This window comes from Elephas maximus, chromosome 1 (assembly GCF_024166365.1).
Source record: "Elephas maximus indicus isolate mEleMax1 chromosome 1, mEleMax1 primary haplotype, whole genome shotgun sequence".
In the NCBI taxonomy this organism is placed as follows: domain Eukaryota; kingdom Metazoa; phylum Chordata; class Mammalia; order Proboscidea; family Elephantidae; genus Elephas; species Elephas maximus.
Genome location: NC_064819.1, coordinates 66,312,965 through 66,436,103, shown reverse-complemented (window position 1 = coordinate 66,436,103; position 123,139 = coordinate 66,312,965). Strand labels below are relative to the sequence as shown.

The 123,139-nt window shown below is 41.8% G+C and overlaps 1 protein-coding gene across 2 annotated transcripts; it reads right to left on the bottom strand.

The window, feature by feature from the left end:
• Nucleotides 1–8,173: 8,173 nt before the first annotated feature.
• Nucleotides 8,174–114,258, bottom strand: E2F3 (E2F transcription factor 3). 2 transcript variants are annotated; one of them, XM_049876507.1, is made up of 7 exons: nt 113,547–114,258; nt 21,088–21,199; nt 19,655–19,874; nt 17,978–18,136; nt 14,200–14,314; nt 12,792–12,927; nt 8,174–11,624 (listed from the first exon to the last, which is right to left on the bottom strand). In XM_049876507.1, exons 1-7 carry the CDS (start codon nt 113,928–113,930, stop codon nt 11,362–11,364), a joined length of 1,389 nt encoding a protein of 462 aa, XP_049732464.1. In that variant the 5' UTR covers nt 113,931–114,258; the 3' UTR covers nt 8,174–11,361. The 2 variants fall into 2 exon arrangements, with proteins under 2 accessions (XP_049732464.1, XP_049732553.1); XM_049876596.1 differs by having other exon boundaries at nt 19,655–19,856.
• Between the last annotated feature and the right edge of the window lie 8,881 nt (nt 114,259–123,139).

Here is a 123,139-nt window from a genome sequence, read left to right as displayed (position 1 = left end):
TTATATTCTTTGGTAATTACCGTATTTGAAACCCTTGAAGTCTAAATCTGATTTTTTTTGCTTCAACTGACTCATACTAATGATGGTTTGTTTCCTTCTGTGTTTGACAATCTTTGATTGTGAGCTCATGTTTGGTATATTCCATCTGTGGTCCTACTTCAGGGATACCTCATGCAGAGAAGATTTGTGTTTGCTTCTGCTAAGAGCCAGGAAGATGACTATGACCTGTGAGTACTGGAGCTTTCTTGCAATTTCTCTGGCTTAATGTGAGAGTCTCAGGTTCAGTTTCTCAGTCTTACTCAATTGCCCCCATCTTTCTCAATTCCAGCAATAGTACTGGAAATAAATACAGTAGCTGTCAGGCGTGCCTATCTTTCTCACGTGTTGTGAAAAATGTTTCACAACATTTTTTTTCAGCTCACAGTTTTTTAATTTTTTGGCCTTTTGGAAATTTCCTGTATGCTCAGGAACACAATAAAATTACGTTTTATGTAGAATTCAGTTGTTTTGTAGCAGGAGGGCTTCCTAATCTAATCTGCCAGAATGCCAGAGACAAAAGTGCTCCCTCAATCTTTTTGTCCACACTGAGCTAATCTGGCCTTCACTTGCTGGATTATCTCCTTCCCAGGACCTGCTAAGGGAATTGTTTCTATACTTTCTACCTTCCCCTTTCCTTTGTTCAACCCTATCCCTTTCCTCATCTTTAGTACTCACTCTATTCTCTTGACAGATAACCAAACTGTGAGTCAATGGTGATTTTACCTTCTCTTTTACTAAAGAAATACTCATTTACCTGATAGGATGGGAGAAAAATGTGGAACAGAACCTGATATTCCTTAAAAAACAAAAACAAAATGAAACAAAAAACCCTCAAAAAAACAGACCTACTGGACTGGTTGAAACTGCAGGACTTCCTGAGACTATTGCCCAGAAATACTTTTTAAATCTTGAACTGAAACTAACCCCTGAGGTCAACTTCTAGCTAAATGACAAATCAGCTCAAAAAAAATGAGTATCATTTATAAGTACTATGCTTCTTTAAAAAATCACCTATATGAGACCAAATGGTCAACAATTACTTTAAAACAAAGATGAGAATGTAAGGGGGCAGGGAAACTAGATTAATGGAAACGAAACAACCAGAATGGAAATAAAGAGAATGTTCACCTGTTGTGAAGTCTGTAGCCAATGTCACTGAACGGCTTGTGTAGCGATTGCTGAATGGGAACCTAAACTGCTGTGTAAACCTTCACTGAAAACACGATAAAATACGATTAAAAAAAAAGGGAGTACCCATTTTTGGCTCATAGGTTCTTTTTCAACATCTTGAGTTGCTTTTGCTTAGGATCAAACCTGCATCTCCTTCTCACTGCCTCCTCCTCACTTATACACACACACACACACACACACACACACATCCTACTCCCATCCCTAACCCATTTAAACATGCTCTCTTTGTTGGCATGTTTTAATTTTTGTTCTCAGATCTCAGTATTCTGGGTCTCCCCCGTGGAATTGCAGTGTTCTATCTTACCCCTTAGGTCTCCAGGGTATGCGTAAATGCTTTTCTCCCTCTCCATGTACAGCGCTGCCCACATAGTCCTCTGTCATTTTTAGATTGATTTGTTACTTTTGCAGCTGTTCTCATCAGTTACAAATGGCTTCAGATGGAAGAGACAAGGCATATGAAATTACTTCGTAAACTGTAAAGCTCTGTACAAAGGCTAAGGACTCTTCAGTGACGTGATGCACAGTATAATATAGGCTTCAACCAAGGCAAATCCCCTTGATTTTGATTATGCAGACAAATGGTATTAAAGGCCCTGAAGCTAAAAAGTGGTCTGGACAGGAAGGAAAGTCTGTGTCTTTCAAAGAGGAAATAGAATACCCTATTTCAGAAGCTGTTGCCAATTTGATTCTTCTTCTATTTAAATAAAGCAAATCCATTTTTTTTTTTTTCCAGAGACCAGGAACAAAAGACATGCTGAGAAGTCATCCAAACTCAAGTTTCCTAGTGGTTTCCATCTCAACCAGTTTGTTGTTGTACACATAGGTTGAGAGGACAATGGTAGCCATGTACTCATGAAACATGGTGTGAAAGGATAGAAGGAATTACAGTGGAGAATATGGGTGGGAATCTTCCAGAAGCTTATGTTAATTCAAAATGATAAATTAACTGTGATAGCCAGGCTCTGGTTCCAGGGCTTATACCAGGAAGAGACAGGTTTCTGAAGTGCATGTCTGAGCAGGGGAATTAAGAGCCCTTATGGATACAGCATTGATTCAAAGGGATCAGGTCTTCTTTGATTTTCCTTATTCATTGTCCAGCTTTCACATCCATATGAGGTGGCTGAAAACACCATGGCTTGGATCTGGCGCACCTTAGTCCTCCCGGTGATGCATTTGACTCATGGACTGCCAGAAGAAGGAACAAATCTAATTTGGAAGGACAGCCAAAATGCTCCTTAGAAGCACAGATGGAAAGATTTGTTCTCACATACTTTGGACATGTTATTTTTTTATCAGGACAGGCCAGTCCCTGGAAAAGGTTGTCATGCTCCGTAAAGTAGACAGCAAAAAAGAAGACCTTTAACGAGATGGATTGACACAGTGGCTGCAACAGTGGACTCAAACTTGATTGTGAGGATGGCACAGGACCAGGCAGTGTTTTGTTCTGTTGTACATAGGGTTGCTATGAGTCGGCACCTAACAGCAACAACGTCAATACGGCAGAAAGTGTTGGACTAGGAGTCTGGAGTCTGTTTTTCTGGTGAAGAAAATAGATCATTGGATTGTCGCAGGACAAAACCAGCTTTTGGTTGGATGTGAGGCTGTCTTCCACCTCAGGTTCTGTGGTTCCGTGATCATTACCAGTTGATGTGCTTTTGTCTGAGCTGACAACCTAGACACTTGATTAATGTTTTGGGTTTGTCTATCGATTTTAATTCCCTGGGCTTGGCCCCCACGTATTTCTGTGTTCCTGGTTACTGTGCAGTCATCCACTATAGTTGAAGTAGGAAAGACACCTCCTGTCCTTCTCACACCAAAAACAACCACTACAAAAACCAGTTGCTGTGGGGTCAATTCCAACCCATGGCAGCCCCATGTGTTATGGAGTAGAACTGTGCTGTATAGCATTTTTAATAGCCGTGAACTTTCAGGAGCAGATTGTCAGCCTTTCTTCTGAGATGTCTCTGGGTGGGTTTGAACTGCAAACTTTTCAGTGAGTAGTCTAGTCTAGCTCTTAACTATTTGCACCACCCAGGGACTCCTGACCTTCCTTTAGGTACTAACTTTATCCACTCCGTTGTATGGTATGTGGTTGAGTCCTAAAACATCCCAACAGAAGCAAATCTGGAGTTATCACTGTTGTTTCTCAGGCATGTCCCTGATAATGCAGACCTTCGTCCCTTCTGTTTCCTATGGGAGTATCTTCTCCCGAGGCACTCCAGCATAAGGAACTCCAGAAGGTTTTAATAGTGCTACACACACACACACACACACAGAACAATAATTTCTAGTGTTCTAAAAATTTCAGAACATTTTAATAGATTTTTCTGTTTGTCTTTCAGCCTTCAAGGCCCTAACTTAAGGGCACAATGAAAGGCCTGCTCTTTACATTCTACTGAAAGCAGCAACCTCTGCTATGAATTTTGCTTCTTTAATTTCTGATTGACTCTAGGCTGATTAATTCTATGTGGCCATAGAGAACTGTAGGTAATTAGATAATATGGAGACAATTCTACATAGATAATATGTAGATAATCCTATGCGAGAACTCCTTATTTATATCCCAGTACATGACCTACAATTTTTTTTAATAATTTTTATTGAGCTTTAAGTGAACGTTTACAAATCAAGTCAGTCTGTCACATATAAGCTTATACACACCCCACTCCATACTCCCACTTATTCCCCCGCAATGAGTCAGCCTGCTCCCTCCCTCCAGTCTTTCCTCCCGTGACAATTTTGCCAGCCCCTAACCCTCCCTACCTTCCCATTTCCCCTCCAGACAGGAGATGCCACCACAGTCTCAAGTGTCCACCTGATACAAGCAGCTCACTCTTCATCAGCATCTCTCTCCAACCCATTGTCCAGTCCCTTCCATGTCTGATGAGTTGTCTTCGGGAATGGTTCCTGTCCTGGGCCAACAGAAGGTTTGGGGACCATGACCGCCGGGATTCTTCTAGTCTCAGTCAGACCATTAAGCCTGGTATGACCTACAATTTAATATTGCCATTTTAGTTCTTGGCATCAGGATTGTGGAGTCTCTGGGTGGTACAAACAGTTAATGCACTCAGCTGCTATCCAAAAGGTTAGAGGTTTGAGTCTACCCAGAGGTACCTTAGAAGAAAGGCCTGGTGAGCTACTCCCAAAAATCAGTCATTGAAGATCCTGTGGAGCACAGTTCTGTTCAGACACACGAGGTCAGTTCTAGTCTGACACACGAGGTCGTCATGAGTTGGAATTGACTCAATGGCAACTGGTTAACTGGGTATCAGCATTATAGTCTAGACCTAGATTAGGGCTCCCCCAGCTGCCCAGATCCTAGAAAATGGATTCATTTGTCTATTCAAGATTGAGTCGTGTCTACCTGAGTAGTCTTCCGCTAGGAAGCTTGTGTCCAGATACACAGGTTGGGAACTGGTAATTGTCCCCAAACCACCCCAGAGCAGAATCTCTCCTGCTTTGTAAAGCTCTCCGGAGGCAAGGCTTCCTCTTTCCTCCGTTTCCATTTCTGCCTCTAACCATCTGTCCTTCCAAGTTTTCCCATAAATAGCTGACTTAAGATCTGACCCTCAGTATTTACTTCACCTTGTTTCTCCCCCAACTAGATCCTTCTTGCTGAGAGGGACTATGCTTTTTCTATTTGTACTCCAGCACCTAAAGCAGTGCTTGGCATATAGTAAGTACTTCATGCTCATTTAAAGACAAAGTGAATAAATATTTCCCTTCATGGACATTTAATAAGTAAATAAAATTAACTTTCCTGTAACCATCTTATTTTTCATCTCTTAGCATTACTATAAGGTCGCTATGATTTGGAATTGACTCAACGGAAACAGCTGTCTTTTTTTTTTTTTTTTTTTAGCATTACTGAGACTGATTTCTAAATTCTCCATAGTGTAGAGCCCATTTCTAAAACAATATGCTGATAAGTTCTGAATTATAAAATATCTACACATGCTAGTTCCATAGTCGTGTTTTTAAAGGATGCAGTCCTAAATAATTGAGTCAAACTTACCTTGTCTGAATATTACGAGCGTTTGTTTTTGTATATGGGTATTCCTGTTTTGTTTGTTCTCTTCCTCGGTATTGCACCTGGAAGGAGGAAGTGCCTCTGTAGTGTTCAGCTTTTAACACTGGTTTGACCATTAGAGGAGCCCTGGTGGCACGGTTTGACAGCTCGGCTGCTCATCAAAAGGTCAGCAGTTCGAATCCCTCAGCCGCTCCTTGGAAACCCTATCGGGCAGTTCTACTCTGTCCTGTGGGGTCACTATGAGTCAGAATCGACTAGATGGCAACAGGTTTGGTTTGGTCTTTTGACCATTAGAATGTGTGCAGACCCTGGGGTAGGGCAACAGCTATGTTGGATGAGGGAATCAGTCTCCCAAACACTGGAAAAATGGGACTCTAGGGAGAACTAAAGAGGATAAAAGGCAAAAATGTAAAAAATAAATAAAGTCCAGTATAAATGAGAAAGATGAGGACAGCATCTATGTGTAAAAACACCTCTGAGCTCACAACAGCACTGTGTTGCTGTTGTCTTTTGACAATACTTTTTTTTAAAACATCTTAAATCTCAGACATCTCATCTGCAGAACAGGAATAACTCAGGCATCAATAAATAATTCATTTATTAGGTTCTTCCTATTGCTGAGTACTATTCTAGGAACAAGAGTGAACAAAGTACCTCTCCTCATTGAGCTTAGATTCTAGAAGGCGAGAGATAATAAATACATATGTAATATGAGGACGAGACATGTACTTTGAAAAAAAAATATAAAGCACTCATATAAAGCACTTAAAATAGTACCTAGCATCACAATAGCCACAAGGTGGAAACAATCCAAATTTCGGTCACCTGATGAATGGATAAACAAAATGTGGCGTATCCATACAATAGATTGTCTAGCTATGAAAAGCAATGAAGTACTGATACATGCTATGACACGAATAAACCGTGAAAACATTGTGCTGTTACAGAAGACAGACACAAAAAATCCACATATTGTATGATTCCATTTATTCGAAATATCTGGAACAGGCAAATGCATAGAGACAGAGAAAGCAGATCAGAAGTTGCCAGAGGCTGGGAGCAGGGAGGAATGGGGAGTGATTGCTTAATGGGTATGGGGTTTCCTTTTGGGGTGATGAGGACATTATGAAACTAGTGGTGATAGTTGCCCAACATCGTGAGTGTACTACATGTCACTAGTGGCAAATTTTACGTTATGTGCATTTTATCACAATTAAAAAATGTCTGGCTGGCGTATTTTAGGCATTCAACAAATTATATACATACGTATATATATATAATTTTTTATACCACAGTAAACAAAAATACCTCTCAAACAGGAGATCACTTGCCTAAATAATTAAATTTCCAAGCACCAGAATGCTATGCAGTCTTTGAAGAGAATAAACATGATCTATTAAGTATTTTTTTTTAATTAAGTATTAACATGGAAAGATGTCCAAGATGTATTTAGTGGAAAAGAAAACAACTGTTGAATAGCACATACGGTATAACTTACGTTAAAATACACATGCACACACACGTTCCTATACACCTAGTAAATGACTGGGCTGGAAGGATACACCCAGAAAAATGTGAAGAGTGGGTTACCTCTGGGGTGAAGGATGGGGGACCAGGGAATTTTTCTTTACTTCATACCCTTCTGCTTTGATGATGTGGGCACAATGCATAAGACTATAGAGTTTTATATAAGTGCAGAGAGTTAACGGTGTGACATGGCACTTAAAAAAAATCCTCATCTGCTAATAGGTGCCGTTTATAAGAAAGAACCTAGAACAAGGGAGATAATTGCTAGTCTTGAGAATTAAAATTTATCACTTCCATACCTCTTATATCAACACCCATGGAAGCAGTAGTCAAGAAATCAAAAGACGCATTACATCGGACCTCTTTAAAGCATTGAAAAGCAAAGATGTCACCTTGAAGATTAAGGTGCGCCTGACCCAAGCCATGGTATTTACAGTCGCATCATATACATGTGGAAGCTGGACAATGAATAAAAAGACCGAAGAACTGACGCCTTTGAACTGTGGTGTTGGCGAAGAATATTGAATATACCATGGACTGCCAAAAGAACGAACAAATCTGTCTTGGAAGAAGTACAACCAGAACGCTCCTCAGAGGCAAGGATGGAGAGACTGCGTCTCACATACTTTGGACATGTTGTCAGGAGGGATCAGTCCCTGGAGAAGGACATCAGGCTTGGCAGAGTACAGGGTCAGCGGAAAAGAGGAAGACCCTCAACGAGGTGGATTGACACAGTGGCTGCAACAATGAGCTCAAGCATAACGATTTTAAGGATGGTGTAGGACTGAGCAGTGTTTTGTTCTGTGGTACACAGGGTCACTATGAGTCGGAACCAACTTGACTCGACAGCACCTAACAACAACATACCTCTTATAAGCAGTAAAACTTGACTTGTAAAGTCACTTTCTTAATATAAAACTTTTTCTTCAATACCTGGGAGCGATCTCTGCAGGTGGTTAAAGGGATGTGGTAAGTTCTACTTCACAGAATACCTAGCCCACCACAGGTACAAAAAATATTTGCTCAGCATTCCCAGAGTTACAGATAAACCTTAAAGCATTAGATGTTTTGAGCTTTTATTCAACCTTTTCTCCTTAACTTATTAGAAACCAGTTGCTATGGAGTCGATTCTGTCTCATGACGACCCAATGTGTGTCAGAGTACAACTGTGCTCCATAACGTTTTCAATGGCTGACTTTTCAAAGTAGATCACCAGGCCTTTCGTCCGAGGCACCTCTGGGTAGACTTGAACAGACAACCTTTACTTAGCAATGAACATGTTAACCATTTGCACCACCCAGAAACTCTGATTTCTTAAAGAATGTCTTTAAAAATTAACACAGGAGTATAATATTTTTAAAAATCCATCCACAAATCTCAACTCTTAAAAAAAAAATCATTTTATTGATTCTTTACCATACAAAATTTATTCAAATTACACCCATTTGAAGTGGTAAGATCACAGCTAGAGAACAGGTTATCCTGTATCAAATCTATTTACAAAATCCATCATAAAGCGCCTTTTTTTTTTTTTTTTTTACATTATATTACAGATTTTCTTTTTTCAACTAGCATACAACACAAAGCTAAACCGATTAGTAATTTGCCTACTCCCAATTCAGGAGAAGTACTTCCTTTTTACAAAATCACGTACCCCATAGGAAAAGAAATTACCACAACTTGACACTTGCCACCTGTCTTCCTCTTCAAGGCATCTTCCTTCAAAGTCCTCCTCTTAAACCCACAAGTTGTCATGCACACACTGAGTTCTTACTTTCATTTTCCTGAAAGCTAAAGCTTTAAATACTGCAATTTTATTTACAGATCTACACTTAAAACGACGACGACAACAAAAACAAGAACCACAACAAAAGACACAAACAAAAATACACTCTTAAAAAATTACAAACCAGCTAGAAAATATTCTGGCAGTGTTTACAAATTAATTGCTATTTTTTTTTTTTGTACAAAATTGCTAGATAATGAAAATATGAGACGACTACATAACAACTTAAATAAAACCACCGCTATGCACAAATCTGTACATATAAACACACACCTAACACTGTTTGACAGCTCATGTCTTGCCCTTTATACACTTTAGTTTCTAAGGCTCACGCAGTCATAATTCGCATATTTGTAACTTTCAGCCATTTCATGTGTGAGCTTTAATAGCAGCAACGCAATGGTACCAGGAAACCTGCATACTTAGTACTTAAAGTAACACAAATACTGTAGTACTAACCCACTTTGTGTGCCAGATACTATGTCAAAAATAAAATGACAAATGCCAACAGAATACAGTATGGGGCATTTAATTGATGTACCTCAGTTAAGCCCCTTCACTGGAAAAACCCGACACGTGAAAGAACGTTTCCGACTTATTAGTATTCCTTTCGTTTTGCAGAAACAATAAATACAGCATTACATTACCAAAAGGTTTGACAAGAAATTAAAACACACAACTACCTAGCCAGGTGAGCTCACTCTTCAGACTTTGGAAAAAAGTCAGCTTTGTGCAGCTGGCAGAGAGAATTACACAAGGCTGGAAGCAGAGGCAGCTAACCAGATGAGATAAATATGGGGAATGGGAAAAAGCTTGGCATAAATGGTTTCCCATACAGGAAAAAACCCCACAGTGCATTTCCAGTAGGCACTTAACACAAAGCTTCCCCTCCCTCCCCACCCCAATGCTTCATCTCGGACCAAGTCCGGTGGTGTGTGTCAGGGGAGGAGGGTGAGGATGGAGGCTGAAGAAGAAAAAGGAAGATAATCTGCACCTTTGTTTTTCTCCCCAAACATACACCCACGCATACCTACACAAATGGTTTAAAGTGCTGGTGTCACTTCTGCTGACCCCACCACCACTTTGCATATTGTGAAAACCCATCTAGAGTAAACTGGCTGGGGCTTTCTCTATTTTTTTTCCTAAGGGATTATTTTCTATTCAATGAAACGCATATTAATTGAGTGCCTACTATGTGCCTACCGCTGTGTCAGGCACATAGCGTTTTAACTGCTCTTTTTTTTTTTTTTAAATGACAATTCCCCCCTCATTCCCGCAGTCTTTAGCATCCAGCGAGTGGATCTGGATGGAGGTGCTATGCCACATGCCTGGTGGGAGATGGCTGTCTCCAACTGCCAGTGAGGAAGCTATTCTTGGACATACCCAAGAGAATTTGCAACCTGGGACAACGTTCCCAAAGAGTAAACCGGGAGATGCCCTGGCATCTTATCCCTTCATTTTCTAGGGTCTAACTTCCCTTGGCCCAACTTACTCCTTCACAGTCGAAGGGGACTGGGTTGTGGCCAGGACTGTAACAGCACCAGACACAGTGGCGGCTCCCTCTTCTTATCAGCTTTAAGTAAATGCCACTATATCCTCACGGAATGGGCAGATCTTTCTTCCGAGAGGCCTCTCCATCTGATCTCCCTGAGTGCAATGTAAGAGAGCCCTTTTCCCAGTCACAGGTGCCTGGGGAGTCCAAGGATGGAGGGACCCATCCCTGCTGCTCCTTGGGACTGCTAACCTGGTTCTCCTTTCAAAGGAGCCACCATGGCGATGACCTCCAGGACTGGCTCACACCAAGCTCCCCCTTCAATGAAGGGAAGCTTGATGGGACCCCACTTCTTGCAGAGGCTGTTAAAACTTAGATCACACAGGTTTAGATACTCTGATCAGTAGAGGTTCTTTCCCTCTGCTTAACCAATTTGAATTAGCAAGAACCGCTTCCTAGTAAACAATTAAATTGAAATGGTGATGGGTGCCACAGGAATGCTTAAATGGCAGCTAAAAAATAAAAAAAAGTTTAAAACAATCCACAAAGAACTCCTAAGTAGGCAATGGCTACAAATAAACTTTAAACTTACAAGGACATTGGGGGCGGGGGGCGGGAGTGGTTTATGGAGACAGGAAAAGCCACAACAGCTAAGAGTGGCAGAACTCTATAATTCTTCTGTATTTGCGACAAAGATTTGAAAACAGGTTCTTCATATGGAAGGCTGTGGAGGCGCTCCTGACCTCCTCGTGTGACAGACAGTACATAGCTTAAACTGAATCATGACAGTAATTTAAATATTCCTAAGAAGAGCTGAAGAAATTCATTTCATACTTTTGCATGACTTCAAGCTTACATTTCCTGCAGTTTCATTCCATATTAGCAGACCCCAAAGACATGCATTCTGCGGAGAAGGCACGGCTTGAAATGCTATTAAGGAAGATTGCTGTTTTCAAGTGGGCCAGGTGGCCAGACCTCATCCTACAGCCCATCCGTCAGGCACCGCAAGCCAATCGGGGAGGGAGACACCTGATTGCACATTTTCTCACTTGCTGACTCATCCATGAGATTGGAGCCTGGGGCAAGGCAGGGCGTTCCCAAGAGAGCCTGCAACTGTGCGTTTAGACAATTTTTTTTTTAATTCATTAAAATGTCAGCTTTGTTTTGAAGTTTGTAGTTTACTTCATGATAATATCTTGGAGGAAGAAGGTAGGAAGGGACAACACTGCATGACAGAGGTTCTGGTTCCATAATAAAAACATATTGGTTTATAAGGAGGGTTCACGCGAAGCGTAATCAACTACACATGAAGTCTTCCACCAGTGGAAGCTTTTCCAAATCGTAAGCATCAAAGAGATCACTGATGCCTTCTTCCTCCCCCAGGCTTAGTAGATAGTCTTCTTGGAGCAGAGGAGGCAGTAAGTTCACAAATGGTCCTTCTAGGTTGGAAGGAATTTGGTCCTCAGTCTGCTGTAAAAGGTTGGCGGGAGAGGCCAAAGGAGAAAGATTTGCCATAGAAACGGAGCAATCGCTATGTCCTGAGTTGGTTGAAGCCAAGTCTGAAATGAAAAGATTGGTGGAAACAAAGAACCAGTTAGAAGAAGAAAAGCAAGTGAATCTTTTGGAAGAATGTATATATATGTTGCTTGTTATAAAAAAGTCTGGGGGGAAGAATATGTGCCCTTGGCTGAAGATAATCATAGCACTTTTATGAAACAGATCACCTTTTGTGCCAATGGACAGGAAAGAGCGACTGGTCTTTGTTCTAGCTTACTCAAACATCTTTTTAAATACCTACCTGTAGCGATACAAATAGCTTTAATGAGCAGAGGCTGACCAGTTCAAAAAACTTTCTCCTGATATCAATTAGTCATTCAAAACAAAGGGAAACATGCATACTGAAAAGTTGGCTCCCTAGTAGACGTTCATCAATTTTTTAACTTTGTCTTTTTCGAACAACCAGCTTATTAAAGACACCTTTAAGAACACAAGTAAGACATGTCCATTTTGAATGGCTATGATGAAAAACAAAACAAAACAACAGGTCTTTGGTTTTACCATGCGAGGTGCTGTGTTTTCGCTCCGTACCAAATCACACCTATTCACTTAACTCACTCCTATTTTCACTAATACATTGGGTGATAGCTGGGGAAAAAAATTAAGTACATATCCCCAAGTTGAAACTGAAGAAAAAAAGACTGCATAGGACTTCCTTTGTCCTCGAAGGATAGAAGCGGAGGAGTTAGATTTATTTTTCTGGGATTTTCTTCCCATATCCTCTCCCCATCACATGGGGCAGAGGATGGATGGTTAAGACAAAAGCTCTTAGATAAAAGGCTTTTCTCCAAGCTTTTTCCATTTGCCTCCCTAATGATCTCTGTAGCATCGTTCAAAGGTATGTGGTCAAAGGCAGTTGATGATTCACCAAGACAGGCCGCTGCTTCACTCCTGACTTCACTCAGTTTTTCAAAACACTGTAAGGAAATCGTTTCTGTCCATAGCAAAAGCCTGAAGGGACTCTGGAAGTGGGTGGAGGAGTTGTTTGCCCAGCATCATTATTTTAGACTGTACACTAGTCAGAATGCCTTTTAAAAAATGTAGCCTTAATAACAACAATAATAATAGTTTTTGTCTCTTGCCTAGACTTGTGGTTCCAATACAGGCTCATTCTAGTTGCCTTCATTCTTTACATTGTTACCAAATGACTAGAGTGGATTTTTTTTTACCTTTGGAAGTGGGTTTAGGGATATTCCCATTGTGGTCTTGGTTGTTTGTTTTCATTGGACTGTGTGTTTCAGTCTCTTCTGGACATAAGTAAACCTCAATGGGTCCTTGGGTACTTGCCAAATGAATTTGTAGGCTCTATGAACAGAAGAAGTGGGGATTAGCTCAAACTGAAAATTCCAAAAATATAAAGTATGAGTAATTTTCATTGTTTATTTTGCTTCTTCACTGATAGTCTATCAATGACTGCTATCTTCTAGAGCAGGAGTTAGCAAACTAACTTCGACCAGGCCAAATCTGGTCCTCCAATTGGTTTTGTAAATAAAGTTTTATTGGAACAGAGTCACACACACTTCCTGCTGTTTATGTATTCCCTCTGGCTGCTTTCATGTACAATGGCAGAGCTGAGTAGTTGCATAGTTGCAGTGGAAACTTTGAGTCCTAAAGCCAAAATTATTTACTATCTAGCCACTTCACAGAAAATTTTGCCAACCCTGGCTCTAGAGAAAAAAAAAAACTTTTTTGAGGTCAGTATGTGAAAAGAGCACTACAGGTGAGGTGAACTGTGTGTTTTAAATATATTCCTTTTTTCGGCAAATTAATAAAAGGCCCTTTAATTGTTACAAATACAGTGTTTACATGTTATTAATCCCTTTTGGTAGGGGTCTTTTATGTTGAATTTTAATAATCATCATTCTTAAGTGTAGAGACTAATAAGAGGATGCAGCACACGGATATTTTAAATTCCTCCTCATTTAGGTCGGAGAGCTATTATTGTCACTTACGGTAAGAGATCTACCCCAGGTGGGAGCTTACAAATTTAATTTTTTTTATCTTCTAGGTAAAAAAAAAATTTTTTTTTACTACATTTCTTTATCTTATGGTTATAGTCTTGGCATATATTATCAAAGTGTATCTGAAAACAATCCTAAAAATAGGCTTCCTACTGTGTTACCAATATTCTACTCTATCAATTAACTCAAAGTCCCATTTGATTCCTTACAAGTAAACATATCATAAATAATAAATTCTTTAAATGTGTCAAGATAAGTTAGAGAGAGACCTTAAAACTTTTCCTATCTCTCTTCACGGTAGGAACCATATACAAGATAATCAACACACAATTTCCTAAATTGCACAAATTATGAAAAAGACAAGAAAGCACAATATGAGCAGGGCAGAGCATTACATATTAATTCAAGTTGGATGCTCTGCCATGTCACAATTTTTTTGTAAACAATAAATATCAAACTGTTGAAATGATTCTTAATTTTAGGGCTATAAAAAATGGATAGGAAAGAATTATGACGTTTTTCGGAGGGGACAAGCTTCAAATATGAGTCAATGACTCTTTCACCTCAGGCATCCCAACAAGATCTTTGCAGATGAACAAAGATGCTGTCTCCTTACCTCTAGTGGGTCAGGCACTTCAAGTCTTGTTTCTGGAGGGGCTTTCACAACTATAACAGTTTGGTCTTTAAGGCCACTAATTTTTCGAATATCTTGATATGTTACATAAGCTAACGTGACAAGTGTTAAGGAAATTTGCCATACTGCCTCAGAAGTAACCATTATGAAAGCAACAAAACAGATACATGGAAAAATTTCAAAGCATTTTATAACTTATCAGAATATATCTATCACCTCTTTTAGACCTTTAAATTTATAGAATCCCCCTGAATGATCTTTTCTGGTTGATATTCTAGCAACAAGAGATTACAACTTTACAGAGTCTGTTTCTAAAAGTTTGTGGATAATTAAATTATCAAAACACAGAAACAGAATAGGTAAAGCAAATTATCAAAAGAGAATGAAAACCCACTTAGGTCTAGATTTTCAAGCCAGGCTCCTCTGGAACACAGGTATTCCATGAGTGCCAGTGAAGGGTTCTCTCAACCACACTGAATGACGGCAGACCCCAACTTGAAGAAAAATTTCAAGTTCTACTCTCCATAATTTTTTGGAAACTCCAGCTACTCCTAGCTACTGGTTGAGTATTATCAAGTATCAGCAGCCACCTAAATGAATGAACAAGTAGCAGATAGATATATCAGTGGAAGAACTCAGAATGCTGCTCAGGCAGACAGCTTGGTTTCTTAAGTGCACCTGGGCTGGTTATGATTATTTTTTGCCTACAGGGAAGAGTGTCATCATATCTCTATTAGAAAAGTCATCCTTCTTATGTTGTTAAGTCTATCAATATTGCAGAGTTTACAAGGAGGAAAGCAGCTTCCAGGGACTTGGCAACCTGAATGAATTTGAGAAACTGATTTAGGAAAAGAGAATAAAATAATATTTCAGTACTCTTGGTAGTTACTTCTTAGTACTGAAAGACTCTTTCAAGGGTCCTAGCAGCTGAACCTAAAAAGAACACTGTGAGAGAATATGGTACTTATTATATGACAAAAGCATTTGTGTAAGCTTGCCTGAAAAGACAAATTTATACTTGGCACCAAAAAAGAATAGGTCACATAACTTTCTTATATAAGGGACATGGAGTAACATAATTAATGTGCAATATCTTCAACCAGTTGTTTTTAATAAACCAAAAAAATGTCAAGGACACAACAGTAAATCACAACTCAATGAAGGCATTTCAGTAGGTAATATAACACAGCTGATAAGAGTCTGGTGATAACACATTTAATACAGAAATAGGGCTTAGAGAGCCTAATGGAAATTATAACCCTTAGAATCAAACCAAAAAAACAAACACCCACTGCTGTAGAGTCGCTTCTGACTCATGGAGACCCCAGGTATTACAGGGCAGAACTGCTCCATGAGTTTTTCTTGGCTGTTTTCTTTACAGAAGCAGGTAATCAGGCTTTTCTTCCGTGGTGCTCCCGGGTGGATTCAAACCACCAACCTTTAGGTAAGTGGTTGAGCCTAAAACGTTTGTACCACCCAGGGATCTGAAGGAACCCATGAACTCGTTCTCTAGAAAAAAAAGCATACCCACACAAAATTTGCACATACATTTAGGGGGAATCTATCACAGACCATCTACTTCAAGTCTCAACAGTTGAGACAACAGATAATTCGATGTCGAGCTGGATAGTGACTCTCGGGCAAGATTCTGGGTTTTCGATTACCACTCATCCCATCAAGGAAGCCAACTGGTGCCTTTGCAGAAGACGTGACAGTTCTGAATTTTCCTCAGAACACTAGAAAAAACCGATAACCCGGTATTTATTCCACAGCTCACTCTCAAAAAGCTATGGGACAAGAACTTATTAAAATAAAACTCATCTACAATTACTCAACATGCTGCAGGAAGGAAAATTTCAACATATTTGTGAACAAGCTGTACTGAATAGGGAACTGAATGGCACATTGAAATAAATTGTGCAAACATATTCTCTAATCTTACAGACTTAAAAGTGCTTGCTTTCTGGCTCCGTCCTGAATTTGCTTCTTGGGCTAGCAACTCCCTGTAAGGAAGATTTCTTTTTCGGCAACAAAAGGCCTGAGAAAAAGCTAATGTAGGTGACAATGCTCTAAGCCACATGTTCCAGGAAGCTGCCAACTGTGTATAACTACCACTCTCCTCCATAATGAGGCTCCGAATGAAACAGCCCAACTAGAGCTATTCTTATTCCCCCTGTCAGCCCACTCTGGCCACCAATGGGGGTTCAAAATCATCACGCCGCTTCTCCATCTCACTAATTATCAGCTGACAAGGTTAATCCTTTGGTCAACGGGTAAAAAGAATTGCAGGTGTGATGTTTGATTTTACGTGTCAGCTTGGCTAGGCTATGGTGACCAGTGTTTGGTCTAGATGCTTTTATGATTAAATTTCTTTCTTTTTTTTTTTTTTATGATTACACATGATTAAATCAGTTGGCCTTAAGTAAAGCATATTACCCTACATAATGTGGGTGGGCCTCACCCAATCAGTTGAAGGTCTTAAGAGCAAAAAGGGAGTTTTCCCTAGGGTGTAGTCTTCTTCCAGACTAGAAACAGACATTTTGACAGAACTCCTTTACTCTTCCCAGGCCTGAGCTATGGATTTTGTGTCACAAGATACTGCAGGAATCTCCAGCTTGTTACCTGACCTATAGATTTCGGACATGACAACCCCCAGAACTGCTCAAGCCAATTCCTTAAAATCAACCTCTCTCTGTCTCTTTCTCTATATGTATCTTACTGGTCCTGTTTCTCTAGAGAACCCTAAGACAGAAGGTCACATTTAAAAAACTGAGCTATTACAGAGTTAACTGTCCCAATAGCCTCTGCGGGAAAGTTTATCAGTGATGAGACACTAGAAGAGACTGGGCAGAACTCATTTTATTTTCTGGGTAACAAAGGTAAGTGTAGAATAATCAGCAGTTTGGAACAAAAATTAAAGATGGGGTAAGTTAAAGTATTGGTTTTGTCTTCTAATGATTGAGAATATTTGAGAAAGCTTCTCTTCTACATAATGAAGCAGTAGCTCTCTCCCTTTGGTCTGTAGTAAAGTCATGAAGACCAAGTTTCCTGGGATGGTCAACAGACTGCCAGCAAGTTGAGGCTGTCAACAAGAAATGGTTTGTCATATTTTTATCTCCAACAGCTAATGTTTGTAGATGAACAGATGAATAGAGGTTTCTCCAGCCACGGGTGCTTCTGAAGTCAGTTGTTGATGTTGGGAATTGGCATAAAGCACTTTAAAAGTTGTAGTATTATTTTCCTATACTTTTTTCCAATCTTTTGACCATTGCCCAATCAGATAGATTCAACAAATTCCAACTGCTACAATACCTGATGAAAAAATAGAATGCAAAAACCCCAACAGTGACAGCTAACACCCACCAAAAATCTGGGAAGCCAAAGATCAATCTGTTAAATGTTGTCATTAATATTAATACTGACACCTTAGTCTTATAATATTATGGGCTTATGCTATGAGTGTATCCATATGTCTCGACCACACATGAATAAAATGCTTTAAAAAACAGTTCCAACCTGGCTATCAAAATAAATATGGTAGGATCCACTCCAATGAATGTCTTATAAATAATGACTTCTTAGGCAAAATGAAGTGGGTTTATACACACACACACACACACACACACACACACACACACATTCTCTCTCTCTCCTTTACATGAAATCAGAGTAAAATTTTACCGTGAGCGTGTCAGATTGTCAGCCCTGGACATAGTCTAGAAGGCACTAACCCCCAATGAACAGGTGGCACAAAGGATATCTTTGATTCTCTGAATCCTCGGTTAACAGTTTGAGGTCCAGGGTGCAGCTTTGGATGAGTTCATCTAGTTTCTTCTCTTCCTGACTGAGCTCGGTCACTTCCTTTGACAGGCCTTGGCACTGGGCCAGCATGCCACCGTCCTCAGACAGACTGCAGCCCCTAGGAATACAAACACAGACTTTTCGCGGCTGCTCGGGAGAGGCCAGAGCGGGGGGCCGAGGGAAGAGGAGGGAGAAATGATCCTTTGGGCAAATGGCCCCTCTCGATACGGGAGGTCACGATGCTTATTAGTGAAGTGTTAAAATTAGAACATTTATGCATTTTTTAAAATAAATATAGTCCTTCACTTTTCACACCATAGAAATTAAGTGAAAAGACATTGCTGTTTCCACTTTTCTCCTGGGGGACCTGTTTCTTCAGCAGGCTAAAATTCAAAGGGCAAAAAGGAGTGTTCCCCTGCCACATGCTTCCAGGGCAAAAAACCAGAGGAAGGAAAGAAAAGGATAGAAGGATATGTCATCTGAAAGACTGAATGGTTAAAAGAAAATCATCTAAAAAGCATGAAGACTCAGGTAATTTATGAGGTTGTATACCAACAACTAAAAAGAAAAGAGGTAAAGAAAACAGATGTATGTGCTGAATGTAAGAATAAAGACGGACACGCAACAGGTTTCTCGAAACCATGAGGCCAAAGTGGATTACCAAACTGTCACAAATTTCAAAAAAGTACAAAAAAGTTGCCTGTTTATATCATCACGTTTGAAGCCACCCCGTAAGAGGTGTGCACCTTCCAACAATGCTTTAGTAGCTCGATGCTGTCCTTATAAAACCCTGGCTGTTTAGATGCTCTGTCTATCATTCACCAACGACATTATATATTATTGTGAAGCCTGACTTACCTATAACCTGTAGTTACAAACCAACCTTTGTAAAACCTGTTATATTAAAAATTCGAGGTATGCTCAATGGTTTGTAATAACAAACAGGCGCTACTTTACGACATGCATCTAAACATGATGATAATTACTGTATTAATACAGTACATAAGAGTATATAATACTGTATTATGTTAAAGATGTTTTAGTGTATCTGGAAGTGCTTAAGGTTTTTTATGCATAGAAAGGTAAGCTACATACTATATACTAAACATTTAATTAACAGATGTTAGATGCGAACCGTACCTAACTGTTCTGACTTACGTACAAATTTGACTTAGAGACCCATTTAGGAACAAAACTCGTTTGTAATCTGGGACTGCCTGTACGCAGAGATGACCCATAAGCCTTAATTTCCAAATTCCCACTGGAGACAATCCAAAGACATGTGTGTAAGCGTCTATTAGATTACACACATGAACACACACAGATACCATCGTAAAAGATGAGCAGCATTCTAGCTTACATTCGTGCCGCCATTTCATCCAACTATCCCCTTGCTTGAGGCTAATTAAATATCAGCTCTTTCATCTTCAACAATATTTAAGCAGAAAGTCTCTTTTTAAAGATTCCCAAACTTCTGGCTAAGAGATTAAGAAGGGAAGAGAAAAGGATAGAGAAGAAGAGTGAGAGGGAAAAGAAGTGTGGTATAAATGTGGAAGCTGGAACTCAGAAAACCTGATGCAGCTTGAAACCATCTCATCAGACACAAGGAACAGGGAAGCTGTGGGCTCATACTCACATCCACTGAACGTTGTTTTTAGATTTCTTCTTAATGAGGTGGATGCCTTCCAGGACGTTGGTGATGTCATAAATCCTTCTCTTTTGCACTTTAAGCACCTCAGCTGCCTTGTTCAAATCCAAGACCCCATCGGGTGATTGGCTCAGTAGCTGAATGAACTTCTTGGTGAGCAGACCAAGTGACGTATCATACCGTGTTTTTTCTGAGGGAGATTTTGGAGCTTAAAGAAAAACAAAAACCGAGCGGGTGGGGGGGTAGGGGGAAAGGTAAAGAAATGAAGGGTGTCTTTGCAGTTAAGCAAGCCCTCTTTCCCGCTGCAGCCCAAGTATTAGTATTTGAAGCAAAGCCATTGTTGCTGTTGCTTTTGGCAAGTTATAGAAAGCTATGAGATTGCTTTATTAGAAACAGAAGGGACAGTAAAAATTACTGTGTTGGATTAAAGCACTATATTTTGAAGTTCTCGGTGGCTTCTATTTTGGCTTATGCTACTCCCTGGGTCTAGTGAAGTAATTCACACATAGGAAGTGCTCAAAAATATCTGTTGAATGAATGAAAAAGTGCTGTGGCCTCATGGGATCAGCATCACATAGGGCCTAAGCCAATGGAGCCATGCTATGAATTTCTCCAGCATCCAGGACAGGGGCTCAAACAGCAGCATTGTAACTGGTCTTGTGTATTTTGGGGGCCACATAGAGGCCCCAGTGTCTCTGTGTGTATATAACTTGTTCACCAATTTTTTAAACAGTGCTTTATTTGGATGGAGAACACCTGGAAGTTTTTTTTTTTCTTTAGATCTCTCTCTCTTAAATGAAACTTCCTTATTTAAAACTGTGTTTAATTTTGCATTAGATGCAATGTGTCGATTGCCTGAATGCACATAGGCAAAGGAGAGAACAAAGTCCAACTTAGCTTTTACAGTAAATGCAAAAGACATAAAGCAACTATTTGGGTATTTCTAACCTACTTTTCTTGCTCTCCCAAAAGAAATAATGGGAGTTTGACGGAAAGCGAAACTAGCTGTAATTTACTGGTCTCCATCAAATCCTATGCTGCTATATGCTGAGCTAGAGATTTAGGTCAGTGCAGACATGCTGCTTCTTCTGGATTCAGTTATTCTCAGACTCTGAAGTCATGGCCATTAAGGGAAGTTAAAATTAAATTTCATTATACAACGTTACCAAACCACTTGTATTCTGAGTTGAAAATAAAACTTCACACATTTAAAGGGGCCTTCCCTTAAGCCAGTATTCAGGTAGCTGAGTGAATAGGTATCTGCAGATGCTGTGTATATTTTCTGGGTAGGCACAGAAAGAGATGCGGAAGAACAAAACATGCCAAAATCATTCACACCTTTGCATCTTTTCAGCCACAAGCTTTGAAAGTTGGGAATCCCACACCAAAGAGAATAAAGAAAATGATGAAAGGACCCTTACTTTTTGGACTGTCTGGACTTCGGAGTGCAGCTCTTCCTTTGCCCTTGGGGGTTTTTAAACCATCTGAGAGGTACTGATGACCGCTTTCTCCCAGCTCCAGCCTTCGCTTTGCCTGTAATAAGAAAATACAACCATTCGTCACTGGACATACACCAATAACAAGAAGTGAGGCTGTTTGTGATCTGGCCTTGTCAAATGGTGCGAGCTCATCCCAACTCTGTTCCACTGCATTCAGCAACTTGTCATCCCTGATAGTCAGGACTCTAACTCTGGAGGCTGGACCATCACACAAACTCTCGTCACCTGCAGTGACAGTCCTTCTACCCTCAGATGGATAAACCCAATGATCCTTTAGGATTAGGTTCAGGAGTCATGTTGTTCATCTATTCATGCATTCAATGTTTGTGCCTAGCATAGAACTAGATGCTAAGAGCACAGCAAGGTTCATGCGAGTTAAATCACTTCTCCCCAGCGTCCCTCTCCAGTTCTCAGATCATCTTCCTTGTCCTCTCCAAGCACTCTGTGTTTGTTTCTATGATAACACATACTAGATATATTTTAAAAGTTGCTTTACTCTCTGTTTTTCATTTCCTTAAAGACAGGTACAGCTTCTCGTTTATCTTTGTACACCCAATGCTTGGCACAGAGCCTGGATTTCTGTAGGTAGTTGATCACTCAGTAAATATACTGAATGAAAGGAAGAGCAATTGAACAGTAACACAGGTAGCCACGCACTACGAATGACCATCCATCAGAATAATCAATACAGCAAACACTTAATCTTGGACTTCCACTGGTATTAATGTCCCCATTTTGTCATCAAATCTGATAGACAAGAAGTTCTTGCCTATTTCTAATTCAATTCCATTTCACTTTTGAAATAACCCCTCAGTGCCTTCCATGTACTGGGAACTGGGCTTAGGGAACAGAGGTAAGAATGGTAGAGATGGACCTGTCTCCTTACGGCTTAGAGTTGAAGAGAGAAGGCAGATAATTAAACAAGTAACTGCTAAGTACTAACAGTATGCATGTACTGGGTGTTAAGGCAAGAGACGTGGCATCAACTAGATAACCACGGAAATCAAGCACCAAACCAAACCCATCCCCCTCGAGTTGATTTCAACTCATAGCGACCCTATAGGACAGAGATAAACTGCCCCATAGGTTTTCCAAAGAGTGGCTGGTAGATTTGAACTGCTGACCCTTTGGCTAGCAGCCGAGCTCTTAACCAGCATGCCACCAGGACCACTACACCCGTTAAACCGTTGCTTTTGAGTCGATTCTGGCTCTGAGTGACCCTATAGGACAGAGTAGAACTGCCCCATAGAGTTTCCAAGGAGCGCCTGGTGGGTTCGAATTGCCGGCCTTTTGGTAAGCAGCCATAGCACTCACCCACTATGCCACCACACAGCGATGTGCAATTAGGCTCATTTTAGGGAAGAGTGGTCTGATGAGGAGATTTGTAATTTCCAAATGACTCACCACGATTTGGAAACACACAGTTGATCACAGATTTCTAGCTCCTCTACAGAAAGTTATCAGCTAAAACTGCACTGTTAAATACGGGAGCCACTAGTCAATCACATGTGGCTTGTCCAGAGGTGCACTGCAAATGTAAAACACACACTGGATATCAAAGGCTTAGTATGAAAAACCACTGCCACCACCAATGGCCATCACGTCAAGTCTGACACACGGCCACCTCATGTGTGTCAGAATAGAACTGTGCTCCATAGGTTTTTCAATGATTGATTTTTTCTGGAAGTAGATCACCAGGCCTTTCTTCTGAGGTACCTCTGGGTGAACTCGAACCTCCAACCTTTCGGTTAGCAACCTAGCATTTAACCATTTGCAGCACCCAGGGACTCCACTATAAAAAAAAGGGTAAAATGGCTCAATAACTTTTATATTGATTACGTGTTAAAATGGTAATATTTTGGCTATATAAAATAGAATTAAATATTACAATTAAGTATTACAATCAATGTCATCACTGTCTTTATTTTTCTTTAGTATGTGGTTTGCATTTGGACTACACGTTATCTCTCTACTGGACGGAGCTGTGCTAAATATTACTCTAAAACTCTAACAATGACAAATCGGCATTTGCTTTCTCCACTTTATTTTTCCCTCCTAACTATTATGTCAAGTCCCTGTGTGGGGCTGTTGTTTTTCGCTGGCCCAGTAGACGTTACCTCTTCCTCGGGTAAAAGTTCCCTGGTTGTTCTTTAGGGAGTCATCCTACTCTCTCACAGCTTAAGTGAGTTTGTACACAAAATGCCTGGCTGACCATCTTCCTTCCTCCCATCCTTCCACAGTGACTGGGTATGGGTGGCACATGACCAAGGGTGGGTGAACAAATGCTAATCCCAGGAATTTTTCCGAAACTGCTGGCAAGAAGGGGGTGTGTCCTTCTTAGTAGGGCTGAAGAGCTGGTAGCCTGAAGCTACCTGAGAATGGAGCCTCCACAAGGGGAAGCAGAGTGGAGATGCAGAGAGAGGGTTCTGAGGCTGTCGTTTGAAACTCAGAGGGCAACAGCTAGCCTTCCCCCATACTGTTCGGTTCCACTAGCCAACAAAATTCCCTTTTTGCTTACAGCAGTTTGCACTGGGAACCTGGAAGTGTGGCGTTTTAAGTGATAACCAGTAACCAGTAGCTGTAGAGTTGACTCTAACTCATGGCAACCCCGTGTGCACCACAGCAGAACTGTGCTCCACAGTAGAACTGTGCTCCACAGTAGAACTGTGCTCCACACGGTTTTCAATGGCTGATCTTACAAAAGAGATTGCCGGGCCTTTCTTCCGAGGTGACTCTGGGTAGACTTGAACCTCCAACCTTCGGTAGTAGCCAAGTGGAAACATTAATCAACCGGGGGCTCCTTGGGTAAGACTGTAATCGACAGCCTGTGGAATTGGCTGAGTTGAGATGAGCCATGGTGCGACGGGAGCTGGCAAGCCTTGTTAAAGAGTGGCAGGAGGCTAGAGTATGTCAGCCACGTCTTATGACCTTCATGAAGCTACTACAGAGAGACAAGAAGCTTCATTGAGGCTGGCTCATCTAAAAGCAGACAAGGGAGGGAACAGCTTTGCTATGGAGAACTTTTCACTTTGTAGAAAGCAACCCAAGCTCTGCCCAAACTAAAGTCAACAGAAGGAAAGCAAAGCTGAAGAATTTGAGACCCAGAACTCCTGGGTCCCTCAGGCTGTGCCCCTCTTGAACAGTGACAGTAAAGAACCACCCACTGGCCAGCAACCTGCGAAACCTCAGCTCCCCATTCCAGGCTACTGCTTCCAATTGTGCGAGGCAAAGGCCTGTGGAGGCATTAAGCTGTAGGCTAAGGAAACTCCCAAAAGAAATTCCCAGACTGAGCTCTAACTTCAAGGACCATGAGTAGTCAGGATGTATGACTTTGGTTACCAAGCACCAAACGATAAGGCTGACCAAATTTAAATCACCCAAAATAACCAAACTCCTTTCCATGGAGTACAGTCTGACTCATAGTGACTCCACAGGACAGAGGGTTTCCAAGGCTGTAAATCTTTACGGAATCAGACTGTCATATCCTTCTCTCTTGGAGTAGCTGGCGGATTCAAACTACCAACCTTTTGGTTAGCAGTCGAGAGCTTAACCACTGCACCACGAAGGCTCCTTCAAAGTCTAAATACTACATACAAAGTCTATTAAATTTTAAAGCCACTTATATTGACAGACCACATGTTGCTGTGATGTTGGGAGCTATGCCTTCAGTATTTCAACCAACAGGGTTACCCATGGTGGACTGGTTTCAGCAGAGCCTCCAGACTAAGACAGGCTAGGAAGAAAGGCCTAGAGATCCACTTCTGAAAATCAGTCAATGAAGACACTGTAGATCACAAAAGAATATTGTCCGGTATAGTGCTGGAAGATGAGCCCCCTAGGTTGGAAGGTAGTATACATAGGACGGAAGGCACTATACATAGGATGGAAGGCACTATACTTAGGTTGGAAGGCACTATACATAGGATGGAAGGCAGTATACAATAGCCACAACCATGGACTCAAACATACTAATGATCATGAAGATGGTGCACGACTGAGCAATGTTTTGTTTTGTTCTGCTGTACGTTAGGTCACCGTGAGTTGAAGCCAACTTGACTACAACTAACAACAAGTCTACGTCTAGAAAGCAAAGGCCTATGATGTCTCAGAGCCCTGGTGGCGCAGTGGTTATGAGCTCGGTTGCTAATCAAAAGGCTGGCAGTTCAAATCTACCAGCAGCTCCTTGGAAATTCTATGGAGCATTTCTGCTCTGTCCTATAGGGTCACTAAGAGTCGGAATCAATTTGATGGTGATGGGTTTGTTTGTTTTTAAACGATGCCTCAGCCTCTAAGGGAATTAATCACTAAGCCCATAAATGGACATCAAAAAGAAATGAGCTGTGAAAGAGGGGCAGCCCCAGAAAACTCTCCCTGAAGGCAGAACTCAGCGTGGCCATATTGGCTCCACAAGTAAGTCACATCTCCATGGAAGTATCAAATGCCCATTATCTGGTTCAGGAGGACATGACAAGTATGTCATTTCCTTTTTTTCCAAATGGAAGTTTCTGGTGGGTTCTCCTCTTAACTTTCCCCCACTGTGACGTGGTTGGGGAGGGAGGGCTGAATTGGATATGGAAGGACCATATACACCTGTAGAGAGCCTAGAGCTGAAGATGGATGCCAAACTGGACTCTTTTTTGGGGAAGATCTGAGTGTTTTGATATATGATGGAGCAGCTTCATTTTAGTATTTAGCTCACCAAATTCAAGCACACATGCTTGGCAAAGCAAAAAGCAAATATAAAATGAGATGGGAGACTTCAAATAGTGCAGGCGATTTGAGCCAAAACCCCTTGGCCTTGATTGAGCTCCAGGGCAGATGGAAATCTTCTCTTTCAGCTGTCTCAAGTTTTGTTTGCTCATAGTGTGAGCATCTGGGTGATCTTTCTACTCTTTACAAAAGATCTCCCACGTGGTGCCTTCCTGCAGTCTTTTCATGGTTAACTTTTACTACCAACAAAGTCCATGCTGACTTAAGAACCACAGCCCCAAGTACGATACATGTCTCGGTAAACAAAGAGTTGCGTTGTCAAGCATTTTTGAAAGTGTATGTGTGAGAAGAAGAGTAGGAATAAACTGTTGGGCAGCCAAGCAGTGGAATGTGAAGAACACTGGAAGTTTCTCACAAACTGGCACTTGTTGCCCCTAAAACAAAACCAGTCGCCATGGAGTCGATGCTGACTCCTGGACACCCCATGTGTGTCAGAGTAGAACTCTGCTCCACAGAATTTTCAAAGGCTGATTTTTTGGAAGTAGATTGCCAGGTCTTTCTTCTGTGTAGCCTCTGGGTGGACTCAAATCTCCAACCTCTGGGTGTTAACTACTTGCACCACTCAGGGACTCCTTTTGGCCCTGACAGCAGTTGATTTTCCTTTGGAGAATGCCCCCCCTGCCCCGACCCAATTCTTAGTTCAGGTGGTTTCTAACAGTCTCCATGCCTGAAAACAAAAGGCCTACGATTGGTCAACATCTTAGACTGCCTCTTCCCACCGAGGTTACGAAGGCAAGTACTCTAATCGGGCCCACTAATCGGTGTATTCTGATCCCTTGGGTAAAGGAACTGGTTTAGGGATAGGCCCAAGATCAAAGCAGGATGAATGAATCAATCAATCCCATGTTTTTTGTTGGGAACTACTGGGGAAGTACTTGGCCCTTTTCACTGGGAGTTATTAGGCCAGTAGGATGTATGCCTGGAGGTACTTCGGAAGTGAGCCAACATCTAAGAAAGGAAAGTCCACTGAAGAGCTGAGGAGAGAGGCTGAGTCTAGCCACGTCCAAAGGCAGACCCACCCTAGACTTGGATTTGTGTGAGCCAATAAATTTCCCTTTTGGGTATAAGGCAGCTGAGTTAGATTACTACCACTTGCAAACAAGATCCCCATTGAGTGCTTACAACAGGCCACGTGTTATTAATTGCATTCCATGATTATCTTATTTCATTTTTGCAACAATCTCATAAGGTAGTTGTTATTATTACTTCCTATTTTACAGGAGAAAACTGAGGTTTTCCAAGATCCCCTAGTTAGTAATATACCTACCTCCACAGTTGCTACTGATAACTTCATAAAATGATTGTGAAAATTTGCCATCTGTAATATTTTTAAAGCTCTATTAAACTGATACCACTTTTCTTTATGAAAAACTGAAAGAATTTTATTTATAATTAAAAAAAAACTTTCCTTCACATGATAAATGCACGTGGTAATTCAAATACAAAAAGTGATACATGAAAAGCAAAACTTCCTCTCACTCCTGACCATCCTCAAAGACAAGCACTACTAAGTCACATGGATATCCTTTCAGATAGTCTATGTAAATACATGTACAAAAAAAAATATAGAAATATATACACCACACCTTTAAATTTTTTTTTTTACACAAATGGTACCAAACTACCTGCTATTGTGCTATTAGTAACACACCCTGGAGTTTATTCTATATCAGTACATGTAGACCACAAATCTATTGCTGTTGAGTGGATTCCAACTCATGGTGACCCCATGTGTGTCAGAGTAGAACTCTGCTCCATACAGTTTTCAATGGCTGTAATCTTTACAGAAGCAGATCAACAGGGCTTTCTTCCATGGTGCTGCTGCGTGGATTTGAACCGCCAACCTCTTGGTGAGTACCTTTCAGTACATACAGAACACCTTATTTTCTGTAGCTGCACAGTATTATAGTAGCTAATATACCACAATTATTTATTTAACTGTTGTTAGTTGCCATTGAGTTGATTCTGACTCATGGACGCCCCATGTGAGCAGAGCAGAACTGCTCCATAGGGTTTTGAAGGCTGTGATCTTTCAGAAGCAGGTTGCCAGGCCTGTCTTCCAAGATGTCTCTGGGTGGGGTTTAAACTGCCAACCTTTTGGCTAGTAGTCGAAAGCTTAATCATTTGCACAACCCAGGGAGTCCCATTTATAACTAGACTCATACTGATGGGCATTCAACCTGCCTCTACTATAAACATTTTTGCAATTAACTATTCATGACAGTATTGTGGGGTAGGCAGGTATACATTTTGCCCTGAGCCAGGGAGGTTAAGCATTTACCAAAAGTCTTATAGTTAATAAGGGGTAGACACCAGGATTTGAACCCAGTTTGTTCAAATAATTTGTCAGTAATCATGACTGGCCCCCACTGATGGAGATGTCTCTCCTCTGCCTCCATACTACCTTCTCGGTGGCCACTGCATGATTTTATCATAACACAAGTATATGCTCCATGTTTCCCCAATGCACCACCACAGAAGCTCAAGTCTTAAGCAGCTTAGTTCTCCAGAGCCTCACATATGGCCTGTGCTCAGTCAAAATTTCCTTATTTTTTTTTTTTAATGATTTAAAAAAATTATTTTGTTGTTCTTGAGAATATACACAGCAACACACACACCAATGCAACAGTTTCTACATGTATAATTCAGTGACACTGATTAGTTTCTTCCAGTTGTGCAACCATTCTCACCCTCCTTTTCTGAGTTGTTTCTCCCTCATTAACATAAACTCACTGCCTTCTAAGGTTCCTATCTAAACAGTTGCTGTTATCAGTTTGATTCCATATATAGTTCTTAAAAGAGCACAATGCTCAAAGCAGGCATATTTTACTAGTTAAGCTAACCTATTATACAATTTTAAGACTTCAGGGGATATATTTAGTTTAAGGTTTAAAGATTATATCAGGGCAATAGTTTCAGGGGTTCATGCAACCTTCACAGCTCTAGGAAGTCTGGAGTCCCTGAGAATGTGAAATTATGTTCTGCATTTTTCCCCCTTTGATCAGGACTCTTCTACAGAATCTTTGATCTAAATGTTCAGTAATGGTAGCCAGGGACCATCCAGTTCTCCTGGTTTCGTGACAAAGAAGGCAGTTGTTCATGCAGGGGGTTAGCCACACATTCCATATCCTCCCCCTATTCCTGACTCTCCTTCTTCCTCTGTTGCTCCAGGTGAATAGAGACCAATTGTTGTGCCCTGGGTGGCCTCTTGCAAGCTTTTAGGACCCCGGGTATTATGCGACATACCAGGAGATAGAACAGAGGCACTAGCCATGTTATTAAGCCAATTAACTGGGATGTCCCCGTGAAACCATGACCCTCAACCTCCAAACCAAGGGACCAAATCCTATGAGGTTTCTGGTTGTACATAAGCAGCCTTAGCAGCTACTCTTTTTTTTTTGGTGGTGGTGGTTGTAAATGTATCACACAACTTTTGCCAATTCAACATTTTATAGGTGTGCCACTTATTGACAGCAATTATAATAATCGGCTATGCAATCCTAATCTTAATCAACGTGGTATTTCCATCACCATTAACCTCCCTTTCCCCCTCCCTCCCACCCCCGATAACCAACCACTAATAAACAAAAATATAACCTATACATTTGCCTTTTCTTTTCTTTTTATATAAGTGAGGTAATATAAAATTCACAATGTAATACTATTCAGCCTATCGGAGAAATGAACTCTTGATACCCGCTACAATACGGATGGAGACATTATGCTGACTGAAATAAGTCAATCACAATAGGACAGGTATTATACAACCTTACTTACACTTATTTTGAATGAACCAAAGAATAAATTCCCCAAATCTATTAGCAGTTAAATCACAAAGCTCCAACATTACCAACATGCAAGGAAAATAATATAGGCTGGAGGTTGATCTCTACATACAATTTGGAAAGATTTTTAAGAAATATGAAGAGGAACAGTTAAAGCTCCAAAATGATATGTATAATATGATCTCATGGAGGTTTAAAAAAAAACCTATAAAACCGTATACTTCACTATAAATAATTTTCATTTATGCATAGAGGAAGAGAGTCTGGAAAGATCCCCACCAAATGTTAATGGTGTTTATCTGTAGGAGATGAAATGTGTGTGTATGTGTGGGGAGGGGATATTCAAGGAACTGACTGCCGTTTTTAACAGACAATCCCAGAAACAACATAAATACCCAACCTCAAAAGATAAGTTATTGTGCATCTACAAAAAGGAATGTTATATAATTAATGATGTACATCTATATATGCCACCAAAAAATTATCCTGTTAAAAAATAAAAAGCAGGTGTGAGTAGTAAAATTGTATTTTTTGTGGGGAAATTATATGCATAGAAAGACAGTATCAAAGATACACAGCAAATAATTTTGAGCATCAATTCCGGTTGATAGGATTACGGTGATTTTTACTTTCTCAGTGTTCTGTATTTCTAAATCATTTTAAAGTGTGAGTGGGTTCCTTGCATAGAAAGAAAAACAAAAATCATTTCCATTTGGAGTTAAACAAAAGTCTGGTGGTTTATTTTTTTAGACTGTTAACCATCTCACATACCATTCAGTGTGTGTAGGTTAAAAACTGAATCGGGATATACTACCAGAAAGGGAACTACAGCTGCAGGATGGGAAGGGAAATAGTGTTCTTATCTACTCTGAAACTGAGCCAAAAGAAAAAATTAAATCAAGAACAAGCCATGGCTCGCTGCACGTTAACAAACTGTTAATGCTAAAATAAGCTCCCTTTTTATTCCCGCTCTATGATGATTCAGTGGTAGAATTATCACCTTCCGTGTGAGAGACCCAGGTTCGATTCCCGGCCAAAGCACCTCATGTGCAGCCACCACTCGTCTGTCAGTGGAGGTTTACGTGTTGCTATGAGGCTGAACCAGTTTCAGCGGAGCTTCCAGACTAAGTCTAAACTAAAGTGAGGCCTGGTGATCTACTTCCAAAAACCAGCCAGTGAAATCCCTACGGATCACAATAGTCCAATCAGCTACTGATCATGAGGATGGCACAGGACCGGGCAGTGTTTTGTTCCATCATGCATGGGGTTGCCATGCGTGGGGATGGGGGCAACTTCACAGCAGCTGTTAATAGGAGATATGGGTGAGGAAAAGAAAGAGATATATAATAAAATTTGCCTTAAAGCCAAAGATGAGACAGGCATTTGAAGAGAGGAAGAAGGAAAATGAAAGAAAATAGAAAAAAGAATAAGAACGAATACCTGGTTAAACACACCAGTGAAATACCCAAAGGAGAGAATTTCCAGCTGGAGATGAGATCACATCTGAATCTCACCTGGATTCTGCCATTTAAGTTGATGGGTCAGGGCACGACGATTTTATGAAAAGAACACCTAGTTTTCCATTGCGACTACATATTAACTCAATCTGGCTAACCATTTTTTAACTCATTCAAATATTAAGTAAATGCCTGCTGTGTACCAGGCATATGATTATAAAGGTGACACAGTGGTTCCAGTTATAAAGAAATGTACAGGCAAATAAAAAAAGGGCAAAGCATTGTAAATACTGCAATGAGCTGAAGGCTGGGTGCAGGGGGCATGAAGGAGGGCTGGGTGGGGAAGTGGGTGGAGATCTGGAGAGACTAGTTAGAGGTGGTGGCGCTTGAACTGATTTTTCGAAGGCGAGTAGGCTCCATCCAGCAGAGAAAGGAGTGGGAGTTGGGGGACTCGAATGGACTGTCCAAGCACAAACAGAAGCACAGAGACTTGGAAGGGCCCTGGTGATATGGGTTGAATTGTGTGCCTCCAAAAGATACGCTGAAGTCCCAATCTCCAGTATCTTTGCATGTGACCTTATTTGGAAATAGGGTCTTTGTGATGTAATTAGCGAAGGTCACACTGGAGTAGGGTGAGGCCTTAATCCAGTATGAATCATGTCCTTACAAAAAGAAGAGACACAGACACAGGCAAGACAGCCATGAAAGACTGAGGCCGAGTTTGGGGTTATGCTGATATGAACCAAGGAAGGCCTGGGGCTACCAGAAGCCAGGAAAGACAAGGATCTTCCCCAACAGCTTTTGGTGACAGAATGCTCCTGCTTACAGCCTGAATTCTGACTTTTAGCCTCCAGATCTGTGAGAGAATACATTTCTGTTGTGTTAAGCCACCCAGTTTGTGATAGTTTGTTATGGTGGCCCTAGGAATGAACAAGCCTTGTTTGGAGGTGCTGGGGGCGGGGCAGGGAGAAGTGTCTTTGGGCATAGAAAGATGAAGGGGCAGGAGCTCTAAGGCCTTCTCTGGCTCTTACAGAGAGGTGAGCTCTAAATCTAAGGAGAACATCACCCCTCTTTGAGCTAGCAGGTGAGAAGCCAAACTATGTCAGAAATAGAATGTAGACTGGGGAACCAAACATGAATGCAGACACCTCAGAGGGAGGCATGTGGTGATGGGAGAAGCAAGGGCGCATTTTATCTTGGTAGATATATACATATATGCGTCCTGATGGTGGCACAGTGGTTAAGAGCTCAGACTGCTAACCAAAGGTCAGCAGTTCGAATCCACCAACTGCTCCTTGGAAACCCTATAGGGCAGTTCTCCTCTGTCCTAGAGGTTTGCTATGAGTTGGAATCAACTTGATGGCAACATGTTTGGTTTTAGTGCTGAAAAGATCGGCTATTAGCCAAAAGGTCGGCAGTTCAAATCTACCAGCCACTCCTTGGAAACCCTATGGGGCAGTTTTACTCTGTCCCATAGAGTCGCTATGAGTCAGAATCAACTCCACTGCAATGGGGTTTTATATATATCCCACAACCCCACCATCAACATATGGACAGCAGAATTTCTATCACTTCCTTCTCAGATGTGTTCCTCTCCATGTCCTATGTCACTGGCCCCGCTAAATTCTCTCATCATTTCTCACTTGGATTACTAGAACCCCAAACTTCGGTCATTTTTCTTCCCCTCTTCTTAAACTACAGATGAACACTATTTCAACTTCATTATACGTTGTGTTTGTGGACTGGTTTGGGAATCTATATACATGTGAATGCTTCTAAATGAAAAAGAATCTCAAACTGACTCACAAACTTCTGAATATAAGCCATTTACTTATGCACTGGTGGCTGCTTTCCTTTTTATATACATTTATTTAATTTTTTTGTTTGTTATATTGTGCTTTAGGTGAAAGTTTATAGCGCTAATTAGTTCCTCATTCAAAAATTCATACACAAAATGTTTTGTGACTTTGGTTGCAATCCCAGTAATGTGTCAGCACTCTCTCCCTTTCGCTTTATACCCTGGGTTCCTCACGTCCATTCATCCAGGTTTACTGTCCCTTCCTGCCTTCTCCTCTTTGCTTTCGGGCGGGTGCTGCCCGTGAGATCTCCTATACTTGACTGAATTAAAAAGCACGTTCCTCACGTGTGTTATTGTTTGTTTTACAGGATTGTCTAATCTTTGCTGAAAGGTGGACTTTGGGAGTGGCCTCAGTTCTGAGGTAGCAGGGTGTCCGGTGGACATAGTCTTGGGGATTCCTCCAGTTTGTGTCAGGCCAGTAAGTCCGGTCTTTTTTTGAATTTGAATTTTGTTCTACATTTTTCTCTTGCTCTGTCCAGAACCCTCTACTGTGATTACTGTCAGAACAGTCAGTGGTAGTAGTGGGGCCCCTTCTAGTTCTTCTAGGCTCAGGCTGGTAGAGGCTGTGGTACAGGTGGTCCATTAGTCCACTAGACTAATATTTTCCCGTGTCTTTGGTTTTCTTCATTCTCCTTTGCTCTGGACGGGATGGGACCAAGAGATGTATCTTAGATGACCACTGGCAAGATTTTAATAACCCAGATGCTACTCACCAAAGTAGGATGTACAACATTTTCTTTATGAACCATTTATTTAATTTTTAAGACCTTTAAAAAACAAATAGATGCACATTATTTTTAAAACTCCACTAGCCCAGAGAGCTAATAATGACCACAGCCCAAGGGGAACCAATGTTATCGATTAAATTGTGTCCCCCCAAAAGATATGTTGAAGTCCTAACCCCCAGTACCTGTGAATGTAACCTTATTTGGAAATATAGGTAGCTCCTGACTTATGATAGAGCTCTGCTCCAATGACTCCACTGTAAGTTGGTTCTGACTTAAGTCGAATACCTCATTTCACATTAACAACTGATGCTCCTTAAGGTACAAAACGCTGAATAAAATCACGCTATAGGTCTGTTTCTACAATGAAGTCATCATCAATGTTATAACAATGAAGTTGGAGTTGTAATGCCTGTCAGGTGCGTGTGCAGTTCACTTGTTGTATGTTGTTAGGGTTAAACACTGGCCCAACTTTCCATCTGTTTTGACTCCCTACACCAATACCAATTTCATTGTAGACCAGGGCATAGCCTGCAATACAGCAGTCTTTTGAACAATAAATCATAAAACTGAATATCTGTGAATGAAAATCTAAGAACGATAGCATCAGCAAATTATGTGCTACAACACTGTATGTAGTACATATTACGAGCGATTAAGATATACAAAAAGAAATTAAAAAAAAAAAGATAGCCATAAGTGTGTGTTTGTCACAACTCAAGTACATCGTAAGTCAGGGACTACCTGTAGGGTCTTTAAAGATGTTATCAGTTAGCATAAGAACATACTGGAATAGGGTGGGTCCTAATCCAATATGAGTGGTGTCCTTATAAAAGAGAAGAGACTCAGAGACACACAGGCAGAGAAGATGGCCATGTGATGACGGAAGCAGAGTGGAGTGACCTACAAACCAAGGAACTTCAAGAACTGTTGGTTGTTATCAGAAGCTAGGAGAGAGGCATGGATCAGATCCTCCCTCAAAGCCCTCAGAAGGAATCAACGTGGCCAACACCCTGATTTCAGACTCTCAGCCTCCATAACTGTGAGACGATAAATTTCTGATGTTTTAAGATGCCCAGCTTGTGGTACTTTCTTTTTTTCCTCGTGTAATTAGGTTTAATATGATTTAAATATGTGTGCCTGAGAAAATATAAAGAGAAGAAGAAAGAGGGGTGGGAGGGAAGAAAGGAAAGGAAAGAAGGAGGGCGGGAAGAAGGGGAAGGGAGGAAGGAAGGAAGGTTGTGGTACTTTCTTATGGCAGCCCTGGGGAACCAATACAACCAATTTTACTACTTCGCTGGTAGTCACCTGTTTCTCTAAGTAGTATGCTTACACAGCCATTTCTTGGCTTAGCTATTTTAATTACCATTTACTAATTTCCTTCAATGATACCACCCCCATCTCTTTTCCACTCTTTCTTCCAACAGTTACATCATTATTTTTGGTTACATATATAGAAAAACCAACCAACCAATGAACCAAACAAAAAAAACAGTGCTGACATTATTTCTACATCAATATTATTCACCACAGTATACCGAGATTACATTTCCTTTCTTGTAAAGTTTTTTCGTTTTCCTTGGGGTTTCCAATTGTCTTGCTTGCTTGCTGGCACCATTTGCCTTCACTATATCCTCAACTTTTTCCTAACCTCCATCATATCAGATATCCTATCAAGTACCCGTTTTTCCCACAGAGCTGTCTGAACTGCTTATCTACACTCTAGACTGATCTCCAGGCTTCTTGCACAGCTGTCATTCCACTGTGTTCCTTCTCTACATCCTGGGTTGGAGTCTGAGGTGGACATTTGTCATTTTCAGGGCTGCCCCACATCTATACCTTCCCTCCTACATATGGGGAATTCCCACCTGATGCCTTGATGGGAGGCATAGCCACCTTCCTACCACAGAAGCAGAACACTCCCAATACTCTCTTTTCTAACTTCCTTGGAACCTGGGCCAGGCTACTACTGAGTCCAGGACAAGCAGACACATCTACTCTGGGCTCTGAACCTGCAGTTGCTTCTGCACAGAAGCAGAATGGTGAAAAACTGTTCTTGGTAGCAGCAGCTGTAGTGGTGCCAGCAATGACATCCAATGCTCATTACCAGTGGTGAAGGCTGTGAGAGTCCAAAAGACCAGCTTCAGCAGAAGTGATAACAGTGTTGCTGGACTATTTCTGTGGTTTTGGCTGCAGAAGGAACCCTGGTGGTGCAGTGGTTAAAGCACTTGGCTGAAACCTAACGGTTGGCAGTTCAAACCCACTACTGGCTTCACGGGACAAAGGTGTGGTAGCCTACTTCCATAGAGATTTCAGCCTGGGAAACCCTATGCAGCAGTTCTACTCTGTCCATGGCAATGGGTTTGGTATGGCTATAGAGTCTCTTGTTCTTACCTGTTCTCCAAATCTCGTTCTCTAATCTTCCTGACAATTCTGTGAGTTATCCAAGATCCTTTCAATAAATTCCATTTCTGCTTAAGTCAGCCAGATTTGTTTCCTGTTACTTGCAACTAAGTCTGTTTCCTGAGCTATTGTTCATTCACTTATTTGTTTTCTGGGAATACATCTGAACAGGAGGGTGGAAGATAAAATTTGAGTACTTATATCTTTGAAAATAATGGCTTTACTTCTTCCCCAGGAGTACAGCCAGAATGCTCCATACAAGTGAGGATGGCGAGAATTTGTCTCACGTACTATGGACATGTTATCAGGAAGGACCAGTCCTGAAGAAGGACATCACCCATGGTAAAGTAGAAGGTCAGTGAAAAAAGCCAAAACCCTTGTTATGGATTGAATTGTGTCCCCCAAAATATGTGTCAACTTGGCTGGGCCATGGTTCCTGTTATTGTATGATTGGCCATCATTTTGTCATCTGATATAATTTTCCTATGTGTTGTAAATCCTACCTCTACAATGTTAATGAGGCAGGATTAGAAGCTGTGATGTTAATAAGGCAGGACTCAATCTACAAGATTAGGTTGTATATTGAGTCAATCTCTTTTGAGATATAAAAGATAGAAGTGAGCAAAGCCAGGAGTAAAGCACATCCTTTGGACCCAAGGTCCCTGGACTGGGAATGTGTAAGATCTATATGAGGAAAATTACAAAATTGGTCAAAAAAAAAAAAACTAAATAAATAGATATTCCATGTTTATGGACAGTAAGACTTTTAATATTAAGATGTCAACTCCTCCTAACTTGATCTATAGATTCAGCACAATCCTAATCAAAATCCCAGCAGATAATTTTCTAGATGTCAGCAAACTGATTCTAAAATATATATGAAAAGTCAAAAGATCCAGATTAGCCAACACAATACTGAAGAAGAAAACAGGTGAAGAACTGACACTACCGGACCTCTAGACAATATACAGTTATCTATTAGTGAATGGACAGACAAATACATCATAGAAAAGACTAGAGAGCCAAGAAATAGACCCACACAAATAGAGTCAACTGATCTTTGACAAAGGATCAAAGGTAATTCGGTGGAGAAAGGATAGTCTTTTCAACAAATGGTGCTAGAACAACTGGAGATCTACATGCAAAAAGAAAAAGAAGACATAAAGATTAATCTTTCAGAAAAACTGACTCAAATAGATCATAGACCTAAGTGTAAGATAACACAAAAGATAAGATAGGAGAAAATCTACATCACCTTGGGTTTGGTGGTGACTTTTTAGATACAACATTAAAAGCCTGATCCATTAAAAGAAAAAAACTGGTAAGTTGGGCTTCATTAAAGTTAAAAACTTCTGTTTTGCAAAAGTCGAGAATGAAAAGATAAGTCACAGATTTGAATATATGCATATTTGCAAAACATGTGATAAAGGACTTGTATTCAAAATATATAAAGAAGTCTTGAAACTCAACAATAAAAAAACAAACAAGCCATTACAAAATGGGCAAAAAATCTGAACAGACGCCTCATCAAAGATGTGGAGATGGCCACACCACCACCACTACACACTGCCATTGAGTTGGTTCCGACTCATAGTGACCCTATAGGACAGCGTAGAACCGCCCCATAGAGTTTCCAAGGAGCGCCTGGTGGATTCGAACTGCCGACGTTTGGTTAGCAGCCATAGCTCAGCCAATAAACATGAAAAGATACTCAACATCTTATGTCATCAAGAAATGGCAAATTAAAACAATGAGACACCACTGTGCACCTATCAGAGTGGCTAAAATTCAAAACACTGACATACCAAATGTTGGTGAGGATGTGAAGCGACAGGAACTGTCAGTAATTCTGGGAGGAATACAAGCTTTGGAAGACATTCTGGTAGTTTCTTACCAAGCTAAACATTGTCTTGCCATATGATCCAACAACTGAACTCTTAAGCATTTACCTAAATGAATTCAAACCACATGTGCACATGAAAACTGCACACGAATATTTATAACAGCTTTACTCATAACTGCCAAAGATTGGAAGCGACCAAGATATTCTCCAGTGTGTGAATGAGTAAACAAACTGTGGTACATCCATACACTGGAATATTATCTAGTGATAAAAAGAAATGAGGAACCTTAAGTGTATACTGGAAGGACCTTAAATGTATACTACTACGTGAAAAAAGCCAGCCAGAGAAAGCTATAAACTGTATGATTCCCACTACTATGAAGGAAAAATAAGTGGTTGCCAGAAGTTCAGGGGGAGGGATGAGGGATGAATAGGTGGAGCACAGGGCATTTTCAGGGCAGCAAAACTATTTTGTATGACACTGTAAATGTGGACACATAACATTACCCATATGTCAAAACCACAGGACTATATAACACAAGAGTGAGCATCAAAAATACATGTCAAGTTGGTTAGGCCATGTTTCCCAGTACTGTGCAGTTAGCCTTCATTTTGTGACTGTAATTTTATGCTAAAGAGGATTACGGTGGGACTGTAACACCCTTATTAAGGTCACATCTCTGATCCAATGTAAAGGGAGTTACCCTGGGGTGTGGCCTGCACCACCTTTTATTTTACAAGAGATAAAAGGAAAGGGAAGCAAGCAGAGAGGGGGAAACTCATACCACCAAGAAAGATTCACTGCGAGCAGAGTGCATTGTTTGGACCTGGGGTTCTGGCATGGAGAAGTTCCTAGTCCAGAGCCGACAGAGAGAGGAAGCCTTTCCCCAGAGCTGATGCCCTGAATTTGGACTTATAGCCTACCAGACTGTGAGAAAATAAATTCCTCTTTGTTAAAGCCATTCACTTGTGGTAGTCCTATTATAACAGAATTAAATGACTAAGACAATAAGCCCTAATGTAATCTATGGACTTTAATTAATAATAATATATCAATATTGGTTTATCAGTTGTAACAACTGCAAGATGTTAATAATAGGATAACCAGAGTGTAGGAGGGAGACAGGGTACATGGGAACTCCGTACCTTCTGCCCAATTTTTCTGTAAACCTAACACCACTCTAATATAGTCTATTTTTTAGTAATTTATCTTTTTTATTGGTGAAAATATACATGGCAAAACATACACCAATTCAATAATTTCTATATGTAAAACACAATGACAAAAAATATAAAATCTATTTAAAAAAGGTAAAAAAAATCTCTGAAAATTTGTTATAAACTAATTCTATATCTATTCCAAATTAAGAATAATGGGTTAACTTAAGACAAGGGCCTGATTAATAAATTAAGTAGACCTAACATTACTCAGGAAACCCTGGTGGCATAATGGTTAAGTGCTACGGCTGCTAACCAAGAGGTTGGCAGTTTGAATCCGCCAGGTATTCCTTGGGAACTCTATGGGGCAGTTTCTACTCTGTCCTATAGGGTCGCTACGAGTCAGAATCGACTCATTGGCAGTGGGTGGGTAATATTACTCAGACAGAATAAGAGAAAATGAGTAATATTTTGAATGTTGAGAAATGCTAAGACAGTCTTTTTTATCTGTGAATCCTACCAGTCTCTACATCAGAGTAAGCAAAATTTTCCCCCATATAAGGCTTAAGTTTTATTATTCCCTTCGAAATCTAAATTTTATATGCTTTTTTTCAGAAAAAGAAACAGCAGGAAAGAACTGTATAATTAGGCTAACCTAAAAAAAGATTTTAAGTTTATTCATATTATCAAATCCATAATGTGCTACTTCTTTAAAATTACTACTAACCTTAAACATGTAGTTATTGCCCATAAAATGGAATTTAAGAATTCTTCTCTTCAGACATCTACATTTCCAATTGGGAGGTTGGCAAAAGTATTTAAAATACATTCAGTGATGAGCATTTATGGAGCTTAAACTCTAATTCTGCTTCTCAGGTGTCTGCTCGCAATAATATACTTGAATCTCCCACTGGAATACTATTTAGTTTATCTCTACTTTCCATTCCTCTTCAACTTTTTACCTTAAGATTTTACTTTGCTTCAAAACGAATGGGATAAGCTAGGAGTTAGCAAACTTTTTCTGTAAATGGCCAGATAATAAGTATTTTGGCCCTTGCAGGAAGGACACAGTTCTGTCATAGCCACTCAACGCTTCCATTGTAGCACAAAAAGAGCCAGAGAGAATGCATAAATGAGTGGTCTTGGCTACATTCCAATAAAACTTTACAAAACAGGCTGTGGGCCACATGTGGATCTTGGGCCATAGTTTGTGAACTTTCTGTGATAAGCCGTTATCATTCTGTAATTTACTTATGCTTTTGTTAAAAGATATCTACACTGTTTATACCAAATACTAAAATTTTATGAAGAAAACCAATCATCTTTTTGGGTAATGAAATTATACCTATATGTCATATGCTGTCCTATATTTGAGGGCTAGAAACAATTACTAAGAACACAAGCAAACTTGAGCTATCCATTTTAACAGTTGGATCACATCCCATCCATAGAAAACAAATGAAAATATTCCTTTTTATGTCCTCAACTATGCCTAGCTAAAAAGATGGTTTATAGGTTCAATGAGGAGTTACAAAAAATTTCTCACTATGGGTTCCATATCCATTTTAGAGAGTAGTAATCCAACTGTTTCATTAGTAGTACCAAAAAACTCTTAGCAAATTTTCTTCCATTGAGTTATTGTTGGCACATATCAGGGTAATGGTTCTGAATATAAAGCAGTGCCATTCATAGAGGCATACCTCAGAATGTAGTTGTAGTGCAGTGTTAGAATCTTAAATCTCAGCAAAAGAGCATGTGCTTAATTATTAGTCTGGCTCCAAAGGGTAGGGCACTTGGCCCTGGTGAACATAGTCTCAGAAACTATATCCTGGTGATGGAGCATGATAAATGGACTCTAAGAAGTAATGATACTTTTGGAAGACCTATAAATCTAAGAACTGAAAACCTTCCCTTAAAGTAGTTGTTATGGATTGAATTGTGTCCCCCCAAAATATGTATCAACTTGACTAGGCCATGATTCCCAGTATTGTATGATTGTCTACCATTTTGTCATCTGATGTGATTTTCCTACATGTTGTAAATCCTACCTCTATGATGTTAATGAGGCAGGATTTGGAAGCAGCTATGTTAATGAGACAGGACCCAACCCAAGATAAGGTTGTGTCTTAAGTCAATCTCTTTTGAGACATAAAAGAGAGAAGCAAGCAGAGAGACATGGGGACCTCACGCCACCAAGAAACAAGAGCCGGGAGAGTAGCACGTCCTTTGGACCCGGGGTCCCTGCGCTGAGAAACTCCTCCACCAATGAAGATCAGTTACAAGAACCTTCCCCAAGAGCTGACAGAGAAAGCCTTCCCCTAGAGCTGGCACCCTGAGTTGGGACTTCTAGCCTCCTAGACTGTGAGAGAATAAATTTCTCTTTGCTAAAGCCATCATCTTGTGGTATTTCTGTTACAGCAGCACTAGATGACTAAGAGAGTAGTAAAACAGTATCTTAAGAAACACAAATTATAAATACTGGAAGCTGACATCTGTTAGTTTTATGTCAGGAATATCCAATATGTGAAGGCCAAAAAGTGCTATTTTCCTTCTCACTCAACTTTCATTTACTGGCAAACTCAATTCCTGTATTTGGGGGTTGGGAGCTCCCAGCTTGCATGCAGTAAGAAAGAACCAGGCGGAGCCTGGGAGACTTCCCGAGCTGAGGACATGGAGCTGAGCATCAGGGAAGATTAAGGAGGCTAGAATTCATAACGCAGTATTGGGAAGAAGAGAAGTGCTCAGAGAGAGAACCCTGGAAATTTGCAGAAGGCGCCTCTTGATGATTTAGCGGAGTATTGATCAGTGCATGCATGTGAGGAAATTTCTCAAGGTCAGGAAAAACAACACCCGACAGAAGTAGAGAACAGTGGCTGGCACTTTTACAGGGCCAGGAATCATGTCTACTCCAACCAGTCAGAGCGAAAAACCACAGAATTCACAGGGAATAGGGCAGAGTACTCAGGAGGGTATTGCCTCATTGTTGTTGTTAGGTGTAGTCGAGTCAGTTTCGACTCATAGCGACCCTGTGCACAACAGAACGAAACACGGCCCGGTCCTGTGCCATCCTCACAATTGTTGCCATGCTTGAACCCATTGTTGCAGCCACTGTGTTAATCCATCTCGTTGAGGTCTTCCTCTTTTTCGCTGACCTACTTTACCAAGCATGATGTCCTTCTCCAGGGACTGATTTCTCCTGATAACATGTCCAAAGTATGTGAGACATAGTCTCGACGTTCTTTCTTCTAAGGAGCATTCTGATTGTACTTCTTCCAAGACAGATTTGTTGATTCTTCTGGCAGTCCATAGAATATTCAATATTCTCTAATACCACAATTCAAACGCTTCAAATTTTCTTTTCTTCCTTATTCATTGTCCAGCTTTCTCATGCATATAAGGCGACTGAAAACACCATGGCTCACCTTAGTCCTTAAAGTGACATCTTTACTTTTCAACACTTTAAAGAGGTCTTCTGCAGCAGATTTGCCCAATGCAACGCATCTTTTGATTTCTTGACTGCTGCTTCCATGGCTGTTGATTGTGGATCCGAGTAAAATGAAATCCTTGACAACTTTAATCTCCTCTCCCTTTATCATGATGTTGCTTATTGGCCCAGCTGTGAGGATTTTTGTTTTATGTTGAGGTATAATCCATACTGAAGGCTGTGGTCTTTGATCTTCATCAGTAAGTGCTTCAGGTCCTCTTCACTTCCAGCAAGCAAGGTTGTGTCATCTGCATAATGCGGTTGTTAATGAGTCTTCCTCCAATCCTGATGCCCCGTTCTTCTTCATATAGACCAGCTTCTCTAATTATTTGCTCAGCATACAGATTGAATGGGTATGGTGAAAGGATACAACCCTGAAACACATCTTTCCGACTTTAAACCATGCAGTGGTCCTTTGTTCTGTTTGAATGACTGCCTCTTGATCCACGTACAGATTCCTCAAGAGCACAATTAAGTGTTCTGGAATTTCCATTCTTCACAATGTTATCCGTAGTTTGGTATGATCCACACAGTCAAATGCCTTAGCATAGTCAATAAAACACAGGTAAACATCTTTCTAGTATTCTCTGCTTTCAGCTAGGGTCCATCTGACATCAGCAATGATATTCCTAGGTCCACGTAACTCTTCTAAATCCGGCTTGAATTTCTGGCAGTTCCCTGTCCATATACTGCTGCAGGTGCTTTTGAATGATCTTCAGCAAAATTTTGCTTGAAAGTGATATTAATGATATTGTTCAATAATTTCCGTATTCGGTTGGGTCACCTTTCTTGGGAATAGGCATAAATATGGATCTCTTCCAGTGGGATGGCCAGGTAGCTGTCTTCCAAATTTCTTGGCACAGACAAGTGAGCACTTCCAGTGCGCATCTGTTTGTTGACACATCCCAGTTGGTATCCCATCAATTCCTGGAGCCTTGTTTTTCACCAATACCTTCAGTGCGCCTTGGACTTCTTCCTTCAGTACCATCGGTTCCCGATTATATGTTACATCTTAAAATGGTTGAACATCGACAAATTCTTTTTGGTATAGTGACTCTGTGTATTCCTTCCATCTCCTTTTGATGCTTTTTGCGTCATTTAGTATTTTTCCCGTAGAATCCTTCAGTATCTTAACTTGAGGCTTGAATTTTTTCTTCAGTTCTTTCAGCTTGAGAAATGCTGAGCATGTTCTTCCCTTTTGGTTTTCTATCTGCAGGTGTCTGCATGTGTCATCATAATACTTTGTCTTCTCGAGCCGCCCTTTGAAATCTTCTGTTCAGCTCTTTTACTTCATCATTTTTTCCTTTTGCTTTAGCTACTCGACGTTCAGGAGCAAGTTTCAGAGTCTCTTCTGACATCCATTTTGGTCTTTTCTTTTTTCCTGCTTTTTTAATGACTTTTTGCTTTCTTCATGTATGATGTCCCTAATGTCATTCCACAACTTGTCTGTTCTTCGGCCATTAGTGTTCAATGCATCAAATCTATTCTTGAGATGGTCTCTAAATTCAGGTGGGATATACTCAGGGTCGTACTTTGACTCTCATGGAATTGTTCAAATTTTCTTGGTTTCAACTTGAACTTGCATATGAGTAATTGATGGTCTGATCTGCAGTGTGCCCCTGGCCTTGTTCTAACTGATGATGTTGAGCTTTTCCATAATTTCTTTCCACAGATGTAGTCGATTTGATTCCTGTGTATTCCATCTAGCAACGTCCATGTGTATTGTATAGTTGCCATTTATGTTGGTGAAAAAAAGCATTTGCAATGAAGAAGTTGTTGGTCTTGCAAAATTCAATCATGCGATCTCCAGCATCATTTCTATCACTAAGGCCATATTTTTCCAACTACTGATCCTTCTTGGTTTCCACTTTCACATTCCAATCACCAGTAATTATCAGTGCATCCTGATTGCATGTCCAATCAATTTCAGACTGCAAAAGTTGGTAAAAACCTTCAGTTTCTTCATCTTTGGCCTTAGTGGTTGGTGTGTAAGTTTGAATAATAGTCGTATTAACTGGTCTTCCTTGTAGGCGTATGGATATTATCCTATCACTGACAGTGTTGTACCTCAGGAGAGATCTTGAAATGTTCTTTTTGACGACGAATGCAATGTCATTCCTGGCACAGTAGACCATATGACTGTCTGATTCAAAATGGGTAATACCAGTCCATTTCAGCTCACTAATAACTAGGATATTGATCTTTATGAGTTCCATTTCATTTCTGACGATTTCCAGTTTTCCTAGATTCATACTTCATACGTTCCAGGTTCCAATTATTAATGGATGTTTCCAACTGTTTCTTTTCATTTTGAGTCAGGCACATCAGCAAATGAAGGTCCTGAAAGGTTGACTCCATCCAGGTCATTGAGGTTGTCTCTACTTTGAGGAGGCAGCTCTTCCCCAGTTTTATTTTCATTAGTGAGACAAAATTAGCCATAGAATCCTGGTCCCACCTAATAAAGGAAGACCTAAAAGATCGTGCTTTCAAGAAATTTAAGTACATCACAGAATAAAGCTCAAGGATATTTATGGAAATACAAAAATGTCCAGCACCCAATGCTGACTAGTGTCAAATCAAAGATTACCAGGCCTCCAAGGAAGCATGAATATGTAACCTATTTTGGGAAGAAAAATCAATCAAAACTGACTCAGAACAAATACTAGAATTAGTAGACAAGGACACAGAGAAGAGCTAATATAACCGTATTCCAAATGTTCAGAAAGGTAAATTGAGACATGGATGATATAAAAAGGACGCAAATGAAACTTCTACAGATGAAAACTACAATGTCCGAGAAGAGAAATGTACAGGCTGTGATCAACGGTACGTTAGACATTGCAGAAGAAGAGACTAGTGAATTGGAAGACACACCGACGCACATCATAATCAAATTGCTCAAACCAGTGATAAAGAAAAGAATCTTAAAAGCAGCCAGAGGGGGGAGAGAGAAACAAAGATAAGAGTGACAGCAGATTTCTCATGGGAAACAATGTAACCAGAAGACAGTATCTTAAAAAGTACTGAAAGAAATTTTCAAACTAGAATTCTACACTCAGCAAAAATACCTTTTAAAATCTAAAGGAAAAATAGAAAATTTTTCAGACATACAAAAGTTGAATGAATTCTTCACCAGCAGACCCACACTGAAAGAAATATTAAAGGAAGTCATTCAAGCAGAAGGAAATGATGCCAGCTGGAAATATCGATCTACACAAAGGAAATAAGAAATTTCTGTCGTTACCAGAAATGGTAAATACTACAAGGGTAAATATATAATTTTTTTTCTTATATTTAAATCTCTTTAAAAAATAACTCACTTTAAAACACAAATAGCAACTGTTGTGGGGTTTATAAAATATAGAAAAATAAAACACAAGACAAAAATAGCATAAAGGCCAGGAGAGAAGAAACGGAAGTATACTATTGTTAAGGAAAAGTGGTATAATAGCTAAGCAGAGACCTAAAGAATGATTGGTGGGAAATGGAACGGGCGAAGACTAACCAAGATAATCTTGAAGAAAAAGAACCAAGGTAGAAAGATTGCCCTATCAGATATTTACACTTTATTATAGAACTATAGCAATGAGTAAAACGTGTAATGGTGCAGGGATAGGCAAATAGATTAAGAGAAAACCAGAAACAGTTCCTCACATATATGGAAATGTCATCTATTGCAAATGGGGCACTGTGGATCACTGGGGCTGGGACAAGGTGGTGCAATTGTTAAGTGCTTGGCTGCTAACTGAAAGGTCAGTGGTTTGAACCAGCCCAGCAGCTCTGTGAGGGGAAAAGGACCTGTTGAGAAAACCCGACAGGGTGGTTCTACTCTATCACATGGGATCACTATTAGTCGAAATCGACTGGATGGCATCTAACAACAACCACCTCAAACCACATACAAAATTCAACTCCAGGTCTAAGTGATGGAGCAAAAATGTAAAGCTATGAGAAGAAACAGAGTAGAAAATAAATTATTTGACTGTATGGTAGAGAAGGATTTCTTAAGCAAGACTAAAAAATGCACACACCATACATGTGAAAAGCTGCATTAAAAGTAACTTCTGTTCATCAACGGACCACAATAAAACAATGAAAACTCAAGCCACAGATTAGAAGATACACGCAATGCACATAACCTCATAGGAATTACTATCCAGAATGGGTAAGGAATTAGTACAAACCAATAAGAAAAAAGACATATAATACCACAGGAAAATAGATAAAAGACAGGAACAGGCAATTCCCAGAAGTGATACTAAATGGTCAAAAATAGTAATCAGGAAAATGCAAATTAAAAATGAAATAACTCATCAGATTGTGAAAAATTACAACGGGTGAAAATACCAAGTGCTGCAAACGTGTACAACTGTTATACCCTGCTAGTCGGGGTGTGACCATTTGGAAGAACAGTGAAAATCCACTGACTCCTTAGAATGTAACAGAGAAAAAACACTCTTGCATATATGCACAAGGAGACGTGAACAAGAATTTATACAGCAGCATTAGTACTAGGCTATAGTTACCACTACAGATGAATTGCGCAAATATAATACTGAGTAAAATAGGAAAAAAAAAAAAATCACAGAATATTTATGGTATCCTTATGTAAAATTTTAAAACATTATTGAACAGCAGTAGACTGGCATTAAAGAAATATATGAGAAATAGGGGAAGATGTACAGAAAAAGGAGGACTCAGTTGAGGAGGGAAACAAAACAGCTTTCAACTGCATGAGTAATGTCTCCATATGGGCGCTATTCTTTGAACTCTTTGTATTTGAAATATTTCATCAGAAATCTCAAAACGTTAAAAATGAGTAAGAGTCAACCAGTGAGGGATAAGGGTGGGCATGTAACCTAGTACAACTATTTTGGAGGGTAATTTGAAGTACTGCTATGTTTGATTACTACCAATGATTGGCACTTCAAACTCACCCAGAGGTGTGGCAGAAGAAAGGCCTGGTGATCTACCTCCATAAGGATTAAAAAAAAAATTCCAAAAACCCATTGCCATCGAGTTGATTCCAACTGAGAAGGACCCTGTAGAACAGAGCAGGCCTGCCCCATAGGGTTTCTGAGGCTTAAATCCTTATGCAACAGACTGCCACATCTTTCGGCCTCGGAGCAGCTGATGGGTTTGAACTGCTGACTTTTAGGTTAGCAGCTAAGCACTTTAACCACTACACCACCAGAGCTCTTTCCATAAGGATTACAGCCAAGAAAACCTATGGAGCAATTCTACTCAGTAACACACAGGGTCACCATGAATTGGAATAGACACGACAACAAGCAACAGGTTAATGTGGCAAGAGAGATAATGACAAATTTGAAGAACCAAAAATTAAAGGCGAGGAGAAAAGTGGAGGCCAGCAGGGTCAGGAGAAGTTCTGAGACCCTTGGGCTTCTGGGAGGTAGGGGGCGGAAGTCTCTGTGAAGACTGGCAAAGAATAAAATGTAGTCAAAGAATGAGTGCATGAGAAGGGAGGATCGGGGGAATGGGAACTCTCATGTTTTAGGATTATTGACCAATTCTCTATCAGGTCTCTACTTCCTAGAGTGAGGTTACTGAAAAATTCAGAAAGGAAACTAAACTAAAATTTATCCAATGCCTACTGTGTGCTTTCACATAGATTATTTTAATTAAGGAAAAGTGGATCCCCTGACAAACCCCTTTTGTTGAGATACAAATTTCTTTGTATTTAAAAACATCAGTGTAAACATAGTGATATCAACAGTGACGACTCGGAATCATAAATGTTTAACATACTTCATTGGTTAACAGGAGAATTTCAGAATAGTCTTTTCATTTAATGGTGTAAGTGGTTACTTGGGTTTTTAGAGTCAGTATCACTGTTTCTACAGGGTCGCTAGGAGTCGCAATCGACTTGACGGCAGTGGGTTTGTTTTGGTTTTATCACTGTTTCCAGGATCAATAAATCTCTTCAGATAATCAGGTGTATCTCTCCCAATGTTTTTCCCCCCTGGCTAGATCACTAGACTAAACAACTACTGAAATTGTTACACAGACAAACAGACCTCAATTCATACGATCTCCAACAAGGTAAATACACAACACAGACAACTTTTGAGGTGGGAGAATCACCCCCAAACAGCCAGAACAAGCCAGATGATAGAAGACCTTCCATGCCTCAAATTGTTGTTCCTACCAACTTCCAAAGAGGCATCTTGGAACCGTTGTTGGGGTATCCACTATCTATACTAAATACTAACAGTTTAGGTCCTTTGAAATCACAGCTTTAACAACAGGCTTTCCCTTTTTTGAGTATCTCCTAGAGTTTAAAAGACAAAATAGAACCCATGGGAAGTGAGTAAAATTACACTGAAGAATAACACTAAGAAATATATTGACTAAGATGAGAATACAACTTTCTCAAAAGTAACAACAAATGAACAAACAATAGAAATGTATCTCCAAGTAGTGAGCTGTTCCCCCTCAACCCCAAGATCGAGGAAAGGAGCTCTGGTGGCACAGTGGTTAAGCACTCAGCTGCTAACTAAAAGGTCAGTGGTTTGAACCCACCAGCCGCTCTATGGGAGAAAGATATGGCAGCCAACTTCTGCAAAGATTAGAGTCTTGGAGATCCTATAAGGGAGTTCTATTCTGTCCTACAGGGTCACTTTGAGTCAGAATTGACTCTATGGCAATGCGTTTGGTTTGGCTTTTTGGTTAAGACTGAGGAGATTATTTGGAGAAAATGCTCTGGGATGGAGGTAAGGAGAAGAGCCAGGCTGAGCACTGCTAAGGGGACTCTTTAGTTGCAGTGATCCCAGCTCTAGTACATCATTCTCGACCCCAGGATTTAAAGACCCCTCAATCTGGGGAACACGAAGTATGAATCTTCTTTTTTTTAGAAGACTCAATGACTACCGGCTTGGTTTTTAGGCAAAACAACCAACGGACTGACCAACCAAGTTGTTGCTGAGTCGATTCCTACTCATGGTGACTCCATGGGTGTCAGAGTAGAACTGTGCTCCACAAGGTTTTCAATGGCTGTGATCTTTTGGAAGTAGACAGCCAGCCCTTACTTCCAAGTTGCCTCTGGGTAGATTCAAACTGCCAACCTTTCAGTTAGGAGGTGAGTGCTTTACAATTTGTGCCACCTAGGGCAAAACAACAGAGCCATCAAACAGAAAAAGTATGATTCTTTGAATCAAATTCCTCTACTTACCGTTCCGCACTTTTATGATTGCCCAGGTGTCATGGGTTGAATTGTGTCCCCCAAAAATATGTGTATCAATTTGGCTATGCTATGGTTCCCAGTATTGTGCGATTATCTACCGTTTTGTCATCTGATGTGATTTTCCTATGTGTTATAAATCCTATCTCTATGATGTTGATGAGATGTGATTAGCAACAGTTATGTTAATGAGGCAGGGCTCAATCTACAAGATTGGATTGTGTTTTGAGCCAATCTTTTTTTTTTTGAAATATAAAAGAGAGAAGTGAGCAGAGACAGGGGACCTCATACCATCAAGAAAGCAGCGTTGGGAGCAGAGTGGTCCTTTGGACCCAGGGTTCCTGCGTAGAGAAGCTCCTAGTCCAGGGGAAGATTGATGACAAGGACCTTCCTCCACAGAAAGAAAGCCTTCCCCTGGAGCTAACGCCCTGATTTTGTACTTTTAGCCTACTAAACTGTGAGATAATAAACTTCTGTTTGTTAAAGCCATCTACTTGTATTTCTGTTATTAAAAAAAAAAAAACCCACTGCCATCTAGTCGATTCCGACTCATAGCACACTGGATAACTAAGACACCAGGTTAAGATAGGAGTCGGACATTAACTCCCTGTTACCATCGTGTAAGTAAACACTTTGATAAAGATTGTGGTTCAGAAGCCTCAAGTTTTTCCCACTAAACGTCGGAACAAGGTCTCCGTTAGCCTTTTTATACTTCTTGAGTATGTACTACCTTTGAGGTATAGGGAAAAAAAACAAAAAAATCAAACAGAAAGGCCTATGGCAGTGATTGCAAATGAATACATATGAAGCCATGTTCATTTTCCAAGTGCACATAAAAAACTCTTGAAAACATACTAAGAAAAAATGCAATGAAAAATGTGAGTTGGAATTGTGGTGATACAACATCTCTGACAATATAGAAAGCTGATAATACTGAACTCAATGAACATGGATAGAAAGGAAAAATGGTTTTTATCTTGCTGAGTTTTTAAAAAAATGCCAGTGCGTTCTGTAGAAAAGGGATGATGATAATGTTAACCTGTACTAATGATAACATCAATAGCAAATGACAACGTTTTCAGGGACCCTGGATCTATTCAGCAGCTGGATAATTACAGGAAAAACAATCTATTTGAACAGGAATTTTACTTACAGGGAGTGAAAGAGATTGTCTCAGGGGCAACAGTGGCAGACCCAGCAAAGTGGCCACTCTGATAGCATGTTCTCCTTTTTACAAGTGTGTATTTTCTAACTCATGTAACTCTTCATTACCTCGATCCTAGGAGGCATTGGTGGTTCAGTGGTAGAATTCTCACCTCCCATGTGGGAAACCCGGGTTCGATTTCTGGTCAGTGCACCTCAAGTGCAGCCACCATCCATCTATCAGTGGAGGCGTGCATGTTGCTATGATGCAGAATGGGTTTCAACAGAGCTTCCAGAGGAAGATGGACTAGGAGGAAAGGCCTGGTGATCTACTGCCAAATATCTGCCAGTGAAAACCCTATAGATGAAAACGGTCTGATCTGCCATCAGTAACCAGTCATGAAGATGGCTCAGGACCAGGCAGCACTTGGCCCCACTGTGCATGAGGTCACCATGAGATGGTGCCTACTCAACGGCAGCTAACTGCAACACGCCTCTAACCTATATACTTTACAACAATTCTAGGCACTATCTGATACCTCAAGGAGCTCTGGTGGTACAACCAGTTAAGCATTCCACTACTAACTGAAAGATCGGTGGTTCACACCTACCCAACCGATCCACGGGAGAAAGACCTGGCAATCTGTTTCTGTAAAGATTACAGCCTAGGAAGCCCTATGGGACAGTTCTACTCTGTCACATGGGGTCGCTAGGAGTTAGAATTGATGGCACCCAACACACCCACAGTGAGCTGTGGTGGCACAGCAGTTAAGTGCTCGGCTGCTACCCAAAAGGTTGGTGGCTCGAACCCACCAGCTGCTCCACGGGAGAAAGATATGGCAGTTGGCTTCCATAAATATTTAGTTTTGGAAACCCTATGGGGGCAGCTCTACTGTGTCCTGTAGGGTTGTGAAGTAGGAATTGGTTTGATGACAATGGGTTAGGTTTTTTGGTTTGGAACACACACGTATACATGATACCTAAGTAGGTATTTAACTGAGTGACTAAAGAGAGAACTAAGATTTCTAGTTAAACCCCACAATGAGGTGGGGGCGGGGGGAGAATTCTCCATAGGCTATACTTGTTTCCAGATGTAGGGAAGGGTGGTACCCATGAGGAGAATTACCCACTTCCTCTCTGAAGCCCCACACACCCACTGCCTCTCTTCCTATGGCTCTCAACCTGTGAACAAAGGAGTTCACAAACTTCAAATGCATTGCTCTTCTGGATGAATGACCCTCATGAGACCTTTAAAGAGCTCCACATGAGATCCTACCTAAGAATTCACCTAGAGATACCTATTACCAGTGTTACATTTTTGCAATTAATCACTACAAATGCATATCATCATAATAACAAAAATCAAAACCAAACCAGTTGCCATCAAGTCAACTCTAACTCATAGAGACCCCATGCATTTCAGGGTAGAATGCTCCATAGGGTTTTCAAGGCTGTGACCTTTTCGGAAGCAGATCACCAGGTCTGTCTTCTGAGTGCCCTCTGGTTGGGTTCAAACTGCCAAACTTTTGGCTAGTAGTTGAGCACTTAACTAACTGTGCCGCCCAGGGACTGCAATTCGTAATCAGTACCTTATTAAACAAAAGAAAAAACTTACCTATGTGATAAACAAAACTGCATGATCTTTACAAATCAGTTAAAGTTTATAGATCTAATAATGTTGGAGAATGTTATAAAATGATCTAAATAAAACAACAACTACAACAACAAACCTGATAGATTTATTCAACATATGATCAGTGAATCTTGTAATTACTTTGGTGCTTTTTCAACTAATGGACTGATATTAATTAAAAGAAAAGAAAAAAAAACTATTCCTATTTGCACTCACAATTTGCATTGATCACTGATGCGTGTGTACGCGTCTAGGCAGCCACTTCATAAAAAGAAAGAGAAGAGGACAATGTGGATCACTTTAGGAGAATGCTCTTTATGATTACTTCTCAGAGTGGTTTACAAAGGTGAAAAAAATAAGAACGACATGAACAGATACACTAAAATGGGTGTTATTTCCAACATATTAGTGTTCAAGTCTTTCTCTGTTTGCAAAATTTAACTTTTTCTTTTTTAATCTGGAAGACTGTCAAATTTAGTGGGAAGAATTCTTGGCCAGATGACAGATACTCCCTGGGCCTCAGTTTCCTCATTTGTACCAAGTGCATGTTGTTACTGTTAAAAAGTGCTGTCGAGCCAATTTTCGACTCATAATGACCCCAGGTGATAGAGTGGGACTGCCCCATAGGGTTTCCTAGGCTCTAACCTTTATGGGAGCAGGCTGCCAGGTCTTTCTCTTGTGGAACTGCTATGGAGGTTTGAACCACCAGCCTTTTGGATAGCGGTGAGTGCTTAACCCTCGCGAATTACAAAAATCCTGGGAATACAGGCAGTTCCTGGGTTACAAATATCTGACTTACAGACAACTTGTACTTAAGGAATGGACTGCCATAAAGCTTACTATATTAAAACTTTGAGCTAAACACTATGGTTTGTAACAATGAACGCAAACACTACTTTGTGATGCTCATGAAAACACTGCAAGGTCTGAAAGCATTTCTTAACTGTTTTATATGTATAAAACCAAATGAAATCCATTGCCATCAAGTCGATTCTGACTCATAGAGACCCCACAGGTCAGAGTAGAGCTGCCCACAGGGTTTCCAAAGAGCAGCTGGTGGATTTGAACTGAGACATTTTGGTTAGCAGCCAAGCTCTTAACCACTGCATGACCAGGGCTCTGCTTTATATGTATAAAAACCAAAAACCAAACCCACTGCCATCGAGTCGACTCCAACTCATAGCGACCCTACAGAACAGAGTACAACTGCCCCATAGAGTTTCCAAGGAGTGCCTGGAGGATTTGAACTGCCGACCTCTTGGTTAGCAGCCATAGCACTTAACCACTACGCCACCGGAGTTTCCTTTTATATGTATAGAAAGGTAAAGTATATACTATATACTAAGACAAACACTGACCAACGTTAAATAAGAACTGTATGTGCCTGTTCCTAATTACCTACAAATTCCACTTAAAGACTGATTTAGGATGGGTCTCATTCTTAACCCAGGGACTGCCAGTACTTTCCAGAGAGGGCCTGAAAGCCTGTGGCAGATTCTCTGAAGCCTCACATACTAATAAAGTTACTGAGTGTATCTCATTTGTTTGCTTTTGCTTACTGTCTCTAAGCTGGATTCCCTGCATGTGTGTGCTAACCAGAACCTGGCAAATGCAAAATTCACCAGAAACTTATAGATTTTGGTTAAGAACATAGGGTAAGGAAAATATACTTCGAAAACTATCAGAATCCTAGACAAAAAATTTAAGAATACCTAAAGTCTTTCTTGATTTGTGATGAAGTTTATAAGCCAAACACATAAGCCCTCTCCCCAGTTTCTTCAACACTTAAATTTGAGGGATGGTGGCAGCATGCCTCAACCACTGTGTCATTTCACGAGTTCTTTCCTGGGTTCCTGAGGGTTTGGTTTTAGAGTTGCCTGGAGCTGTAAAAAGGATGAAAGAATTTCTTTCCGCCCCACCCTATCACCACACCATTTACAACCAAATGGCACCCCTGTCAAAACATTTGGGACACCCTTGCCCCAGGGCCAGTGTGAAAGAATGTTCACTTTATGAAGAGCCAAAAAAACCGAAACCAAACCAATTCTGACTGATAAGACCCCGTACAGGACAGAAGAGAACTGCCCCATAGAGTTTCTAAGGAGCGGCGGGCGGATTCAAACTGCTAATCCTTTGGTTAGCAGTCGTAGGTAGCACTTAACCACTACATCACCAGGGTTCCCTTGTATTTAGGGGAACCAATGTGTTTAGAAAGTTTTGTACTTAATCCTCATCTTCCCTTTTAGCCAACTATGAAATGCTGTAGGGAAAACTGTACAGCACGATCGATTAATAAAATCATAGACTTTTATGAGGGATGTCAACTGCTGCTGTGGACAAGGCAGTACTTGATGGGCTAGAAAGAGGGGGTGGGCTACAAAGGTTCATAGCTTTCTCAAGGACTCTAAAAGACAGCAGAAGCTTCTGTGCGTCGAAGTCTCCAAAGAGGATTTGAATCAATCTGCTAAATGCATGTGCAAGATGCTCAATGCCAAATGGAAAAGCCCAGCACTGACTGGGTGCCCTGGCGGAGGCCTTTTATCACTTTCTCCGCAGCCAACAAAATCAGCAAGACTATTCCAATGAAACACTGGGGATGCAGCGAGAAATGCCTATGACAATATAAAAAAAAAAAAAATGACAATATGGACTCCTCAAAAGACGAGAAAGCAATGCAAAAAGGAGGCAATTTAGGTTTCAAGCAAGTTGATGTTTAAACTACAGATTTCTGATTGTATTTGGCACTTTTCTGGAGCACTCCTTTGCATGTGATGTTTGGTCCTGTTACAGTCTTTATTATTATTATTTTTTTTAATAACCAAAATCACTTGAAAAACAAACGCACAAGACTTGGTTCTCAAACTTGGATATATATTGGAATCCACTGGGAAATTAAAAAAAAAATTCTGATCCCTGAGGTACTGATTTAACTATATGGGGCATGGCCTGGGCAGCAGGCGTTTTTAAAGCTTTCAGGCGATTCTAACATTCAACAAAGTTTCAGAACCACCATTCTACACTGAACTCTGGTTGGCAATTAGGCCCAGAGGGGCACTGCTGTTCATGGGAGGTACGCCTTAGGCTGCCAAATATCATCACAATTAGGGTGTGTCTAACAAGTCATCAAAGGTAAATACGTGTTCTGATATCAAATTATTTTCAAAGGCAGAGGGAACAATGATGCTTTTGTGGGGTAAGACATGTCTTCAATGCTGCAAAACTTTCTAGCATTTTATAGAAACCAGTTTTGCAGGTTTTTTATTATATGACAAAGGTAGGCAGCAGAATTTTGGATGTAAGATGTATTACTCCAAAGCACTAATGAAATATCTCTGTGACTCCTCAAAGGACCTAGAGAAATTTCCTATTCTAAGAATGTGGTTGTCGTGTGCTGTTGGGTCGACTCTGACTCATAGCGACCCTATAGGACTACTATATGAGCAGAACTGCCTCATAGGGTTTCCTAGGCTGCAATCTTTACAAGAGCAGATTGCCAGGTCTTTTCTCCCACGGAGCTGCTGGTGAGTTGCAGCCACTGGTGTGTCAGAACCTCTGCCCTTTCAGTTAGCAGGCAATCACTTAGCCATTGTGCCACTAGGGCTCCTTACTCTAAGAATATCATTGTCAAAGAACAGACATTGGAGTTTCCTTCTAGTCTTTACATTTGCAAATGTTAAGATAAGGACCAGTCCCATCCACCTAGAAGGCAGTTATAGGGTTGCAATATTCCATTAAGAAATTCAATATAACTTCTAACACCAAAACCAAAAAAACCAAACCCAGTGCCGTCGAGTTGATTCCAACTCATAGCAACCCTATAGGACAGAGTAGACCTGCCTCATAGAGTTTCCAAGAAGCGCCTGGAGGATTCAAACTGCTGACCCTTTGGTTAGCAGCCGTAGCACTTAACCACCACGCCACCAGCGCTTCCCTTTTAAGACCATGGGTCTCAAATTTTAGCGAGCATTAGAATCACCTGGATGGCTTGTTAAATGAAGACTGTTGGGCTCCACCCCCAACAGGTAGAACAAGGATGGGAATTCGTATTTCTAACAAGTTCCCAGAGGATGCTGTTGCTGCTGGTCTAGGAACCACACTTTAAAAACGCTAGGCCAGTTCTAAGGGCTCCCAGAAGGCTCGATCCTAAGTACACGCATACCTTGGAGATACTGCAGGTTTGGTTCCAGACCACCGTAATACCATCATGTCTAAAACAATGTACTTACCTTAATTAAAAAATTTTTTATTCCTAAAAAGCCTTCGGTGAGTCATAATCTTTTTGCTGGGGGAGGGTCTTGCCTTGATGTTGATGGCTGCAGACTGATCAGGGTGATGGTTGCTGAAGGTTGGGTGGCTGTGGCAATTTCTTAAAATAAGAAAAAAATGAAGTCTACTGCATCGACTGACTCTTCCTTTCCCTAAAGATTTATCTGTAGCATGCAATGGTGTTTGATAGCATTTTACACACAAAAGAACTTCTTTCAATATTGGAGTCAATCCTCTCAACCTCTGCCTCTGCTTTATCAACTAAATTTATGCAATAATCTAAATGCTTTGTTGTCATTTCAACAAAGTTCACAGCATCTTCACCGGGAGTAGATTCCATCTCAAGAAACCACCTTCTTTGCTCATTCATAAGAAGCAACTCCTCGTCCGTTAAGGTTTCATCATGAGATTGCAGCAATTTAGTCACATCTTCAGGCTTCACTTCTACTTCTGGGTCTCCTGCTATTTCCGCCACATCTGCAGTTACTTCCTCCACTGAAGTCTTGAACCCCTCAAAGTCATCTATGAGGGGCAGAATCAACTTCTTCCAAACTCCTGTTAATGTTGACATTTTGACCTCCTTTCATGAATCATGAATATTCTTAATGGCATCTAGAATGGTGATTCCTTTCCAGGTTTTCAATTTATTTTGCCCCGATCCATCAGAGGAATCACTATCTATAGCAGTTCATAGCATTATGACACGTATTTCTTAAATAATAAGATTTTAAAGTTGAAATTACTCCTTGATTCATGGACTGCAGAATGGATGTTGTGTTAGCAAGCATGAAAACAACATTAATCTCCTTGTACCTCTTCATCACAGCTTTTGAGGGACCAGGTATATTGTCAATGAGCAGTAGTATTTTGAAAGAAATCTTTCTTCCTGAGCAGTAGGTCTCAACAGTGGGCTTAAAATATTCAGTAAATCACGCTGTAAACAGATGCACTGTCATCCAAGCTTTGTTGTTCCATTTATAGAGCATAGATAGAGTAGATTTAGCATAATTCTTAAGGGCCCTAGGATTTTCAGAATGGCAAATGAGCATTGGCTTCAGCTTAAAGTCACCAGCTACAATTAGCCCCTAATAAGAGTCAGCTTGTCCTCTGAAGCCAGGTATTGACTTCTCTCTAGCTATAAAAGTCCTAGGTGGCATTTTCTTCCAATATAAAGCTGTTTTGTCTACATTGAAAATATGTTGTTTAGTGTAGCCATGTTCATCAATTATCTTAGCTAGATCTTCTGGATAACCTGCTGCAGCTTCTCCATCGGCACTTACTGTTTCACCTTGCATTTTTATGTTACGGAGATGGCTTCTTTCCTTAAACCTCATGAACCAACCTCTGTTAGATTTAAACTTTTCTTCTGCAGCTCCTTCACCTCTCTCAGGCTTCATAGAAATAAAGAGAGCTAGGGCCTTGCTCTAGACTAGGTTTTAGCTTAAGGGAATGTTGTGTGGCTGGTTTGGTGTTCTATACAGGCCACTAAAACTTTCTCCCTAACAGCAATAAGGCTATTTCACTTTCTTATAATTCATGTGTTCACTGGAGTAACACTTAATTTTAAGAACATTTGTTTCCTTTAAATCTACAATTTGGCTAACTATTTGGTGCAAGAGGCCTAGCTTTCGGCCTATCTTGGTGTCAGGGATTGAACTGTGTCCCCCAAACATATTTGTCAGCTTGATTGGGTCATGATTCCCAGTGTTGTGTGACTGTTCACCATTTTGTCATTTGGTGAGATTTTCCTAGGTGTTGTAACTCCTATCACTATGATGGATTAGCAGCAGTTATATTGATGAGATCTACAAGATTAGACAGTGTCTTAAGCCAATCTCTTTTGAGCTATAAAAGAGAGAAGTGAGCAGAGAGACAGGAGGACCTCATACCACCAAGAAAGCAGCACTGGGAGCAGAGTGCATCCTTTGGACCTGGGGACCCTGTGCCTGAGAAGCTCCTTGACGAGGGCAAGATGATGACAAGGACCTTCCCCCAAACCAGACAGAGAGAGAAAGCCTTCCCCTGGAGCTGATGCCCTGAATTTGGACTTCTAGCCTACCAGACTGTGAGAGAATAAATTTCTCTTTGTTAAAACTGGAAACCCTGGTGGCACAGTGGTTGAGTGTTACGGCTGCTAACCAAAGGGTTGGCAGTCTGAATCTGCCAGGTGCTCCCTGGAAACCCTATGAGGCAGTTCTACTCTGTCCTATAGGGTTGCTATGAGCTGGAATCAACTTGACGGCACTGGATTTGGGTTTTTTGTTAAAGCCATCCATTTGTGGTATTTCTGTTACAGCAGTGCTAGATGACTGAGACACTTGGCTTTTGAATGCCTTCTTCACTAAGCTTAATCATTTCTAGCTTTTGATTTAAAGCGAGAGATGTGCTACTCTTACTTCCATTTGAACACTTAGAGGCCACTGTAGGGTTGTTAATTGGCCTAATTTCAATATTGTCACGTTGGAGGGAATAGGGAGGCCCGAGGAGAGGAAGAGAGATGGGAGCAGCTGGTCGGTGGAGGAGGCAGAACACACACAACATTTATTGATGAAGTTCACTGTTTGTGGTGCCCCAAAATAATTACAATAGTAACATCAAAGATCACTGATCACAGATCACCGTAACAGATATAATAACAAGGAAAAAGTTTGAAATATTCTGAGAACTACCAAAATGTGACACAGGGACATAAACTGAGCACACCTGTTGGAAAAATGGCGCTGAAAGACTTGTTTGACACAGGGTTGCCATAAACCTTCAATTTGTAAAAAAATGCAGTACCTGTGAAGCACAATAAAATGAGGTATGCTATAAAGAGTCAAGGGTTTCTGTCCTGCTTCATCAGGCATTGTGATAAACAAATACTTTGGAATTATATATTGTCTTAACCAAGGGCAGATTACCCAATAAGAAGTTACACACAGGAGTACCTGCAGCGCAAAATTTCACCCATTTTTTTGAAACCATACACTACAAATTAGTAAGTAAACACAATTAAGTCCACACATACCTTGCTTACTGTAAACCTGGGGATACCTTGCTTACTGGTTAATATGCCCCTAGTTTTAAGGCAAATCTTGGGTTTTAGTCCAAGGGGCAAAATTTAATCATTCCCCTAGGAAGGAACAGATGAGTTCAGTTAACTTCATTAATTCACTCATAAGCAAACATTATTAGCCTGGGAGGAGAAAATGGAAGAGACGTCTTGAAAGAGAAGAACCTAAACATTCTTTCCAAGAAACTCTGACTCATGGTTTCTTATTTTACAAAGGAATAGCTGTCTCACGGTTTCTTATTTTACAAATGAAATGCTGCCTGGTCCTGCACCATCCCCACGATCAGTCACCGATCAGGTCGTTGTGAACTACAGTGTTTTCATTAGCTGATTTTTGGAAGTAGATCACCAGGCCTTTCTTCCTAGTCAGTCTTAGCTTGGAGGCTCTGCTGAAACCCATTCGGCATCATAGATAGCAACATGAAAGCCTCCACTGACAGATGGGTGGTGGCTGCGCATGAGGCGCGTTAGCCAGGAACTGAACTTGGATTTTCCACATGGAAGGTGGGAATTCTACCACTGAACCACCAAAGTCCCTGTATACTTTCTTACAAAAGGTCTTTTGTAATAGGTACTGAAATTGAATTACAGAACTATATGAAAAAATGAGAAAACTTCATGTACATGAATATTTTCTTCTTTACATGTTTTCAGCACAATTCAAAGTGAAACGAGGGAGGGAGGAAGGCAGGGAGGGAAGGAAGGAAGGAAGGACAGGTACTTAGTAAATACAAGTCAAATGATAGGCTCGGCCAAAGTTATTGACCTCCCTCCAGGAGGCAGGCCTTGGATGGCAAAGTCCACTATGCAGGCAAAGGCTTCCCAGAACAGCATTTACTAAAGCAGGTCTCTGAAGACGAAAGAAGCCAGGCTTTTAGTTTTACCGGATCATTCAATTTCTAGAAATACTCTCTTCCAATTAAGCCAATGAATTTACATCTCTTTGCAGACCAAGCTTTTAAGGGAAGCTCAGATGTTTGCCATAGAATGTTTTTCACTCTGTGGAACAGCCCCTCCCTACCCCCCACCCCTGTTTTAATAAATAAACAATCAACCAACCAAAACCAAAACCAAACCCAGTGCCATCGAGTCGATTCCGACTCATAGCAACCCTATAGGACAGAGTAGAACTGCCTATAGAGTTTCCAAGGAGCGCCTGGCAGATTCAAACTGGTGACCCTTTGGTTAGCAGCCGTAGCCCTTAACCACTACGCCACCAGAGTTTCCAAACAATCAACACAAGCACCTAATTATAGGCTTCTGGAAAATAAAATCCCCCAGATCTACAAGAAATACAAACTACCCTTCCCCCTCCTCTCAAACCTGTCTTTTTATCTAATTCAATATGAGGTAACACCGCGTGAAGTATACAACTAAGTCATAGTAACCAAGGTTTTTCAGTACCTCCAGGCCTCCCAGAGCAGGTGCCAATTTTTACATATTCTCTAAAATATCATATTTTAAAATCATTTCCTATGTTCAGGCTGTTGTAGATATATATTTATGTGTATAAATATATATATAATGTAACTCTGATGCCTTGGCATGTGTTCAAAGTTAAATGTGTTTGCCTTTTTAAAAATATAAATATTTAGAAATATATGTATATATACATATTTAAAATATATGTATATTTAGAAATATATATCTATGTACACACATATATGTATATTTTTAAAAGACAAACACATTTAACTTATTCTGGGCATATAAAAAGCTAGCAGAGTTACATTTCCATGATTGTCTGTCACATAATAGGTGAAAGAAAACAAGTCTGCCGATCTCTCCTCTCCTGTACAGACTCCTGATGGCAGAAATTTACAGGACGACATACACCAGCAAGCAAGGCAACACCAGTCTGCACTGGCAGTCCTTGGAGAGCTGCTGATCATTTCTCTGGAGATGTTTCTAAGCTATGTAGTGAGAGCACTCATGACAACCAAACAAAAAAAAAGCCTACCACAAATTAGCTTTTCGGCATCCCTTACTCAATTTCTAAAATTATCACCTGTAATCTACCTGGAAAAAGAGAATGGGGTTGGACAAGTGAAAAATGTTCCATATCAACCCACACGAATGAACCTTGAGTTTAAGATCCTACCCACTATGCCACCAAGGACAGAGAGTCAAATTGGGAATCACAAGTTCTCTCCATCAACAGATGAATGGGTAAGTAGAATGTGGTGTAATCATACAATAGATTTTTACTCAGCCATAAAGTGAACTGAAGTCCTCATACATGGTACAACATGGATGAACCTTGAAAACATTACGCTGAATGAAATCAGTCAGTCACAAAAGCACAAATATTATATAATCTCACTTACATGAGGTGTCATTGCTTAGGGGACACTGAGCTTCTATAAGGGTGATGGAAAAATTTGGAAACGGATAATGGTGATGGCTGAACAACAGGGTAAACATAATGAATGTCACTGAATTGTACGTGTGAATAACACTGAAATGGCAAACATTTTGTCACATATATATTCACCACAATTAAAAATAATGACAAGCTTTCTTGTCCTCAGTGTGGCCCTAATTGTGTGAGCCTCTATTTGGAAACCCTGGTGGCACAGTGGTTAAGAGTTCGGCTGCTAACCAAAACATCAGCAGTTCGAATCCACCAGGTGCTCCTTGGAAACTGTATGGGGCAGTTCTAATCTGTTCTACTGGGTCGCTATGAGTCAGAATCGACTCGATAGCAATGGGTATGGGTTTTTCTGAGCCTGCATTTGCCCATCTCCAAAATGAGGGAGTGGTACTTGGGGGTCTCACAATTGTCTTTTCCAGCACTCAGGAACAGAGACCGGCACTTTGGGTTACTGTCAGCATTTCCTAATTTTGGTGGCTTACGCTGTCATTTGAAAACCCAATTTACTGGCGATGTCTGTGGGTTCTTCTGTTGGTTATTGTTTACAATGAATGAATGTGTTGTAACTTGACTCATGGACAAAATGACTTCACAGCCGAATCCTTTAGATTTTTGACTCCTAATTATATAGCAGTCTCTGCACGAGATGATGTAATATAACAACTAAATTCTCTATTTCATCCTGTCCGTTATCCTTGGAGACTGGACCCATGCAAATCATTGACATTCAAAAAAGAGAGAGAGAGAGAGAAAGAAAGAAAGAAAGAAAGAAAATGAATCCCAGAAGATTGCTATGGGTCTCAGTTTGGTGTGATGGACTGTCTGATATAAAGCAAATAAGCAGCTGCTCTCACACACACCCCACTAACAATGCAGTATTACTCAGCTCACTGAGGAGCCCTGGTGGCGCAGCGGTTAAGCGCTCAGCAGCTAACCAAAAAGCGGGCAATTTGAACCCACCAGCCAGTCCACGGGGGAAAGATACGGTAGTCTGCTTCTGAAAAGATTTCAGTCCCTTGGAAAACCTATAGGGACAGTTCTACCACGTCCTGTAGGGTTGCTATGTGTTGGAATTGACTGGAAGGCAATAGGTTTGGTTTTTTGGTTTGGCTCAGCTCATTTGTCCCTTGGGCAAGAAAACCTCCCATCTGTCATGAGCAGCAGAACACCAGGCATTGGCTGGTCATATTCTCCCTTCAGTATGACATTAATAAATAGGATAATGTGAAGGCTTCTCTCACCTATATGCTCTGAGAACCTACTTGTTTTCTCTGACAGGAAAACACAAGCTAAATTATTAATTTATTACATTGCATCTTGATAGTACCCAAGAAGGACAATTAAGAAACCATCTTCAGGGTCTAAGGTGGTTGTATTATCTTCATAAAAATGCCATAAAACAGTGACATTTTATGAAGCTGCTCTTAGTTATCAAGATTTGCTCATGTTTACTTTAAACATTATAGGGTTCCTCTAAATTTATGAGTCAAGTTGTCTCTCCCACCAAAAAGAATACAGAGGGTGGATTACAAATCTCACTTTTTATTTCCTCGTTCAGAAACAGATATTTTACACCAGGGGTCAGCAATGCTTCCAACCTTACATGCTACCCACCATGTTATACATCTGTATGTGTCATTACACACGCCACCAACAACCAGTTGCCTTCGAATCAACGCCAACGCCCTATCTCTGGAAGTGTGTCCACTGTGTCAGACTATCTCCAAGAGTGACGAGAAAACAAACCCCTCAACTGTAAGAAGCTACTGGTCTCAAGATGCACCACTATTTTACAAATAAAAGTAGAGATTAATGTAAGATTCACATGTATATATGAAAAAAGTTTTAGAAAACGGAAGAAATATACTAATTTTGATTTTCCTAAAGACTTGTAATTCTGGGAAGGAAGGTGATGCTGATAAAAAAAAAAAACTAGTCTTTTTTAAGTATAGGGTGTTCCTGGTGGTGCTGCTGCCAACAGAGATTCTCACATGAAAGGAACACAACTCACTACAATCTGCTCCCCACCCCAAATGAGCAACCCTCTGATTTGTACTTGGTTGCAAGGAATGGCAGAGTCAATGTTGACATGTACTGAGCCTCCATTACAGGAAGGGAACTAAGCTGGCCTGGGGGACAAATAGTCAAAGCGAATGTACTCAGCCGGATATTCATGCCCTTGGGGAACTCAGCATCAGAAGGAAAACCAGAGGTCTTCATTCCAAGGCTACCAGGCTTTTCATCATATCCCATCCCTATCCCCACCCATTTATGACCCAGGGGGCACATCCCAAGACCTCTGGCAACATTTCCCAAGCCTTAGTAACAAATTCTTGAATTGAGCAGTTCAGAAAATGTGTTTTTTTGACATTAAGTTTCATTCCCAAGGATCTTGCTTCTGGGTGAGGATGCAAACAAGCTGTGCAGGAATTGCAAGATAAAAGTTATATACTAGTATCTCCAAGGGGCCTGCCTGCATTTTCTTTGCGACACAGCGACACACTGGGTGTGTAGTAAGAAACGCACACACAACGGATGAGACAGAAACAGACCCACAACTTGACTTTTGGTGGAGGTGGCAACTAATATTGTTTTCAGGGCCCATTATGGATCATATTAGATGTTCGAGTTTTCCAAAGGAAAGAACTAAGGAACTAAGAAAAAATTTTCCAGTTCTCTAAGGTGTCAACTATATAACTGTGCTGAAAACTGGACATCTCAAAAGGATTTCAGTGAAGTTTATTTCAGAAAGACTGAACTTGTTATGAATCATGAGTAATTAATATTAAAAATCTCCTTGCCTAAAACACTATATCAAATCACAATATATGGATAAAATCATAATATATGGTGTGCTCATAAGTGTAAAAGACACCATGGGGATCCCAACTCATAGTGACCCTATAGAACAGAGTAGACCTGCCCCATAGAGTCTCCAAGGAGTGGCTGGTAGATTCAAACTGCTGACCTTTTTGGTTAGCAGTTGAGTTCTTAACCACTGCCTCACCAGGGCTCTGTAATATATAAAGTGTGCTCATAAGTGTACAAGACACCCTGGGGATACTAATACAACTTTTATCTCTATAATAAAAGCTTACAATCTAGATGGGAAGAGAGCTCTACCATTTTAACAGCTAAATGACAATAAAAAAAACTTGATAGAAAATTAAAGTAAAATAAATACAATAATTAACTTTTAATTTGATGGAGGAATCGCTAGGTGGTGCAGTTAATGCACTTGGCAGCTGACCAAAAGGTCGGAGGTTGGAGTCCACCCAGAGGCACCTCAGGAGAAAGGCCTGGTGGTCTACTTCCGAAAAAGCCACTATTGAAAACCCTACAGAGCACAGTTCTATTCTGACACACGTGGGATCGCCAAGAGTCAGTGTCAACGCCACGGCAACTGGTTTTCTGGTTTAATTTCATAGAAGAGATGCAATATGGGTTCACGCCATTAACAGTCAAATAGTTTCTCTAGGCAATAATGCTAAAGGAATTCACACAGCGATAGGATCCATCACTTCAGGCTGACACAGTATCTGGAGCATGACAATTTTTGGAAAAATGTTATCCCAAACTGGGGATTTCAGACCATGAAAAGTCCATTTTATAGAGTGAAGGTATGGGGACATGTTGAGTTGTGTTGCAGAACAATCATGTAGAGACCTAGCGATAATCCCATGAGAACAAGAAAGAGGGCACAAGAAGGGTGGCCTTGGACTTTTAGAAGGGCAAGTCTGTGGAGAGAGGCACAGAAATGAAAGCTGACATCGCTGTTCCCTGCACGCGCTCCTCCCATCTCTCACCAAGGGCAGCTCCAATGCTGCCACCTCAGCACCAGACCCTCTCCAACCATACCCCAACTGGAATTCTTGGGCAGGTCCAGCTTTCCCTGTTGATAAACATCCTTCAGTTTCCTTATCTCCCCCCAAAAGATAATGGTACTCATGAGCCACCTACTTCACACAAATATCTCAAAGGTTAAATAAAAAAATGGATGAGATATTTATTAAAAAATTAAAAAAAAAAAAGTTCACTAAAGGCTGTCTCATTGCTCAATGAAAAGAATCACATCAGATATGAATATACACGTGCGCACCCGCACACGTACACACGCACACAAATATATATAATTGAAGGTGTTACAGCATTTCAAACAATTCTAAATATGCCTAATTTACTGTTATTACATAATGATAAAAAGGTGAATGTGATAGAAACTCAGAGAATTCTAAAGTTTCCTTTAAGGAATGAAAAGTATAGAAGTTACCAAGATAATTGGTAAAATAATATCTGACATGTGAGAGCCTTTCCTTCGGGTAAGCAGCACAAAATAAATTTTTCATTTAGATGAACCAGCAGCTATTAGAAGACAGTCACCAGGAGAATGAAAAGACTCAAAGGCAGGCTGTTTCTGGAGGAGGCAGGTGAGCCACGCTTTGCCATGCCAACTCCCCTCTACAGGGAAGAAGACAAGTTAGGACAGCACCTGACACCAGCTGACCATAGAAACCCCTCCTGCACTTCATAAACAGGCCAGTGTATCTGACCAGGTAAACAAAACAAACATCCACCTTTCCTCAATCAGAGCCAACATTTAGGGGTGGGCCAACTCCATAAAGAGCAAAAAAATTAACACTGGGAGACTCAATGATGAATGAGGCCTGGGCAGTAAATCAGAGTCAGGTGACATTCAGAGGGGTCAAAACAAGGGTTCCTAAATGAGGTCCTGCAGATGCTGCAAAGGATGCCCTCACCCCTATAGGTCTATCCTTGTCTATCCACACTATACTGTGAGGTCTTCCTGCCCACAGAAATTCCTATCCCTACCTAGGACCTCTCTCACCCTCCTCGACCACCTTTTGTTGTTGTTAGCTGCTGCTGAGTTGGCCCCCAACTCATGGTGACTTCATCCACAACAGTCTGTGCCATCCCCATAAACGGTTGGGGATCGGGCTGTTCTGATCCATTAGGTTTCCACTGGCTGATTTTTAGATGTAGATCACCAGCAGGCCTTTCTTCCTAGTCTGTCCGGGTCTAGAAGCTCCACTGAAACCTAGTCAGAATCATAGCAACACGTCCTTCACCGTGGCAGACGGGTGGTGGCTGCACATGAGGTGCGTTGGCCGGGAACTGAATCTGGGTTTCCTGTATGGAAGGCAAGAATTCTACCACTGAACAGACAATGCCTCTGATCATCTAACGTTTCGCCGTTTAAGGTGTCCACTAAAATTACTCGGAGAGGAAGAAGCTCAAAAAGTCTGGCAACTACAGAGTTACATACAGTACGGGGCTTCTAATTCTTGGTCCTAACATTTCACTGCTAGCTCCAGCATGAGACCTCCCCTTCTGAAGTAAAATAAGTCATTCTTAGTGAGTTTTCCCAGAGACCATAACTATCAGCATTTAAGATCATTATGGGAAAGAAAACTTCAGGTTCTTTAGTAGGTTCCGGAGAGCAGATCAAATTCTGAGAAAAAGGAAGAGTTTATACCAACGACCTTCTTAAAACGTCATTTTTTAAAGAGGCTTTTTTGACGGGTGTCATTGGCTTCTTGCCAAGAAGTCTAAGACACAGAAAGAAGACAAGTTTCCTGTGTGCAGAATGGCAAACTATTAGCTTTCCATTATTCATGGGCCAAATTTTGTCCTGTCTTTCTTTGGACTGATGGATATGTTCCTCCAGTTATAACTGCCTTCATTGCAGGTACCTAGGGATTACAGCAGTCCGATCTGCAATTGGTCATGGGACTAGCACAGGACCAGGCAGCACCGTGTGCCCTTGTGCCTGGGGTCACCATGAGTTGGGGACCTACTTGAGAGCAGCTAACAACAATCAAAAGTAGGCTGAGGCTGAAGTAAAAATTCACAGGAGTCAATTGTTTCTTTTGAGTAATTCTGGAAAAATGCCCAATGTAAGATGATATTAACACTAGTAATGTAAGTTATTATAATTTTTCTGGATAACTGAGTTAAACAATGATCATGAGTTCTCTGATAGTAATGTACTTGTCATGAAATATGCATTGGTTAACTATTTGTGGAATGAAGAAGATAATAAAAACAACTCCCTTAAACAAAAGATGACTTCAAAATATGGGATAAAGCTATTAGTTCAATAACATGGGTAAAACCTTGACATACGGTAATGGGGCAGCAGGGAAGTCCATTAAAGGAGGCCAGGTAGCTTGTAACATTTTGTTGTTGATTTTTAAAAAATACTTGATTTTTTTGTTGTTGAGAATATACACAGCAAAAACATATACCAATTCAACAGTTTTCTATGTGTACAATTCAGTAACGCTGAGTTATACAACCATTCCCACCCTTCTTTTCTGATTATTCCTCCCCCATTAACATAAATTAACTGCCCCCTAAGGTTCCTATCTAATCTTTCAAGTTGCTGTTGTCAATTTGATGCCATATAGACAGTTCTTAAAAGAGCATAATGCTCAAGGCAGACATTCTTTACTAGTTAAGCTAAACTGTTTGGTTTTAAGACTTCAGGCGATATTTCTGGTTGAAGGTTTAAAGATTATCTTAGGGCAACAGTTTCAGGGATTCATCCAGCCTCCATGGCTACAGAAAGATTGGATTCCATGGGATTTTGAAATTCTGTTCTGCATTTCTCCCTTTTTGATCAGGATTCTTCTATAGAATCCTTGATCAAAACGTTCAGTAAAGGTAGCCGGGCACCATTCAGTTCTTCTGGTCTCATGGCAAAGGAGACAATAAGCCACACAATTCATATCCTCCTTCTATTCCTGACATTCTTTTTTCCACTGTTTCTCCAGGCAAATAGAGACCAACTGCAGTGCTGCTTGCAAGCTTTTAAGATCCTAGGCACTAGATTGTTGTTGACGGTGGTGGTTTGACTTTGGAGACCCCATGTGTTACAGAGTAGAACTGCTTCATAGGGTTTTCTTGACTATAATCTTGACCAAAGCAGATCGCCAGGCTTGTTTCTTCTGAGATGCCACTGTGTGGGTTCCAACCACCAACCTTTTGATTACTAGCCAGATGCAAGCCGTGTGCACCACCCAGGAACCTTGTGTGTAACATTTTGATAAGGAGGTTTCATTGCAGAAGACAAGGAAGTACTGGGCAAAGCACCCTGGTTGGGCTGATGTGCCACTGCTATCTGCACTGGAGTCTATGACCCAAAACACAGACACATAGAAAGGAACTATCAATTAAAAAAAAAAATTCTTATACCGGTCATAAATTAAAGTGCTTCCATTACATATGCTTAAGTAGGATTAGATTTGTGGAGGTAAGTGAAATACGAACTCCCTTTTTCTTTTTTTTTAAGAAAAACCACAAAACCAAACTCATTGCTGTCGAGTTGCTGCTTACTCATAGCGAGCCTATAGGACAGAGTAGAGCTGCCCACAGGGTTTCCAAGGAGCTGCTGGTGGATTTGAACTGCCAAAGATGGGGGGAAAAAGATGAGTGTAGAGGGACACACTGTACTTGTAATCAGTCAAGGATATGTGAAAAGAACCACAGTATTAAAACCAATCAGATCTAACAGAGAAACAGACCAATAAATTAATAAATACATTAAAAACAATAATAAATAAAAGAAACTGACTTCCTCCCCAATGGGCAGCTCTCTTGCTAAAGGGTGGCCTCTACATTCTAGAACTCGGTTCAAAATTTGAGCAATTTTGCAATGTTTCACATTGAAAATGTCGTTCTTTGCTGTTACTTATTTATAATTTAATTCCCCTGATGCTTCTAAAAACAAGGGAAGAAATATTTTCAAACAAAAATCATTATTTATACAGCTGGAGTTTCCATTCGGTTAGGAAAATTAGTAGAAAAATGTTTGGTCAGAATTTGAGATAAGTTTTGAATGTTTCACAAAATCTCCTACCACCAACTCCCAAATCTTTTTTACTATATTTACGCCTTCCACAAAATCAACCAGGGAAGCCCCCAAATCAACTAAATTAATGGGTTTGGATCTGGATCTGGGTAACTCTTTTGGCCGGGGGCTGGAAGGGAAGGGGGGCTTTGAAACAGCAGCTCAATTAAAATACCATTCTAATATGCAGTTAGTTTTTGTTTGAAAATGGAAACCAGCAACTTGCTTGCATGAGTAAGCAGGCACAATTATTCAGGCTGGGCTCTACAGAGCACAGAGCAAAGGAGACAGCTGCCAATTATTTGGCTAACTTAACCAAATAATTCATGCCTAAAAATTCACTCCGGTGCCCAAATTGCCCAGATCGGCTATATTCATAGAAGAACTAAAGAGTATAATTACCAAACCCCTTTCAGTCTGTGCTGCCAAAGTTGTGCCAAGGTGGGCTGTTTAGGGTGGCAATTGTAGCACAAATATACTCAATCCTTCGTTTTCCGGCTAAAGGCCATACTAGGGGCATCACAATATATGCTTGGACATTTTACTCAAGATGCAGCTTTCCTAATTCTGAATAAGATGAGGGACTAAAAGATTGCAGTTGTGAGAACGTTTTTAATTTTCTACACCTCGAGACAAAGCCTGGATGAAGAGAAATCCTGTAATTTCTGGCATGAAGAAATTCTAAAGGGAAAAAAAAAATCACAACAATTTATGGGGAAAAAAAAATCACAACAATTTATGGGGAAAAACAAACAAATATAAAAACTCTAAAGGGAGAAAATACTCAGAATAAAAATAGAGAAAGAGAACTTGTTGTAAGCCTATGCAAGTTTGAGCAGCAAAAACATTGAAAATAAGAATCTTTTTAACCTATCACCAGACATGAGGTTCACACTCTTATGCTTATAGAGCACTTGATAGCGTTACAAGGTCTTTCAAAATTAATCCTTACAACCCTGTAAATAAAGTTAGATGGGGAGTATTATTCTTCCCATTTTACGGATTAAGAAAACACGGCCCTCAGATTTGCTGAAGCAAAGCTAACGTCAAAGCTGAAACTTGAACCCAAGTCTTTTGGGTCCAAGTTTAGTGCCCTTTCCATTACACCCTGCTAAAGGCTAAAGTTAACTTAAAGCAAATAAAAATATCACATTACCCAGTCAAATCTGTGGTATTCACCATCACACATAGTCTTAGAGTCAACACATGTCATTAAATAAATCTTATAAGCAAGCATGGCTCAAGAGTACAGATTGCACAGAAAAGTAGTGCAGTGCGGTGAATTACTTAATAAAACCCTTTTAGCCATGCAGGCACACAGTGATGGAGTGGGACTATTCAAAATAAGGTGCTGTGGCCCACCAAGGGACTGGTCAGCTTGCTAACAATGCAAACAAGGTACATGGGCCTCTTGTGGGGTGTTATCTTATTGTTAGGTTCCGTTGAGTCAGTTTCGACTCAAAGCTATCCTATGTACAACAAAACAAAACACTGACTGGTCCTGCACCAATCTCACAATCATTGCTATGTCTGAGCCCATTATTGCAGCCACTGTGTCAATTCATCCTGTTGAACGTCTTCCTCTTTTTTGCTGATCCTTTACTTTACTAAGCATGAATTAGGATATATGGTGTTGGTGAAAATATTGAATATTGGTAGTAATGATGAAGGCTGCTTCCCACTAACTATATCTGATCCTGGGCAAAGCATTTCTTTGGACCAGTAAAATGGAAAAAAAAAAAATCTCTAAAATTTCTTCAGCATTAAGCAGATTATGAAACTAAGGGGCTTCATTTTTTCCTATTCATGCTTACTCAGAATGAATGATCTAGCTTCTTCTTCCTTTGGGTATTAAATGCTTCTCTAAGTTAATGGCTCTTCACTATCCCTGCTGGTACCACCAAGTCGATTTCAACTCATAGTGACCCTGTGTCAGAGTAGAACTGCACCATAGGGTGTTCTAGGCTATAATCTTTATGCGAGTAGATTGCCGGGTCTTTCTCCCACAGAGCTGCTGCTGGGTGAGTTCAAACCACCGACCTTTTGGTTAGCAGCCGAGCGCTTAACTCTTGCATCACCAGGGCTCCTAAACCCTGGTGGCGTAGTGGTTAAGTGATACAGCTGCTAACCAAAAGGTCCGCAGTTCGAATCCACTGGGTGCTCCTTGAAAAGTCTATGGGGCAGTCCTACTCTGTCTTACAGGGTCTCACTATGAGTTGGAATTGACTTGACGGCAATGGGTTTGGTTTTTCTTAACTAAATAAAAATAGGGTTTTTATGGTGGTTTACTTGTACAAAAGTGGTTTACCTGTACAACTTTAACCAAACATAAGAAGTAAAACATTATATAAGCACTACAGAACTAATGTTTTAAAAAATTATTTAATGTTTTCTATAGGTTAATACTATATAAGGGGCAGTGGTGGTTCAGTGGCAGAATTCTCGCCTTCCATTTGGAGGCCCTGGTTCGATTCCCAGCCAGTGCTTCTCATGTGCAGCCACTACCTGTCAGTGTCGCTATGATGCTGAACAGGTTTTAACAGAGCTTCCAGACTAAGGCAGGCTAGGAAGAAAGGACTGGTGATCTGCTTCCGAAAATCAGCCAACAAAAACCCCAAGGATCACAACAGTCCTATCCCACTGCGCACAGGGTCGCTATTTGCTAGAGGTCAACTTGACGCAACTAACAACAAAGGCTACGATGCTGTTTAGATCCATTTACAAACCTGCTCCGCAACAGCCAATTTGTATACTCTGGATAAATGAAGGGCATTAGAAGCCAGATTAAGAGTAGCCTTGCCCTGGATCAAGAAACAAAAACTACTCCTTTTAAATTGATGCCATTTCAAAAGCTGACAAATTCTACTCAAAATCACCAATCACCTGTACTTGCCGATGACTGATGTTTTACTTTCCATATAAGGTAGGTCCAACCGAGAGACTTCTATCTCTCAGTAGTACATTCCACCTAGGAATGTTGATTTTGGATGTTTTAAAAAGTACGAAAGACTTTCCCACTCCCTAAATGGACTTAATTGTTATGCTTTCATAGAAGCCTATATTAGAACTTTCTGGAATGCAAAGGCTTAAACCATAGCCAGTGTGTCCCTCTGCTTTTATGCTTTCCTATTCCTGCCTCATAATCTTGTTTAAGGGAGGAGGGGGAAACGGCTACAAATGTGGGAAAGCAACTAATATATAGAGAAAGAGGAAGAAAATCTAAAATCTCCATTATATCATATATGCTAAAAAGCAAGGTCAAAAAGTACTTTCATAAAGACAATTCTTTAGTGTATGATCTTAGCCTGGCAAAGTTCTCTTTCCCTAGAGGAGGCTGGGAGGGAAAAGAAAGCAAGGAAAGAAAGAGCCATAATAATATTACTGTATTATTATACCCACTCCTCACTTACTGACACGGTAAGGTTCCAAAGATCAGGTCATTATGCAAAAATTGGCATTATGGAGGACAACTACATCATTACATAACTGCCAACTTACATCATTACATAACTACAAATCCTGAGAATCATGGCCCAGCCAAGCTGACACGTAACCTTAACCATCACAGCCAGCGTTACTCTTGCCTCAAACCTCGGCATTCGTTACTGCCAGACATACATCGTTAATGCGTAAAATAGTTGGATAGTAGATTTTTTACTATTGTCATAAATGTAAAATGCTGGATAATGAGAAAGCCGATAAGTGAGGAGTAGGTGTATTATTATATAGTAACACAAGAGGTTCTTCTTACTGCTTGTAGCCCTTTAATTATGGTGTTCAGCAATTCAATGAGTTCTAGTAATACTCTTTGTTGTCTCTCTCTTTTTTTAAGTTAATAAATTGGCTTGGTAAACTTGTACAACTTTTATTATGCTAAAGTGGTCTGGTCTCACTATCAAACCAAAAGGTCACACAATAGGCAGTCTCCCACATAGTCTAGGTTGACTATTAATTTTTTACACGACTCTGGGCAAGTTATAACCAACCTAGGTCTCAAGTTCTTCCTCTCTAAAATGGATACACCACTGAACTACATCAAAGAGTTGTTGCTGTGAAGCACAAATAAAAATCACCATGAAATAGTCTTAAATAACCCAGCAGGACCACACTTATCCCGGGCCACACCCATTTGCAATTTGGTGTTGTGCGGGGCACTTGGGGCTGGTGCCAAATGTTCTGGCTCTGGTGCCATGTTCCCGTGACACGCTCTCCATTGTCTATGCTCCAAACCTTGTCACTCTGTAGGTCCCCCACCCCTATCCACCTGCCACGCTCTGATTATACGCATGTACCTTTCCTAATTTTTAAACACAGGAACCACTGGCTCTGCTCAGTGTTGCCCAAAGCTTGTGGTAGTAAATGGGATCCCAGGGTAGGGTGGCACTAACAGTTTGCACTGGACTACTAACCTAAAGGTTGGTAGTTTAAGCCAACCCAGTGGTGCCACACAATAGAGGCCTGGTGATCTAGTTCCATAAAGATTACAGCCAAGAAAACTCTGTGGAGCAGTTCTACTCAACCAACTCGACGGTAACAGGTTTGGTTTTTTTGAGACCCCTCCTGGTCCTAAATGAAGTAAAAAAGTGAAGCTCTACTGTACATCAGCTAAATTTAATAAAGGCATTTTGGAAGAAACATGTTTCCTCTGTATAGTTTGTAGAGAAAAAGCAAGCAGGACACATTGGGTAACAGCGATAAATCCATCAACACATTTAGACATTTGGATGCTTTTAGTGGGTCTCAGATTTCGGCGATACAGGAGAAATGAAATTGAGATGTATTACTTGTACAATTTTCTTTTGACACCTCAATATCACAGTTTAAACTACATCTAATTATGCCACAAATCACAGTGTCTTCAAGTTTACAGATTCTTAGGTCTTCAAGATCAATCCACCCCTTAACTGTATAAATAACAAACTGGTAAGGAATAAACCAGTCCACGGTTTCTTGGCTACTCTGTGCTCGATTCACCAGAGTTCAAGCCTCCTGACTTTCACTGTTGTTGTTGTTGTTAGGTGCCGTCGAGTCAGTTCCGACTCACAGCGGCCCTATGCACAACAGAACGAAACACTGCCCGGTCCTGCGCCATCCTTACACTTGTTGTTATGCTTGAGCTCGTTGTCGCAGCCACTGTGTCAATCCACCTTGTTGAGGGTCTTCCTCCTTTTGCTGACCCTGTACTCTGCCAAGCATGATGTCCTTCTCCAGGGACTGATCCTTCCTGACAACATGTCCAAAGTGTGTAAGATGCTGTCTCGCCATCCTTGCTTTTAAGCAGCATTCTGGTTGTGCTTCTTCTCAGACAGATTTGTTCGTTCTTTTGGCAGTCCGTGGTGTATTCAATATTCTCCGCCAACACCACAGTTCAAAGGCGTCAGTTCTTTTTCGGTCTTCCTTCTTCACTGTCCAGCTTTCACATGCACTTTCACTAGAGAGTTCTTTTCCTTGTACCACAACATGGATTTGCTTATGATCATTTTCCTTTAATAAATTCTTGCCCCAAGTGAATTTAGGCTGCTTTTAATTAAGGTCTTAACCAAAAGATCATTTGGAAAGCTATGTTCCTCCCACAAGGCAAGAGGAGCTTGTTTTGATCAGCTATCCTGAGATTTTTCTGCTCAATCATCAAACCTGGTAATATTCTTTTTCACGGTCCCGACAAGGTGAACACCTCTTCCCACCAAACTATGAACAAAGAACCTTCTCACCAAAGGTTCATCCTTACATTTACAAAAGAGGATCCGAAGGGAAGGCAATGAGCTCAGAAGAAGGAGGCGGGGATCACTTTGGATAGGAATCATCACTAACATAATTTAAGATTTGATGACAGGACCTCATTCTACATAATTCTACCAGGGCTTCTTAACCTTTTCTGTGCCATGGACTCCTTGTGCCTTCTGGTGAAACCTACGCATGCCTCCTTGGGGTTAATGTTTTTATACATCTGAAATACATACATGTTGTTGTTGTTGCTGTGTGCTGTCAAGTTGATTCTGACTCATAGGAAACCCTAGTCTGTAATCTTTACAGGAGCAGATGGCCAGGTCTTTTCTCCGGTGGAGCAGCTAATGGGTTTGAACCGCCAATCTTCTGATTAGCAGCTGAGTGCTTAACCATTACGCCATCAGGGCTCCTTAAATAAATACAAAGGGTTCATGTATTTACCTTCATATATATGCATCAAAATACAGCTATTCAAAATACTAAAAAGGAATTTACGACATAATAATCTATGTGCTTATTAATGTATTAAATAAAAAGATCCAGGAGATTTAAAAATTATTATAATTTTGAAGCAGCGATGATCATAAACGCCATTTCAAGATATCTGGAACACGTATAATGTGATATGAAAACATCTGTGGTTTCTATTGGTGACAAAGTCATAGGAAGTGCCAGTACTACTCTGCTTTATTGCCTATGCTCCTAATGGAAGAAAACGCAAAATTTCAGCCAAAAAAAAAAGTTGCCATAAGTCAATTCCGACTCGTGGCAACCCCATGAGTGTCAGAGTAGAACTGTGTTCCATAGGGTTTTCAGTGGCTGATTTTTCAGAAGTAGACTACCAGGCCTTTCTTCCAAGGTGCCTCTGGGTGGACTCAAACTACCAAACTTTCGGTGAGCAGCTGCGTGCGTAACCATTTGCACCATCTGCAAATTGCAGTTAGAAAGCCAAAAAAAAAAAAAAAAACAAACCCGCTGCTGTCGAGTCGATTTTGACTCATAGTGACCCAATTTCAGTTAGAGGGTAGTAAAGAAAGATGTAGCATCTCTTACCTGTTATAGATTACATAGTGTCTCTCAAAAAGTTATATGGACATCTTAACTCACGTACCTGTAAATATGTTTGGGAACAGGGTTTTCTTTTGTTATGTTAATTAGCAATACCAGAGTAGTGTGGGCCTTAAACCTAATCACTTCTGAGAGGTGTCTTACAGCAAGAGCAGAATAGACACAGGGACACACACATGGGGAAGACAGATGCCAAGTGAGTACCCATCTATAAGTAAAGGAATACCAAGGATTGCTGGCAGACACCAGAAACTAGGATAGGCCTACAGAAATTAACATGGCTGAAACCCTGATTTAGACTTTTAGCCTCCAGAACTGTGAGAAAATAAATTTCTGTTAGGTAAAGCCACTCACTTGTGGTATTTTTGTGTTACGGCGGCACTAGGAGACTAAGACACCATCCAAGTTCATAACTTCCTGGATTTGTATCCACAAACCCAGGTTAAGAATCACACATTAGACTATGATCTCCTCAAGGTCTTAATTCATTTCTGTTTCCTGAGATCTAATCGGCACCACGCATGGCACAAAACAGGCACTCAGTACATGTCTGAATTGGCCTGAGTCAATAGATAGATTCTGACTTCATTTTAAATCATTATAGGACGGTGCTGAGGCAACTTCAGGTGACCTCCCAACCCCCTAAACCTCAGCTAGTCCACCCAGTGCCAACCTACTTCAAGTTGTTCATTCATTCAGCAAATATTCACCGAGCACCTAGTAGGTGCCAGGCAACATTCTAACCATTGGGGTAAACAGAAGATCCTAATTTCGGATGGTGATTAATGTTAATAAAACAGGAAAACAGGATAGAGTGACTGGTGTGAGGGGGCATTTTAGACTAGATGATAACAAGGGCCTTTCTGAAGTGATAGCAGAGTGGAGTCCTAAACAATGACAAGCAGCAAGGCTGCATGGGAAGATGTGGAGTAAGGCCATTCCAGTCAGAGGGAATAGCAAGCGCAAAGGTCCTGCGGTAGGAAGAAGCTTGGCACAATCCTTTCTTACCTCATAACTTATTAGACTTCAAAGCACTGGTCTCCTCCTTGGCCCTGTCTCCCACACCACACAACACTGTTGATACATCTCTCTTGACCATTTTTGTATTACGGGCCCTCTGCAGAGACACAGAGGGATTCCCATTCCTTGGCACACCTGACCACACCACACTCTGTTCATTTTCTCCCACTCTCCTGGACAAATTCTCTGGTCTCTTCCAAGATCATGGATGAGGCCTTGTTCAATTCTCCTATAATCGTCCCTTCTTCCCTCCACCTGTCATACCTTTAGGTCTCATGTACTCCAGGACACACTGATCTCTCAGAATCAGAGAATTTAGGGGTAAACAGATTCCATAAGTCATCTAATTCAACCATACCTATTTTAATTTGGCCACTGCTTGATTACCCCCAGTGACAAGGAACTCAACTCCACTGAGGAAACATATCTCCCCCCCAGACTTTTGAGTTTATGGTCTGTGTCATATAGTTTGTCTCAAACAAACCTAAACTGTTCTCTGCTGACATATGTCTGAGTCTTCTTATTTAGACTTTAAGCTCCTTCAGGCTAGCTGCAGCCTTGCCTTATATGCGTTCTCCAGGGTGTATACAGCAGAAGCGAACACATAGAGGTTGCTTTGATAAAATTAAAAGACAAAAAAAAAAAAAAAAGATGGCCTACTGATATAATTTTTCCCTCCAAGTTCACAGACCTTTCTCAAGACCCTAAAGTAGGCCTGGATGAGACTGACAAGTTTTGTGAAAACAGACACAAACTTGAAGTCCGGTCCTATAATCATGTTGGGGTAGTTTGTACTCTAGATCCACTTTTTTTTCTTCGGGTTCCAAACTTAGATATCTCCAAAAGCAGAGATGGAGACAAGGACTTGGTGCAGGCACTTTATCTGGGACGTGATCTCAGAAAGAAGGAGTGAGAGAGCAGGGAGGGGGAGGCGGGGCATTACTAAAAGGCAAATGAACGACGTCACTCACGACTATGGGCAAAGAGGCTTAATTCTGGTGAAACCTCCCCAGGTGCATTCAGAGCACCCCCCAGAATTGTTCTCCTAAACGATGAGAGGCGGGAACATTTATCCGTTGGCTTCCATTCTCCAAAGGTGGAGGGCTGCCCGCGGGGCGTTAAGTCATCTTCACTTGCAGGTTTCACCTGTGTGAGGTGGGGACATTGGGAAAAAGCAAACAGCAGTGCTGCACGCACCCCGGGCAGGGCAAGATACTGCTGATGTCAGCTCGCTGGAAACTGACTGCCGCAGTGGTGGCTGGGAAGGGAGGTGGAGCCCAGGGAAGCCTGTGCGACCAGAGGGGCCGTAGGGTGGGTTGACCCTAGCTGACACGTCTGCTTCTTCCTCCAGAGGCAGCAACATCTAAAGGAAGCTGAAGATAGCAAGATTCTGCAGTGGGTCATTTGGGGGCCACAGAGATGTATGTACAGATGTTGGCCATCTGGGTCAACTGCTTTCCTCCCAAAAGATCGATATGGATGTCATCAGACACTGGAGAGAAGCATTGAGGAGTAAGTACTGTCTCCGGCATGCTCACTTTCAGCACACTCTTGTGGATTATGCATTTTAGATGAAATTTTGGTTGCTCTTTTTTTTTCTTCTATTTTCCAAAAGTAATCTGTTACAATCGGCCTGTTCATTTGTTGTAACTGGCCCTCAGCTCTAAAAGGAACTTTACCAGTTATGAACGACAGAGTTTTGATACTGTATAATCACCTCGTTTAAGTTTTACGCAATCCCTAGAAAACCAAAAACCAGGGGCTGTTGAGTCAATTTTGACTCATGGTAGCCCTAGGTGTGTCAGAGTAGAACTATGCTCCATAGTGGGTGAAGCCAACCCATAAAAAGGATTCTCTCTCCCCTCCAGGTTTCACCTCTGTAATTGAGTTGTTAGATCAAATATGGCACTTGTGAACATTATGTCAGCAATTACTAACTCCAGTTTATTTAAGCTACACTTTAAGACCAGTAAATATGACTGTAGGGCAAATTTTCTAAATTACCTTTGGAAAATGACTTCTTTTTTGGCAAATAATCTTAGATTTACTATTTAACATTTTTATAAAAGGACGGTATCCAACATAACATTGTGCAGGGAGATGTCAGACATGAGTAGTATTTCTTGATATTTTCCAGTTACCCTGAGTCATGTATTTAAGGTTGTCAGATTTAGCAACTGAAACTACAGAAGACCCAGTTAACTTAGAATTTCAGATAAACAAATAACTGTTTACTATATCTCAAATATTGCATGGGACATACTTATGCTAAAAAGTTAGTCCTACTTTACTTAAAATGCAGATTGAATGCAGTGCCCCATATTTTATCTGGCAACCTTACTTATATTAATATTCCAAAATGGAAAATTAACAAAATTAAAATTTAAAAGTAAATCGGTATCAACATACAAACTTGCTGTTTTAGCTTCAATAAACCATAGCAGAATGCTCAAAGCATGACTAGTTAGGACAAGCTGCTATTCAAACAGAGAGGACTTGTTTTAGAACTGATAGTTCATTCTAACAACTCAATTTGAAAGAAAAAAATTAGCTTAAGAGCAAATATCAAAATCCCCCTAGAAATCAACATGTATGTAAGAAAAAAAGTCACGCAGTGTGTATTAAAAAAAATCAGAATGCAGTAAAAATGTTTTATTTGTATAGCATGCCACCCTTAGCATTTACATAAAACATCACTGTGACTTATGTGGTACTTAAAAAAAAAAAATGGTTGAAAAAAGTTTCCTATTGGATTTAATTTCTCAAACTATATGGAAGAATGAAATAGTTTCCTTTCCAGCCTCTTTCTCCCAATATAGTATGAGAAATGGTCCTAGCTTTCCAGGACTTTGAAGACTATTCATACGGAATACAATAAGGCCTTAGAAAATGCGCATACCTGTTTGAGAAGACTATCTGACTTTGCCATAAGGGGAGAAAAACTGCCTGCAGTAGGAACGGGATTACCCAAGAGGAGGCTTCTCAATCCTGCCATGTTTAGTCCATTACTTCTTTGTTGTGGGGGTGGAGGGGAGTCTGTCCTGTGCATTGTATGATGTTTAGCAGCATCCCTGGTCTCTACCCACTAGATGCCAGTGGTACCCCCTTCCCCAGAGGTGACAACCAAAACCGTCTCTAGACATGGCCGTATGTCCCCTGGTGAATAGAATTGCCCCCTGTTGAGAACCACTGGTCTAGGGGACCTTTAGTGTCTTGGTTCTTCCCTAGCAATTACAAAGTCTTGTGTTCCCAAGAATTTTTAAAAAGTACCATTTCAAGGCAATTTTGAAAAAAATAGAGAAAAAAGAAAAAACAATAACAAAATTTGCATCAAATTCACATTGAACAGAATTGTTCTCCATGTATTTATAGTAGCGGAGTCCCTGGCTGGCACCAACAGTTAATGCACTCAGCTGCTAACCAAAGAGTCAGAGGTTCGAGTCCACCCAGAGGCATTTTACTTCTGACAAGTCAGCCATCAAAAACCCTACAGGGTGCAGTTCTACTCTGACACACATGAGGTCACCATGAGTTAGCATCAGACTGATGGCAACTGGTTATCTAAAGATGCTTCTAACTATCTTCATATCGGGAAGTTGTATGCCACAGTGGAAGGCAGCATTATAGACTTGAGGCCTGTTTTCAGTCCCACCTGTCCCGCTGGCTCACTAGACATGGCAGGGACTAACCTTTATGAGCACCTTCTATGCTCTCATCCAGTGCCCCAACAACCCTGAGAGGTAGGTCGCTAATTGCCCCAAGCTACCAATGAGGAAACTCAGGTCTAGAACAGTGAAATAACAAGCCCAAGCTCCATGAAAGGCAAAGGGGATGGAAATTAAATCCAAGTCAGCTGCAGAGTCCAGGCCCTTTCCCACTTATCTCATTTTGGGGTGGGAGGATCACAAAATCTCTCTGACCTTCTTCAGCTTCCTCACTGGTACCATGGAAATAACATTTTTCAGTACTTCACAGAATCGTTGCCAAGAACTTAAAGGCAGTTCAGTGAGTTGCTGGAGGACAGGGACCAAATTCCTAGTGCTCAGCCAACAAGTAACACTCAGTAATTTCTGAATGACTATCAAGATGGGCCTTCAACCAGAGCCCTGGACTAACAGTCCCACGGGCCTGCTGCACTTGAGCAGGGCCCATCTCAAGGACCAGAAGGACTACACCCTAACTCTGAGATCTACTTAAAATTAAAAACGAACTGGTGCCAACTCTCTTGAAAGAGCACTATCAGGAATGGGCACGTAAATAATAATCATACCAAACCTTAAAAAAAAAAACCCAAACCCATTGCTGTCGAGTTGATTCTAACTTATAGCGACCCTATGGGACAGAGCAGAACTGCCCCATAGGGTTTTCCAAGGAATGGCTGGTAGGTTCGAACTGCTGACCTTTTGGTTAGCAGCCAAGCTCTTAGCCACTGCACCACCAGGGCTCCATCAACCCATAACCTGTTGCCGTAGAGTCGATTCTGACTCATAGCGACCCTACAGGACGGAGTAGAACTACCCCACAGTTTCCAAGGAGCACCTGGTGGGTTTGAACTGCCGACCTTTTGGTTAGCAGCTGTAGTACTTAACCACTATGCCAACTTCAAAAAGAACACTTCCACTGTGGTATCCCCTCCCTGCACAACGGTAAAGTTACCTCAAATGATGCTCCAAATGCATAATGGCAGAATTAGCGCCACCCTGAGCAACAACAGGCCTCTCGGTGGCGCAAGCAGTTTGCCCTGGACTTCTAACCTAATGGTTGACACTTCCAATCTACCCAGTGGCACCATGGAAGAAAAGCCTGGCGATCTGCTTTCATAGAAGACTGCAGTGGAGTCTCCTATGGAAAGCTCTACTCTGTAACACACAGGGTCATCAAAAGTCAGAATGGACTTGACAGCAACGACACTGGTTTTTGGTTTGGGCAGCAACAGCTTCCTCAAGCCCTCACGAACTCGAGGGCCACTGTGAATCCTTGTGGCTTAGTGGACAGAGTCACAGGATGTTCGAGCTGAAGGAGGCCATCAGAGATCACTCACATTTGACAGATGAGAAACTGGAACCCAGAGGTGAGCCAATTGATCCCACCCATCGAGGCTGTGACACCCACTAGATTCCCCAGCTCCTGGATCTCCAGTCAAGAGCGCTACATGCCAAATCATGCCGCTGCTCGTGGGCTGGCCAAGGCCTCTTTCCTCAGCAGCCTCCTGCTCTCTCTGTGCCTGACATACAAGTCCTCACTGTGCGGTCTGACCAGCCTCCAAGCACAAAGGGAACCACATTTGTCATGTACCTATTTTACAGTAGTAGTTTTAGTACCAAATTATTACTTTGAACTTCTAAGAGAAAAAGGACCCAGTACAAAATGTTTAGGTAACTTAGTCAATGAAGCATAAACGAAACATTTAATCTTTGGGTTACAAAGCCTCATTAGGGTAGGAAGTAGCTGTAGGAGCGAGCATAGTGAGGGTTCGTGATTCCTATTACATGATAAGAAATGCAATTAGGTTGAAGTCAGCTTATTACGCTTGGGGAAGACAGGTGGTGTTCATTAACATCTCCCTAGTATAGGCTCAAAAAACAGCTAACACCGTGCCCTTATATAGAACTTTTAACTCTAAATCACTTTCATAGAAATTTTACCACATTTTCTTCACCCAACATCACAGTGAAGAAGGTACAGAGAAGTGGTTGTTTGACGCCAAGGTACCATGGACTATCTGAAGAGAAAAATGTTTCACTCGTAGTTTCATGACGCCACATTTAGATTCTAGGTCTCATTTCAACAGATATCAGCACAGCAGAGCTACAGTTACAGTGGACAGATCGTTTGTCAGGAATGGAAAAAGCCAGGATGTCAGGGCAGTTGTGTTGCGGGGGATGGGAAGGAAGAAGTTAAAGTATGATTTAAAGGAAATGTAGAGAAAGACTGCTAGTAGAATTGGCCCATAAAAGCTTAAGCACTGGGCATGAGGGAGAGCCCAGGCCAGCCCAGTCAAATCCAAGACTTCTGGGTTAGACACGTTACCAGCAGTACAGCCTCTACAGGCCCATCTGCTGCCATAATCCCAAAGCAGCACTAGATCGTGATCAGATGGACACAGTGAACAGGGAGCCTGGGAATACCTGAGCAGACCCATTTCCTCCATAACTATAACCAGAAAAAACCCAAACCCACTGCCGTCAAGTCAATTCCAACTCATAGCGACCCTACAGGGCAGAGCAGAACTGCACCATAGAGTTTCCAAGGAGTACCTGGTGGATTTGAACTGCTGACCTCTTGGTTAGCAGCTGTAGCAGCACTTAACCACTATGCCACCAGGGTTTCCCTCCATAACCACAGACATAAAAAATAAGGTTGGGGTTGTTGTGTGGTGTTGGGTCAATTCCAAATCATAGTGACCCTAGAGGACAGAGTAGAACTGTCTCGTAGGGTTTCCTAGGCTGTAATCTTTACAAGAGCAAATCGCCAAGTCTTTTCTCCCACAGAGCCACCAGTGGGTTCAAACCGCTGACCTTTTGATTAGCATTTGAGCGCTTAACCACTGCACCACCAGGGCTTCTTGAGGTTTGGGTAGTATGTGCTAAATAAATAATAATCATACATTTACCTTTCAATTTAAGATGAAATCTGTAGGCTTTCACAAAATTAAAAGTGTAGTCATGCAGTCAATTCTTTGATTAAGCGCCTTCTATTTTATAATACGGAAACCCTGGTGGTGTAGTGGTTAAGTGCTACACCTGCTAACCAAGAGGTTGGCAGTTCGAATCCACCAGGCGCTCCTTGGAAACTCTATGGGGCAGCTCTACTCTGTCCTATAGGGTTGCTATGAGGTGGAATCGACTCGACGGCAGTAGGTTTGGTTTTTTGGTTTATTTTATAATACAAGTTCAGGTAATATGGACTGGTCAAGCAAATAAATGAACAAAACAAAACTATATATTTTTATAAAGGCCTCTAAGGTTTAATAGCTATTTCTCTGACCTTAGACCAGTGATTGTTGAACAAAAGGTTTAGAATATGAAAATAACCTTCATTCCTAATTGCCAACTTAATTACATGCACATGAGAAATTCACTAAGCATCTAATCATTTACATTCTGGGGTAGTACTTCGGCCCAGCTATTTGGTTTGATATTTTAAATTATAATTTCAAATGGACTCATTGTCACAGACCTCTGGGTCCATTTACCACACAAAATCAATACACTATTACTAATAAATAGGATTGCTTTTCCAAGGCTCCTGGTGGGAGCTCAGCTGGACATCTGTTTGCGAGGCAGTTTCAAAATTTTCCAAAGAAAATTACTTCCCTGATGTTCACCCTTAAGGAACCAACAGACAGCAACTGACAGAATCCAAACCAAAAGGCAACCATCTGAAGGGAAGGGAAGGCTTAGACTGTTAGACTTACTTATACATAGACAAAAAAATGCTCCAACCGATTAAAAACTTTTGTTCATCAAAAGACTTTACTAAAAAAGTGGAAAAACAAGCTACCGACTGGGAGAATATCTTTGGAAACCATATATCAGACAAGAATCTAATAACCAAAATATATATAAAACTTTGGCAGCTTAACAACAAAAAGACAACACAATCATAAAATGGGCAAAGAACTTGACTAGGCATTTCACCAAAAAGGACATTCAAATGGCCACCAAATACATGAAAGGATGCTCCATGTCATTAGCCATCAGAGAGATACAAATCAAAACCACAATGAGATATCACTTTTCCATTCCCCCTAGGATGGTTAAGATAAAAAACAAACAAACAGAAAATAACAAATGTTGCTGAGGATGCAGGAAAATTGGAACCCTTACCCATTGCTGGTGGGAATACAAAATGGTACAGCCTTTGTGGAAAACAGTGTGGCAGTTCCTCAAAAAACTAAAAATAGAACTACCAGTTGATCCCGCAATTCCACTCCTAAGTATATACCCAAAAGACTTGAAAGCAGAGACTCAAAAAAAGACTTGTACACCAATGTTCATGGCAGCACTATTTACAATAACCAAAGGGTGGAAACAACCTAAAAGCCTATCAACAGATGAATGAATAAACAAAGTATGGTACATACACACAATGGAATACTACTCAGCCAGTAGGAGAAATGAAGTCTTGGTACATGCTATAATATGAATGGAGCTTGAAGACATTATGCTGAGTGAAATAAGTCAATCATGAAAGGACAAATATTATATGACCTCACTTACATAAAAAGACAAGAAAAGGCAAATGTATAGAGACCAAACTTTATTAGCGGTTACCAGGGATGGTGGGAGAGAGTGGGGAAAGAGGGGTTAATGGTGATGGAAAAATCGCAGTGATTAAGGGTAGGCTTGTACAGCCTCTTACTGTAATTGCTGTCAAAAAGTTGTACACCTGTAAAAAGTTGAATTGGCAAAAGTTGTCTGATAGATATATTTACAACAATGACCAAAAAAAAAAAAAACAAACAAAAAAAAGCCTCAGCCAAGTATTTCCAGATCCGCAACAGACCTTCATTCTCCTAAAATTGCCTTTTCTTTGAAAAGGTAGTAACTCTCACGGTAAGCGGCACGTACCGGGCTTTCCCACCAGAATGCCCTAATGGCCAAAGCTGTGTCTTCCTTACCTTTGTATTCCAAATCACATCAGGATCCACCACCACTCTCTCTAACAGAGCTGTTCTTGTTATTAACTGCTGTAGAGCCAGCATGTGACTCATAGCAACCCCATGCACAATGGTCCTGCACCATCCCCATGACCGAGGGCCGTTGTGACCCACAGGGTTTTCATTGGCTGATCTTTGGAAGTAGATTGCCAGGCCTTTCTTCCTAGTCTTAGTTGGAAAGCTCCACTGAAACCTGTTCAGCATCACAAGCAACACGCAAGCCTCCACTGACGGACGGTAGTGCCTGTGCGTGAGGTGTACAGGCCAGAAATCAAACCCGGCTCTCCCACATGGAAGGTGAGAATTCTACCACTGAAGCCCCACCCCTACTGGAATAAGAAAAAGCACCTGATAAATGATCTGTCTTAAATTTACATGGTGGTCCTACTTTGACTCATGTCCTAAAGCTGAACAAATACCCTTAGTAAAGTGGAATTTTTAAACTCTTGCTGCCCCAATATGTAAGTCCTGAAGAGAAGTCTTCCACTTCCCACATTAAACACTACTCTGTAAATGCCAATGACCACTCCACAGGATTAAAAGAAACACCTAATAACCCATCCTAGGCAATGGCCTGTAAATATCCAGGGAGGAGACTCCACATGCCTGGGTAGCATAATGGCTAATTAACAGAGTAGTTTTGAAATCACTTGGACTTGGTCTGGAACCCTGATTCTACTATTATCAAGAATTGTGGCCTTCAGAAAAAGTAAAACTATCCTTATTTGCAGATGACATTATTCCTATACATTGAAAATCCCAAAGACTCCACAAGAAAATTACTGGAACTAATAGACAGATTCAGCAAAGTGGCAGGGTACAAGATCAACACACAAAAATCAGTCGGGATTATCTACACTAACAAGGAGGACTCTGAAAAGGAAATCAAGAAATCAAAGCATTTATAATAGCCCCCCAAAAGGTTAAAATACCTAGGAATAAACCTAACCAGCGATGTAAAAGACTTATACAAAGGAATCTATAAAACACTACTACATGAAACTAAGAGATCTACAGAAATGGAAAAACATTCCATGCTCATGGATTGGAAGACTTAAAATTGTGAAAATGTCAATACTACCAAAAGTGATCTACAGATATAATGTAATCCTGACCCAAATCTCAACAATATTCTTTAATGAATATTAAAACTCCATCTTTATATGGAAAGAAAGGACACCCCAAATAGCTAGAGCAGTATCGAAGAACAAAGTAGAAGGCCTCACACTTCCTGATCTCAAAACTTACTATACAGTAGTCATGGTAATCAAAATAGCCTGGTACTGGTTCAATGACAGACACATAGGCCAACGGAACAGATTTGAGAACAGAAAAGTAAATCTATCCATTTATGGGCAGCTGATCTTTGACAAAGGGTCAAAGTCCATTCAATGGAGAAGAAAGTCTCTTTAACAAATGGTGCTGGCAAAACTGGATATGCATATACAGAAAACTGAATTAGGATCCATATTTCATACCAGCACAAAAACTAACTCTAAACTGATCAAAGACCTAAATGTTAAAGCTAAAACTATAAAGTTCCTGGAAGATAACATAGGGTCAAAACTAGGAAACCTACTTTTCAACATAAATAGTTTATCAAACAAAACTAAAAATATACAAATAACAGAAGATAATTAGATAACTGGGACCTCCTAAAAATTAAATACTTATGCTCATCAAAAGACTTTACCAAGAGAGTGAAAAGAGAACCTACAGATTGGGAAAATATTTTTGGCAAGAACATACCTGATAAGGGTCTAATCTCTGAAATATATGGAAAACTTCAACAACTCAACAACAAAAAGACAAGTAATCCAATAAAAAATGGGCAAAGGACATAAACAGACACTTCACCAAAGAGGACATTCAGGTGGCCAACAAATACAAGAAAAGAGGCTCATGATCATTAGCCATTAAAGAGATGTAAATCAAAACTACAAGAGATACCATCTCACCACTGCAAAATGGCACTGATCAAAAAAAAAAAAAAAAAAAGGCAGAAAACAAATTCTGGTGAGGTTGTAGGGGGATTGGAGCTCTTATACATTGCTGGTGGGATTGTAAAATGCCACAACCACTATGGAAAACAGCATGGTGCTTCCTCAAAAAGCTATAAATCGAAATATCTTATGATCTAGCAATTCCACTCCTAGGTATGTATCGTAGAAATATAACAGCAGTGACATAAATAGACATATGCACACCTCTGTTCATTGCAGCATTATTCACAATAGCAAAAAGACAGAAACAACCTAAGTGCCCATCAATGGATGAATGGATGAACAAATTGTAGTACATACATACAATGGAATAATTACACAACTATAAAGAAGAATGAGGAGCCCGTGAAACATTCATATAACATGGATGAATCTGGAGGACATTATGCTGAGTCAAATAATTCAATCACAAAAAGACAAATATTGTATGGTACCACTATTATAAAAAGTCAAGAATAGATATACGCACAGAAAGCAGAGTCCTTTCATGGTTACCAGGGGTGGGAGGGAGAAAAAAAAAAAGAAGAGAAATCACTTTCTAGATAGTAGATACTTGTTACTTTTGGTGATGGGAAGGGCAATTCCAAATATGGGTAAAGTCAGCACAACTTGACCAAGGTAAATAAAGATACTAAGAAATACACGAGAAAGAGGAGTAATTTCAGTAAATGCTATAACATACACAATTTTGCAACAACCAAAAAATATGTGTGTAGTTACACAGGTAGATATGGATGCATGTATGTGTACAGGAAGGCATATGCGAATAAATGCACGTCCATGTATAGGTGTTACCTATAGTCGTATGTAAACACATGTTTCTGTGTTCTACATATGTATTCACATATGTAACAAACCACAAAGGGGGCACAGTTACTTCCTAGATATAACCAAACAACTCACAGGATTGGTTTACTGGGTCAAAAGGCTTGGGACCATAGTCTCAAGAGACAATTTAGTCAATTGGCATAACATAGTTTACAAAGATCTGTTATACATCTGAGTTTGGTGAGTAGTGCCTGGGGTCTTAAAAGCTTGGAAATGGCCATCTAAATAAACTATTGGTCTCTACTTGTCTGGAGCAAAAGAGAACAAAGGGAATCAAAGGCTCAAAGAAGAAACTTGTCCACGGGACTAACAGCCCACACTAACCACCTCTTCAAACCTGAGACCAGAACTAGATGGTGCCCAGTTACCACTAACTGACCGTTCCAACTGGGGACACAATAGAAGGTCTCTGGCTAGAAAAAGGCTAGAGTGTGAGAAAAATGTAGAACAAAATTCAAATTCCTAAAAAAGGCCTGACCTACTAAACTGACAGAGGAACCCCCAAGACCATCACCCTAAGATACCCTTATGAACTGGGAACTGAAGCTATTTCTTCAGCCAAATAATAGACTGACTTATAAAATCAACAATATCACCTGTGAGTAATGTGCTCCCTTTAACAATTAACTTTATGAGACCAAACGGTCAACATTTACCCAAAAGCAAAGATGAGAAGGCAAGGAGGGGAAGGGAAGCTAGATCAATGGAAGCAGCAGAAACAGAATCGAAATAACCAGAATGCTGACACACACTGTAAAACCTATAACCAATGGCACGGAAAAAGCCCCTATAAAAATTGTTAAAGAGGAAACTAATTTGCTGTGTAAACTTTCACCTAAAACACAGTAAAATATTAAAAGAAAAAGAATTGCAGTCTTGGAAAAATTGTTCAAGTTTTTGCTTAAAGATGAGTCTCACTTTTTTCATCTACAGATGAGGATATTAGTGCCAGCCCTCATAGGTCTGCTGCTGTATTAGATGAAATAAAACACGTAAAACGCTTACTGTCATTCCGGTGCACAAAACTTTCCAATGACTGTAGGTAATTATTACCTTTCTTATTACCCTAAACTCACAGTAGGTGGGAAAGCAGGAGTCTCAAACTGTAAAGATGCAAGAAAGTATAATTGTGAAAACTGCAATTTCAATGAAAAATATAAGCATAAGATGAGAAGGGCAGGATTCTCCCTATTTAAAAAAAAAAAACATGCCATAGAGCTACTGTATTTAAAGCAGCGTGCATTTCCTTTGAAAGAGACAGATCAATGAACAGAGTAGGTCTAAATACAGATCAGCACACACACACATACACTCTTTAATATGATAAAAGTGGCATTTCAAATTCACGGGGTAAAGCCTGAAGCATTCAATAAATGGCACCAGTACAACTGCCTATCCATTTGGGAAAAAACATAGACCTTCAAAACACACACACACACACACACACACACACACACACACACCCCACACACACCCAGCCACATGCACTCTTTTTTGGTAAGAGATCAAAATAATAAAATGAGAATGTGAGAAGAAAACATAGGAGGACATTGTCATAATTTGGGGATCCCAAAACAAGCCACCAACCCCATAGGCTGTAAAGGTTGTAATTATATATATATAAAAACAATGAGCAAGGCTTCTGTAGAGAGAAATAGAATATAGATAAATTCAAAGAAAAATGACTGGCTGGGAAAATATTTATCCCTCCCCACATAGGAAGCCCATATTTATAATTCATAAAAAAAGGTCCAGTAATTCAATAAGAAAATGATAAATAGCCTTGTAAACAAAAATTGCAAAGGATCCAAAGAGGTAATTCACAGAAATGCAAATTGGGGAAAAGATGCTTAAATTTACTCATCTATTTCTATTTTGTTATCTGTAAAATGAGAATGATAATGATACCCACTTCATAGGGATGTTAAAGTTTAAATTAGTAAATTACATGGAAAATGCTGAAAACAATTCCTGGCACATAAAAACACTCAATAAATGTTAGCTGGCAGCAGTAATAGTAGCTGCGTCGGTGCTGATAGCACCAGTAGTAAAATTTACGGAAACACAAATTAAAAATAAGGAGATAACATTTTTCAACCATGACTCTAACAAAATTGCAAAAATACTGCTATCCAGTGTTGGAAAAAGTATGACAAAATAGGCACTCTACACTATCAGCATTTTAAATGTATGTGACTTACGACACAAAAATTCAACATACAGAAATCTTACCTACAAAAACACACATGCACAAAAACATATATGCAGAATATTTAATGTTGCACTGTTTATAATACCAGCAGCTAATATTAGAAATAACGAATGACCGTCAAATGGGAATAGGTAAATACACTCTGCCGTATTCAGTTAATGGACACGGCAGTAGCCGCTATTGCAAAGAATCATGGGTGTATAAAACCCATTGCCATCTAGTCGATTCTGACTCATAGCAACGCTATGGACAGAGCGGAACTGCCCCATAGGGTTTCCACAGAGCAGCTGGTGGATTCGAACTGCCCATCTTTTGGTTAGCAGCCAATTTCTTTAACTACTGGTGTATTCTGATACGGAAATACGTCTGACACATTGCTAAGTAAAGAAGGCTAGTAGCATTTTTTTTTGTATTTTTATGCAAAATACATACTTGCAAATGGATGTAGCAGGAAAAAAACAACATGTTAATTGTGGTTACCTCTGGGGAAGGGAAGCAGAACTAAGGAGGAAAGAAGAGGGAATTTTGGTTTTTACTCCATTTATGTTTATAGTCTTTTATTTCTTTAAATAATAAGCATGTACTAAAAATAAGTATTTTCTCTCTGAAAAAAAAAGAGGCAAAAACGTCAGTGTTCTGTAACACCAGCAGCAGCAGCAGCTGCTATGGAGTCTACTTCAACTCATTCTGACCCCATGGGCATCAAGAGTAGAATTGTGCTCCATAGGGTTTTCTGAGGGTCCTCTGGGTGGACTCAAACCAGATGAATGCATTAACTGTTTGCACCACCCAGTGACTCCATAACAGAGTTGTGGAAATGGGCATCTATGAATGACAGTATCCATTACATTCCTTAAACTTTGGGAAGTACTCCTACCTCTCCAGGTACAGTCTAGAGGGGAGCTGTCACAGCTGCAGGATACTATTAGGATCACTTAACTCCTTTCATCTGACTCACCAAATAACCTTCTGACTGGGAAAACAAGGTGTCTTAGTTATCTACTGCTGCTGTAACAGAAATACCACAAGTGGATGGCTTTAACAAACAAATTTATTCTCTCACAGCTTAGGAAGTTAGAAGTCCGAATTCAGGGTGCCAGCTCCGGGGGAAGGCTTTCTTTCTCTGTCAGTTCTGGGGGAAAGATCCTTGTCATCAATCTTCCCCTGGGTCTAGGAGTTTCTCAGCACAGGGACCCTGGGTCCAAAGGATGTGCTCTGCTCCAGACTCTTCTTTTTTGGTGGTAGGAGGTCCCTCCTCTCTGCTTCCTTCCCTCTCCTTTTATCTCTTGTAAAGTTGGTACATCCCACCCTAATCCTCATTTACATAAACTAATCATGCCTCATTACACAACAGGCAACTCACTCCCAAATGGAAACATAACCATAGGCATAGAGGCTAGGATTTACAACATATAATTAGATCAGATCATATGATGGGGGATAATTATGTAATACTGAGAATCATGGCCTAGCCAAGTTGACACATATTTTGGGGGGACACAATTCAGTCCATAACACAGGGCATTACCAATTTCTGTAACTGTCCACTCGGCAGTTATATTTCTCAGAGTAAATCAGTGAATTTGCATTCCAGTGTATCAGTCTTTCAGAACTCTGATTAACATAAAGCATCCTCCAGAGCAGTAAACCAGAGTTCCTAAAGATGCAAAGTGGGGACCAAATCTAGTCCTATTGAGCCTCACTTGCTGCTGTCGTTAGCTGCTGTCAAGTTGCCTCCAACTCATGGCAACCCCATTTATAACAGAACGAAATGCTGCCTGGTCCTTTGCCATCTTCATGATGACTGGTATGTTAGAGTTCATTGTTGTGATTATTTTATCAATCCATCTCATCGAGAGTTTCCCTTGTTTTCACTAGACCCTCAACCACAATGTCGTTTTCTAGCAATTGGTCTTTCCTGATGACATGTCCAAAATAAGTGAGTGGTAGCCTTGCCATCTTTGCTTCTAAGAAGCATTCTGGCTGTATTTCTTCTAAGATCAATTTGGTCACTCCTCTGGCAATCCATGGTACACTCAATATTCTTCACCCACACCACAATCCGAATGTATAAATCCTTCTTCGGTCTTCCTTTCTCATCGTCCAGCTTTCTCATGCATATGGGCGACTGAAAAGACCATAGCTGGAACCAGATGCACCTTAGTTATGAAAGTGACATCTTTACTTTTTAAAACATTAAGAGGTCTTTTTTTGCAGCATATTCGCCCAGTGCAATTGGTATATCAGGAGGACTACCTTACTAAACTAGGCATCCAACTAGCCACCTAGGCCATTTTAACATTATTTTTAAATTGTAAGAAATGAAAAACAAGACTGAACAAAGCTCAACACTTGGCAATTTGCCATCGTCAAATGTGACAATATATCTGTACTCCATCCAATCATCCATCCTTCCATCTAACAAATATTTGTGAAACTTGACTATGTAGACAGTGCTGCTCTATTCCTAATTTCTTTTACTCCAAAACGGAAGTCAGAGGGCAGGCCCACACGACGGGCCCCAGAACTGGTTTTGGAAAGGATGTCAGGAGCTGAATCATGCTAGACCTTCTTCAGAGGCAGAGGAGGTTTAAGGGCCACACCTTGGCCACCCTTACTAAATTGTTGAAATTCAAGGGGTTGGAAATACTGATCCTCACACGCTAAAGCAAGGCAGGAAGCAAGAAATGAGTAGTGATTGCCTCATTTCCCACCCTATATAATATAATCAACCACAAATGGCAAATTTAAAACTGTCACGGTAACCAGAAGTTGTTTTGGTTGAAGGTGAAGGGAAGGGAGAAGAAATACATACCAATGGCCAGAGACATTTTTAGAAATGAACCGCTAAGACGAACCTAGGCAATAATAGAGCCTCTTCCACATGCATCTTTAAGACACGGCCCATTTTCTAAGGGAACCATCATTCTATCTTAAACACGCATTTTTAACATGGTAGTCATTAACCAGCGTTTATAAATTAAATGATGGTTGTTAAACTGACAAGTTACTTATAAGGAGATCCAGGTTCAGGGTTAATACAGAAGAATTTCTGCCAATCTGATTTGAGCTAACTTTTTTTTCCCATTTTCATGACAAAAATCAGGTAACATCTATATTTTAGTTTAAATTTATTTATGTGTTTATTTTAAAAAGTTTTAACTAATCAAGACCACTGAATCCATGATTTTGGTTATAACTTACAGTTATACCTATTGAACCTATGTATAATTCATAGCCTCGCACACAAAGAAACGTGGTGTCTATTTAATCTTTTTTTATTTTAATTGTAGCGAAAATATGCATAACAAAACATACATCATCTCAACAGTTTCTACATGTACAATTAGATAACACTGATTATATTCTTCAAATTGTGCAATCATTCTTGCTATCCTTTTGCAAATCATTCCACCACCATTAATATAAACACAATGCCCCCTAAGCAAAATCTTCCCCTTCCCCCCTCCTGGTAATCACTATAATCTTTGGTTTCTATATATTGGCTTATTTCATATAAGTGAGATCATACAATATTTGTTCTTTTGCAACTGACTTATTTCACTCAGCATTACGTTTTCAAGGTTCATCCATGTTGTGGCCTACATCAGGACTTCCTTTCTCTATGTCTGAGTTTATTGGTTTTTATATAATGGGGCAGGAATGGAACTAACATTTATAGGGTGCCCAGCTCCAGGCTGGATGCTCTCACATGGATTCTCATTTCATTTACTCCTTGTAGTACCTGTAAATATCCAAATGACCAGACATGTAAGGAGAGCAGCCATTTCATCTCTAGATAACTTAGACATCTGGATGGCAATTTGGTTATAGACATACAGTCTTTTAATGTTGCTAAATAAGAGGGAAATTAAAAGAGAGGCAATCAAAAGAAGAAGAAGAAAAAAAAATTGTCAAACATGTCAAAAGTCCTTTGGAAAAAAGGGGGAAAGATACAGTTTTCATAGACAATACAAAGCCCAAGGAAGGCTAAGGATTTCAGCTACTAAATCCTATGCCCTGGCGCTCAGGGTCCTCCAAAAGCCCGGGACACAATCATGTAAAAGAGGGATGATTAGGCCCAGAAAAGAGAACAAAAGCAGCTGCCGGGTTTGAGCTGTCTTGATACACCTAAGACCATCTTTTATAAACACTGTTTGAGCAGCAGCTGTATTTCCCAGAGCCAGGTAACACCACACCCAATTAAGGCCTTGAGTTTTCCCCAATCCTTTCTTGATGAGGAAAATTGCTTAGGGCAGGTATCTTTTCTAAAACAGTGGCTCTCATACTCGGGGCATTGGAAGCAACTGTTAAACCAGACTGCTGACTCCACCCCCAGAGTTTCTGATTTAGTAAGTCCGGGACACCGCCCAAAAAATTTGTATTTCTAACAAGTCCCCTAGTAATGCTGCTGGTTCCAGGACTACACTTTTAAGAACCAACAGTCTACTAAAAACAAAAACAAAAAAGCTCAGACCAAAAACTATCAGGCAAAAACCAGGTATTTCTTACATGGCAAAATCTTCAGCAGTTATAACACAGATACACAAAGGCAGGGAATTTCGTGTTTTGACACTACTCTATTTTTTTTTTTCTATACCCAGCGACTACAACAGTGGCTGGCATATACTAGGCGCTGGTTATGGATTATGTCCCCCCAAAATAAGTGTCGTAAATCCTAACCTCTAAGCCTGTGGTTGGAGTCCAGCTGGCACAGTGATTAAGAGCTCGGCTACTAACCCAAAGGCTACCAACCCAAAGTTTGAATCCACCAACTTCTCCTTGGAAACTCTATAGGGTCACTACAAGTTGGAATTGACTCAGAGGTATGTCTGTGGTTATAATCCCATTTGGGAATGGGTTTTCTTTGTGATGTTAATGAGGCAGGATTAGTGTGGGGTGTCTTGAGTCAATCTCTTTTGAGATATAAAAGAGATTAAACAAGCAAGCAAGTAAACAAAGATGGGGAAAGAGAGATGCCAAGCCACATTACAGTCTCCCAGGAGCAGAAGCTCAAAGACACAAGGACCTTCCTCCAGAGCTGACAGAGAGAGAAAGCCTTACCCTAGAGCCGGCGCCCTGAATTTAGACTTCTAGCCTCCTAAACCGTGAGAAAATAAATTTCTGTTTGTTAAAGTCACCCACTTGTGGTACTTCTGTTATAGCAGCACTAGATAACTAAGATAGTGCTCAGTACAGATCTACTGAGGGAGTCAAATGAATCAGCATGACCCAAGGCTGAAACCATGGCCCAGGGTGGGGATGGGTGAGCAAGGACAAGCAGCTGTGGAAGCACCTGCCACAAAGGGAGTGGCTGCTCACTACTGCATTGCCCTGAAAGGGAAGCTCAACTTAAGAACACGGGCAATAACAACAGAGACGACGGCTGGCGACAGACACCTCATGCATTATCTCATTCAATCCTCATAACAACCCTGTGAGGTAGCTACCTCGATTTTCCTCGTTGAGGAAATAGGCTTTAGAGGGGAAATGATGTGCCCAGCCCATCCAACTGCGAAGTATTAAGCTGGAATCCACAACCACACTGAGGAGTTGATCCCGAGCAGAAGTTCAGTCTTGAGTCAATGATAAATGCAAAACCTCCTTGGCCTTCCCTGAACTGCAGACTTTGTTCCTTTCTTCTCCAAGTCACAGAGAGGCTTCCCAGAAGCCAACTAATATTATGCCCAATCATAAAACAGACAAGGCTACAGTTGGCTACAGAGTATGCGTTCTCTGTATGGTCTACCTAGAGGGAGAGCAGACAGTCCCAATTCTGGTGTTCATGGAAGGGTCAAGCATTCCAAGTTAAAATTCGGTTATGATGAATATCTGCCTTTTAAATTGATTAAAAAAAAACAAAAAATTAAACCTGTTGCCACTGAGTAGATTCCAATGGATGGTGACCCCACATGTATCAGAATAGAACTGCACTCCATAGGGTCTCAATGGCTGTACAGTCAGCCCTCCATAGCCACAGGTTTTGTATCCGCAGATTCAACCAACCACTGACTGAAAATATTTGGGGGAAAAAAAAGCTCCAAAAAGCAAAACTTGAATTTGCTGTATGCCAAGCACTACAACAAATCCCCCTGAATGAAGCCACGTGCAGCATCCCCTGCCATAGCCGCCCGCCATTTCACACCTCCTCAGTCTCTATCCGCCACTCATTTGAATATTGTTCACCTTGCGACTTGTGCCTTCACTACTTGTGTTGTGTGCACACTTTGTTTCTGTGAAGAAAAAAAAAAAAAAAGCCTCCTAAAAAGCAATGAAGTGGTTAGAGCAATCCCTCCCAGGCTAAGTGTGAGGGGGTTGAGGAGAGCCAGAGGAAACAGTTTTGGGCCAGTAAGGGATGGCAGGCTAGCTCTGAAAAGCACTCCAGCCCCCAGAACTTCAAGATCAAGGGCGAACTGACACCGGCTGATGCCCAGGCAGCATCAGCGTTCCCAGAAGAGCTCTAGAAACTCATAGAAGAGAAAGGTTACCTCCCAGAGCAAGTCTTTAATTGTGATGAAGCAACTATTCACATAGCATTTACACTGCATTAGATATTATAAGTAATCCAGAGATGATTAAAGTACACAGGAGGACGTGTGTAGGTTATATGTAAATACTATGCCATTTTATGTAAGGGACTTGATCATCCGCGGAGTTTGGTATCCCCAAGGGTCTTAGGACCAATCCCCCGTGGATACCGAGGGATGACAGCAATGTTACCGAAGTAGATTGCCAGGCCTTTCTTTCACAGTGCCACCGCATAGACTCAACCCACCAACCTTTCAGTTAGTAGCTGAGCATCAATCAGGTGTGCCACCCAGGGACCTTTTAGGATGTATACTGTATTTTTAAGTTACACGCCTGTTGTATACAGTAGATAAATATACATGATTCCCTATCTCTGCCCTTCCTTCAAGGTCTAGTTCAGTGGTTCTCAACTGGGGATGTTGATGCTCCCCAGGGGACATCTGGCAATGTATGGAAACATTTTTGGTTGTCACAACTGGGAAGGGGGTGGTACTAACATCTAGTGGGTAGAGGCAAGGGGTGCTGCTAAACATCTTACAGTACACAAGACAGCTCTAAAACAAAGAATTATCTGGCCCCAAATGTTAATAGTGCCAAAATCCTGCTCTAGCTTAAAACTTCCTATAAAACCCAGTGCCGAAAACTTCCTGTAGCCTCAAGTTTAAACCCATCGCCGCTGAGTTGATTCCGACTCATAGCGACCCTATAGGACAGAGTAGAACTGCCCCATAGGGTTTCCAAGGAGTGCCTGGTGGATTTGAACTGCTGACCTTTTCGTTAGCAGCCACAGCTCTTAACCACTACACCACCAGGGTTCCCGCCTCAACTTTGGACACCTAAAAATCTTCATTTCTTATAGGCCTCACTGCCTTGTATCTTGTCTTACAGTTACTGAAGAACATACTTTATCTCCTGTCTCCTGTTGAACTTCGCGAGGGCAAGAAAGGTATCTCAGTCATCTTCGAAACCCCCAGACCACCAGGACCTGTCTTCTGCACAAAGTGGGTGTCCAGTAAATGTTCAGTAGTTTACTTAAATTGGGAATCCCTGATATGGGTAAAAAGAGTGAGAATTCAGATTCAACTGAGAGTCAGATGAAGTTAGGAACAGAAAGTACATCGCCTATAAACACTCTCTCATTTAATCCTTACCATCTTTTGCAGGAGGCAAGATCACTATTTTAGGTAACTGCAGATCATAAATATAATTTGTAAAAAGGTCACCCAGCCGCTAAGTGGCAGAGGAAATTCCTCTACCCAGATCAAGTCCTATGCTCCTTCTTGTATCCCACCCTGGTGTCAGGGGTCTCCAAGGTTGTAAACCCCACCTCCTAGAGACCATTCCCAGAAGCGGGGTGTCTGAAACACTAACAAGGAAAACCACAACATGAAAAGGTAGCCAACTTTACCCCATTAGTCTCATCCTCACAATTGCTGCTATCCAATATAGCCACAAAACCAGTCAATTCAAGGGGTGCTGCAGATAGGCTTAAAGACAAGTTACATATCTAAAATCCAATAGTAAAGATACTCAGAGTTTCCATGGCTTTTTCCTCCAGAGTACTCAAAGACTTGTTTTTAAACTTTAGTATGCAAGAGCTTAAGAAAATAAATTCAAGTTACTTCTTTTTATTTTTATTTTTTTTCCCTTTTAATAATCGGCAAAATTAGCACATTAGAAATAATGGTAAAAAGAGCCATCTCTCAGTGCGGGGCATAATTATGTGACCTTTCCTTACGCACAGAGCTTTCCAGCTGGCTCTTTGCTTTGAGAGGCTGCAAACCGTGGGCTTCCTCAGAGCAGCTAGGAGCCAGGCACAGATCTGGTAACATGCACAATAAATAATATCTGATGGCTCATCTCTGGAAGCCTGGCAGTATCGATCCCCAAAATCAACCCGATGAATCTGTCTCGTTTTCATATTACAGAGGGAGAAGTGAAAATGATGAAAGGCTTTTTGTGGCACCACATTTTTTTTTTTTTTAAGCCAGGGAGACCAGTTCTTGGCCCACTATCTTTCATCAAGACTTCGACTATAACCTCTACGCCAAAGTCACATTTCCAGGCCTCAGCCCCAGCTGTCTCTTGATGTCACAACCAAGTCGTACCAAACCAGACTAACCATTCCCTCCACACGGCGCATGCCCAGACAGAACAAGAACTCAGCCTCGTCTGTTCTTCCAGCCCCAGAGTTAAAAATCTTGAGAGTGGAAGGTCTTGTTTCTTTTCTCCCTTAAAATGCCCTTCACTTTGATCCTGCCCCTTTCAGGGTTATAGTTACGGTTCCAGACTCATAAGCCCTATAGCAACCATAGTCTAAATGAGCCAACGGGCCCAGACCCATACACTGAAAAGCCTTCCTACTCCAATGCACAGCCACCCCCTTGAAGGCCAGGAATCTAGCACATCACACACACAGCCCAACCTCCGCTCGTGGCAGCTGTGCCCAGTTTGACTCTCCTGAATTTAGATTCTGAAACACTCAGGAATCCTTTCTTATTTTACCCCTTTTGGGTTTAAGGTAACCCATCTTTGGATTGTTTGCCTTGGCAATGACTTCGAAAACCAGAAGTCAGTGACAAAAGGGTGAGCATGAGGTGCCAAAACACCCAGCCTGGGTCCCTGTGGTCTGCAGGGTTGCTTTCTCCAACTGAGGAAGAAGTTAACCAGACCACTTATGTCCAGTCAACTCCAACTCACAGCGACCCCATGTGTGTCAGAGTAGAACTATGTTCCACAGGGTTGATTTCTGGGCAGTGGATTGCCAGGCCTTTCTTCTGAGGTACCTGAGTGGACTGGCACTTCCCCGACAGAGCGTGTTAACCATTTTTCTCCACCCAGGAGTTGAGATGAAAGAGGAAGGAGTTAAGATGAGCATGCTGCACATCATTCCTGCAGGAGGCTGCTGCCTTCACCTGGTCATTGAGCTTCAAGAACCTTTACCTGTGCTCAACCACCTACAGCGGCATTCCCCAAACTTTCCTGAAGATCAGAATCTCTTGGTGCTTCTCCGATGGGGAGAGTTGAGGTGCAGCCTGGAAATATGCATCGGGAACAAGTGCCACAGGCAATTCTTATTATCAGGGAAATTTGGGAAACACTGGATTCTTTTTTTTTCTCACAGGTACCTTGAGTTCCTAAGAAAACCAATCCAGCTGTGGTCGAATCAATGCCAGCTCATGGCAACCCTGTGTCAGAGTAGAACTGTGCTCCATAGGATTTTCATTGCCTGATTATTTGGAAATAGATCGCCAGGCCTTTCTTCTGAGGTGCCTCTGGGATGACTCAAACCTCCAAACTTTTGCTTAAAGAGGTGAATGTGTTAGCCATTTGCACCACCCAGGGTCTTGGGTCCCAACTGTGTATTTCATACAATGCCAGCAACTATATGGGAGAAGAACTGGGAATGAACACTTTGGAGTCAGGCTCCTTGGATTCAATTTTGGTTGCTCCACTTCCAGTGGGGCCCTGAGCCAGCCCCTTAACCCCTTGCTGTCTCCTTTCTCTTCTGTAGAACAAAGATGATAATAATAGCCACTTCATAGGCTGTTATATGGATTGAATGTGCTAATGCAGGTAAAGCACTTCGTTTAGTGCTCTCAATACACGCAGGCACTCAATAAATATTAGCTATTATTATCCCGTAGACCAGAGGCTGCTGAGTGGCAGCCCTTAAGCCAAGTCTGGCTTAGAGACACATTTCGTTTGGCCTGCACATTTTTCTTTTTAATCGAGCCAACATTTTACAACTGGAAGATTTCTGGCATTTTGAGAAGGTTGAATATCTAACGACACGCAGCGCCTGCCTTCCCCTATGGTGGCTGTCACCTGAGGCAGGGTCAACGGCTCCCTTTTGATGGAGCATCATCACTTAGACTCCACTGGCCCATTTACTCCCTGCCTCGCTCTTGTAGGAAAACAACTCCTATCATAGACCAACTTTACTGACATACCAACACGAGGTTCCATGATTCCCCTATACGAAGTCCAGTCCAACTGGTCTCTTCTTATGCTAACCTACTTTCTACCTTCCTTCCTTTGGCTTGGGGACAGTGGTGGTTCAGTGTTACACTCTTGCTTTCCATGCAGGAGACCAAGGTTTGATTTCTGGGCAACGTACCTGGTGGGCAGCCTCCACCCATCTGTCAGTGGAGGCTTGTATGTTGCTATGATGCTGAACAGGTTTCAGCAGAGCTTCCAGACTAAGATAGACTAGGAAGAAAGGCCTGGTGATCTACTTCTGAAAATCAACCAATGAAAACCCTGTGGATCATCATGGTCCAATCCGCAGTTGATCATGGGGATGGCGCAGGACCGGGCCCACTGTGCATTAGGTCCCCAGGAGCTGGGGGCCGACTTGATGGCAGCTAACACCAGCACCACATTTGGCTTATGATGTTTCCCCACCCAGGAATAGCTCTTCTACCTAGCCCAGTGGTTCCAAGAGAAGGTACACTTTAAAATCATCTAGGACACATTTTAAGCATACCCATGTTTGGATCCCACCCCCAGAGATTCTGATTAGTCTAGGGAGGAGCCCAAGTATCACTACTTTTAAAAGCTCCCCAGATGATTCAAATGTGCACCCTCCTAACATGCTGTAAAGATGGCCCACCCAGGAGCCCTTACCTCCCCATCTCATGGCCTAATTGGAGTCTGGTGACTCTCACCTGCTTCTCTGGCACTTCCCCTCGACGCCCTACAGCAGAGGACTAGATGAGTCTTGTCTTCTCCGAGTCCTGTTTTGTCTGGCTTGAAAATCAACTTGTGTTTAAATCTTGTTTCCCCAAACAGACTGTAAACCCGAGAGTGGGCGGATCACATTTCATACCTCTTTTGCATCCCCAACAGGACGAGTGGGGTGCCAAGCTCATTGGAGGTGCCTAATAAAACGCCTCTTCTCAAACATCTGGGAGCCTACAGTGTAGAAGACACTACGGGTCTATCCACTGCTCAGAGCTCAGAGCTCAGAGGTTAGTAGGGGGATGAAGTCAAGAACACAAGTGATTAGGGTGCAAGGCAGATGATCACGTGCTACAAGAAAGATGGAGTAACTTAGGGGAAGGGAGAGGTCAAGGCCACTGGGGAATCAGGAAAGGCTCGGCGCACGAGGTTCCCTTGATGTGCGCCTTGATGGGCCAGTGGAAGAAAGGCAGCAAGAGGGGCAACAGAGAGTAGGAAGAACCCATGAGCAAATGTACTAGAGGGAAGAAAGCACAGCCACTTCAACCCCGTACCATTCCAGGATCTGAATTGGGAGGAATGGAAACTCTACGGGGCAGTTCTACTCTGCCCTATAGGGTCGCTATGAGTCGGAATCAACTCAACGGCACTGGGTCTGGGTTGGGGAGCAAAACGGGACAGGCAACATTTCACTCTACCTCAAATGCCAGGGAGAAGGGTTATAATTAATTCGATAAGTCCTGGAAGCAGCCATCGAAGGCTGCAATTCCAGCATCCTTCTAAGAGCCAGACAGAGGGAGAGGTGAGGGATAAGTGGGAGGAACAGACGTAACATTTAAGAGGCATAAGGAGATGAGAGAAAAGGGAAGAACAAAAAAAAGGGGGGGGGGCGGAGAACAAGACAGTCCCACCCCACTGGCACTGAAGCCTCCAAGCCTGTCAGGGTCCAGGGAGCTCCAAGAGCCTGACTCCCACTATTCAGTCTTAAGCCACAGATTACTATACAGAAGTGAAATTATGTTAATAGTGCAATTCATGTTAATAGTGCGGCTTTATTAACACATTTAATCACAGAAATAAAGGTTTTATTCATGACACTATTGCTGTCAATAATACTATTATAATAAACTTACTCTTCTGGTTTTCCCCAGGTCAGTGGGCAGCTTACAGAGAGGCAAAGACCCCCAATGACTGCATTAGATGCAAGCCACCCCATGGTTCACTCCTCCCTGTTCCCCTCTTCCCTTCCCCTTCCGTCACTCCCGTGTTTAGAGAAGAGCTTGGGTTTAAATGAACAATAAGAAAATAAACCCTGAAAGGATAGCCCAAGAGACCACTGAAGGGAAGGGCAATTCCATTGCCTATCTACTTAATACATCACCTTTTCTATGTGCCAGGCACTATTCTAAGCACATTATAAATACTAACTCACTTACTCTTCCTAACCCTGTGAGGTTGTTAGCTGCTGTTGAGCCAGCCCCCGACTCATGGTGATCCCCACGCACAATGGAAGGAAACGCTGCCTGGTCCTGTGCCATTCCTGATTGGTTGCGGATTAAACCTTTGTGATCTGTAGGGTTTTTGTTGGCTGATTTTCAGAAGTAGATTGCCAGGCCTTTCTTCCTAGTCCATCTTAGTCTGAAACCTGTTCAGCATCATAGTGACACACAAGCCTCTACTGACAGATGGGTGGTAGTTAAGCATGAAGTACACTGGCTGGGAATCAAACCCGGGTCTCGTTAGCATCTAAAGGAGAATTCTACCACTGAACCACCACTACCTCTAAAACACCAGTTGCTGTTCACTTGACTCATGGTGACCCCATGTGTGTCAGGGTAGAACTGTGCTCCACAGGGTTTTCAATGGCGATTTTTCAGAAGTAGATCACTAGGCCTTTCTTCTGAGGATTCTCTGGGTAGACTCGAACCTCTAACATTTTGGTTAACAGCCCAAAGTGTTAACAATTTGCATCCCCTAGGGACACTCCAGTAAGGTTAACCCTGTTGCCTTCGAGTCAATTCTGACTCATAGCAACCCTATAGGACAGAGTAGAACTGCCCACCTACTGGTTAGCAGCCATAGCTGTTAACCACACCACCACCATGGTTTCCCTCCAGTAAGGTAGGTACTTGTCACTTCCATTTTACAGATGAGGAAATTAGACACAGACATTAAGTCATTTGCCCAATCACACAACTAGTAAGTGGTGGACTAGTGAGTGGCAGAGTAAGGACCCAGGGGCTCCAGTTTCCATCACTGACTAGTATACTCAGCTACCCCTTGTTTTGCCTTTAGGTGGAGGGTATGGGTTATGTACCTGTGATGGTTAAGGCTCTGTGTCAACCTGGATGGGCCATGACTCTCAGTGGTCTAGCAGTTATGATGTAATTGGGCAGTTACATAATGACGTAATAAACCCCGTGATAAGATCTGCTATGAGCAACAAATCAGTTGAAAGGGAGTTTCCTTGGGAGTGTGGCCTGCCTCTAGTATATAAGTGGATGTTCTAGAAATGCTCTGGATCCTGCATCTAGCTCGTCATCATCTGACCTCTGGTTTCTGGGACTTGAGCTAGCACCTTATCCACTGATCTTGGGATTCATCGGCCTCTGCAACCCATGAGCCAGCTGACTGCTGTACAGCCTGCTGATCTTATGGTTGTCAGCTCCTGCAGCTATGTGACTCAGAAGACTCCAGCATGACGTATAACCCAGAGACTTGGGACTTGGCAGCCTCTGCTATGTGAGCCATTTCCTTGACATAATCCCTCCCCATTTATACACACACACACACATACATCAACGGCTTTGCTTCTCTAAAAATCCCAGCCTAAGACAGTACCCATGAGCCCCTTCTCCCCTAGGAGCTGCAGACTCAGAAAGGCTCAGATGGGATAGGGTAGAGCTTCATGGCTGCTGCTCCGGTTATATATTCCTGAAGCCCCAAAACATCAGAAACAGGGCAGGGCAATGGAGGGGTGGAATCTACAGGCCCCGAGTTCATTTCCTGTGGTCCCCCAGGGTCCGGGGCCACCATATTTCTGTATCATGTCAGTTAAGCAGATGCTGGAAGAGCCAAAGGAATCTCCAGGGTAGCCAGGTTTGAGTTGGCTGGGAGGACAGAGGCATTCAAGCCCTCTACTCCCAGAAAGAGGGACTTCACCCGTCAAAAAATCTTCCAGAGGAAGTCAGGCTCACTGATAACGACAAGGCTCATGATCAATGGCTGTTGAACGCTCACTGGCTGTACGATAGGGCACCTTTCTGGTTTGTGGATTACAGATAAGCCATATATCGCTGCCCCAATGAGTTGGTGAACTACAGCCATGCAGGATTATGTTTCACTTTTAGGCCTCAGGGCTTGAAGCAATTCTATTTTTAAGCCTTCTTAGTGCCACAGTAAAAGAAGACATTTTAAGGGAATTACTTCTAGTTTTGAGCGGATGATGACTTCCTTTAAAAGAGTTTACTGATCAGCCTTTGTGAAACCAGAAATCTTCCTGGAGTTAACCACACAGGAAGGCACCTTGTTCAATGTTACTGGGCTTGGGCTGGGGACCTGAGAACCACAACAGCCCTCAGGACATGGATGGGCTAGGATCAACCCTCCAATTCCAGGGCCTTGACACGTCCCTCTCCGGAAAATGTTTAAAAAATCCCCTCAGGTTCTATTCTGCATCAAGAATACTTTTCGCTTTTTGAACACTAGATACGTCATATCCACAGAAAATAATCAAATTTGTAAACATCAAATGAGGCTTTAGAAAGACTGCTATTGTGCATTTGAGTTAGTTATTCCTTCTGTTTTTATTACCTTTTATCTTCACTCAGCATATAAAGGATGCCTCACTTATTTTGTGTCTTTGGGAAGGAGCTGTTGACAACTAAGCCGTTCAAAGTACACTTTTGTATGTGCATGTTTAAAAAAAAAGTAACCACTCCTGAAGGAAATCTAAAATGTTTTATATACATCCCACCAAAAAATAAAAACAAAACCAAACCTGTTGCCATCGAGTCAATTCTAACTCATAGTGACACTACAGGACAGAGTAGAACTGCCCCGTAGGGTTTCGTAGGCTGTAATCTTTACAGAAGCAGACTGCCACATCTTTCTCTCAAGGAGCAGCTGATTGGTTCAAACCGACAACCTTTCAGTTGGCAGCTGAGCACTTAACCACTGTGCCACCAGAGCTCCTTTACACATCCCACACTCCTGAAGTAAACTTAAAATTAAAATGTATTACTAAAAAAAAAAAAAAAAACTCCCTTGCTATTGACCCCAAATCATAATACCCCATGTATGTCAGAGTAGACCTATAAAGTTTTCAATGGCTGAGTAGATTGCCAGGCCTTTCTTCTTGGGTGGACTCAAACCTCCAATCTTTTGGTTAGCAGCCAAGCGTGTTAACCACTAGCACTACCCACCCCAATTTTCCTATACAGGCCATATAAGACATAACCTTCTCTTGGTGACTGAGGCTTCCTTTAGGAATTCTGAGATCCCCAGTTTCAGTCTGGCTTTGTCACTAGCTACCTTATGATCTTGGGTAAGTAATTTAACTGCATTGGGCCTCATTTCCTCTCCTGCAAAACGAAGGGGATTGGGTCAGATGGCAACTCTGGTGCTTCAGAGCTCTCAAATGTTATGACTTGAAGACCACCAAAATATCTATTATTGCCTATGCTAAACTATTGTTTTCTTACAAAATCCAGTCACCGTGGAGATGATTCCAACTTAAGGTGACTCCATGTGTGACAAAGTAGAACTGTGTGCGGTTTTCAATGGCTAAATTTTCAGTGGATGGTCAGGCCTTTCTTCCAAGGCACATTTGGGTAGACTCCAACCACCAACATTTTGGTTAGCAGCAGAGTGCATTAAGCTTTTGCACCACCTAGGAGCTCCAGTTTTTCTCAGGGAGTGTCAGGTTCTAAGAATGTTGCCTGGACACTACGAATGGCAGGAGTCATGCTAAAGTAATAGAAAGTAGACTAAAGTCAATTATTCTATTATTCTTTTTTAATTCCCTCTCTATTGTAGCAGCTGTCAGTGCTATCAACCTCCAGATGACATGAGCCCTGGCCTCAGTTCACAAGGCTAAGCAGTGGCCTGAGTTGCTCAAGTTCTCGAGCAAAGCAAAGAACCTGGGCTTATCTGGGAACCAGTGGGTTTCACTGCTTCTCATTCAAAGTTATACTGTAGATTACTGGAGTGGCCTCAAGACTGATCCCCAGGTAAGGCTGGGGGGGCAGACCAACAATGCATTCTTGTATTTACACATTCTTTGAGTTCTAAAATCACATGGCTTTTGGGGGGAGAGTCTTTGAAGCAAAAATGAGAATGGAAAATAAACCAAACTTCTTCTTACTAAAGTAAAAGCTACGTGTATTATCCATCTATATTAATTTTGCAAACCTCCAACCCCCAAGGTTCCTATCCCTGCCTCGTTGTTGCTTTTTTGTACCTTCTGTTGTGTAACTTTTCTTCCTCTGTAAGACGTATTCTGGAAGTCACCCTTTAAAGCCAAAGAGAGGATCGGAGTAGGAGGAAGAAGATACCATTAGTGGTTTCCTATATTTACTATTTTCCCAGTTATCTTCCTTTCTTAGTCTCATGAAAAATGCTTAGTAGAAAAATGCTTAGTAGAAAAATGCTTTTTAGCAATTGTCTCTGAAACACTATTTTTAAGTTGCTAACAAGCACGAAAATACGCACAAAACCACACGCTTCGTATCTTAAAAGAATTCATGGAAGTTTTCCTCTTTAAAAAACAAAATGAAACAGAGAATCCGGTAAGAACACCAGTCTATCTTTTTTTGCAACCTTGCAATGTTTGGGGGTGGTTTCATGAGAACTGGTGAGGGACTTGATTTTATGAGCATTGGCAACTGTAGATTTTCATTCATCCTAGTTAAGAAAGTCAGTAGGAAATAGATGGTTAAAAAGGAATGGGGCCAGGACAAGTAGATATATGCTGAGCATACCAACGGAATATTTGTAAGTCAGGTTAAGTTAGAAAACTAGCCAGAAAATTAACAATTCACGTTGGAAGCTATTTGTCAAAAGGGTTCAAGTACCATAGAAAGGGGTTAAAGGTGTGGATTGTGTATCTTTGAGCAAAGTGATAAAAACAGAGGAGCTCAAAGAAAACTACCACTTTCTATCTCTGAGAAATGAAAATAAAAGCAACTCCTCCCCACACCCAGTCTTTCAATCTCCAGGTGCTGTTATTTATTCATGTCTAAGCTTAGAGTATTATTTTCTGTTTTCATGTTAGCGTTACATAGCACATTAATCTCAGAATCTACTCTCCCGAGTATCACACAAGGTGATGATTTACAGAAAAACAAAAATCCTCTCCTGTTCTCAAGCTTGGGTTCTTTAGCTTACAGAGCCACACTTAAGGGTGCCTTGTTTTAGAGGATGATTAGAATGGCGCCCATGGTACTGATTATAGAGGTGCTATTTGTACTGCCCGAGTCTGGGCACTGCATTACACTAAAACTTCCATTTTGGGGTATGTAGTGACTAAAAATTCTCTCCCAAGCTCAAACTTGGCATCAACCACTTATCTCAGCAGAAGCAAGATTATTGAGTACAGAACCACAGGAACCTGGCATTTTCCTTCTCTTATACTTGTTCAGGAAAAAAGAGACCCTACTGAAATAGCACCTGTGGTTCCTCCATTCTTCCACTAAAATTTCAAGCATTGAAGGTTCTCTCCCCAAGGATAATCAGCAGGTTGCTATAACTGGATTAAATTAAATCAGATGTGATAGGCCATTGTCTCTTGTATTAATAGATCCCAAATTTCCCAGAAGTAGAATGAAATAATTTCAGCTTCTCTTTAGAAGAATGAAGAGGCAGAAAATGATGGAGTCCCTTCTGCTCCACTGAATAGCACTTCTGACTATAGTTTCTCAGTAATTCTTCCATTTCCCACAGATCACCCTCTGAAACTGAATTTACCTAGCATGTGTCTCTGACATGAAGGTGGGGGTTCAGTTCTAACAAAAGCCACCAAGCACAGATTGCACCCAAAAGCTGGCAGGTCGACGGAGTCATGCAAGGAGTGGAACTCAGGCAAAAAAGTGAGAATGAGCTGACCTAAATTTGTCACAACTCAAGACACATGCTCAGGCTATTCAATGCCACCATGGCTATATGGGAATGTTTTACTGTTTTATCCATTGCTAGAATGGCGGTGCTTTGTATACGTAAAAAAAACCCATATTAATTAGGCATAAATAATCAATTACTTTTAAAATATCACTTTAGGAAACTTTTAACCATTTTGCTTCTACATGTAAACAAAAGGACCGTATACACTTGGTCTTACATTATCTAAGTAATACAAAAAAGAGTACTCATTTTATTGGGGGTCTACTATTTGCCAGGCACTGTGCTAAGTATTTTACAGATATCATATTTAATCCTTACCAAGAACCTTGTAAGATTAGTATTGTTACTGTCCCTATTTTACAGATGAACAAACTGAGTTTTGAGGGAGAAGTTATTTGCCCAAGATCATATAACTTATAAATGAGAGGCCATATAGTTAGTAAGATGTAGTCATACCCAGACCCATATATCCCATTAAAAAAGGTAAAGGATTTGATTTTGGTCAAGTTCTTGGATGTTGTTGAGACAGAATACAGAACTGGATGGGTCTGCAACTCTGAGCCACCAGAAGAGTTCTCAACCTCTTCTTGGATACAAAGGTTTAAATAGTCTTACCTTTGCTCAGTCACTTAACCACCATCATTCGTGCTTAGAGAAAGAATATTAACAAAATTCCAAGAGACTTAAAGAGGGGTTTGATAGAATACTGATAAATAAAACACTATATCAAACTTTATATTCAGTGTGCAGAACTTTGTATCTATTGCCTAGGCAAATATCCTACAACCCCTAAATATAAATAGCTCTTAAAAGTAGAGATTAACCAACGGTTTGGCAAAGATTGGATTCTTATGTAGAAATGCTTCTGAGTATGTATTCAAGAAACATTTCTATTCCTGTAATGAAAAATACTCTGAGTGCACAAAATCAAAATGACATATATTCCTGGAATAATAATGTCATGGCAAGGAGGATAAAGTTCTGAAGTCATTTGGAAGCTGGTGAGGGTAATTTTTAGACTTTAAACACTTAAATACAATGAACTACATATAAATTTGGCCAGTCTTGGAGTCCTGACCCACAGAGCTCTCCAAGATTCCACAAGAAAAAAAAAAGCAATTTGGTGGTCTCACAATTTCCCATTATCAAAACTACCCCCATAGATCTGAACCCAATCCAAGAAGTATGTCAATAGCTGGTTGTTTCAGGTTAAGTTTATGATATAGTAACAGAACTGTGTAGGGGGTAAAATACGTTTAAAACATGTCCAAGCATGCTTTGGTCAAGCCAGTAACAGTACCTAATGCTAATAAAAGCACGGAATATTCTTGTGACTGAGAATCCAGCACACGGGATTCTGTATGTGTAAGCAGGTACTATACTGTACTCGGTTTCCCCCCTGCTGGCAGACCCTAGTTACTAAAACCAAGAGTTTCTTTGACTGAGACTACATCACAGATCCCCAGCAAGTACCTCTGGGGCTGGAAAGCAGTGAAGATCCAAGCCGGGGGAAAATTTGAGAACAGTAAGAAAATAAAAATTTTAATTATTCCAAAATCCATCCCATTTCCCAAAGTGCTGCCTAGGTGCAGACTTCTTAAAGACCCCCTGCACAATCTTGATTCCCCCAAAAATAAACCCATTTGGAGCCGACAAGGTGAGGTCAACAACTGGTAATATCGACCAACCATTTATCAAACAGTCGGGTCCCGTTCTAGCTTCCTCTGGGCCAACCCTCACCACGAGGATGAAGACAGGAGGCACGGAGGAGGGGAATGAAGAACAGAAAAGGAGAAGGGGGGAGACCTGTGGGCCACACTTCTTTCTAGTATCAACAAAAAGGGAAGCCGAATACTGACCTAAATCATCTCTCAAAGGCGCTTTATAAATTACAGGGACAAAGGGAGGAGGTGGCGGGTGGCTTGGGAATCCTACAGACACCCTACCCTCTGACCCGCCCCCTCCCCCTCCAGCATAAGAGAAGGACGACAGAAAACAGAGCTCAACTCGGCCATTGGCGAGAGCCCCCTCCGGTTTTCAATCGCCCATCCATCGTCCCCCTGGAAAAAATACACGTAAACACCATACCCACCCCTGGGGCGGTCACTTCTGCCCCGGGGTTCCTAGAACCGGAGGCCGGGGCATTTACTTAGTTAGCTTTTCTTGCTTACTCATTTCCCTCGAGCACCCAACCCCCCGTTGCCACTCCAAAACCCCGCTCAACCGCCTACCCTCAAGGCTTCAGCCCCCCAACACGATCCCGTGCCCCCGTGGCGGCGACGGCCCCCACGCCGTCCCGGTCACTAACCTGCTGCTGTAAGGGCATTTCCGAAACCAGCCTGGCTCCGGGGCGAGGTGGGGGGGCTGGCTGGAGAGGGGGCCCGGAGGACCGAGCAGACCGGCGGCGCCGGGCAAGGGCGGGCGCCGGGGGCGCGGGTGGGGGTGGGGAGAGGGAGGGTGGCAGTGCCGGGGGCGGGTGCGAGGGCGCCGGGACCGTCCCAGGCCAGGGAGCCGGCGAGCAGGAGGAAGTGGGTGCCCCCCTCTCCCCCTCCAGCGCCCCCTCCCGCCGCCGCCTCCTCCCCAGTCACAGGCGCGTCCTCCGCGCACGTGTGCGAAACGTCACCGGCGGGTCCCGGGGAAAGGGACAGACCCAGGCGGCGGGACGGGAACCCGGCTGCCCCCGCCCTCCGTCGCCGGGGGGCGGGGAGGGGGACAGAGCAGGGAAGGAAGGAGCAAGGGGAGAGGCGGGTCAAGGGCAGGCCCGGGACCCGGCAAGGAAGGCCCGGGCGTTCGGGCCACGCGGGCGCCGCTGCCGCCAGGATGCGCCCAGGCCAGGGCGCCAGCCCGCTAGCCCCGCACCCCCAGACAGCCCACACCCCAGCCGGTACCCAGCTTCCAGCTCCACCTCCCCCACCCGACTCCCCCACGCTCCCCCAGCCCCTTTGTTGCTGGGAGTTACAGATTGCAAAATGTGTCAAGCGCAGCCCAGCACAGCCCCTGCGCTCGGATCATGCCTCAGGGACTCGGGGCCGCCCAGGGGCCTCCAAGGCCTGCTGGAGGCAATCACCCCGACACTCCCCCGATTTCCACCTCCCGGGTTCCCCTCACTCCCCAGTTCACTACCCCCTCCCCCACCCCCTTCTCCATCCGGGGCGTGACCCCTTCCTACGCTCCGAGAAAGAGGAAGCTTCGAGTTGGAGGGGAGGGGAGAACGGGGGTAGGGAAAAGTGCAAAAAAAAGAAGGGGGGGAGCGCGAAAAGTTTTCGAGTGTTTGATGTGGTCGCCGCCAAGGCAATCCCTGTTGCCCCGCCAGCCTTACGGAGTCCCCCAACCCTCCGGGTGCTGGGGGTGGGGTGGGAGGGTGGAGGGCACACGAGTCTAACAATGAACCCCTGTTGGAGAGGCAGTCGCCGAGGCCCACGACGCTCGGTCCCGCACCCCCACCCCGCACGGTGCAAGCCCACCTCCCGCCTGGGCTGGGGACCGTGGGGACGGGAGGGTATTACCGGAGGGCCGCCGCCGCTGCCGCCGCGTCCCAGCGCTGGTGGCTGCTGCAGCAGCCCGGCTCTGCTGGAGGGTCCGTGCGGCGTGGTGTAGAGGAGGCTGCCGGCGGTCTGCTCCGCGCCGGGGGCACTGGGGAGGAGGGGGCCGGCGGCACCGCCGCCGCTTTGGAGGGAACAGGAGGTGGTGGAAGTGTTCGTGGTGAGGATCTGGATGTATGCGCCCGGGGCGGCGGCGGCGGCAGCGGCGGCGGCGGGGAAGCCCGGGCTGGCTAGCAGTCCCCTTTTGTCCATGGAGGCTGTAGCGGCGGCGGCGACGACAGCCGCCCCCTCCCCACCCCCGGCGGTCACCAGGTACTGCTCCAGGGCGGGCTGGATCCCCTTTCTCATCTCTCGCTCCTGCTCTTTTTATTGTTATAGTATATTAATGTATTGCTTTCAATTTCTTTATTATTTGCAGCTGGAGTTTCCAAGTCTCTCCTCCCCGCCCGGGCGCTTCCGAGCCCCCTCTCTCTCTCTTTTCTTTTTATTTTTCCGCAACGAACGGGCCCCAGGGGCCAAAAATAATGCGGACCCTGGAGAGAGGAGGGTCCCGGCCGCACGGATATCGAGCCCCGAGGGAGGATGGAGGCTTCGGGGGCGGCCGATGCAACGGATTGCGAGGCGGCGGCGGCAGCCCGGGTGCTGCGGCCGGCAGCTGAAAAATGGCTCCAGGAAGCTGCTGCTGACAATGAATGAAGGGATACGGTTTACGCGCCAAGGTCCTCCCGCGAAACTCAGATTTCCCGCCGGCTTTTCAAACCAAATTTGCATATCCCCGCCCCACAACCCGCCGCGGATCGTTCCCATAGCCCATTGGGTCTCTATCGCCTTACTTCAGTCCCAATCGTAGAGCAGGGCCGCCACTTGCTGGTTTCCATTGGCTACGGTTCATCGTGGTTACCGAGGCGACAGGGCCCTATTTGCATAAGCCTTTCTGATTGGTTGAGGGCAAAGTAGGGTTTTTGGGAGGTGGGGCAAAATCTTTCCTTTGCTCCCACGGAAGACCACGCCTGGTCTAGGCACCGCCCCCGTCCCCGCCCCCCTGCCGGGCCGGCGCTGCTGACCTGGGCAGGGACTCCGTCCCTGGCTGACTCAGTGTCGATCTATTCTAGAGCACAAGTTTCGTTTTTGGAAATTGTCAAGGTGACCAAGGGGACACTTTGGAGAGCTCTTTTTTTTTTTTCTTTGACCAGTCAGTGTAATAGGTGAACAACAACGTGAGATTTCCCCAAATATGTGCCAGAAGCAAGTTGGGCCACGCGGACGATGCCTTGCAGGTGGAAACAGAGCCCTTTAAATTGTGGGTTTCTCCCTTCCTGAAATCCAACCAATGTCGGGACGAGAGCTGATTTCCAGGCGGAGGCTGATAGACAGAAACATGTGGGCCGACAGAATCGTTAGGGCAGAAGGTTCGGCTGACGTGACTGCGGGCACCTTTTAGTTAACATTCCAGTTTCGTTATTAGCCTGGATTGAGTCTAAGTAAAAATTAACCCTGAATGTTTTGTCAAGGGAACTCTTACCACAAGTACTGGTTTGCGTCCAGCAGACACCTCCACATCCCCAGCCCCCTCCTGGCCCAGAAGCACTCAGGGCAATTAATCAGGGCTAACCTACTGATCTTTTTAACCTACTGATCTGCAGGTCCCTAACTGATCTGCAAGTCCCTAATCCGCCAAGCAATACTCCTAAAAAGTACACAGTTCTCATGATGAGGTGGGGCTCCCAAAGAGCGCTGCACGTCTGGACACTAGCACTTTGCAGTGTTTCTGTCCTTGGTTTTCCTAAGAAATTCTCTGACTGAAAGTGAACAGAAGACCCAAACCTACTCCAAAGTATCAAAAGAGAAATAAAAATAATTAAATCAATACGTAAACTAGAAGTGTCATAAGAAAAATAGTGAACTATTGTCAAACAGACGTCTGAGTTGGTGCAAGTATTTGTGAACCCTAAAATCAGAGATTGCCCCTGTGAGACAGCGGGAGAAGGAACCCGCTGCAGGAATATAATGATGTCTGTGTAGCCACCAGGTTATCATATCTAGTTCCAGTCAATGAAAATTATTCAAAACAGCTGGAGAGCAAGTGCTCGCCAGATGATGAGGAGTGCAATACTTTGACCCCTTTCACGAGATTTTATTATTATTACTAATTTCCAAAAACTCATATAATCTGGGTCTTATGAAAAGTGTGCCAAGATAGGTCAGTTCAGGCTAAGACTCCTTAATATTTGAGTTCTGTCACCTGGAATCTCTGGGTGGTGCAAATGATTAACTGCTCAACTGCTAACTGAAAGGTTGGAGGTTTCAGTCCATTCAGAGGCACTTTGGAAGAAAGGCCTGGTGATCTACTTGCAAAAAACCATCTGTTGAGAAGGCCCTATGGAGCAGTTCTATTCAATGGGATCAACTCAGTGGCACTGGTTAGCTTGTCTGAAACAGAATCCAGAATATTTTGGTCTTGCATTCAAGCTAGTTGAGAATCCATGGCGCAGTGGCCAAACCATTGCTAACACTCTGTGACAGAACTGACACTATCTTTAGGGCCGATTACCAAAACCAAACAAAACCCGTTTCAATCAAATCGATTCTGACTCATAACGACCCTATAGGACAGGGTAGAACTGCTCCATAGGGTTTCCAAGCAGCAGCTGGTGGATTCAGACTGCCGACCTTTTGGTTAGCAGCTGAGCTTTCAACCACTGCAACAGCAGGGCTTCTTAGGGCAGATTAGGTGGTACATAAAGGGTATCAGTTCCTGATTGAGCTAGAGGTGTAATATATTAGCAACTTCCTTGATCGTGTCCCGTCAATGTTGCTTTTCACTCTGTGTCACTGTGGAGGAAGTTAGTACTGTAACTACATGTATATTGCTACTTGCAGAACTTCACTGCCAACATGTGTTTGGTGGTGGTAGTAGGGGATATAGAATGATGTTACTACATCCACAGTCATCACAGACCTGCATCTTAAGATAGGGACAAGGCTCGAACTGAGATTGCGCAGAAAAGCCCCACGTAAACTCCCAACAGCCCCCAAGAAAGCAAGTATTCATGACCCAGATCCATCCCTGTGCTTCTGGTTTGGAAGGCTTTGAAAATATTTATCATTCATCTTAACCAAGTCGTAGTTTTCCATGCAGGGTATGTGATAAAACAAACAAAAAACAGGTGTTGTAACATTTTATGCCTTGCGAACCTTAGGATGAGTAGGTAGAAGGAGGGGTTGAAAGACAGACAAGGGAGTTGTTAGAAAATACAATGTTAAAATTTGAGGCAGGCTACTAATCTGTGGAGAGGTGGCAAGTTTTAGTAAAGGAAGCCTAGTGGTGCAATAGTTAAGTGCTCAGCTACTAACCCAAAGGCTGGTGGTTCCAACCCACCCAGCAGCTCCACAGGAGAAAGACCTGGAGACCTACTTCTGTAAAGATCACAGCCTAGGCACCACCAATGACCGCCCTGACAGGGAACACGACAGAGAGTCCCGGATGTAGTCGGAGAAAAGTGTGGAGTGAAACTCAAATCCAGGACTAGAGCTAGACTGCTTTTGCCAATCGCCAGTCCCCTTTCCCTTTCTCTGACAGTTACCCAAGGCAGCTAGTTGTCCCAGAAATGGCATGTGTAATGGGTTGAGTGATGCCTTCCCCAAAATAGGTCCATGCTCCCAAATTCTGGAACCGGTGGATATGACATTATTTGCAAAAAGGTCTTTGCAGATGTAATTAGGTTAAGGAGTTTGAAATAAGATCATCCTGTATTATCTAAAACCCACCCAGTGCCATTGAGTGGATTCTGACCCATATCTATCTGATGGACCCTAAATCGAATGACAAAGTATCCTTGTAAGAGGCATACAGGGAGGGGGAAAGCTTTGTGAAGATGAAGGAAGAGATTAGAGTGAACAGCCGTAAGTCAAGAAATACCAACAGCCACCAGAAGTTGGAAGAGTCAAGAATGGGAGTGTCCCCTACAGCCTCTTGAGGAAGGGCAGCCCTGCCAACACCCTGGATTCAGACATCTGGCCTCGAGAATAAATTTGTTGTTTTAAGCCCCCTGGTTTGTGGTAATATGTTAGGGCAGCCAAACCATTGCTGTCGAGTCAAATTCCCACTCGTAGCGACCCTATAGGACAGAGTAGAAGGGCCCCATAGAGTTTCCAAAGCTGTAAATCTTTACAGAAGCAGACTGCTGCATCTTTCTCCCTTGGAGCAGCTGGTGGGTTCAAAACACCGACATTTCAGTTAAAGCCAAATTCTTTAACCACTGTGCCACCAGGGCTCCCTTCAGGTAGCCACAGGAAACTTACATAGCCTATTAACCTGACTACCGGAATCTTCAAACCTTTCAGCTCCTGCTCAGCTTATTCCACACTTCTGCCAAAATACTGTCTCTGCTGGACATTTCCTGCCAACCTGAGCTATAGCCCCTTTTGAAGATTTTTCTGTGCGGCTTACTGACCACACGTAGCCAACTCACCTAAGGAGCTTGTAAAAATGTAGATTCCTGGGCTCTATCCCAACTCGATGAATCAGAGTCCCTTGGGAGCAGGGCCCAAGAATCTGCACTGAATAAGTTTCTCTAGGTATTCCTTTTGAGTGCTAGAGGCTGAGGGCCAGCGTTAGCTATATGACTGAACTTCTTCCTGTTGCTACAACTAGAATTGCCACCCCTGTGCCTAAATGCCTTCGTGGGTGTTTCTAATCTCTTGCCTGCCTGTTCTCATCCTGACAGCATAACAAGCTCTGAATTTCCACCCATACCCATAAAAGACACATACACACATGTATGTATATATATAAATAGAGATATAAATGTATAGAATATCACTTGTCTATTTTGTTTTTCCCCTCTGAATTTTCCCCCAAAGTCTTCATTTTCAGTTTAGAAATATGATTTTGCTAACGTTCATAAGATATATATATATATATATAACTCCCCTAAAAATACTAGGTAACTGTCATGACTGAATTATGTCCCCCCTCCCCCACAAATGTGTGTGTTAGCTTGACTAAGCCATGATTCCCAGTATTCTGTGGTTGTCCTCTTTTTTGTGATTGTAATTTTATGTTGAGAGGATTAGGGTGGGATTGTAAAACCACCCTTACTCAGGTCACCTCCCTGATCCAAGGTGAAGAGAGTTTCCCTGGGGTGTGGTCTGTACCACCTTTTATCTCTCAAGAGATGAAAGGGAAGCAAGCAGAGAGTTGGGGACTTCATACCACCAAGAAAGCAGCACCAGGAGCAGAGCGTGTCCTTTGGACATGGGGTCCCTGCACCTGAGAAGCTCCTCGACCAGGGGAAGATTGAGGACAAGGACCTTCCTCCAGAGCCGACAGAGAGAGAAAGCCTTCCCCTGGAGGCAACACTCTGTATTTGGACTTGTAACTTACTAAACCCAAAAACCAAACCCAGTGCCATCAAGTCAGTTCCAACTCATAGCGACCCTATAGACTGTGGGAAAATAAATTTCTCTTTGTTAAAGCCATCCACTTGTGGTATTCCTGTTATGGCAGCACTAGATAACTAAGACAGTAACATTTCAATGAGAATTCAATACTAAATCTTCGGACGGAAAAAAATTATAGTTTTAGGAAATCAAGGAAACTGTTCTTGAGGCCAGGAAGTCTTTGGGACATCTAGAGTTTAAGTTGTGCCTCTACTTTAGTTCAGCCAGAGCTGGTTGCCATGTTGGATTTAGAATATATAGTTTTAAATTTTAGGATCTGGAGAAGAATAGTTTGAGAGTTTGGGGCTTTTAGATTGCAATTAGTTAGTTGCCCACACAGAAATAACATTCTCTGCTTTATCTTCTTGGTTAGGAAGAAAGAGGAGCATTCTTAAGCTATTACCACATCAAACACTAATAACAAAATTTCTAAATGCTTATCCTAGAAAATTGAACATTATAGTTATTATAGATAGTGGTCTAGATAGCAGGGTAGAGCTTCTTGTCTTCAGTTCTTTTGACCAGGGAGGTGCTGTTTGGATAGAGCATCTATGTTTTTAAAATAAATCTAGGAGAAACTTAGGGCAGAGAGCACAGTTCTCAGCCAGATCTACTGAGACCAAATCTCTAGCCAGGGTCCAGGAATCTACATTATGATTTATCTACATTATACACAGGACAGTTTTGGTGCAGGTAGTCCGCAGAACACACTTTGCGAAACATCGCCCTACAGGCATCCATAACCTAGCGATCTCTGCGTTATATATTGTTTTCTTAGGCAACCATGGAAACCCTGGTGGTGTAGTGGTTAAGAGCTACGGCTGCTAACCAAAAGGTTGGCAGTTCGAATCTACCAGGCAGTCCTTGAAAACTCTATGGGGCAGTTCTACTCTGTCCTATAGGGTCACCATGAGTTGGAATTGACTCGACGACAGTGGGTTTAGGCAACCATGGCATAGAAAACTCTTTTGTATGCGGTATCTTCTAAGCAACTGTGATGGTTATGATTGTGTGTCAACTTAGCTAGGCCATGATTCTCAGTGGTCTAGCAGTTATGATATGGTTTGGCAGTTATGATGTAATCAACTCCATGATGAGACCTGCTATGAGCAGCCAGTCAGTTAAAAGGAAGTTTCCTCCAGTGTATAAATGAATGTTCCAGCAAGACTCTCACCTGGATCCTGCACCTGGCTTGTCATCACCTGACCTCCAGTTCTTGGGACTTGAGCTAGCAGCATATCTTCTGCTCTTGGGATATGTTGGCCTCTGCAGCCTATGAGCCGACGGACTGCTGTCTGACCTGGTGATCTTGGGTTCATCAGCCCCTGCAGCAACATGAGTCAGGAGAAGGCTCCAGCCTGATGCCTGACCCATAGACTTGGAACTAGCCAGCCTGTACAACTATGTGAGCCATTTCCTTGAGATAAATCTCTCTCTCTCGATATGTACATGTATATACACACGCACTTCACTGGTTTTGCTTCTCTAGAGAACCCAGCCTAAGACAGCAACTCACGTTACCATTGTTAGCATAAGTATTTATTTAGACTGTAGTGTGATTGCAAATTGCCTCTTTACTAATACTCTTCCCACTCAGTTAACAAATAATGTGATTCAGACAAAATATACTGCATGGAAAAAAAAGGTATTATCTCAAAGGTGTGTGTTTCCTTGACTTTTTAAAACATCTTCGTTGTAACATAAAATAGTTACAGAAAACCAAACAAAACGAATCTATGGCTTAATAATGAGTTAGTAGAAGGTGACCTCCCTTGCAACCACCACTCAGAACAAGAAGTAGAATTTCACCTCTCATCCCTCAAATCCCTTTCGGGTGCCCCATCCTGATCAACAACCCCCTTCCTCCCACCAAAAGTAATCATTAACCTAGCATTTTAGTCTTAACTTCTGTCATTTTTTAAAGTTTGATTGCACAAATATGTATCTCTGTACTATACCATTTGCCCTCAAGTTGATTCCAATTAGTGGTGACCCCATGTGTGTCAGAATACTACTGTGCTCCATAGGGTTTTCAATGGCTGTGATCTTTCAGAAGCAGATCACCAGCTCTTTCTTCCAAGGCATCTCTGGGTGGGTTTGAACTGCCACCCTTTTGGTTAGTTGAGCACTTAACTCTTTTCATTATTCAGGAACTCCTGTATCTCTAGACACTATAGTTTTGTCTTGCCCATATAAGAAAACTTGATGTATCTTTTAAATCTCTTTTAACCTATGATTCTTCATCCATCGCTTTTCTTTACTTAAATTTATCTTGAAGGATATAGTGAGCTGAATGGTACCCCCCCCCAAAAAAAAGATACGTCCACCTGGAACCTGTGAATTTGCTCTTATTTGGAAAAAGAGTCTTTGTAGATATAATAAAGGATCTCAAAACGAGATCATTCTGGATTAGGGGGGACCTAAATCAAATGACAGCATCCTTAGAAGAGAAGATGAGAGGAGAAACTATGTGAAGATGAGAGGAGAAACTATGTGAAGAAAGAGGCTGAGGCTGGAGTGGTGCATCTACAAGCCAAGGGATGCCAAGGATTGTTGACAGCCACCAGAAGCTAAGAGGGAGGCATGGACCGGATTCTTCCTCAGAGATTTCAGAAAGAACTAGTTCTGCCAACACCTTGATTTTGGACTTCTAGACTCCTGAACTGTAAGCGAATAAATTTCTGTTTTTTTAAGCGACCAAGCTTGTAGTTGTTTCAGCAGCCCCAGGAAACTAATATGAGGAGCCTGGGCTGTTTAATTCCATGGTCTGAATTTTGTACATTGCACCCTCCTGGTGCAGTGCACCATGCTCCTCTCTCCTCTGCATTCCCTGCGGTTGGCAGCTAGATCCACAATCTGGTTTGGACTCCGGTTTGATCCCTTTGGCAAGATTCTTGTTGTTAGGTGCCGTGGAGTCACTTCTAACTCATAGCAACCCTATGCACAACAGATCAAAACACTGCCCGGTCCTGTGCCATCCTCACAGTCCTTGTTATGCTTGAGCCCATTTTTGCAGCCACTGTGTCAATCTGTCTCATTGAGGGCCTTCCTCTTTTTCGCCGACCCTCTGCTTTACCAAGCATGATGTCCTTCTCCAGGGACAGATCTTTCCTGATAAAGTGTCCAAAGTATGTAAGATGAAGTCTCGCCATCCTCGCCTCCAAGGAGCATCCTGGCTGTACATCTTTCAAAACAGGAGCACTGGTCGTGCAGTGGTTCAGAGCTCAGCTGCTAACCAAAAGGTTGACAGTTTGAATCCAGCAGCCGCTCCTTGGAAACCCTGTGGGACAGTTCTACCCTTCACATAGGATCACTATGATTTGGAATCGCCTTGATGGCAATCGGTTTGGGTTTTGGCAAGACTATTAAAAAAAAGAGGCACATAATGTTTGGTTGTCCCTCTTTCTGGGATCTTAGCAGTCATTGATACTTCTTATTTTCTCTTTCCTTAAAATAATTTCATATGAGATTTGTCCTAGATACGTTCCTGTTGCTCATTTTTATGTGAAATTTTTTCTCCTGAACAAAGAAACAAACCAAGATGTATATACAAATATATACACACACACACACACACATATACAGAGAGAGAGATTATATTAAGAAATTGGCTCATAAGATTATAGGGACTGGTAAACCCCAAAACCATAGATCAGAGGAGGCTGCAAATATCTATGTTACAGTCTTGAATTCCTTCTTCTCCTGGAAACCTCAGATATTGCTCTTAAGGCCTTTAGCTGATTGGACAAGGCCCACCCACATTAGATAGGGCAATCTGCTTTACTTCGAGCCAACTGATTGTAAATGTCAGTTACATCTGCAAAATACCTTCACAGCAACATCTGGAACTAGAGTTTGACCGAACAACTGGATACCATAGCCTAGCCAAATTGACACATAAAATCAGCCATCACACACTCTCAGCAGTTTCTCCTTGGTGTGAGACTCTGTCTTGAAAGGCAGCCTGCATGTTAGTTTTGAGATCTGGACTGCTCTAGCTTCTTCAGCCCTTCCTACCACAGTCCCTTGCACTCACCGGCTTCTGGAGGGCGAAACCCCTCCCAGTTTCAGCTGTGGTTCTCACATCCCCTGAGCATCCCAGTAAAGATCTGTTG

Excerpts from the sequence above, each read along its gene's own strand:
- E2F3 (XM_049876507.1), bottom strand. The coding sequence starts at position 113,930 with ATGAGAAAGGGGATCCAGCCCGCCCTGGAGCAGTACCTGGTGACCGCC. Across the intron at positions 21,200-113,546 it reads GCAGCGGCGGCGGCCCTCCG|GCAAAGCGAAGGCTGGAGCT; the intron begins GTAATACCCTCC and ends TTCTTATTACAG. Across the intron at positions 19,875-21,087 it reads AAGTCCAGACAGTCCAAAAA|CTCCAAAATCTCCCTCAGAA; the intron begins GTAAGGGTCCTT and ends TTTTTCTTTAAG.